This window comes from Peromyscus maniculatus, chromosome 5 (genome assembly GCF_049852395.1).
Source record: "Peromyscus maniculatus bairdii isolate BWxNUB_F1_BW_parent chromosome 5, HU_Pman_BW_mat_3.1, whole genome shotgun sequence".
NCBI lineage: Eukaryota > Metazoa > Chordata > Mammalia > Rodentia > Cricetidae > Peromyscus > Peromyscus maniculatus.
The window spans coordinates 65,071,237-65,215,415 of record NC_134856.1 but is presented as its reverse complement, the minus strand read 5'-3'; the positions used below and the strand labels follow the sequence as shown (position 1 = coordinate 65,215,415).

Here is a 144,179-nt window from a genome sequence, read left to right as displayed (position 1 = left end):
ACCTTCAGCCTGAAAGGGGCCAAGCTCCTGTCTCCACTCTGCCTTATCACTTCCTCTCTCCACCCAGCCATATCACTTTCTGATTTCTCCTCCCAAGTGCTGGAGATAAAGGTATGTGCCACCACTGCCTGACCTTTAGTGGCTAGCTCTGCACTCTGATCTCCAAGCAAGCTTTATTTGTCAGAGCACAAACTAAATATCACTGAATTCCACCCCCCCTTTTTTTGTCTAAAATAAAGAAGATTATAACTAACATAAGAAAAACTATATACAATAAGTACAATAACTACATACAATATATACAGGCAATAAATACACCAACAATGTCTAGTCCATAAACATTTGACAAATTCAGAGAAAATATTCCATTATTTATCCTATTTTTGTGAGTCCAAAATGTACCTAATTCACTTTCTATCCTAACTTGTATTACCAACCAAAAATATCTTTTGATGTCTTTCAAACTTATATACTTTACACTTCTTTAGTAAATTTCTTTTCTGAATCTGGTAACAAGCAAGACAACACCTATAAAGTCATCAACTCTAGCAGAGACCCTGGAAGGAAGTAATATTACCTGAGTAAGCAGCAAGTGCAAACAAGTGACTTCCAAAACATGTGAGAAATGACAGAAACAGCTGGCTGCCTGGACAGTCACCCAAGGTTCCTCTGTAATGTTGGGGCATCCATCTGTGGCCTACAGGTCTAGAATATCTGACAGACTTATCTGTGAAGCAGGATTTTCTGAAGGGCTGTCCTACCTTGTCTTGGCAAAGTTTAGCAGTCACTTTCTTTTGTGTTCTGCTTGTCCAATTTGGACAGCATACTGTCAGCAGTTGAGGCAAAAGCATTTTCTTGCCCAGTGATTAACTTTTGCCACAAAGAAAGTAAACTCCATAAGGAGTTTCTTCAATGCCAATCATCTTCTCTGAAGTAGATTGGTGCTACCAGGAGCAGACATGTTTCATTGTCATAAAAAAATAAAAGGAACCTATGTTATTAAAACATCATAAATACCGTATTATGTAGATCTCTAAAGTATTTGAAGACCACCTGTCTATCTAAAATATCTTTGTTTAATTTTGAAAACATACCCTAACATGACTACAAGTCATGACTAACTACTAATCTGCATTTCTTTTATTATCCTAGTTTGTAGTAATAACTTTCAAGGACTAGAAATTTGCATTACATTATTAAATGGGTTGCATAGGTACAATACCTTGAACAAGATTAGAAATGTATGTACAGTATGTTCTAACAAAAATAATCTTAAATTTGTATCAATATATAAAAATTCGTATCAATGTAAAAATATTTAAAACTAGTAGTTACTTTTTAAAAATTAAATCAATAATCTACCTTTTTATCCTATTTCTATATCCCCTTTTTCTTTTCATAGTAGATTCAATAATCTACCCTTATATACTATCATATCTATATCTTACTTTTTTCTTTTCAAAACAGATATCAGGATGAAGGCTGAAAGATCAGAGAAGCAGAGCAAGAACTCTGAATCTTATCTCCTTTGTTCAACTTTTCCCCTAACTATTACCAATAACAACTTGTGACCAACCCCCTAAACAATGACAAATATCCATAACCCATTGAAGAACTAAAAACCACCCACCCCACCTCTTGGGATTGTAGGCATTGTGTTCTTAAGTTTACTTCCTACTGTCTGGGGATGATGTCATCTTTAGGGGATCCTGAAAAGAAGAATTTGGGTCAATTGCAAGTCCTGGGAGAAGTAAAGTGTAGCATTTGTTGTCCAGTCTCTATGTAACAGGAAAGTGCAAGGCTTGTCTCAAGTCCTAGCTAGAGTAATCTGTGAGGCTGGATCATCTCAGCTAGCCACCTCAAGATTGTCCCAAGCAGATTGTAGTCTAAAGTCGATATTTAGGTGGTGTTTTTCAGCTTAGTGGTATTATCATAGTCCATGTGGAATCATTATTGTGGGGCTGCATCATCCTTTTGGAGACTTCAAATGTTGCTGTTAGGTATGATCTTGGTTCACTGTGGAAAACTTAAACATTTCAATATCATATACAGCAGATATCAAGAGGTTAAAACATCAATATTTATTATGTACCTCTAGAGTACAAAAACTTAATTCCTAGTTACTTGTTAGAGATTCAAACCTGAAATCATGTACAGGAAGCTAGACAAAGCCTTTTTCTAGAATTAGTATTCTATATGATCATTAATATTATGTCAAAAAGTTTAAAAGATATATATGTCTCTCTCTATATATATACATACATACATACATACATATATATATATATATATGTTTTGAGATAATATTTATACTTTAAGAAAAGCTCTAGGGGTTAGGGATTTAGCTCAGTGGTAGAGCACTTGCCTCGCAAGCACAAGGCCCTGGGTTCGGTCCTCAGCTTCAGAAAAACAAAACAAAACAAAAAAATAAGAAAAACTCTAAAGAGCTAAAATGAAACCAAAGGATTATGAAATTAGTGGCAATAGCATAGTCCCTTAATTTTTGTTTTTCTCTGTCTCGTATCAGGTGGCTTTTCTGACATGAGAGAGATTTTTGGATTTTACTTTAACAAAGTAAAGTAAAGAAGGAGAAAACCACACTGTAACTCCAAAGTCAGCTTTAATTTTTAATTGGACTGGGACTACAAAAAGACCATTTTCATTATATGTCTGTAGAGAACAGTGTTGTGCCCAGATCGTAACCCCCAGAGAGACCACCAAGGACGAGCATACCAGAATGCAAAAGCAAGGTTTATCTGTTACAAGTCATGACAGGGAACTCAACTCAAGCCATCTCAAGTGAGGCAGAGAAGAGTTACTCTTTCTTGGGGAAGTTAGTTTTTATAGGTAAAAAAACATTTCTTAGAGGAGAGGGGGTTAGTACGGGTCCATCCTTGATTGGTCCAGTTTTCCCCAGGCCTGGACTTTATCTTATTCTAGCTTATCTGTTTGCCCTGTCAGGAGTTTTACAACTCCTCTCCCGGGAGTCTGGTCATGTTATCTCCGGAGAGGGGCATCTCGTGGTTAATTGGTTACCATTAGACATCTTGACTCTGTTCTTTTGTTCCTGGGGCTGGCGCCATCATTTCTGGGGACTTGAAACTGGTTTGGGTCTATCTATATTGAGATGTCTTTGTCTAAGGCCCCCTTTTTGAGACAATAGAGTGAGGGTCTTGTTGTGCCAAAGCTGCCACTGGAGACTTTAGGTACAGAATGCAAAAGTAAGGTGTTTTCTAAGTTTACAAGCCTCCAGGGAGGCTCTTTCAAATCTCTCACTCACAGCAGGGAGGTTGGAAGGATGGCTCCCCTTTCTTTGTGAGGCTAGTTCTTTTTTTTTTTTTTTTTTTTTTTGGTTTTTTCGAGACAGGGTTTCTCTGTGTAGCTTTGCGCCTTTCCTGGGACTCACTTGGTAGCCCAGGCTGGCCTCGAACTCACAGAGATCCGCCTGCCTCTGCCTCCCGAGTGCTGGGATTAAAGGCGTGAGGCTAGTTCTTAAAGGCACAGACCATATAATTTATTTTAACCTGCCTCCCTTTTTAGTCTTTTGGTCAATATCCTGACTGTGTTTTCCAAAGTCCCTGTAGCAGATACAGCCACGTGGAGAAAAGGGGTCTAAGTTCTTATCTACACTTAGGAATCCTGGTTTAAGCTTCTCTTTGTCTGTAGGGGATAGAGTGGGGGGTTTTACTGAGGTATCACAAACAGCAGAAACGAACATTTAGGAAGATTTATGAAATTTCATTCTGTTGGAGAAGTGATATACTAATAGGGCAATTTACTCTTTTTCTTGGGACACTTTTTCTGGATGATTTGTCCTTTTTCTTCACATGTCTCATTCGTCCAGTGGTCTTCAGAATACTCAGCTGAATACCTTCATTCTCCTGAAAGGACAAAAATAAAACCCTTTCCCAGCCCTAACTTTGGGGAAGTTCCCTTTTGGTAAATTATATCTGATCAAATGAGAAGCATTTGTTATCTTATAAGTTAGTTTAGATTGAACAGCCATGCTGTTTGGTGAACTATCACCTCTTTGAATCAAAAGGTCTCTCTTGATCAATTTTGATTTATGGTTTCTCCTGCAATTTTTGTTTTATTTTCTTTTTTTTTCTTTTTTTTTTTTTTTTTTTGGTTTTTCGAGACAGGGTTTCTCTGTGTAGCTTTGCGCCTTTCCTGGGACTCACTTGGTAGTCCAGGCTGGCCTCGAACTCACAGAGATCCGCCTGGCTCTGCCTCCTGATTGCTGGGATTAAAGGCGTGCGCCACCAACGCCCGGCTTGTTTTATTTTCTAAAGCTGTTCTATCATCTAGAGCAGTTAAGTTCTTTAATTGTTCTGGGAAGGAGTTTCCTCCATGATGACAGGAAACAACTGAACTGAATTTGACATGGGGGCCTGTGAGAGGCCCCTGAAGGCATTTCCCAATGGTAAAGGGTTACCTTGACTGTCCCTTGTTGACATTCATTAGTCCAATGTCTGCCTTTGCTACACCTTCTTCATACTCCAGAAGGGAGGGGCATTCTGTTTGTATTATTCTTAGAAAAAACATTGTTTCTAGGAATGCCCTGTTTACAATCCCCCTTTTGGGATTTACTTGTTTACTACAATTGAAATGCCTAACATTTTGATTTTTCTTCAAACCTCTGGAAATCACCTCTCTTATCCAAGCATCATCATGGTTATGTGACTCAATATTGATTGGATCTCAGATCCATTCCTCTAAGGGTGCTGATCTTGCCTTTAATGGCCTAATTACCCTTTTACATTGTACATTAGCATTTTCAAAAGCCAAAGATTCAATTATTATTTGTCTAGTTTCTGAATTTGGTATCATCCTATTTATAGCTGAAGTGAATCTTTGTAAGAAATCAGTAAATGTTTCTTTTGGGTCCTGTATGACTTTAGTAAATGACTCAATTTTCTTTCCTACTTCTACAGTTCTGTCCCAAGCATTCAAGGATGCTGCATGGCATAAAGCCAGGGTGTGGTCATCATATAGAAATTGCTTTTCTACGTTAGCATAATCTCCTTTTCCAAAAAGTTGGTCTTAGGAGATTTCCCTACTTCTAGCCATACTTTGTTATTCAGTGGTCTCAGCCTCATCTTTCTACCAGGTCCTCCGCTGTAACTGAAGACCAGGCTCCAAGACTACTGTAACTAAGTCTCTCGAGTCTCGATGGATAATTCTATTACAAGTTGACCACAAGTTTAACATCTGCTTCACTAAAGGTGAATGCATGTCATATGAGATTAACGCTTCCTTGAATCTCCTCAAATCTAACATTTCCACAGGAGTCCATTTAGCTCTTATACAGCCTTGGGGATGTCTATCATTAGGCAATTCCTGTAAGGTTACTGGGTAAATTAAAGTTGGTTGTTTGAAAACCTTAGGCTGTTCCTATCTAACTTTATAATACAGTGCTGAGATTGGTTCTCCTTTGAATGCCTCTGTCTGGGTCTGAATATCTCTATGATCTGTTTTAATAAGTTTTTCTAAAACTTGTATCTCAGCTCTCATATTAACCAACTTTTTTAGTGATAAAAAATGATCAAACAGATAATATTTATAATTGACACTGCATAAAGCCCATCTAAATTAATTATCCTCTCATTTTAAATTGCTCCATTTTCAAACCATCTAGCGTATTATCAAACAAGAGACCCAACTCCCTCCATTGTAATAATGTTTTCCATTTTTTAATGTGAGAAAAAACCTCTCTGTGTCTTTAAAAAAAAAAAACCAAAAAAAAAAACTATTTCCTCCCTTTAAAAAATCCCAATTGTCTCATCAAGTCTGCCAAGGATGATGATTCAGAGGTGAGGCTGACTGCTTCTGCATAGAACAGTAGGAGCCAGAGCAACAACACAGCAATGCCTGAAGCCATGTTGATGTCCCTGGGCCATGCTGACATACTGGTGTGAATGGCCTGTGCTGATGCTATCTGAGGGCATGTTGACATCTGGCCTGTGCTACCACTGAAGGCCACACAAATGTCCATGGGCTGTGCTGCTGCCTGAAGCCATGTTCATGTCTGTGGGTTGTGCTGTTGCCGATGGCCATGTTGATGTGAGTGGCCTGTGCTGCCACCTGAGGCCATGTTGGTGTCCTTGGCCTGTGCTGTCACTGAGGGCTGTGATGGTGTCCATGGCCCATGCAGTGGCAGAGGGCTGTGTTGATGTCTGTAGTCTGTACCACCACCAGAGACCATTCTGAGGTCCATGGTACCTGCTGCCATGGAGACCCTGTGGATGTCTGTCCCGTCTGTGCTGTCCCCAGAAACCATATAAGTCCATGATCTGTGCTCCCGCTGACTGTAAATGGCAAAGAAGCTATTTTTTTGCCATTGTTTTGATGATTTCAGACTCACAAGTGAGGAGGAGGGGCATAGAAGGCTTGTTTGATAATCCCTACCCCTACTCCACCCCACCCCACCCCAAAAAAAGGGAACAGCCTAGACAGAAAGCCATTGAAGAAAACTCTTAAAAATTGTGATAAGAATGCTGAAGTGTAACTCTCCACAGTTGATGACTTCTAGGAGGGGGTGTGGGTGGGGAAGGAATTCGTTTTCTTTAAGGGACTGGCCACCGGGAGTTTGACCATGTTCCAGTGAGTATATGGGCAATACAAATTGGACTTGTTTCTTTCTCTTTTTTTTTTTGGAGGGGAGTGGCAGTCAGATGGGTTGGGGAAAGTTAGTGTGCTCGGGGTTCATGATATGAAATTCCCAAATAATCAGTAAAAATATTATGAAAAGATCAATAAAAATAAGTAAGTAAACAAATACTCTCTGCTTGTGTCCAAAAAAAGCAAAGCAAAACAAACAAATAAAAAAGAATAATAGGGCTGGAGAGATGGCTCAGAGGTTAAGAGCACTGACTGCTCTTCCAGAGGTCCTGAGTTCAATTCCCAGCAACCACACGGTGGCTCACAACCATCTGTAATAAGATCTGGCGCCCTCTTCTGGCCTGCAGTCACATATGCTGTATACATAATAAATAAATAAATCTTTAAAAAAAAAAAAAAAAAAAAAAAAAAAAAGAATAATAAACTGAGGGCCTAAGATATGGCTCAGTAGTAGATAATTTGCCTACTATGACTAAGATCCCCAGACAAAAGTAGAAAGTAATCGTGCATTCATTTTTACTCTCCTTAAAACGTTATTATAACAACATTTATTATAATAAATAAATAAATAAATAAATAAATAAATAAATAAATAAATAAATAAATAAATGTTATTATTCTGGGGCTGGGAGAGGTGTATGCTGCTCCAAGACTCCAGGACTCCTACCAATCATACAAGTCTCTTCCACAGATGTGGCAACTGGGACAGAAGACAGCTTATGGGACAGAAATAGTGAGTAAGCAATGAGCACATTCAGAGAGTAAAGAGTTGTTTCCACAATGCTGAGCTTCTCAGAAGTCCTAGGGAATGGGAGCAACCTAGATGTCCATCAACAGACAAATGGATAAGAAAATGTGTATGCACAGTGGTAATGAAGACTTTTATAGGAAAATGCATGGAACTGGAAATTACTATATTAAGTTAAAAAAAAAACCTGAATTACCAAATGTTTTCTCTCATATGTGGAGCTTAGACTTCTGTTTGTGAGATGACACTAGAGAAGTGACTGGGAAGGGAGACAGAGGCCTTACCTGGGGGTCAGGGGAGCAGGAAGGGTAATAATGAAAGCAAAAGAGAGAGATGGTGTGTGGGGAGGAGTGGGAGCAAAGGAGGAGGGTAGATGGAGCACCCTCCGCACCAGGAGGACAGTGGGGAAGGAGGTGAGTTAGAACTGAGCCTAATGGTGTGTGTGCATAAAAATGCTGGAATGAAATCCATTATTTTGTATGCTAACTTAAAAAAAGAGACCCTGCTTCTGTGTCTAAACTTGAGAGATGCTGCCTGTGTACAGAGTCTCTAATGCTGCAAAAACACCACTCAGAGGAAGAGATAATTGCCATGTCTCAGAAAACATAAATTGAGTATGAACGTTTTTCAAATGTAAGAATCAGCTTTGGGGTTGAGGATAAGTTGGTGCACTGCTTGCCTAACAAGCACAAAGCCCTGGGTTCGATCCCCAGCATGGAATAAACCAGGCAGGTGGGGGATTCCTTAATCTCAGCACTTGGGGGTGGAGGAAGAATGATAAAGAGTTAAAGGAGTGAGTTCTGGGAAACATGTGGCCCTGTTTCAGACACATACACACACACACAGACACACACACAGACACACACACACACACACACACACACACACACACACACACCAGCCAGCCTTCCTGCTAGGGTATAGTCTGGGCTAGAGTGTTTGCATATTGTATAACATGCACATTGCCTTTGACTTAATCGTTAGCCCCTAATAACAACAGCAAAGGAGGAGGAGGAGGAAGGAGGAAGAAAGGGGAGGAGGAAGGGCGGGGGAGAGGAAAAGGACAAAACCCAAAAAGAATAGTAAAGACCAACAAAATTCCCTCCTATTTAAAAAAAAAAAAAAGTGTTGCTTGTCAGGCATAGTAGTACAAACCCATAATCCCAGCACTTGGGAGATAGAAGCAAGGGGGGGGGGATGAGGAGTTCCAGGCAAGCCTGGGTTACATAGCAAATGTGAGGCTAGCCAACACTACAGGAGAGCAAAATGACAACAATAAACAAACAAACAAAAAAATCCAAAACAAAACCCTGAGATCCTGTCCATTGACTTAACGTTTTGTATTGCACCAAGTATTGCTATGCAAAAAGAAGTTTGCAGGAAAAAGTCTGAATTGCAAAATGAGGTGAAGGGATCAGAACTCTGTCTGGGAAGTACGCAGCCACTGCTAGGACATTGCTGTGACTTTGGCCATGTGCAATTGCGTGATTCATGAGGTGGACAACTGGTGCTACTGTTTGGCGGTAAGCCGCTGGCACAACAGGCCTCGGGCCTTCCCTTTCTGTTCCGACACGCTTTTGTACTAATTTCTAGAGTTGGGAAAGCCCAGCCTAATATGGGGACACAGAGGAGATGGAGTTCTTCCCCTGTGTGTTTGAGACAGGTTTGGATGTAGTCCTGGTTGATCTGGAACTCATAAGCTTTCCTGCCTCTGCCTCCCAAGTGCTAGGATTACTGGTATTCACTGCCATGTCCAGCCAGTCTTTCTTAATGTATAAGTAATAACAACCACAATATGCAAATTGCATAGAATACTGTGGTTGTATGAGCAGAAACCAGTTATCTTGAGAATCTGTGCTGTGTATCGGATTATCCATTTTTATTGTGATATGGCCAGACATCATTTTAAGTCATGTAGATAATTTTTCATCAAACATTTTAATTGTGATAAAATATATAAAACCTGAGGCAGGTGATGGCTCACACCTTTAATCACAGCACTGAGGAAGCAGAGGCAGGTGGATCTCTGTGAATTCAAGGCCAGCCTGGTCTACAGAGCAAATTCCAGCACAGCCAGGGCTACACAGAGAAACCTTGTCTTGAAAAACGAAATACACATTGTGTGTGTGTGTGTGTCCTAAAATGCACCATAAAACCCATTTAACTGTCCAGTATAGTAGCATCACTGTGCAGTCACATGGCTATACATCAACTTTACTATCCAGATCTATAACTTTTCTCATCATACCAAGCTGAAATTCTGTGTTTATTCAATAAATACCTTCAGTCCCCTTCTTCCAATCCTTGACAACCACTATTTTTCTTTGTCTATAAATCTGGTGACTCTAAGAACTTCGTATGAGTGGATGCACACAACTCTCTTTCTCCTACATTTTTAAAAAGATTTACTTATTTGTGTGTGTCCATGTGTCTGTCTGTATGCCTGTGCATGTGTACATATGTGTGTGGGTGCCTGTGGAGGCCAGAAGAGAGCATCAGGTTCCTTGGAGCTAAAGTTACAGGCATTTGTAAGGTGCCCACTGTACGCGCTTGCATCCAAACTCGGGTTTTCAGGGTTGAACAGCAAGCACCCTTAACCACTGAGCATCTCTCCAGCCCCAAAGCTGCCCTTTTGTTAGTAGATTATTTCACTTATAGTGTCATCAAGGTTCTTCCACACTGCACACTCCAGTACATGTCTGAATGCCCTTCCCTTAAGGCTGACTATTCCTACATATGCAAATACCACACTGATCATTCATTTATCCATCAGTAGACATTTCCATTGCTCTTGGGACCATCACTGCTATGGAGATTGGAGTACAGATATCTCTTTAAGTTCTCCTTCTCTTTGGGGGGCAGATATTGGGAAATATACTGCTGGATCAGATGGTAATTCTCTTTTGAATTAATTGTTTTTGCATTGCCAGAGATTGAATCCAGCATGCTAGGTAAGCATTCTACCCTGGAACTACCTCCCCAGTCCTTAACTGCCAAACAGCTGTTCACTGTCACCACATCTTTTCAGACATCTGTTCACAGTGTTCAAGGGTTCCAGGCTCTCCATAAACCTCCCATACTCGCTTGTTTTGTTTTGTTTGATACTAATTGTTTTTGTGTGTGGTTCTTTTTTTTTTTTTCATCACTATACTAAGGAGAAACCTTAGTTGAGGAAATATTCCCATATATTGGCCTGTAGGCAACCTGGTGGGATGTTTTCTTGATTGATGATTCATGTAAGAAACCTCAGCTCATTGTGGACAGTGTCATGCCTAGGAAGATGGTCCTGGATTGTCATAAAACAACCTTTTCCTATGATGGAGAATTTTGTTCTTGTTGGTGATAAATAAGAGATAAGGTCAAATAAAGATAAGGTGGGGGAAATAAATCCTTTCCTTCTCAAGTATCTTTTGATCATGATGTCTTTATCACAACAACAGAAATCCTAAATAGTACAACAACCAATTAACATGTGTGAAGTGGTATGTCCTGTGGCTTTGATTTAAACCTTTCTACTGATCAGGGATGTTGGGTGTCTTTTCATATGTTTACTGGTCATTTGTACATTTTTTGTAAAACGTGTGTTCAAGTCTTTTGCTTATGTTTTAATTAGCTTCTCTTTTGTTGATGTGTCGTAGAGGATTGTAGATGTAACCAACTGTCTTATTAAATAAGAAACACGGAACCAATGTAAAGTAGAAAGCCAAGAGATCAGAGCTAAGAGCCTTACCTGCCTGCTGAAGCTAGCCAAGAGACCTCTCTGAAAGGGACCTACTTCCTGTGTGTTTGTCTTTATATAGTCTTTCCGTTCTGCCTTCTCATTGGTTGCAAACCCAAACATGTGACTGCCTCGTCACTGCCTGTAAGTACAGCCCTCCAGGTCTTAAAGGCTTGTGTCTCCAATGCTGGCTGTATCCCTGAACACACAGAGACTTACCTAGCTCTGCCTACCAAGTGCTGGAATTATAAGCGTACGCCACCACCGCCCTGCTTTCCTATGGCTTGCTAATAGCTCTGACCCCCGGGCAACTTTATTTATTAACATACAATTAAAATCACATTTCAGTACAAATAAAATACCAACATAGAGGATTCTTTATGTATTCTGGGCACTAATTTCTTTTGGACTTACAATATCATCAACACTGATTGTGTTTTCCAGGGGAATTCAGTGTGCAATGATGGCTGAGAAGACAGTGAAGACCCACAGAATTAAACCAGTGTCCTTCCTAAGGGCCAAGGCCAAGGGATTTGACCTCACACTTTCAGGCAGAGCAGCCCTTATTCTTAGTGTGGGGTCTGGAACTACCCAAAGTCTTGACTTACTTTTCAGAGCCCCAACATTCCATCAAAGACCAAACTTAGACATGTTAGTGTTTCTCAGACCACCCTCACTGAATAATTTTTACCAAATTTATTCAAATATCTAAGATTTTTCTAACTCTCTTTGTTAAATCACTCCAAGTTGAATAATTACATTTATTTTAAAGCGAGACTTTAAAATGAGTATTGTAAACAGATAGCCAGAATCAGGCATCATTCCAGCCATAGGTGATTACAAATGGGAGTTATTCTTCACATCTAGACCTTCACTGATAAGCCTGTCTCTTGCCTAACTGCAAGTCTGGTTACTGTGAGGTGAATGGTGTTAATCTTGCTAGAGGAGGATAAGACCACTACCACAATTTTTAGTCAAATTTGAAGCAAGATTTAATTAAATACTGGCCAGGATGATGAACTCTGGCCAGGTCCATTCCCGGGTTCCCAGAAAATGACCACAAGTCACATTGTGCAGGGGCTTAAAAAGGCAACCCCATAAAGCCACTGTATGTCCCATCAGGTCCAATCAAAGGCAAGCATATACTTCCTGCCTGTGTATGTCCCACCTACATCCAATCAGGGGCCAGCATACATCTAGACATATTTCCTGCCTATGTATCTCCTACCTACAAGTGATCAAGCCTATACAGTGGAGTTGCGTCAAACAAATTTGCTTAAAGGGATTGGAAAATACATGGCTTGTTATCTCCCATAAACAATAGCCTCCAGCATTTCAGGAAGCTATCTGTCCTTGGACAAGTAGGCTCACAGGTTAACGTTGGTTCTTACAAAAGACACCATTTGCGGCTTGAGCTGGATTTAATGTATAGTGTGTACCAGTGTGTAAGTTTGTATTAAAAGTGAGTTAATGTCTATTGTCCTTCCAAACCATACATTCATATCATCACAGATGTTCTAAGTATATTTTAGGAAACACTGCTGCAGCCTAGAAAATGCTTGTCTCAGTCAGGTTTCTGTTGCTATGGTAAAACACCATGACCAAAAGCAACTTGGGGAGGAAGGGGTTTATTTCAGCTCACAGCTTGTAGTCCAGCATGAGAGAAGTACAGGAACCTAGAGGCAGGACCTGGAAATAGGAATTGAAGCAGAAGCCACGAAGGAATGCTGCTTACTGGCTTGCTCCTCCTGCTTTGATCAGCCTACTTTTTTTATTTAATTGAAAATAGACTTCTTTTCTTAAGGTATACTCTGATTATAGTTTTCCTTCCCTCAGCTCCTCCCAGCTCCTCCCCACTTCCCCATCCACCCAAATCCACAGCCTTTCTTTCTCTCTCTCATTGGAATATAGACAGGCAATAATATAATAATAATGATGATGATGATGATAAAATAAAAAAGCCAGAATATGACAAAATAAACAAAAAAGAGCCAAAGAAAAAGTACAAGAAACACATACAAATGTTGAGACACACACATTCGCACACACAAAAAACCTATAAAATGAGCAAAATAAAAAAACCATAATATATAAGCAAAAGATCAGTGAAGTTAAAAACAAAACAAAACCCCAGAATGCTCAAACAGAGCACTGTGAGAAACAAACAAACTCCCAAAACACCATTGAGTTTGTTTGTATTGTCCATCTACTACTGGGCATGAGGCCTGCCCTTAACAGGTGGTCAGCATAGTCTGTGAGACTCCATTGGATAAAACTAATTTTTCCCTTTAAAGTGGTTGTCCAGGGCCAGGCTGATTTGGGTGGCCAGGACTGTCAACTGGGGCCATGCTATTATTCGGACCAGGGCTGTGGCCAAGGGCCATATCTGAATCTGTGGCTCTGTTGCTGCCAGGATCTGAGTCGATGACCAGGGATCTGGTTGTCAGTGACGGCCATGCAGATAGCTGGGGTTTGATGGGCAATTTGGACCATGTTGGTGCCTGAGGGCTATCCTGCTGCCGTAGCCAGGCTGATCTGGATGGCCTGTGCTGCCACCAGGGCTTTGGTGGCATCTAGGCTCAAGCTGCTGCCAAGTGTTATGTCTGGGTCCATGGTCCTGCTGCAGCTGGGTCTGTGGTGATGTCCATGACCCACTTCAGCACAGGAGTTGCTGGAACCACACTGTGGTGTGCCAGCCCCGCCTTTCACTGGCCCTGGGATGGCTGGCCCTGTCTTTTGATGGACACTGCAACAGGCTAGCTGGTCCTATCCCTCAGGAGAGAGCCCGCTGGCACATGGGAAAGATGGTCCCAGCCCTCACCATAGGCATGCACCTCACCTGGGCTAGAGCTGACCCTGTGAGCAGAAGGGCTGACCCTGCTCCCCCTCATCTGCCATGTGGTAGCATGGGTGAGGGAAAGATGTCCTTCCACCTCTGCCCTTTGCTCCCTGTGGCAGGTGACAGAGCTGGTCCTCGGGCCCTGAGAGTGAGAGAACTAGACCTGCCCCGCACCAGCACACAGGAGAGCAGGCCCTGCACCCCTCCTGGGCAGCACTCTAGAGCTGACCCTGTTGTCTGGGTCATGCGAACAGGAGAGCTGATCCCCACTCCCATATGCCCCTTGTAGCAGTCAGGACAGAGGGCCCTGCACCTTGCCTGGGCAAAATAATAGAACTGGCCCTGGAGATGTGAGTGAGGGGGACCCAGATCTGAGGGCCCGAGAGCAGGACTGACCTCATTCTTTGCTGTAGGCCATTGGGTGAACTAGCTGAGGCAGTGCTGGAGAGCTAGCCTGGTTAGTATCAATAAAAGAAAGCTAGTGAGCTGACCAACTGAGCTACCTACCACCCAGGCCCCACAAGCAGGGCTGTGAGTTGCCCCACCCCAACATCCACTGAATCTATGAACTGTTGGAGCATATGAAGGGGATGAACCTACAGATCCAAAACTGCAGGATCTCCATGACACAGGACAGCAACAAGATCTCCAAGAGGAGCCCCAATGAGTGCACATTATTGATGGTGCAGCAGAAACCAGAGGCCTGGAGGCAGGCCAATGATTGATGGCAATGGACGTGACAAGTAATGATGAATGGACTAAAGAGGAAACCATGTGACTCAACGGGCCACACGACAGCTTCCACAACAAGATTACCTCCCCCCTCCCCCTCTCCCCCGCCCTGTTTGTTTCTTCCTCTTGTTTGGTTTTGACTGGGGAGGGGGGAGGTTGCAAGGACAGAGGGCAGATTCGAGGAGACAGAGATAAGTGGGATCCGAATGCATGATGTAAAATCCACAAAGAATCAATAAAAGTTTTTTGAAAAAAAAAAAAGTGGTTATCACTTGGAGATAGCTTCTGGGTTAGGAATAGAGGCTCCTGTCCACTTCGTGCCTCAGTACTGGGACCCCACCTAGAATAGACCTGTGTAGGCCCTGTGCATATGGCCACGGTCTCTGTGAGCTCATGTGAGTGCCAGAACCACTGTGTCCAGAGACCTTGTTTCTCTGGTGTCCTCCACCCCCACTGGCTCAATCTTTCCATCTCCCTTTCCATACAGTTCCCTGAGCCCTGAGGGGAGGCTTTGATGGAGACATCCCATGTAGGACTGGGTATTCCAAGGTCTCTCACACCATGCACTGTCTACTTGTGGGGCTCTGTATTTGTTCCCATCGACTGCAGCAGGAAGCTTCTGTGATGTGTCGACCTGCCTTCCTATAGAAGTCAGGACCGCTTGCCAAGCGTGGGCCAGACTCTCCCCCATCAATCATTAATCAAGAAAATGCTCTCCCAGACTTGTGCACAGGCTAATCTGGGGGGAATTTTCTCAGTTGTGTTTTTTTGGTTCCCTCTCAGATAACTCTGTGTCAAGTTGACAGAAAAACAAAAACAAAAACAACCAAAATACCTTTGGAGGCTTTATTTTAGCGGGGAAAGCCAAGATAGCAACACGTGTTCTGCTTAGATGACGGAAATTGAAAGCAGGGACAGAGGCCCATTGATTGACCCAGCTTTCTCTTCTCTGCCGATGAGTCTTTAATTTGGTAGCTTTCAAACTCTGTGGTCTTGGGTACTTTTTAAAAATTATTCTTAAGTTTTTAAAAAATTATTGAAGTCTCAGAGTCTAACTTAAATGTTTTATTCTATTAATATCTGTCATCTCAGAAATTAAATCTTAGAAAATAGAAAAACATTTAATTCCATTAAAGAATAACCCAATCATCTGTTAACATACTTCTGTAAAAATCAAACAAGGGCCATTTGTTTCCTTGTTCCGCAAGTCTTTGTAGTATCTAGCCTAATTTAGAACCCAGGCGGAGACTCTTGTCTGCTTCTGCAGCTTTGCATGTCATGTGACCTCCTGAGACCCGCATGAGAGCAACAGTTCAACAGTTCAAGCACCATTTTTGCAACATTATGAAAAGATTGTCACCGATCTGAAAGGCCATGCCGGACTGTGCTTGAAAACACTGCTTTAGTTCATCGGCAAGGAGAGAGGACCGGAGCTGGGCTGCTAAGTCTGTTTCCTAGCTCTGTCCTTTTCTGAGCTGTTTGACTTTGGCTAAGTCTTTTAACTTTGTTAGTTTTCTTATTGATGAAAGGGACATAATAAGGTGATGTACACTGGATGTGTAACTGTGAAATCAGGAAAAGGAAATAAGATACTTAAAGGCATATGTAGGTACTCAGTTTAATTATAAAATGGGATTTCATTCTTATTTTTCTTATTTTATATACAAAGGTGAACATTCATCATTGGTCATTTGTCTTTCTGCCTTTGTTTATTCAGACAGGTCTCTTATAAACCAGGCTGGCCTTGAACCCTTGATTCTTCTCACCACCTTCCAAAGGATAGGACTACAGGTGTTTGCTATCATGCCTGGCTCTATCTGTATTTCTTTTGTTTTTTTGGTTTTTTTTTTTAGTTTAAATTATCTATTGGTGTATTTTGTCAACTTTCTGTGAAGTTATTGGTCTTTTTATTAACTACTAGAGCTTTTTATATGGTGTATGTATTAACTTCATCACTGTTTTATGTATTGCTGTTATTTCTCTATATGTCTGTAAGTATAATGCAAAATTTTAAAACTCTGACTCCGTAATCTTTTAACTTTGTGTGTGCTATGCTTTTCATGATGAGGAAGTTTTATATTTGTGTGAGGTACAGCAAAATTGTTATGTAGAAGAGAAGTCCAAGGTTATGCCTACTTTACAGACTGTAAAGAGAATATGCTACCTGGGCTGGCTCAGCCTGAGTTCCATCCTCAGGATCTACAGGGTCAAAGAAGAAAACCGTCTCTCCCTGATTGTTCTGTTACCTCCACATGCATGCAGCACCACACATGCATGACCTCACATAAAACAAATAATATTTTAAAATGTTTAAGAGGATGTGTCATTCTACATCCAACAATACAGGGACTGGAGAGATTAAAATTATAAAAATACAATCGTAAAAGAAGAAGGAGGAGGATGGAGAGACATTTAGTGGTTAAGAGCACTTACTGCTCTTGCAGAGGCCCCAAGACTGGCTCCCAGCACCCATGTGGAGTGGCTGCAACACTGTCTATAGAAAATGAACAGAACAGAAGCAAAATAGTCAGTGTAGGAGGCAACTGAGCAATAATCTAGGTGACAGATGCTGACCCGGAGCAGAGTGCTAACCGTTAGAGACTAGGAAGTGGTCAAAGGTAGGGGCTAGGAATGTAGCTAAGGATACAGTGCTTGTAGAGTCTGCACACAATGAAGTGGAAATGAACAAACAGCCAAGGTAGAGGGGGCAGAATGTCCTGTTAGAACAGATGTGTGATTCAAAGGAAGTTTGAACACGAGTGAACTCAGTAAGGTTAAGGCTAACGGCCAGGAGTTTGTTTTGGATGTAAGTTGGACACAGACATCTCCTATAGAGATGTTGAATAAGGAGACACAAGAGTCTGAGTTGAAATAGGGAAATCAAAGCTACATATAAATTAAGGAGTTATCAGCAAATGAGTGTACAGACTGTCTGTTCTGCAGTAGAAAGCACAGTGAGATAGAGTGTGCTCTTTTGTCGAGAAATTTAACTGAAGGCCATATATCCAGAGGGAGAAAGTGGCTCATTTTGTTAAACGGTGCTATGGTGGTTTGAATAGGAATGACCCCCATATACTAATGTTTTTTGAATGCTTGGCCCATAGGGAGTGGCACTATTAGGAGGTGTGGCTTTGTTGGGGGAAATGTGTCACTGTGGAGGCAGGCTTTGAGGTCTCATATGCTCAAGTTATGCCTAGTTTGGGACAGCAGTCTCCTTCTGCTGCCTGTGGATCAAGATGTAGAATTCTAGCTCCTTCTCCGGCACCATGTCTGCCTGCATGCTGCCATGCTTCGTACCATGCTGATAATGAACTAAACCTCTGAAACTGTAAGCCAGCCTGTGGTAGCCTGAATGTAATTGACCCCCAGAATCCCAGAATCCCAGAATCTCATAGGGAGTGGCACTATTAGGAGCTGTGGCTTTGTTGGAGTAGGTACAGACTTGTTGGAGGAAGTGTCACTGTTGGGGTGGTCTTTGAGGTTTCATATACTCAGGATGGCGCCCAATGTGTGAGTGGACTTCCTATTGCCTGAAAGATGTAGGACACTTGGCTCTTTTTCCAGCACCATGCCTGCCTGCATGCTGCCAGGCTCCCTGCCATGAGGGACCGAACCTCTGAACTGCAAGCTGCCCCCTCAATTAAATGTTTTCTTTATAAGAGTTGCCATGGTCATGGTGTCTCTTCACAGCAAAAGTAAACCCTAAGACAGGTGCCAAGGGTCAAATAATAATAGACTTGCAGAGTGTCTGCTAGGATGAGCATGTGGAGATGATTTGTGATCATGATTAGGGCATATGCTTTAGTGACAGGGGAGAAGACCTGAGTGGAGCGAATTCAGGTACAAATTAGGACTGGACTTCAGAACAGTACAGACAGATTATTTCTAAGTATGGGTTGCAAAGAAATAGAAGAGTCAAGAGGAATGGCATAGAGACTTTTTATTACAATTACATTTATTTATTTAGATAGAGTGTGTTAGTTAGGGTTTCTATTGCTGCAACAAAACACCATAACCAAAAGCAAGTTGGGGAGGAAAGGATTTATTTGACTTACACTTCTGCCTCACAGTTCATCACCAAAGGAAGTCAGGAGAGGAATTCAAGCAGGACAGGAACATGGAGGCAGGAGCTGATTCGAAGCAATGGAGGAGTGAGTGCTGCTTACTGGCCTGCTCCCCATGGCTTTCTCAGCCTGCTTTATTATAGAACCCAGGGATGGCACCACCCACAATGGGCTGGGCCTACCCCCATCCATTAAGAAAAAGCCCTAGAGCCAGATCCTATGGAGGCATCTTCTCTATTAAGGTTCTCTCCTTTCAGGTAACTCCAGTTTGTGTGTCTTGTTGGCAAAAAGTCTAGCCAGCACACGAGGAGTGGTGTGTGTGTAGGTCACGGGACAACTTGGGGAGTCAGTTCTCTCTTTTCACCACATGGGTCCTAGGAATTGAACTCCAGTTGTCAAGCTTGGCAGCAAGTGTCTTTACCTGCTGAGATGGGACAGGCTGGCCCTTCGTTTGTTTTAAGGGTGTAAAAATATCAATGCTTGACTTGTGGTGGAGGCAATCCAAGTTGGAGGGAGAACTGCACACCGGTCCTGAGCTCTCAGGAGGGACAGGATCTGGGATGGAACTCAGAAGGGATTTTATTGTTGTTTGTTTTCTTTTGTTTTTCTGTGAAGGGCCAGAAAGTATTTTAAAATTTGGGGGCCACATCCCATCTCTGTTGCGTATTTTTCCACCCAACAATTTAAACTTATGAAAATCATTCTTAGCCATGAAAAAAAAAAAAAAAAAAAACAGTGAACAGGATTTGCCTCCCAGGCTACAGTTTGCAGACTTCTACCTCAGGACGCAAGAAAGCAGATAAGGTCACGGGAGCATGCCCAGTTCAGTTCGCGCTTGTTATCAGTAGGCTGGAAAGCTCTGTGTGAGAGTTCAGATGCTGATAAGGCTGTATAAGAACAGCAGGTCTCTTTTGATTGCCTCAATTTTCTCTAGGAAGCAGGAAAAAAGTTATCACTGTGAGTAAGGCTGGAAGTTAAAAGGGCTAGATAAGCAGGTATGGCGATAGGTGTCTTTAAAAAAATCGTCCGGGGCTGGGGAACGCTCCTGTGCCGCAGTGACAACAGCGTTCTCAGGGCCAGACTCAAGTCGCCAGGCTTGGCAGCAAAGATCTGTATCTGCTGGGCCATCTTACCAGCCCAGAATATGATTTTAACTCCAGTCCTCAGGAATCTGAGGAGAGAATATTGTGAATTCAAAGTCAGCCTGGGCTATAATGGTAGGTTCCAGCATGTCTGAACTATATATTGAGACCATGTCTCACAACAAATACACAAAAAAGTACTAAGCATGTACAGAAGCAAATTGAATAGTCCAAGTCAGGGTGGTGCTGTGATCTGAGTCTTTATATCCTCCAGATGTGTGTTGGAATCCAAACTCCTAAGGTGGGGCTTCAGGAGATGATTCAGCCCTGAGGATGGAGCCCTTCTGATTTTAATGAGGAATGGCCTGCTAAGAAAGGTCTTGTGTAGCTAGAGTTTTTCTGGTCCTGCCTGGCCCACGGTCAGGACAAATCTCTCTCACCCGCCAGTCCCGCAGCCGCTCAGACCCAACCAAGTAAACACACAGAGACTTATATTGCTTACAAACTGTATGGCCACAGCAGGCTTCTTGTTATCTAATTCTTATATCTTAAATTAACCCATTTCTATTAATCTATAAGTTGCCATGTGGCTCATGGATTACTGGCACCTTACATCTCGCTTGTCATGGCGGCAGCTGGCAGCGTCTCTCTGCCTCACCCTTCCACCTCCCAGAATTCTTCTCCTCCTTGTCCCGCCTACCCTATCCTTCCTGCCTGGCTACTGAACAATCCAAGTTTTATTTATTCACAACATACAGGCCATCCCAGAGCAGTCTTGAACTGACGGGGGAATGGAGAGAAAGGTAAGGCAGGAGCGTGGAGGGCAACATGGTCAAAGTACATTGGAATCTTATATGAAATGTACTTATGACACCTAGTGCTAGCTATGACAAATATGAACTAATAAATGTTTTTGCTTTGAGAGCTTTCATCACTAGAATCTGGAAAATGGATTCTTTCATTTGTTTGTTTGTTTGCTTTGTTTTGCAAGACAGGGTTTGTCTGTGTAATAGCCCTGGCTGTCTTAGAACTCACTTTGTAGACTAGGCTGGCCTTGAACTCACAGAGATCCACTTGCCTCTGCTTCTGAAGTGCTGGGATTAAAGGCGTGTGCCACCACACCCTGGTCTGAAAAATGTATTCTTATCACCAGATGGTGCCTTGATCAAGGATTTCTTACTATAAGAAATAAAGTTCTTGGTCAATGAGATAACTCAATGGACAAATCCATTTGCTACAAAAACTGATGAACTGAGTTTGATCCCCAGCACCCAAATGGCAGAATGAGAGAACTTACTCCTATAGACCAATCAACAGGCACAGACACACAGAGAAACACACACAGACACATACAAATAAATAAATGTAATTTTAAAAAGAAGTTCGTATTGTTATTAACTACACAGTTTTTGCTAAGTAGGACAGGAAGAATGAATAAACTGGAGAAAATTTGATCAGCTGGCAGTATTTTAAGAGTGCATGGGATTTGTGCCTCTGAATTTAAAGTACATTTTCCCTTCCACTCATGTTCAGCTACACAAGAGCAAAGTGGAGTAGATAAACCCTGACTGGAGTTACAGGTTTGTCTACATGCATGAGGAATCTGGAAAGGAAAATGAGGAAATATCAAATAGTGTGATCACTGACTGACTGTGGGACAGTCAAACAGTGATAAGATCAACACATCAAATTCCCAAAGAAATGGAATGATCTGAATCTAGGGGAAGTCAGTAGAAACACAGGAGGGAATGGTCTGAGAGAGCCACCTATGAGGGGAAAAGCAAGATGGCTCAGTGGGTAAGGGTGCCTGCTGCCAAGTCTGAGGACTGGAGTTTGATCCCTGAGCCCACATAGTGAAAGGGGAGAACTACTGATTGCTACAAGTCATCCTCTGTGTGCACACACATCTCAAATAAAGAAATGTTTAAAACAGAGCAGTGTATGAACTCGAGACAATTGAGGGTTTTCCAGTTACGAGGAATAAGATCTAACTGTGTCTGAGATGCTGGAGGTCAAGGCACGGCAAATGGCATCAATGTTTGCATATTAAAGTCAGCAAGACAGCACACATATTATCCCAACACTCGGAAGTCTACAGCAGGAGAATTATGAGATTGAGGCCAGCCCTGACTACATAACAAGACATAACAGCTATTTCATTCTCTTGTTCCACCATGTAGGTCCCAGGAATCAACTCAGCTTGTCAGGCTTCGTGCGTGGGAAGTGTCTTTCCTTGCTGAGCCGGCTCCCCTGCTGATTTCATTGAATTTTAATAAATGTGGAAAGCTCAGCGATTGGAGGCCGCACAGTGACCAAAGACGGTGATATGAATGAGGCTAGCAGTGTAGGAAAAGCAAGCAGATGAGACGAGTTATTTAGGAAGTCAAATCCATGGGGTCTGTATTGCGTACTTCCTTGCCACCAAGACCAAACGTCCTCCTACAGAAGCAACTCCAAGGAGGGCGTGTTTGGGACCATGGCTTCAGCAAGCTAGGCCTGCTGGGATGGCTGGGCTGTCATTCCAGCAATGAGGCTAAAGAAGAAGATCGTGGTGAGTTTGAGCCAAACAATCAGCAAACAAACTCCCAAAGGTTAATAGACAAAAGGTTTTTTTTCCTGTTAACATGCAGTAATAAATTCTCATCATTTCAGTGCACAGTCCTATGACTTGAATACATTCGCAATGTTTACAACCATCACCACTTGAGTCTGAATGTTTTTACCACTCAAAACATTCATCTCATGCCATGTAATGAGTCTATTCCTGACTTTTTTTAGGCCCCAGAAACTGCTAATCCATGTCCTGTCACTATAGATTTGTTTATTCTAGACAATACTGGAACAAGAATGGATCACACACTATTTTGCTTTTGGTGTCCAACTTATTTTCACATAGGATGTTTTCAAGATTGATCCATGCTGGAACACAAGTACTTTATTCTTGTTTAGAGTTGAGTAATATTCCATCATGTGCATATACCACAATTATCTTTTGATTGGGGTTTACAGTTTTCAACTATTACAAGTAATGATACTATAAACACACGCAAGCTTATTTCCTTCTTTTGTTATTCGCTGTTTGAACATAAGGCCTTGAATATGCTAGGCAAATGCAATCTTACTGAGGTATATGCCCAGCCTTTTTTTTTTTTTATTATCTTTTTTTCTCTTTTCTTGTATAGGTATTTAGAACTTCTAGGTCATTGAATAAACCCATTTAAATATTTTATTTTTATTCTTTTTAATGATGTGCATGTTGGGGGAGGTCTGTGTACTATACTCAGAGGCCAGAGGCATAGGAGCTGGAATTACAAACAGTTGTGAGATCCAGATATGAAGGCTGGGAACCAAACTCGGTTCCTCTCCAAGAGCAGTGTGTGCTCTTAACTGCTGGGCCATCTCCAAAGCCCCAAGCAATACTTTTATTTAAAAGTCTGAGAAGCCACAAACTCTTTTGCTGTGGGATGTCTTTCTGTATGCTGTGAATGTGTGATGCTCTGATCGGTTGATAAATGAAGCTGTATTGGCCTATGGCAAGGCAGCTTAGAGCCAGGCAGGAAATACAAGCAGACAGACAGGAAGAAGAACAGCAGAAGGGAAGAGATGTGAGTCAGCCACCAAGGAGCAACATGTAATGAGACACAGGTAAATCCATGGAACATGTGGTGATACATAGATTAATAGTTATGGGTTAATTTAAGATATAAGAGCTAGCTAGAAAGAGGACTGCCATAGACTAGACAGTTTGTAATTCCAGGAAAATCTTTTATTACTAACCCCCTGCCTCACTAGTATTGCTATTTCTTTTTGAGTCAGAGTCTTGTTTTGTGTGCACATGTTGGTGTGTGTGAGTGTCTATGTACGGATACACCTGCACGTGTGTACATGCATGTGTAGAGCACAGGACAACCCTGGGCATCATGCACTCTTTCTTGAGACAGGCTCTCTCACTGGTCTGGAACTAACCAACTAGGTTCTCTGACTACCACGCTCCACAGACTTGCCTGTCTCTGCTTCCCGGCTCTGAGAGTAAAGGCTTCAACTACCATACCCAACTTCTTAAATGTGGGTTCTGTCACCAAAGTCAGGTCCTCGTGTTTGTACACTTTACCAGCTGAGCCATTGCTCTAGACCCGAGTCAGCTTTGATATTTTGTCTGCTTCTAGGTATTTTCTCAGTACAGTCAAGCAGTCTACTTCATGAGCCTGAGCATTAGGCAGAAGTGATAGATTAAAAATTGGAACTTTTGCCAATCAGTGGCATGCCTTTAATATCAGCACTCAGGGGCAGCTGGAGAGATGGCTCAGAGGTTAAGAGCACTGCCTGCTCTTCCAGAGGTCCTGAGTTCAATTCCCAGCAACCACATGGTGGCTCACAACCATCTATAATGGGATCAGATTCCTTATTCTGGTGTATATATAAAATATACAAGTAAATAAATCTTTTTTAAAAATATCAGCACTCAGGAGGTAGAGGCAAGCAAATCTCTGAATTCAAGGCCAGCTTGGTCTACTGTGTGAAGATGAGTCACTGTGACTGGTTTAATAAAGAGCTGAATGGCCAATTGCTGGGTAGGAGAGAATGGGGGGGGGTACTTTCTGGCAGAGAGAGGAACTTGGGTTGAATCTAGGCACAAGACGGATGCCAGCGAGACACTGAAGAAATCGGACATATGGTACAGAGGAGAGTAACCGAGGCACATGGCAGAATGTAGATTAATAGAGACAAACTAATTGAAGTTGTAAGAGCTGCTGGGGAAAAGCCTAAACTAAGGGCTAAGCTTTCATAACCAATAATAAGTCTCTATGTCATTATTTGTGGGCTGGCAGTCCCAAGAAAGTCCAGAGAGAAAGCTTGCTACAAGAAAACAGTGACCCCAGGAAAGTCAGTAGCCTCTGAACTGGTTTTCTTCATTCCTTCACCATGTGTTCTCAACAGAGCTGCCATCTCCCTACTCAAGAATCATCTTCCCCAGAACAGAAGCCAACCATCTCATGACATGTCAGACGCCTATGATGTGTTTGTCTGCTCCTCCTTTAACCTTAAACTGGCTTCCCAGCAGTCTCCACCTCAGTTTCCATCCTTCAGACACTGCTTTAGTATTACTGAATGCAAGAGGCACATGCCTTTACTTTTGTTGTTCTTATTGCCCACAATATTCCTCTTCAGACCTTCAGACTTGATGATTACTCTATTAAAAAAAAATATTAGCCCTAAATCCCACACATTCTTCCACACCACTGTTCTCTATGCCATTTACTATGAGGGGAGAGGAGAGGAGAGGAGAGGAGAGGAAGGGAGGGGAGGGGAGGAGAGGGGAGGGGAGGGGAGGGAAGGGGAGGGGAGGGGAGGGGAGGGGAGGGGAGGGGAGGGGAGGGGAGGGGAGGGGAGAGTGTTTAAATCCACAAGGGCAAAGCTTTTTTCTTGCTCATTGATGTAGTCTCAGCATATGGGAGATACTTAGTAAGTGTGTTGAATGAACACAGAGAGGGGTGTAGACAGATGAGAACATTCATTGCTAACTTGACTGGATTTGGAATCACTTCGGAGAAATAATCCCAAGGTCTATCTGTGAGGGTTTCCATAGAGGTTCATCTGAAGAGGGAAGATGTGACAGGAATATGGGTGACCCCATCCCATGGAGAGTTGTCACAGACTGAGCAAAATTGGAAGAATGAAGAAGCTAGCTAAACATCAGCAATTTCCTCCTCCCCCTCCTCCTCCCCTCCCTTCCTTCCTTTCTCCCTCCCTCCCTCCCTTCCTCCCTCCCTCCCTCCCTCCCTCCCTCCCTCCCTCCCTCCCTCCCTCCCTCCCTCTCTTCCTCCTCCTTTTTAAGACAGTGCCTTTCTACATATCCCTGGCTGTCCAGAAACTCACTCTGTAGGCCAGGCTGACCTCGAACTCACAGAGACATGCCTGACTGTCTCTCAAGTGCTGAGATTAAAGACATAAGCCACCACACCCAGCTTCTCTCTGCTTTTTGAGGGCCAGATGCAGAATATTCAGTCACCCCTGAGTCCTGCCACCACATGGACCAATCCTCAACATGATGGGCTGGCTATATACCCTTCGGCTTGTGAACCAAAACCAACCTTTCCTTGAGTTACATTTGTCAGACATTTTGTTTCTGCAATAACAAGTCATTCGTGCAGTAAATTTGCAAAGTGAAAGCAGGAAAAATTCTCGGCGTCCTCATTCAGTTTGGAATGTAGGGAGTGACATTATCTTCTGAGAGTGAAGACAAGTTAGTAAAGCGAGGAGATGGTTGTAGGGAGGATAGGAATTTGAAAAATACCTTGGAATGGGTGAAAAAAGTTGAAAACTGAAATGGCTACCCTGGAGATCCATTTGCTATTGGCCAGCATGGCCTGGCTTTTTATGTTGTATTGAGATCTGAACTCAGGTCCTCACGCTGGCATGGCAGAAACTACCAAGGAAGCCATCTTCCCAGCCCAGATCTGTTATTGTAGTCTGCAGTAGCGTTGCTGTTTATGTGCTGAGAGGATGAAAAACTGCATTAATTTGAAGCTTGGCTGGCCATTAGTATTTATTATGTGGAATAACTTTAAAGAATGACCAGTTTGGCAAATCCAGCACTTATCCTGACTGCCAATACATGAGTCATGAAGTAATCCTCCCATGGCCTCTTAATTACATTGCTTACTTTATTCTTGTCCAGGATACATCATCATACTGATCCACTGCTGGCCTAGAGGTTTTTAATTTCCCTTTACTAAATAGTAATTTTGTTGGTGTTATACTGAATTTACTGTTAATTGAATCACCTGAGAAATTAAAACCTCTTCTCATAGTTATATAGTTGAAATATAAACTCCACAGAAGTTGAGACCAAGTAAGTATTGCCTAACAGTGTGCTCCTAAGATATACTATGCAAATGCCCAGCAATGCTTAAGGCTTTCCTTTGCTTCATTTTGTTTTGTTTTAACTGGGCATAGCACCTTGTACCAGTAAGCCTAGCACTAAGCAGGCTGAGACAAGAAGTTCAAGGCCAGTTGGGGCTATAGTGTGAATTGTTGTCTCAAAAAAACAAATAAGGAACCCAAAAGCTTATTTTTGAAAGTGAAGAGATGACAACCACAAGAAGTAGAGTGGACCTGTATGACAGCGGCCATTAAATTTATTTATCTAATCCCATGCACTTTTCACAAACAAAATGATACCCTCCTTGAATTGGGTTTAGAGATAAGAAAACTGTCAAAGCAAAAACACAGTTCAAAGAGAATCAGAGTTCTCTCGCTTGCATTTTCTCTCTCTCTCTTTCCATATGAGTGTTTGTCTGCATGTATGTATGTGCACCGCATGTATGCAGTGCCCTCAGATGCCAGAGAGGGCACTAGACCTCTTACAGGCAGTTATGAATTGTCATGTGGATGCTGGGAATCAAAACTGGGTCCTCTAGAAGAGCAGCCAGAGCTCTTAATTGCTGAGCCATCTACCCAGACAGAGATAGATTTAAACACAATCCATGTTTCCAGGCCATATGAATATGAATATGAATGATGATGGTCTAGAGACATGGATTGTGTTTGTTTCAAAAGGTTGTTCCAAAAGACATATTCCACAATGGAAGGGGTTATATGAAATTTTATTGTGTAACTTCAATAGTTACACAACAAAGAAAGTTCAAATTAAGGCACTTGCCAGATATATTGACATATTATAGTAAAACAGGGAAACTATTATAAGTTTCAAATGCTGTCTGGTGCTATTTGTAGATTTTGGATTCATGGCTTGTGGACTGTTAAGAAAACATAATGGTTTTGAGAACCACAAAGATTTTAGGTCAAACACAGGTGTGGGTATAAAATGGCTTTCAAAGGAGCTAAAAATGGCCAAGATAATTTGTCTCTGGTCTACAACATTTTAGCTCTCTTAGTTATTTGACTTGTAGAGTCTCTAACACAGGTGTGACTTCTCCTTTTTTCTGAGATTTTCCCCTGTTGACCAATCATCAAATTATATGTATTCTATGTATGTGGGAGCCAACATTCTTTTGTGTCTCATGGTGCTGAGAAGGCTCATTCTTAGGGTTTGATACAAATGGAGCTGAGTAGGCAGTAAAGCAATCTTCAAGAGAGAGGAACAGTGGGCCAAGCCATGTTGGAATAAATTCCTGGATCATATCAAATTTATAAGCCATTATGATATGGGTCTGACTTCTCTTTTTCCTCCCCTCTGCATCTGACTTAACATTCACCTGTGACATAATAGGAATATTAGGCCTAAAATACAGTAACCAAGAACACAGTATGACCTAAAGAAGTAAAAGTAGCAATTGAAGGAAACAGGCATTTTAACCAACCAACCAACCAACCAACCAATCATAATCTTTAATCAGATTGACTGTATGTTTCCCTTTGTGTCTACAGGTATTTGTACTCCGTGAAATATTTTATTTGATGTTAGAAAGATAAGTTTTTATCATTTTTTAGGGGGAAGGGGGTTTATTTCAGCTTACAATTCCAGCATATAGTCCACGATACCAGGGAAGTCAAGGTAGCAACTTCAAACAGCTGGTCACAGCCAGCACATCCATAGTCAAGAGCAGAGGGAAATGAATGCAGACATGTTCACTGGCTTGCTTACGCCCAGCTCCATCTCTCCACTCTTACATGGCTCAGGAGCTACTGCCTAGGGAATGGTGACGCCTGACCTCTCTCCTGGCCCTACACTTCTGCACTTTCCAGAAAATGGTACAAACAGTAGGGGAGTATATATTCCTTTGTGCTTCTTCCACGCTGTAGAGAGCTTGTAAGATTCCTACGTGCAACTGAGTGGAAGAAGGGGTTCGGGGGATGTCTGCTCTGCCTAATGCTCTGGTGTTCCTCTGTCACACTGAAACATGCCAGCTTGCTTCTGGGCAAGTTTCAGAGGTTCAGTTCACTATCATCATGGCAGGGAGCATTGTGGAGTTCAAGCAGACATGGTGCTGGCTACATCTTGAGCAGAAGGCAACAGCAAGTTGACTCAAGCTATTATCTTTCAATTCTCACTTTTTTCCTGGCCAGTTTGATTCCAGAACTATACTCTCCTGTGATGGCTAGTTCTAATTTTTAGGAGAGACTGTTTTTTTTTTTTAATAGAAAAATTATTGTAACTTTTGTGATACACAATTTTGTGACAAGTTATTATTTTGTTACCACATTAGGTTCCAGTATGGGAAAATAAATAATTACATTACAGAAGAAATCAGAAAACCTAGTACCACTTTAAATTTCTTTTAAACAAAATTATCCTTTCCCAGATATCAAATATTAATGACAGAGATGGAAAGCATAAACTTGTGAGAAGTCATATTTTCCATAGATTTTTGTGGACATAGCCAAATCATATTTCTCTTTTTATAATCAGAAAGGAACTAAAACTACAACAGGAGTCATTGGTAACATTGCCATTTACTTTCATTCACAAAAGATAAGAACTGTTTAATTTTTAAAAAATTCTGGAGCTGGAGAGATGGCTCAGCAGTTAAGAGCACTGACTATTCTTCCAGAGGACCCTGGTTCAATTCTCAGCACCCACATGGCAGCTCACAACTGTCTGTAACTCCAGTTCCAGGGGACCCAAAACCCTCACACAGACACACATGCAGGCAAAACACCAATGCACATAAAATTAAAATAAAGATAAATTATTTTTTAAAAAGCTGGGTGGTGATGGCACACTCCTTTAATCCCAGCACTTGGGAGGCAGAGGCAGGCAGATCTCTATGAGTTCAAGGTCAGGCTGGTCTACAGAGTGAGATCCAGGACAGGCACCAAAACTACACAGAGAAACCCTGTCTCACAAAAATAAAACAAAGCCGGGCGGTGGTGGCACACGCCTTTAATCCCAGCACTCGGGAGGCAGAGCCAGGCAGATCTCTGTGAGTTCAAGGCCAGCCGGGACTACCAAGTGAGTTCCAGGAAAAGGCGCAAAGCTACACAGAGAAACCCTGTCTCGAAAAACAAAAAACAAAACAAAACAAAAAAACAAACAAAAAAAACTCCAAAAAACAAAACAAAACAAAAATTCAGGGTAACTGTGAAACTCTAATGACTCAACCAAGAAATATGGACTCTTATGGATAAACAAAAACAAAAACAAAAACTAAACCCACCATTAGTGTTGTTATCATTGGAGATTTTCTGTTAAATTTGAATAAAAAGGTCAACCCAGGGCTGGAGAAGTCTCAGTGTGTTAGGTCTTTTTGAATTTGTTTAATCTAACATTTTAATACCCATGGTGATACAGTAACCCAATTAGTTGGACCCAGTTATTATATTTCTTTTTTCTTGGAAGTAGGATTTTCCCCACCTCTACACATTTGTGTTTAAAATAAAGGTATGCCCAAAATGGAGTTCCTTTTGGAAACTTTAAAGTAAGTTTTTGACAATTTAAAAACTGTTCATTGCAAGGTGTGGTATCGAATGCCTTTAATCTCAGCACTCAGGAGGTAGAGGCAGGCAGATCTCTGTTAGTCCAAGGCCAGCCTGGTCTACAGAGCAAGTTTCATGACAGTCAAGGCTACACAGAGAAACCCTGTTTCAAAAAAAACCAAACAAACACAAAACAAAACAAAAACTGCTTATTAAGGTCCAAATTACACTGAGTGATGAGAAAATTATTTTATGAAGGCAGTGAGAGATTTGAATTATTTAAACATGAAGACGTGAGTTAAGTAAAACACAAGATCTTGGTAAGATGCCACAGCAAAAACATGATTAACTATCATTTGTAGTTTTACTAAAAACAAAAGCACTGTTATTTCTCTAACAATAGGAAAATACACCAAGGAAAAATGTAATGATCTCATTCTAAAAATATCTAAATAGAAAAGGATTTAAGAGATATAAAAAGTGAGTGTTAGTGATGTAGTGGGAGATGACTCTCACCCAGACAAGTCCACGTGGGTATGTTTTCAGAAGCTGGCATAAGTTAGAAGTGAGAGATACAAATCTAGGAGTTTATGTATTTCAGTTTTCTAGCACAGGGGTGGTTAGAAGTACCCAACAGGATGCTTTCCTCCAGGCTGCAGGGATTAAAAAAAGATGAAAACATTTTAAATCATGTCTCGGGGTGCTGTGGATATCGCTCTATATAAATAAAACACTGATGGCCAGTGACCAGACAGGAAGTATAGGCGGGACAAGGAGAGAGGAGAATTGGGGAAACAGGAAGAAGGGGGGGGGGGGGGAGACACTACAGCCACCGCCAGGACAAGCAGCATGTAAAGATGCCGGTAAGCCACCAGCCACATGGCAAGGTATAGATTTATAAAAATGGGTTAATTTAAGATAAAAGAACAGTTAACAAGAAGCCTGCCACGGCCATACAGTTTATAAGTAATATAAGCGTCTGAGTGATTATTTTATATGTGGATTGTGGGACTGCGGGGCTTGGTGGAACCTGGAGAGAAGCCCTCCAGCAACATCGGGGTGTCTGCCTGTGGATGTGTACACAGAGTTCAGGTGCTTGTGGAGGCCAGAAAAGGGTATCAGGTCCCCTGATGCCAGATTTATCAGCAGTTGTTACAGGCTGACATGGGTGTTGGGAACTGAACTATGGGGTCAACTGCACTGATATTTAATATACATTATTTAATATATATTAGTATAATAAATGTATACAATATATTAATATATAGTTCATACATAATATACCATATATATTTGTTTTGTTTTGTTTCAAGACAGGGTTTCTCTTTGTATCCCTGTCTGTCCAGGGACTCACTCTGTAGACCAGGCTGGCCTTAAACTCACAGAGATCCACCTGCCTCTTACATCTAAATGCTGAGATTGAAGGCCTGTGCTACCACTGCCTGGCTGATTGTTAATATTTTTAACTATGGAAAACTAGTCTATGTGTCCCTTTATAAATAATCTTTAATCTAAGTCATTTGTAAACTTTCTAATGACATAATTAACCTTCTAGTTTTTTCCCTTTTCTGTTAAAAAAATCTTTTATTTTAGGAAAGAAAATCTACTTTACCACAAAAACCTCCATATTAATACCATGAGACTGAGCAACACAGTAAGAAAATTTACTAACTTAATCCACATTATGAAATAATCTAACAACCAACCTAGGATAACCTATTCACATATGGTTGAACTGTTTGTTGTAGGATTTAGTCAAACTTTATTGCTGCCTAGATTTTTTATTTTTACTTTTTATACTTTTAATTTTTTAATTCTATGTGTATGGATGTTTTGTCTGCATGTGTGTATATGCACCACATGCATGCAATGCCCACACAGGCCGGAAGAGGGCACTGGATCCTCTGGGACTGGAATTACAGATGGTTGTGAGCGGCCAACTGGGTGCTGGGAATGAACCTGGATCCTCTGGAAGAAAAATCAGTGCTCTTAACCACTAAGTCATCACTTTAGCTCCTGTTTAGATTTTTTAAAAAATGATAAAGATTCTTTAAACTTTTTTTTTTGATCTGCCAAGAACCTGAGAGTTATAGAACATTAAATTTTAGGAGGGTCTAGCTGAGATAACAGAGGACTTTAAACAATCATTTTATTTTAGAAAAGGCAGGAAAAATCATAGCTAAATACCTTCAAATGTTAACACTATAATTAGTTTTGGATACAAAAGCTTTCTGTTCCTTTGAAAAACTAAGGGAGTTAGCAAATGGTTAATTTTATTCTCCAAGTTAGACAGGAGTCTGTCTCTCTGTTGGAAACAGTGGTTGCAGACCAGACCTACAGCATTTGTATATTTATGTAGGTTTTAAAAAAATGGCATATTTGAAAATTAAAAAAAAATCATTTCCTATGACATTCTATCATGTTGTATATGTCAGAAGCCCATTCATATAGCGCTATATTTCATATAACACAAGAACATTTTCCACTAAAATAGATATATTTAATTTCTTTAAAGTTACTATTATTGTATATATAATATATGTATGTGAATAGTGTATGAGAATGCCATTGTTCCTGTGTGAAGGTCAGAAGACAACTTCTGGGAGACATTTCTCTCTCTCCTTCCACTGTGGTTCTGGGGATAGAATTCAGGTCTGTCAGATTTGCACAGTAAATGCTTTTACTTGCTCAGCTATCTGACCATTCCTAACATAAATATTGTGTTTAATGATTTAATGAATATAGAGAGTCTTAAATCCAATACTGTCTTTTTGTAAACAATACTGGTTTTATCTTGATAACTTTATTATATATACACACTAAATATTAAAATATATAATTTTATAACACTTACAATAGAATGCACTAACCCTTAAGAATGAATTAATGTTGAGTAATGTTTTAGTTGGCTTTCTATTGTTGTGATAAACATGACCAAAAGAACTTGGAAGGAGCCTAGTGGTGCTTGTGCAAGCCTTTAATCCCAGCACTTGGATCTCTGTGAGTTCGAGGCCAGCTTGGGCTATAGAGTAAGTTCCAGGAAAGGCTCCAAAGCCACACAATCTCAAAAAACAAAAAACAAACATGCAAATAAAAGAATTTGGAAGCAAAGGATTTATTTAAGTTTGTATTTTTTTTTTTGGTGTGTGTGTTTGTGTGTGTGTGTAGTGTTTTTGTTTTTTGTTTGTTTCCTTTTTTGAGACAAGGTCTCACTCTGTAGCTCTGACTGTACTGTAACTCATTATGTTACGCTACCACACGGGTTTCAGCTTGTACTTTATAATCCATCACTGAGAGAAGCAGAGCAGAAACTGGAGGCAAGAACGGAAGGGGAGGCTGAAAGGGTACTGCCTACCGGCTTGTCCCTCATGACTTGCTCAGTTTGCTTTATTATACAGCCTGCCCAGGGAAGGCACTGCCCCCAGTGAGATGGGCCCTTGCGGATCAATCATTAATCAAAAAATGCCCCACAGACTTGTCTACAGGCAATTTATAAAGGCAGTTTCTCAATAAAGGTCCCCTCTTCCCAGATGACCCTAGCTTGTGTCAAGTGACAAAAAAAACAAAACAAAACCAAAACAAAACAAAAAAGAGCCACAAGTGACAAATTTATCATCCAAATAACAAAAATAGCGATCTCAGCCCTGAAAAAAAATATATGCATGGGGCAAAGCCCAGAAACCATGTAAAAATGTCTCTACATACAGGCTGGTTCTTTCATTTCTCTTTAAATCTTGTAAATTTATATTTTAAGTTTGCCTAGAAAAGAGCATCTTGGAAATTTCTTGAGCATTTAATAAAGGCATGTTTTAATAATTTAATCAATCTTTAAGTACAAGATATTAGTTATCTCTCTTGTAAACCTGTAGTAATTTTTGTCATAGTTTTTCCAGAATTAACATTTGAAAATGCCAGATCCAAACCATTCTATCAAGAAACTCAAAACTAACATTTCAATGTCTATAATTTTTGTTAGTTCTGACTGAGGTAAATTCTTTACATAACCCAGATTTTACAGTTAACTTTTAGTTGTCTGTATTTTAGTTAGGTTTGTCTAAGGGCCTGAAATAACTTTTTTCCTCCAAGAGACAGGTGCGGAGGGGAAGGAGAGACAATACAGGTAGACAAGTAACAAACAGTCCATTTACATTAATGCCATGATTACAGTTCAGAAATCCTAAAAATGTTTATAGACACACACACACACACACACACACACACACTCCTATCTTAAAGAGGCATTCTGAGTATAGTAACATTAGTGCATAGTAAGATAAAAATACAAAACTAGGGGTGTAGCTGGGTGGTGGTGCCGCATGTCTTTAATCCCAGCATCCAGAGGCAGGTGGATCTCTGAGTTCAAGGCCAGCCTGGTCTACAGAGCAAGTTCCAAGATAGCCGGAGATACACAGAGAAACCCTGTCTGGAAAACAAAACAAAAACAAACAAAAAACCCGGGGCTGGAGAGATGGCTGAGTTCAGAGCATTTGCTGCTCTTGTAGAGGACCTAGGCTCAGTTGCTAGTTAGTACCCACACATGATGCTCACAAGTATCTATAACTCCAGCCCAGGGGATGTGATGCCATTTTTAGGCTCTGCACACACCAGGCATCCTGTGGAACACATACATACATACATACATACATACATACATACATACATACAGTATACACATAAAATGAATCATTTTTAAGAAAGTACAAAACTGAAGTGGAGAAAGCTTTGTTGCTCAGTTATTTTCAGAAATTTTAAGGGCTGCTTTAAATTTTAAAAAAACTGCCAGAATACAGGTATCATAAACTCAGAAAACACAACTACACTAAGCCAGCATTCACAGAAGAAATAATGTAGAAATTTATGCAACTTTTGCAAAAGCATACGGTGACCAGGTGAAGCTTGTTATGTAGACTTTGATCAAAATCTATTTTTAACAGTGGCTTGGCAGGAAGGGCTGCCCTTACAACTGCAGATTTAATGAAGTCAGGAAACTCTGGCTTGTGCAGTAATTGGGTGACTCAAAGTTCCTTGAAAATTCTACTGAGTCCAGGTGTGACTCAATTTTTCAGTCTAGGTGTGAAAAACTTAGGGTCCTTAGAATTTATCTTTAGTTTGACAGTCTATAAATTTTTCTTATTTCCAATCCTTTTTTTTTTTTGGATAGGCTGACCTAACTCTATGTAGACCAGGGTGGCCTCAAACTCTAAGAACTCTGACTGCCTCTGTCTCCTGAATGCTGGGATTAAAGGTGTGTGCTACCACTCCTGACCCCTCTCTAGGTTTTACTAAGAGGTACCATAAAAATCTGCTCCTTGTGAGAGAACTGTTCTGTTTGGGCATCATCTGAGAAGAGTGTGAAATGAGCTAGTGATACAGTGGAGAAGTTTAAGCTTTCTGGTGGAGGAGATGAAGGCAGAGAAGGGTGGATAGGAGAGGTCAGAAAAACTTAGGTTCCTTACCGTTTATTTTTAGTTTGACAGTCTAGATATTTCATCATTTCCTATCCTTTAACATCTTCCTTCAATTCTGGTAGTTTCCAAAACTCTTTTACTAATCTCTTGCAAGTTAGAAACTTTGATCATTTCTTCTTGGATGCATTTACATTCCACATGAGGCACACTGCTCAGTCATCATCTGTAGTTCAACTACAGAACTTCCTGTTCAGAGTGCAAACACCAAATCAAAATGAGAAAACACTAGGAATATTAAATAATCATGTTATTTTCTTCTGAAAATCATGAGCTGTTCTGTTAGCTGGAGATCTATGTTTTGGGTAAGAATCATGTGCTGACAGTCAATTCAGAACAAAGCAGTACACTGTCAGCCAAACCAAGGGAGGGCCAAGCACCACAAAAAACAACTCACTAATGACCACCTGAAAAGGTAGAAGGGCCCCATGCTGGCACCTGGACCTGACCTAGGTCAAAGTGAGTTATCACCGGGGCTCTATGTTTAGGTGCCCAAACTGTTCTGGCAAGCACATAGCTCTCGCCTCAAAGTGCATAAGTGCGTAAGAGATAGTTTATTCTTGGGCCAAATATTGACCATGATTCACGAACACACGTGTAGATGGCTCTGAAAGACATGTTTCACTGTGGAAAAGCATTACATGAGAGTTTATTAGTTACAGAACAAGGGAGATCATAAATCAAGGCACTAACCAAAATTATTGGTGGGGACCAAAAGTGGAAAGTTTGCAGTTGTGGAAGGGAAGCTCTACCACCCAGATGCTGTCTGGTGCAATTCTTAGGGTTTGGATTAGTGGAAGATAATTTTAAAGCTCTTATCACAAAAACTGTTAGGTCAGACCTAGGCAATGACTGGCTTTCAAAGGTCCTAAAATTAGCTCAGCTAATGTCTCTGCTCTGCAACATTTAACTTTCCATAATCAGTCTTTTGGTCTCACAGTCTACCACAGTTACAGCTTCTAGTCAATGTGTGTGTGTGTGTGTGTGTGTGTGTGTGTGTGTGTGTGTGTGTGTGTGTGTGTGGTCACTTTACAAAATATAACCTCTGCAGAGGTACCAAGGTCACATTACTAGTCAGTGATATAGACAGTAGTCTGCTTTATGCATTTGATGTGAAAATGTAAATTTTTAACCAATGTACTATATAGTAAGTCTGAGAGAGAAGCAAGAACACAGAATGAAGGTAAATGACAGGAGACAGTTAAAAATTGAGGGGTGGGGTGGGGGTGGGACTGGAGATATGGCTCAGTGGTTAGGAAGAGCACTTGTTCTTTCAGAGGACCTGTGTTCAATTCCCAAAACCTACATGATGGCTCACAACCATCTCTAACTCCAGTTCCAGAGGGTCTGACATCCTCTTCTCGATTCCATGGGAACCAGTCAAACAAGTGGTACACACACATATATATATATGCAGGCAAAACACGCATACTCAAAAACACTGAGAGGTAAAAATAAACATTTTAAGCTGTCAGGGGCACATCCTTATGTTGTGGACTGTCTAAAAGTAGCGAGTCTTTTGAAGGTTCTTTTCACTTTTGGATCACCCTCCACCAACAGCATCACATGAACCAGCCACACTTGTTCTTTCCCTCTGTGGGCTGTTATGTGTTAATCTGCCGTTGAAAATAGGGGGCCATATTAACTAATAATACTAATAATACTGTTCCCACTGCTGTTAAAAATACCTGGCAGAAACAACTTAACCAAGGGTTTATTTTGGTTCACATTTGAGGGTTCAGTCTATCATTGTGGGGAGGCCACAGCAGCTGGACCTAGGAGCATCGACCGCAGTGCACCTGCAGGAAGGAAGCAGAGAGAGAGACGCTGATTGCTAGCTGCTTCCTCAGTTATTCAATCTGGGACTCCAGCTCATAGGGTGGTATGCCCCATGGCCAGGATAGAACTTCCTTTTCTGAAAACACCATCACACATGCACCCAGAGCTGGGTTTCCACAGTGATTCTAACTCCCCTCGAGTGGACAAGATTAATCATCACAGGGTCTTTGTTCACTCTTGAACTTTATTTTGAGACAGAGTTTCATTATGTAGCCCAAGCTGGCCACAAACTCGGAGATCTGACTGCCTCTGCCTCTCAGTGTTGGGATTAAAGCGTGTGCAGCTCCAACCAGCTTCACTCTTGAACTTTTTATCTCAGGTTGAGTGATGCAAATAGTCAACTTAAAACGTGCCATGTATGAAAACTGATGTGTGATTTCTAACGTAACCTGCTGCAATACAATTTTTACCTAAGTTAGTAATAACCCATCTTCTCACTGTCTTACTTCTAAGGGCAATACTGGCTTAGTAATTGTTTTGGGGGGTGGGGGAGGGTCGTTATGCAGCATAGGCTGGCTCTAACTTGCTATCTAGCCTAAGAGTACCTTAACTTCCAATTCTCTAGTACTGGGATTACAAGTGTGTGCCACCATACCCAGGTCTCTTTTGTTCTTTTAAAAAATGCAAAAGAATTAGAAAACTTCCTCTTGAGAATTCCAACACTTTGCTACTTTCTTTTTCTAATAATATCACTTTTCACTCAGCTGGGCAGTGGTGGCTCACGCCTTTAATCCCAGTACTCGGGAGACTGAGGCAGGTGGATCTCTGTGAGTTCAAAGCCAGCCTGGTCTACAGAACAAGTTCCAGGACAGGCTCTAAAGCTACACAGAGAAATCCTGTCTTGAAAAACCAAAACAACAACAACAACAAATCACTTTTCACTCAACAAATATGTAACAGGTAGCTTTCATTTTAGTGTAAAACAATAATATACATTGTACAGCAAATGGTGTAAAAATAGAAAAGTTTCAGTTGTAGGAATTGAATCCTGGGGGCACTCCAGGCTTTAGGGGTGAAGAAGTGTAATGATGTAAGGATTTCCTCAGAAAAGATCATCAAAGACCACAGGGGGCTAATAAGAGCTAAAGGGTAGGGCACCAGTGTAAATGTCCTGAGGCAGAGATGTACTTGATACATTGAAGAAGTAGAGGGAACAGTGTGAAGGAAAATGAATCAGCAAGTAAAACAAAAACCAAATCATCCGATGACAAGCCAGAGGCAGCACAGATGGGGCAGTTTACATAGCATTTGTGCATTATGAAGTGTTAATTTCTGAGATAGACACCCACTGGTGTGTGTTAGGCTAGGAATGGTACAAAGTTGTCTTTTTTTTTTTTTTGAGACAAGGTCTCATTATGAAGCTCTGGTTGGTCCAAGAATTTGCCATGTTACCCAGGCTAGTCATACATATATTTGTGATCCTCCTGCCAAAGTCTAAGTGCTGGGATTACAGGATGATATTAATCTTTAAAAGGATCACTTTGATTACTGTGTGGAAGGAATTAGATCCTGTGGGCATGCAAAAGAAATAAGGAAATAAGAGAACATTCTCATGGTCCAGTGGTAAGGTGATGGTGGTTGCAAATAGAAATCCCATGTGGAACGTGTTTGGATGTTACTATTGGTAGAATTTGCTAATGGAACTGACGTATGAAAGAATCAAAGATGAATCCAAAGTTTTAGCCTTAACTAGAAGAATGGATTTACCATTCTATGGGAGATATGGATTCTCTGGGGGAGGGAGGGGGGAGAGGGAGAGGGAGAGAGGGAGAGAGGGAGAGGGGGATGGAGAGAGGGAGAGGGAGAGGGAGAGGGAGAGAGGGAGAGGGAGAGGGAGAGAGGGAGAGAGAGAGGGAGAGGGAGAGGGAGAGGGAGAGAGAGAGAGAGAACTGACCATCTGGAGCAGTGTCCAGAGGTGAGGGTCTAAGAGAGAAATGGAAAACAAATGTGAAGGAGTCCAATAAAGGAATTCAGACAAACAAACAGCCAACCAACCAACTAAAAAACCCCAACCAACCAAAAAACCAAAAGTTAATAAAATAGTCTTTAGAGCATCGTTTTTCAATCTGTGAGTCTCGGCTACTTTGGGAGTCAAATGACCCTTTCATAGGGGTGGCCTAAGACCATCGGAAAACACAGGTTTCACATTAGGATTCATAACAGTGGCAAAACTAGTTATGAAGTAGCAATGAAAATAGTTTTATGGTTGGGGTCATCACACTGTAAGGGTCACAGCATGAGGAAGGTTGAGAACCACTGCTTATAGAGGGAAATGCAAATCAATACCCCACCTCTTCCACAGATGGTAGTTAGTATAGTACATTTTAAGTTGACTTAAGTGATCCAACTCAAGGGGTAATATAAATCAGACAATTATGTGTAAGTGGCAAGTTTGTTTTTCCATAGGACAGATTACAGTTACCAGAGTGTTGTGTTGTATTCAGATGTGGAAAAGCTGGTAGTTTAGGAGTAGGCAGAAATTTTTACTGCTTTCTAATTTCTGTTGTTGGGGTAAGAAGCAAGATAATTGCCTTTGAAAAAGTATTGGTATGTTTAGAAGAAAGATGTTACCACAGCTGGTTAAGAGGCAGGATACATGCACTAATAACCCTAGGGATTTGCCCGTGTGCACCTTGGCAGTCAGGAAAATAACTTCATCCTTAGCATGGCTGGCTGATTTTTTTCCAGCCAAGTTCAGCTGTTCTGTCGAAGGTAGATACTGTAGTGAATGAGCCAGAACTGTACCGTGGGCAGCTAAGGAGGAAAGGACTGAGAGCATTTTAGGATCTAAGCACTCATTTAAGCTAGGCAACCAATTATTTACTTATCTATTTTTACAGGTGTTAGGAACAGAGCTCAGGCCCTCTGGAAGAACAGCTAGTGCTCTTAACCACTGAGCCTTATTTATCTCCAGCCACAAGCAATGGATTTTAAAAAATGAATATAATACTTGTTTATTAGTAAACACATGGGACCTTTGTTATTTGTAGCAGTTGTTAAAGTAACTAGGAACACTGACTGCCCTTGAATAACAAGGTTAAGTCCTGTAAGCTTCTGGTTCTGTTTTCATCAACTAACTGGTCAATACATAAGGTAATTTTATGTGTTTGTTTAAAGAGCTTTTTTTTTTTTTTTTTTTTTTTTGGTTTTTCCGAGACAGGGTCTCTCTGTGTAGCTTTGCACCTTTCCTGGAACTCACTTGGTAGCCCAGGCTGGCCTTGAACTCACAGAGAGCCACCTGCCTCTGCCTCCCGAGTGCTGGGATTAAAGGCGTGCGCCACCACCGCCCTGCTGAGATGTTCTTGAAAATAATTATTATAAACATTATTTACAGGACACTCATAGCCAAAAATCACTAGTAGTAAGCCTGAAGGAAACTAATCTAACTAAACGAATCTTTTTTCTCTAAGACTTAACAGACCTTATTGCGTTTAGAAATACCAGGCAGTGTCCAGCCCTGGGGGACATTTAAATAACAAAATCACCAAGACAAAAGCCCAAGAATTGTGAAAACCATGGCATTACATATATAGTGTGAATGCAGTTGTTTTCAGTACAAGAGATCAACTCATATTGAGAGGCAAGGTAGCATTGTTCAATCCCAGCAGAGAACAGCTGTCAGGCACATTAACATGCCCAGATCTATGTACCTTGGGTGGATACAGATGTGGGGGCGACAAATGAATTTTATTGCATAACTAAATCCTCAAATATAAAATAATGAGTATCAGTGGCACATCTGCAACATTTCCTCCCATAGTTCCATCCTATGTTACTTCATCAAAGGGGAACAAGGGCTAGGGATATCAGGCAGGCGGTGGAGGTGAACGCCCTTAATCCCAGCTCTCGGGAGGCAGAGGTAGTCGGATCTCTGAGTTTGCTGCCAGCCTGGTCTACAGAGCGAGTTCCAGGACAGCCAGGGCTACACAGAGAAACCCTGTCTATTGAAGAAAGTCTTCAGGATTTCTGTGCAGGACATGTAATATCTTTGTCCTCTTCTTAGTGTTTGGGACTGACTACGAACACTCGAGCATTTCAATTGTTTCTTGTGTTTCATTTTTGCGACAAAATGTTAGAAATGATCTCTCCCTCTAGCCCTCCCCTATTCCGTCTCCCTTTTCATTTCAGGCACCGACCTTTTTTCTTAGTTACTGATAGCTTCTGTGGGCATTAAGCAGGCTTTTACTGGTTCTCATAATAATAATCTTAACATTTGACCCGTGGATCTGACAAGCCCACAATATCATTATTTTAAAAAAAATTTTTCCAGTTGTGAGTTCACGGTCTCTTCCTACGTTACACTTATTACACTTGACACTGCTGTAACTTGTTGGATATCAAATTATCTTCTCGGCGCTTTTTTTCTTTTCTTGAAGGGTTATTATTATTATTATTATTTTCGTTCTGATGTGCATCTTGTTCTCTTCTGCTACCGCAATTCTTTCTTGTCAAATCCACGATCAGGCGAACAACCAACCAGTCGACTCTCTCCAAGAAAGGGTCGTCGCTGATCTTCCTCCCCGCGTACCCCAAGTCATTCACAGCCACCTCACTTAGCAGTCCGCACGCTCTCTTTCCGCCCGCACTCTCCGGGGAATGCCCTGCCAGGGAGAGGAAGAACGAGGAGGGGAAGGAGAAGCGGCGGCGGCGGCGGCGGTGGCGGCAAGGCTCGGTCCGTTCCGCCTCGCGGCCCGGGCACTTACGTCTCCAGCGCCCAGGCCTGCGCCCTCGCCGTGCGTGCGCCCCCCGCGCCGGGCGAGCGGCTGCACCCGGCCGCGGTTCCGGGTTGCAGCGGGCCGCCGAGGGCGACTTCCGCCGCGGCCCGCCAGGGCTCCGCGGCAACCGTCCGGGCCGCCCAATTAGGGGCTTTCCGACCCCCACGCGGAGCCCGGAGGGCGGGGGCCGCGGCCGACTCGCGGAGGGCACCCCGCCCCCGCCGCCGTTGCGCCTCTGGGCGCACGCGCAGCTGCCGCCGCTCCGCATTTAGTCCGCGATGGCGTCCCTCGCGCCCCACGGTGCTCCTCCCGCAGGCGGCTCCCACCCCGCGCAGCCCGGAGGCCCCGGGGCCCGCCTCTCGCAGGCCCCCGAGCACGACTACCCCTAAGGTGGAACGGGAGTGGCCAGATCCGAGAGCGAGGAAAGCAGCAACCGGAAAGGGCTTGCCGGGTCGCGGGGCGACGAGCCCAGGCCTCAGAGGAAGAGGAGGAGGGCGGGAGCAAGCCGAGGTTTGCCGAAGGCGGCGTTCTCAAGCCGCGCGGGGTGGGGAGGAGGGGTGTGTATGTGTGTGTGTGTGTGGCGGAAACTGCCGAGCTTTTCCGAAGGCGGCCGCGTCCGAGTTGCCCGGATGTAGTTGGTGGAACGGCGGCGGCGGCGGCGGCGGCGGAGGCGGTGGTAGCAGCGGCAGCGGCAGGAGGCGGCGATCAGGACCCGGCGGCGGCGGCGGCGGCGGCGGGGGGGAGGAGGGCAGGAGGCGGCGGCGGCGGCGGAGCAGCAGCAGCAGCAGCAGCAGCAGGAGGAGGAGGAGGAGGAGGAGGGGAAGGTGCTGGAGGCGCTCGCTCTCCGCGGGGACCCGAACACGGCCTCTCGCCCCCCTCCCCCCGGCTCGCGCTGCCGCCGTGTAGTTGGCGCCGCTGCCCAGGCCCGACCCTAAGCGGTGGTGACGGAGGGACATGGCCCGGGGGCGCCGGCGCCAGTAACGGGGAGGTGCCGCGAGCCGCCGAGGGCGCGCCGAGTCCTGGTGCCGGGGCTGCCCGCTGCCCGCCCGCCGCCCGCCGCGCGCGCGCGCGCGCGCCCGCCCGCCTCGCGGCCGCTCTCCCCCCCCCCCCCTCCCCGACACACACACACAGCCGGGCATTGATGGTAATGTATGCGAGGAAACAGCAGAGACTCAGTGATGGGTAAATCGTCTTTTCGTTTCGGGCCGGGCCGGGCCGCGGCGGAGGGCGGGCGGGCGGGCGGGCGGTCGAACGAGCGAGCGAGCGGGCGGGCGGGCGTCCTTATCGGGAGCTGGCCGCGCCGCCATTTTTGTTGTTAACCCCGATCGGGATCGGGCGGAGGAGGCGGCGGGCCGGGGCGGGCGCACGGGCCGGCAGCCGAGGGGGTCCGGCGGGCGCCTGCGAGAGCGGTCTGCGGCTGCGGACCGGGTACCGGCCTGGGCTCTCTGAGCCCGGGGATTGTCCGCGGCGCGAATCCGCTCCGGTACGTCTGGTCGGCGGCCGGCGGGGAGGGGCGGTCGGGGTGTGTGTGTGTGTGTGTGTGTGTGTCGGGGGGGGGGGGACACCCTCTTTCTTCCTTTCCCGCGATGTCTCACGCCACGGTCCTTCTTACTGTTTTTCAGCTGTCACGACCGGAGAGGGGACTCGCAGCCTTTCCAGGTACCAGCCGATCCCGGGGTCGAGGGATTGGAAGGGGTCGGAGGGGGAAGGGAGGGACTGCTACTCGAGCGCAGGCTTCAGAAGTCGCTACAGGCCCTTCGGTGCAACAGATCCGAAAGTAGCACGAGTGGGCCGCTTAAAATCCGGCGTTGGGTTCCCTTAGCACTCGCCAAACACGGCTAGGGACTTACCGTGAGAGGTGGCTGGAGGAAGTTCAGGGTTTTTGTTTCTTTCTTCTTTCTTTTCTTTTCGCAACCAGGAAGACCTGGTTTGTTTTGAGCGAGAAGAAATCGCTGGGGTGTAGTGCTAGGTGACTTCGGAGGCACATTGACTTGCTTGGATTGGGGAGCCAAAAGATACATGTGAAGGTTTTAAATGTAGATGAGAGGAAGAAGTACCGAAGTGAGTTACAGTTGTAAACTCGACCCTTGCTGTTTTGTTTATTTTTTAAATTATTCCCTTTCAAGGGAAAGGTCTTGTTTTTGCTTGGGTTAATTTAAACCTTCTGTGACTTGGGTACTTCATGCTAGTAGAAATGACTCGGGGTGTCTATTGTTACTGAAGCTTTTGCATGTAAAGTTTTAACCATTTGCTGGCGTGTCCTCAGGGCAGTAACTTATGACAACAGAAGCAAATAGGAACAGGTCTATCTCTCAAGGTTCTGTGGGCCAGGCTGGCTTCCAGTTTTACTTCTGTCTCAGTCTTCTGAGTGCTGGATTACACGTGGGAGCCACCAGCCTGGCAAGAGAGCGAGCAAGTTTCTAACCTGATACTTGGGTTACTGTATAGGCGCTTCCCTATTTGCATGTGTCAAACATAATTGACCCCTCCCCCATGTGACTACTCCTCGTGAAGGACTGATACATTGTGTTCATCTTAAGACACCTGCAGAGTAAAACCATTATTTTAAGGGCATTTAGAATTAAGCCTTCTTAGAAGCATTGCTCATGTATCAGGTTGTTTTGGCAGATATTACAGCTTAAGAGTTTTATCCCCGAAAGCTTGTAAATTAGGGTTGGTGCTTTATTTGAATCAAAGAAATGGAAAAACTGTTGTCTTTTTTTAAACTATGGTCTTAAAAATATGCTTATTTATAGATGTGCCTGGATGCATTAGTTGAAGAGTATAAATGGATTCTAGTTTAAGCTTTCAAAAAGTGACTTTAGTTTCAAAGTGTGCCAAGATACTTGTTTTTTAAAGTTTACATAATAGGATTTTTTCCCCTCCTTTTTGTTTTTTGTGGTTAGATTTGTTATCAGGAGTTGCACTGTAACTCTTGAGCATTTAGATTTTCTCTGTGAATAAGGGAAGTATTGAAAATGAAAATAAATGAGTTTTGATGTAAGTGAATTAACATATCAAAAATTGTAATTTAAATAGTAATTGAGTTTAAAGTTTCAACTTTTTCTCTTCTTTTGGGGGGGTGATGTTTTACAGGCACTTAAGTATTCGTCAAAGAGTCACCCCAGTAGTGGTGATCACAGACATGAAAAGATGCGAGACGCCGCAGATCCTTCACCACCAAATAAAATGTTGCGGAGATCTGATAGTCCTGAAAACAAATACAGTGACAGCACAGGTCACAATAAGGCCAAAAATGTGCACACTCAAAGAGTTAGAGAAAGAGAAGGTGGTGAGTAGCTTTCTGGCCTGAACTGTCATGTGTGTGCTTTGAGAGTTAACGAAACCGTGCATTCAGCATGTCCAGCTTAAGGAAGGCACTATGTGCTGATGTTATCAAGTTTGGATCCGTTTTTAAATTCAGCAGTCACTGTAGGGAAATGGTGTTGGCATAAGTGTAGACTGCAGTGTTTGATGATAAAGAGTTCATCTACAAATATAGTCCTCTAAATGTTTACTAATGATAGCAGTGTCCCTGGACAGTTTTCTAAGAAAGGAACTTTGAGTTCTTAAGGACTTTGGTGTAGTTTGAAGTCATTGGTACTTCAAATTATTTCCCTAAGGTGTTCAAGTTTTTATTGTAATTATGAATTATACGTTTAAAGAGGAAGTTTATCAAGATAGCTACCACTATTCAAAATGCTTTTTGTGATTTGGGAAATTAGTTTTTGTTGTAACCATTTAAAATTTTATATCCTGTTTTTTTCCCCCCTAGGGTCCTGTTAATGTTTAATTGAAACACTCAACTTTAAAGATAGTCCTTTTTTAAAATTTTTATTTTGCTTTTTGAGATAGGGCCTCATGTAGTGAGGCTGACTTCAAATGAACTATTCAGCTGAGGATGATTAAGTTAGCCTTATTTCTTTTTTACAGTGCTGATACCTTCTTGTTACCTGCTCAAACTGTAGTGGGTACTGGGAATAAGTACATTTGCTGAGTGACTTTGCTCACAGTTTATAAATGTAACCATTTGCTTCTAAAGTCTACATTGTGGGATAGAATAATTTCACTAAGGTAATTAAAAGCCATATATTTTTCTTTCACAAAAAGACCTCATATTACTTAAGTAGATATAATTTAGACCAGTATTAATTGAGAACTGGAGGAGCTCCACAGTAGAATACCATGGGCTTTCTGTTTTTGTTTATGATTAGTTCTTCATGCCTTTAATTACTTTCAGAAAATATTTTGCATCTTCTGTTTTACTGTTTACTTTTTGCCTCTTAGGGTAGAATCAGCTGCACTCAATTGTGATCATGTATTGAGAAACATTGGCCTCTACATAATTACTGGGTTGAGGAATTATTAATGGTCAGAAGATTACTTTGGGATAGAGTAATTGGATGGGAGGAAGGGAGTTGTGTGGAATATAGCTGTAGCTTTGTTCTGTTTATGCAGATAAACTATGTGTTTGTGAGAGTAGCAGGTTAGCAAGTGTTAGAAAATCTTGGGTACCAAAATGATTGTCAGTTTCATGGGTGACTTCTGTAGTATTTCATATATCCTAGGGTAATACTATTGATCAATCACTCTTCAATGTTCGTTTTACATGTTAACTATTGGAAGGCAAAATTAATTGTACCTTTAGTGTGCTTTATTTTGAACCATTTTGATAATTGACACAAAAGTATATGATACTAGATTTGATAGACTTTCAAGTTTTTGTAGCAACTGGACCCAATGAGGCATCCATTCCAAAATCCATTAAAAAATTAATTTTACACACTCAAGAAAACGTCTATAATAGCTGGGAGGTGGTGGCGCATGCCTTTAATCCCAGCACTTAGGAGGCAGAGCCAAGCGGATCTCTGTGAGTTCGAGGCCAGCCTGGGCTACCAAGTGAGTCCCAGGAAAGGCACAAAGCTACACAGAGAAACCCTGTCTCGAAAAACCAAAAAAAAAAAAGAGAAAAGGAAAACGTCTATAAATGATTTTATCTATACTGAGGCAGTAAGTTACTTTAGAGTTGAAATAATCCTCACCAAATTCTCTTCCTTATTCATTCAACAAATGTTGGACATACATCATGTGCCAAGAGTTGTGTGATAGTCTCAGAAGTCAAGCTCTGATAAGATCCTTTGCCTGGAAGTCTTCCTTAGAGTGTGGGTTTTTGACTTGACACTTAGGCCTAGTAGTGGTTGAGTTGCTTGCCTTTTCTGTATTTGTTTCTTCACTTTGATTTTCATTCACCTTCATAAATGAACTCATAAGTACTTGGCTTTTGTTTCTTTTTGATTTATATTCTTGTTGATTAATAGTTCCTTTGCAAGTATTTTGTTAGTCATTTTAATCTCTAGTCATTTGCTAAATTATGCCTCACTTTGTAATTCACTTCCGTCACTTCCATCTTCTGGAGCATAGCAGATAACCATAACTCCATTCTTTCTTAGTCCTCTATACCAGGAGTGAAACTTACCATAAAATAATCCCCCCCCTCCTTTAAGATTTTGGTTCTTTGAGAGGGTCAAAAGGTCTCACTGTAGAACTGGCTAGGTTGGAACTTGATATGTAGACCAGGCTGGCCCCAAACCCACAGAGACCCATCTGCCTCTCATAAAAAATCATTCTGATATTCAGAGTTTGTCTTTGCAGTCCATTATACATGTGTATGTAGTGTATACTCTTTTCTTTTGGTCATACTATTGATTACCCTACTGCCTCTGGCTCTTGAGTTTGGGGATTAGAGGAGTGAACCACAGTTTTAGATCAGAGAGAAAAAAGAACAATTTTATATTCATTGTGTTCAAAAACAAGAGAAAAGCAAGCCATGAGGATTCTTAGAGTATTAAATAATTTAAACAAGAAATGTGATAGTACAAATAATTTAGAGTGTTATGTCTTTGTAGAGATTCCATGAAACTTCACAGAACTTCAGTCTTGGGATATTCTTTCCTATCCTCCATGAATTAGTGTGAAAAAGTACACACATACACACACACACACACACACACACACATACACACATATGTATATATATATTTTTGTGAGTGAGGTCTCAATTGAGTATGTATTGGTTCCTGAATTTGTGTGAATTTAGTAAAATTACGTATTTTGTTACTTACAGTTGGAAATTTTTTAATAGAAAAGAAAATTGCATGTTTTGGAGCGTCAGTATTGCTTCTGAGGATTTGAAGTTTCTAGGTATATGATATGTTTTATCCCATCAGTTCTAGAAATGTTCTTGTAATATATTCACTCTGTATGTTGAGCATGCCTCATCAGAAAATCTGAAATCTTGTCAAAATGTTGAAAAACCTTTTGGCTGATGCATGTTTAACTGGTAAAGTCTAAAGAGATACCCCAAATCTCAAGAGATACTGAACATTTTTGTGTAACACTTAACATATTGAAGAATTACTCAATACTGATCATTAGAAATAATTTAAATTTTCTAGATAAAATTTAACGTCTCTTTTTAAAATAATAGATAATATTTAGTGTGGACATGTGCTCATAGAGGTACATCTTAAACAGGGTTTTGAATTAACAGTAGGAACCACTGAGATACACTTTACCCTCATTTTGACACTAGAAAGTAGCACAAATAGTATCTGTATTTTCACAATTTTACAAAGAGGGAAATAAAATGGAAAACTAGTAATGGGTGAGTGGAAATTCGTTCTATGCTGAGAAGTTCTAAACTCAGTGAGACAAACTGAAAACTTATTTGTTAGTGTTTAATAGGGGATAAATTATTTAAAAATTTGCCTTTGATCCTCTTAATAACTTCATCAGCTTGCCTCAGTGGTTAGTTTTTACCAAACTAGTAGCTAAGTTAGGACTGTGGGCATTATAATACAGTACACATGTATAGCTCTAGGCCAAGTTGTTCTATGCTAGTGCTTTCTATTTTAGAAGATGTTTCATCTTTAAGTCATTGTGGTGATATATTGTGTATCAAGTAAAACTTGCCTGAAGATGAGAGAGACAAAGGTACAACCACAGTCACCACCTCTTACCAACTCCTCAGCCTGAAAAAGCCTCTTAATTCCTGTCTCCTCACGCCTTATGTAACTTTCTCTGTCCAGCTATCACTTCCTTGGATTAAAGGTGTGTGTGCCTCCCAAGCAAAGGCACAGATCTTAAGTGCTGGGATTAAAGGTGTGTGCCACCACTGTCTGGTTCTTCTCTCCTAGACCCAGTCAGTCTCATGTAGTCCAGGGTGGCTTGGAACTCACAGAGATCCAGACAGATCTCTGCTTCCCGAGTGTTAGTATTAAAGGTGTGTGCCACTACCACCCGGCTTGTATTTGTTTTTACAAAGTGAGTTGTTTCTTTGGTACACAATTTAATGTACTACTATTTGAATTTTAATAATTTGATTAATGGGTAATTTTGGTTTAATGAAAACAAGTTTCCTTTAAAAATCATGTTTTATAATAAAATAGAATTATATTTATTGAATTGTCTTAGGCGGGTATAAACAGGAAATATTTTGTCATTAACAGTAAGGTTGAAAGATAAGCAGTCTAGTCTTGTCTTTATTGTTTTGTTTTTTTTTAACACAGGGTTTCATTGTAGTAGCGTTACCTAGTCTTGATCCTCCTGCCTCAGCATGCTTGATGCTTTTTTTTTAAACTACATATTTATGTATATGTGGTATATGTGGAGGTCAGAAGTTCTTTCTTTCTTATCATGTGGTGCCTGGGGATCAAACTAGGCCAGGCTTGGCAACAAGCTCCTCTGCCCTCTGAGCCTTCTCATCAGCCCCTGCCTAATGCCTTTTTTTTTTTTTTAAATCTTTTTGAGACAGTGGCCCATGCTTGCCTTGAATTCCTGGTCCTCCTGCCTCCACCTTTGAAGTACTGGAGCATATCAGCAACCCTCAATCTTAATGTCCCAATAATTCAACTTTGGGACTTTTCCTTTAATTTTAGAAAACACCCAGGCCTCCCACATGGTCTAATGGTGTGTGCTTGTGATTTTTAATAATTATAACAAGTTATTTGTCTTGGAGCTTTCTGTCATGCTGTTATTTTTACATTTCTGGTTTGCTTTTGAGTGAAATCGTTGTTGAGTCATTGTTACTGCATTTCTATTTTATAATACATTTGGGTGGTCCACTTTGACTGTTTAAGACGGTCTTAATTGATCTAATTTCTACTTAGCTGGATTTAAAAAAATAGCTGTGGATAAAAAAAATTCTGGTGTAACATTCCTAGGGCTTCTCTATAAGTTACAGGAAAGTCATGGTTGTTCTATTTGCTGAAAACATAACTCTGCTAGCGTGTGCATGCAGTGTGGTTTTGGGTTATCAGTTTGATGAAACAGTGAAGATGACACTGAACAGGTGACTTTGAGACACTGGAACAAGTGGTGTGACACTAATTCCCAATCATTCCAGAACCTGGTATTTCAGGTTTATATGCCCGGTCTCTTTTAAGGGCTTCTGGATTTCTGCCCTCAGATTGTACTTCATATTACCTAGAATAGGATGGTTTTTGTGCTCACTGCCACCTTCTATGGTGATTCTATAAGAGACCCTGAGTATTGGTTTTTCCTTTTTTTTTTTTTTTTTTTTTTTTTTTTTTGGTTTTTCGAGACAGGGTTTCTCTGTGTAGCTTTGCGCCTTTCCTGGAGCTCACTTGGTAGCCCAGGCTGGCCTCGAACTCACAGAGATCCGCCTGCCTCTGCCTCCCGAGTGCTGGGATTAAAGGCGTGCGCCACCAACGCCCGGCTTTTTTTTTTTTAAAACTGGTTGGTTTTTCGAGACAGGGTTTCTCTGTGTAGCTTTGCGCCTTTTCTGGAACTCACTTGGTAGCCCAGGCTGGCCTCGAACTCACAGATATCCACCTGGCTCTGCCTCCCAAGTGCTGGGATTAAAGGCGTGCGCCACCACCGCCCGTGGTTTTTCCTTTTTGCCACATAGTTATTTCCCATACAAGAGCTAGAGTAACCTAACTAAGTAAGGTATTGCACAGCTCATGCTACTCTGAGGTTTAAGAGCTCGTTAGTGACTTCAGATTCTTAGTCCTGCTCTTTGTATCTTGAATGGACTTTGTTTTTAAGATGGGGTCTTACACTTTAGCCTAGGCTGGCCTCTGATGCATGGCAGTTTTCCCGTCAGCTTCTGAGCTAGGGTTAACTGCCTTGCACTCCTGAATAGTGTCATATCTGAAGAGCTAGGTTTACTGCTTTTTCTAGAGGTAGAAAGGAAAGAGGTGGATAGCTCAGTAAAGGAGAGCTATATAACAGGAACTAAGCATTTGTTCACATCCATTTTGCCATTCCAAAATTTGGGGAGTTGATGTGGGTGTTTAAAAATAAAAACTCAACAGGTGTGGAGTATTGGTAACCAAATTTGGCTGCTGACAAGAAGAGCTTGCAACAGCTTACTTTATAACACCTGAATTACTCTGAATCAGAGCATAGAAAATGGAATTTTAAATAAAACTGGTTTAATGTGGGTATTTGTAATCTACAGCTCTAGAGAGTTTCCAATTCTCAACTTGGCATCAGGAGGAATCTTCACATGAGAGTGATTATTTGCTAGAATGTAAATTCTGTAATTTTTAAACTTTAAGGACATCCCTGTCACCTTCCTATGCTAATAGACATTATTATAATTTGTATGTATCTTAAATAGACAACTTAATGTCCTGTGGCAAAGGCATCTGGCTAATGTCTTGCACTAGAGAAGTCTCTGTTAGCAACTGCACAGACCACTGGATATACTGAATTTGGATAATTGTAGCCACTGTTGTGTAGATAAAACTATTTTAAGCTTTAAGGTGTCTCAGCTCATGAAGTTGTCTGGGGATGGTTCAGTAGTAAACTTGAGTTCTTGTATGTTTGAAAGTCAGTCACACAAGTCAGTATATTTATAGTAACCTCAGGTGCTACCTATTTATTTATAAAATGTATTTACATGTATTTGTGAGACATTGAGATGGCTTATCAGATCCAAGCACTTTGCTGTACAAGCCCGACAGTGAACTTGATCCTGGTAACCCATGGTAGAGAGAACCAAGTCCTGAAAGTTGTCCATTGACCAGGACACTTAAGGTGTAGCATGTACCTGGACACACACACACACACACACACACACACACACACTCTCTCTCTCTCTCTCTCTCTCTCTCTCTCTCTCTCTCTCTCTCTCTCTCACACACACACACACACACACACACACTTTTCAGAAACAATATTTAAAGGATACTTTAAAATGATAAAGTATCCTTATTGTTGATAAGTTAACATAGGCCTAGATTTTTTTTTTTTTTTTTGGTTTTTCGAGAGAGGGTTTCTCTGTGTAGCTTTGCACCTTTTCTGGAACTCACTCTGTAGCCCAGCCTGGCCTCGAACTCACAGAGATCTGCCTGCCTCTGCTCCAGAGTGCTGGGATTAAAAGCATGCGCCACCACCGCCTGGCTTAATTCTTTTTTTTTTTTTTTAAAGATTTATTTATTATGTATACAAGTATTCTACCTGCATGTGTGCAGGCATGCCAGAAGAGGGCACCAGATCTAACTACAGATGGTTGTGAGCGGTGCTGGGAATTGAACTCAGGTCCTCTGGAAAAGCAGCCACTGCTCTTAACCTCTGAGCCATCTCTCCAGCCCGGCTGCCTTAATTCTTAATTTGTATGACAACAGCATGTTCTGAAAAGTTCTGACCTGTTTTATCCTCAGAACTAGTTTATTCTGGTAACAATAAAAGCAATATTTGTAAAATATGAGAGTTAGAATATTTCTGCCTGCTATGAGGAGGGGATGCATAAAACATTTTGTATTTAATATTTGTGATTTATAAGGGTAATTTTGAATATTAATACATAACAGGCTGTTGTGCCTGTTGGAGATGCTTAAATTGTAAAGACCCTTGAGGGATGAGTAATAACATTAATATTTGGATATAATGATAAGAGACATCTTTTTGTTTTGTTTGATTTTGGAGAATTTCTCTATGTAGCCCTGGCTGTCCTCAAAATTGCATTGTAGACCAAGCTGGCCTTGAATTTACAGATCCTGGCTGGGAATGAAGGCTTATACCACTATGCCTACCCATGTTTAAATTTTTTGAGACAAAGTCTCAATATGTATCCTTGGCTGGCCTAGGTGCTTGCCTCTGATTCCAGTGCCCTGGAATTAAAGGTGTGTGCCACCACACCTGGCTGAGATCTTTTCTTTTCTTTTTCTTTTTCTTTTTTTTTTTTTTGGTTTTTCAAGACAGGCTTTCTCTGTGTAGCTTTGTGCCTTTCCTGGAACTCGCTTTGGAGACCAGGCTGGCCTCAAACTCACAGAGATCCGCCTGGCTCTGCCTCCCAAGTGCTGGGATTAAAGGCGTGCGCCACCCACCACAGCCCGGCCGAGATCTTTTCTTAAATGACCACTAAATACCAATGTTGATTGTGCTTTGAAAAAGTAGAATAACGCGGTGTAGACTAAGAAATTTGGGCCAGACTTACTTTTTGAGACCTGGTCTTTAGTAGGCTAGGGTGGCCTTGTCTTGATCTACTTACCCCACAAAAGGCCACTTTCCTGCTTATTAGTGAAACATAAAAAATTTAAAACATTGCCTCTTTGTTCCTATTGTATAGGTTTTGATTCAGAGTTCAAGAGTTACCTTGTTTTTCAATTCAGACCTTTGTGATTTCAGTTTGCTATTTGGCTCTTGTCCACATGAACTAGTTTTATTTGTCCTTTTTGGCCCGTGTCTATATGAACTAGTTCTAAATTGTCATTATTATTTAGTTTTCTTTTTAAGCTTTACTGGCTTTTGGGATTTTGATTCTTTGCATATCAGAGATTCCCTATTATTCTAGATAATTTTTGTGTTGGAACTGACACCCAGGCAGGGCCTCATGCTAGGCAGTTGTTCTACCACCGAGCTGTTCCTTTCCTTACAAATATTTGTTTGGTGTTTGAAAATAGTTTTTCTTTGGTATGATTTCAGCAAATAGATCAAGCCCTTTGCTTAGTAATCTTTTGTATTAATTTTTACTTGATCTGTGGTTTTCCTCAGTGTAATAATTATGCAGTTTTCATTTCTCAGTTTTTAAGGTATATTTTGATAAGTGTATTCTATTTTTGAGTAAAGACTTAAGCTTTTTTGTGGATAGCAGACAGCACGTAAGGAAGGCTTTTGCCATCAAGCTTAAAAAAAATGGTTTGGTTGAATTACATTTACCTTGTTTTTAAATTTTAAATTAATGAATTAGTTGATAGTTTTTGAGTCAGTTTTCCTGGGTAGTTTTCCTGGAATTCATGTATGTAGGCCAGGCTGGTCTCACACTTGGGGCAATCCTGCTGACTTCCCACAGCTGGGATTCCAGGTGTGTGCCTAGTAAAATATCACTTAGCTACCAGTTATTTTCTCCCCTAATGTATGTCTAAATTAATGATGGTGTGTTGCCACAATGTGACCTCTGCTGTCAAATGTAGTTCTTACTTATAAGTAGATAATCATTGGGATGGATGTTTCCTGCTTTTCAGTTAGAAGTTAGGATTCTTGAGTTCATATTACTTAAATGCAGGATATAGTTTTAGTTGTATGTAAGTCTCTAGACATTTGTATGTATGTTAAGTGAAGCTATGATTACTTTCTACAACAGTAACAATGTGCTAGGAAGGGCTAGACAAATACAAATTAAGGAATAGAGTTGTTTTTCCTGAAATCCCAGACTATATTCCTCTAGGCCACTTAGAACAGGTTGTGCTCCTTTCCTTGTGAGGACACTCAGTGCCTCCCTTTGTCACAGCACTAGACCTGCTTAGCCAGCTTAGCTTTTAGGATCAGCTTGGTGTTTGCTATGAATGTAGGGACCTGGGTTAAGAATGAGGTCATCAAGAGATTGATCATAGCCAGAATCCAAGAGGGTCCTCAGCAGTCCTGTCAGGCCGTGATGTCACTCCCACTGCTTTTGCCTTTTCCAAGTGTTCCTTCTCTCAGTCACCCTTATTTGTCTTTATACTGTTGTCTCTTTGTGTTTATAGCCCAAACTGCTGTGTTGCTACTCTAGCCTCACTTTTTTCTTGGCTGACCTCTTACTAAAAGATAGTAGGCTCCACCCCCCCTTCTCCTCTGCTTGTGTGTATGTCTGTGTACCACTTGCATAACTGGTGTTACAGAAGAGGAAGCCAGAAGAGGATGAGGATGTCGGATACTCTGCAACTGGATGTAAAGATGGCGGTTGTTTTGTGAACCCATGGCAGTCTGTTAAAGGATCTCAAGAATTTATTAAGATATAAAATGGGGATAATACAGTCAATGATACAGAACAAAGTAGATGCTGACCCTGCTTATCCAGCTATTGTTGTCCTCCATTCTGCCCAGGGTCAATGGGTACCAACTGTCCTGCCTTGTCCACCCAAGAGAAAGCATACCCCTATTCCTCTGCTCTTAAATGGTTACGTAGGCAGGCAAACCTCAAAGCCATTGGCTGAACGGTAGAAATATATAGTGCAATATGGCAAAAATATCCTTAATTTGCATCAGTGTACAAAACATTCTAAACAGAAGTAGAATATACAGTATAAACAAAAATGGAACTACAACCAACAAGAAAAATATCACACAAGAAACACATACTAAATGTCCAGACCATAGATAACTGGCAAATTAGAGAGATTACTCCAAAGTAAAGAATCTGAATCTTGTACCTGATATGCTCTTAGCTAAGATAGGAGAGGATTATACTGTAGCTATCTAATCTTCAACCCCATCAAAGACCTGAGAAGGAAAATAGTATCTGAGTGAGCAGGAAGTCCATGCAAGCAGCTTCTGACAATGTGAGAGATGACAGACATCTGGCTACCTGGACAGTCACACAAGGTTTTTCTGTAGCAGTGGGCATCCACTTTTGGCTACAGGCCTAGAATATCTGACGATTTTCAGAAGCAGGAAAATTTGAAAGATGTCCTACCTTGGCTTTTCCTTGTGTCCCGCTGTCCAGGTTGGACAGCATGCTTACTGTCAGCAGTTGAGGTAAAGGCAGTTCTTTGACCAACAAGCCAGTTTTGCCAAGAAGAATACAAACTCCATATGCCCATCGTCCTCTTGGGAGTAGATTGATGCTGCCAGGAGCAATTGTGTCTCATCTATATTCTCTAGGTCTTTGAAGTGTTTGGAGATTATACCTATCCATCTGAATACATCTGCATGTCTAGAAAGTCTGACTAACATGTCTATAAGTTTGACAAACATGGGTGACTATTAACCTGTAATACTTATAGACCTATGTAGCTTAAAGACTAAAGCTTCACATTATAAAACAATGTTTGTTTGTTTTTTTTTTTTGTTTTTTTTTTTTTTTTTTTTTTTTGGTTTTTCGAGACAGAGTTTCTCTGTGTAGCTTTGCGCCTTTCCTGGATTTTGCTGGCCTCGAATTCACAAAAATCCGCCTGCCTCTGCCTCCTGAGTGCTGGGATTAAAGGCGTGCGCCACCACTGCCCGGCATAAAACAATCTCTATAAACAGATGTACAGCTTAAGGACAATGACCTTGAAGTTGTGACAGTATACAAAAATATCTTAATCAGAGGTAGAAATGTACAGTACAGTATGGCAAAAATATCCTTAATTTACATCAGTATACAAAATATTCTAAACAGAAGTAGAATATACAGTATGACAAAAATAACTTTACATTTATATCAGTGTACAAAAATAAACAAGTAGGAACATATGTACAATATGACAAATATAGTTTTGAATTTGCTACCAATATACAAATTATCTTAAGAATAGAAAATAATTTTACATTTGTATCAGCATTCAAGGATCCATGCCAATGCAAATTACCTAAAACTGATAGTTGCTTTTTGATTTACAAATAGATATAATAATCTATCTTATTCTATCCTATCTATCCTCTTTTCCAAATGAGATTTCTGAGTCTATATTGTTCCAACCCCTAAAAGATGACAATTTATCCATAACCCTAAGGGAAAAGAAACCTGTTGGGAGAGGAGTCCGTTTCTTTAGAATTGCTTCTTGCTGTTTAGGGCACAATGGTATCTCTGTGGGATCCTGTAAAAACCGAAAACAATGGTTAAGTCTTATGAGGACTGTAACATTTTAAGCCAGGTTGAGAGTAATGGGTAAAGGTTATCTGAAGTTCTGACTGGAGTAGTGTAAGATGGTGGACCATCTCAACTAGTCACCTTGGATTTGTCCTGAGCAGTTTGTAGTCCAAAGCCGATCTTTGAATGTTGTTTATCGGCTCAATGGCATTATTATGAATCCGATAGAATCATTATTGTGGGGCCCCATCATCCTTCTGGAGACTTCAGAGATCGCTCTTAGGAAATTTATTATTCATTGTAGAAAACTTAAGCATTATTAATATCATAATGGAAAGTTTAAATTTTAAGATAGCAATATATCTAAAGAAAGGTTCTAAAGAGTCAAAAATTCAGTATGGGGAGGAAGAGAATTGTGACAACAGTGGTCCCTAGATTTTTGTTTTGTTTTTAATAAAGGAAGGGTCTGATGCAATCTTCATTGGCTTCTTTTTATTTTATGTGGACATTTGTTTGTGTGAGGGTGTTGGATGTCCTGGAATTGGAGGTACAGACAGTTGTCAGTTGCCATGTTGGAGCTGGGAATTGAATCTATGTCCTTTGAAAGAGCAGCCAGTGCTCTTAACCATTGAGCCATCTCTCCAGCTGAGCTAGCTCAGTCAATAGAGCATGAGACTCTTAATCTCAGTGTCCTGGGTTTGTGTCCCATATTGGGCTCCACTTGTTACGTGAACCAACTAGAGTTTGTTAAAGGATCTCAAGAACTTATTAAGGTATAAAATGGGGATAATATAGTCACCGATACAGAACAAAGTAGACACTGCCATCGTTGCTTATCCAGCTGTTGTTGTCCGCTGTTCTGCCGAGAGGTGATGGGAACCAACCATTCACCCAATAGGAGCACGGTTCCCTATTTCTCTGCTCTTAAGTGGTCATGTAAGCAGGCAAGGCCATGCCCTGGGGCTTGCTACCTCAAAGCCATTGGCTGAAAGGAATGAATTCCCACAACAGGTTGTAAACTGCTATGTGGGTGCTGGGAATCAAGCCTAGATCCCCTAGAAAGGAAGCCAGTGCTCTGAACTGCTGTGCCATTTTCCCAGATCATTAGTGTTTGTTCCATTGTAGAAAACCTGTTTTTGATCTTGTCTCTATTTTACATTATAGTTGTTTTTTGTTTGATTGTTTTAGTATTTTGAGATGGGCTCTCAGGTAGTGCAGGCTGACCTTGACCTCACTGTGAATCCTTGAAATTCTGATCCTATGTCTTGAGTGCTGGGCTTACAGGTATGCACATTACCACAGCTGTTACATATGTTGCTGGTAACGTGACTGTATGGCTTTATGTATGCTAGGCAGACATTTCACCAAGTAGGTGAGCTACATCCATGGCCCCTATTATATATAGTACTTTACATATGTGATTTGCATTCTGCACTATAGGCTTCTGGTAGTCAGAGATTGTTGCTGTATTTTGTCTATCCCTAAAGATGTTGACACATTTTGCTCTATAATCTTCATTCTTGAGAACCACTGTTCTAATTTAAACTAGTGATTTATTGTGTTGGGATTTTTTTCCTGAAATGACTAAATGTTAACTGAAAGTCCTCTTGAATAGGGAAAACAATGAGAATGTCAGTACTACATGGGCAAACTTTTGTATTTTTACAATAAATTGACTTTTGAAAGTAAACCCATTGAAAGCGTAAAAGCTAACCTCATTTAGTAGTGGCTCAGTGTTTAAAAGTCTTGGAGACTGATTTGAGTGATTATATTTCAAAGCCACTTGGCAGATAAGTCGATATCTCTAGTCACATTTGAGTTTACACCATGGTAAGCAAGTTGCCTTCTGTTTCACAGTATTTTCATTGAGTTCATTCTTTTCAATAGTTAGACCTGTTCTTAGTGATAAAGGAGTTAGGTTATATTTGAGTGAATGTTACAGTCTCTCAATTGATTTTTTTTTTTCTTACTGTTTTTTGAAGGAATAGTTATTTGAGAATTGGTGTCATCCTCTAAACCATCGTTGTGTTTGTGGTTCTTCACTCCTCTTTTGAATCTTAATGTAGTAATACTTGCTTCTGAAAAAATTAGCCACCTTTCCAGTATTTTCCTGTGTGGCCTTAAAAAAAGCTGTCTTCTGGGTTTGAGAAGCAGTCATTTATTTTTAGAGGTGCTGGGGTGGTATGTCATGTTGCAGTTGCTTTTCTCTTACTAAGTTCATAATTGACCAAAATCATGTTGAGAAATTCAGGGTAATTGACTCATCGATCCTTAGGTTTTGATTTGTTAGCCATATATTACTTCCCTCTTTAGTATTTGAGAGTTTCGTATATGAATATAATGTACCTTGATCAAATCTCCATCCCTGTTTTCTCCCCTTCTGTGTTCCTGCTTATTCTTCCTCTCAACTTCATGGACTGCTTTTGACTCAGTTCAAATAGTGCTGACTTGTATGTGCATGGGATAGGCCATCTCATGGAGGGAGCAAGTATACCTACCTTTTCAGAACCTATCTATCTCTAAAGAAAATTCTCTTTTCTCCTGATTCCATCATTTGCCAAAAGTTTCTGAGATAGGGATAGGACCTTGTGAGCTCTTCCTCATTCATGTTGGGATTTTGCCTGGCTTCACTTGTGCAGGTCTAGTGTATGCATTCCCAGCCACTGAGGGTTCATGTGTATAATGGTGCTGTTTCACTATAATCAACTACTCCCTCTAGCTTTAAAAGTATTTCTGCCCCCTCTTTCAAGTTGATCCCTAGAGCCTTGGTGGCAGAAGTTTGTAATTAAGATAAACCATTTAGAGGTGACTATTTCAGTCTCTTTATCATCTGCAGTTGTAGGTTTCTGATGAGGGTTGAGAAGTGTACTTATCTATGGATATAAAGATAACTTAAAGTAGCAGTTTAATACTGTCTGTATTTAGTAAAACAATAATAGGTTCTCCCAGGGTGCCTATGACTTAGCCAGCCATTGTTTTTGATCCACCTCCCAACCTCCTCCAGCACTTGTTATGGTTGCGGGTGCCAAGTTAACCCTGTCAAATATGAGTTCTGTCCTGTCTTTAATCCATTCAGAAAGTGGTTGGTTATTCCCATAATATTTGGGCCACTATTGCACCAGTGGACATATTATTATGCCCACTTAGTCAATATTGTAGTATACAGGGCCATGCTTGTTAAATAAGTATTGACTTTTCCCTTCTTCAGTGTACAGTGAAAGCTAGCCAATAGGTATGAAGATTCCATGTTGGTCCTAGCTTGGTTTCTCTATGTTCTGTGACTCAAGTATGTGATGTCTTCATCAATAGGGGGTCTTAGCATTGATGTTTGGGGGGCAAAGAGGGGTATTTTTTGTGGATCCCACTGACCCAACAACTCAGAAGGTAACCCATACCTGTCACTGGCTTTTTTTATTTGATAGGCTGTAATTTGGGGGAAGGCAATGTCTTCAATTAAAGCCCAAATGAGAGTGAATAACATGCAGTGTCTGTCTTTCTGGTTCTGGATTACCTCCCTCAGAATGATAATTTCTAGTACCACTTGGAAATATTTCTTTTTCTTTTCTAGGTGAATAATCCGTTGTGTATGTAAATATATGTATACATAAAATATCTCTGCTCATGTAAATATTTTAGGAAGCATCTATAGTTTTTCCATAAGGTTTTTTTCAAATGTCTTTAGTGTCTTTCCCATTTCATACTACCCTGTGTACTACTCTGTGCCCCTTTACTTCATTTCTCCCTACCCCCATGATTCCTCACTAGTTTCCTGCCTTCTCGTACTTCAGCTTAAACACACAAGGCTAGCTAACCTCTGCATGTGAGTGAGAACATGCATTGTTTGTCTTTCTCAAACTGGGTTACTGTAGCTAATGTATTCCTGTGTCCACCCAACTCTTGCAGCCGCTCAGACCCAAGTAAACACACAGAGACTTACATTACTTATAAACTGTATGGCCGTGGCAGGCTTCTTATTATCTAGTTTTTATGTCTTAAATTAACCCATTTTTATTAATCTATAAGTTGCCACATGGCTTGTGGCTTACTGGTATTTTTTATGGTGGCGGCTGGCAATGCCTTTTGATTTAGCCTTTTACTTTTCAGGATTTTTTTTTTATCCTCTCTATAGTATACTTTTTGGCTTTTGGCCAATCAGTGTTTTATTTATCTTTTTATTTTTTTATTTTTTATTTATTTATTTTGGTTTTTCGAGACAGGGTTTCTCTGTGTAGCTTTGCGCCTTTCCTGGAACTCACTCTGTAGACCAGGCTGGCCTCAAACTCACAGAGATCCACCTGGCTCTGCCTCCTGAGTGCTGGGATTAAAGGCGTGTGCCACCACCGCCCTGCTTAATCTTCTCAGTGTGTTTTATTTATCAATCAGAGCAACACATTTACAGCATACAGACATCCCCAGCACTTTTTTTTTTTTTTAAAAAGGAAGGTTTTAACTTGAACATAGTAAAATTGCATATAACAAAACAATTATCAAGCAAGAATTACAGTTACAATATCTAGTCTATAATATTTAGTCTATTTGTATTTGGCAAAATTAAAGAAGATATCCTATCTTATATTTGTCAGTTTAAGGTTTTATGTCTAACTTTTATCATAACTAAGGAAATGATAACTGTTTAGTCTTTAACTATATCAAAGACCTCAGAAGGATATATTACCTGAGAAACTGGAGAAGGACGCAAGCAACTTTCGACTTTCGAGAGTCTTGCGAGAGTAGACACAGACAGCTGGCAGCCTGGACAGTCATCCAAAGTTTTTCTGTAAAGTTGGGGCATCTGTCTTTAGCCCCCAGGCCTAGAGTCTTTCAGTCACTTTTCTCTGTGTCCTGTAGAATGTCTGGCAGTTTTCCTCTACGAAGCCAGAACCTGAAGTTCAGTAGTCACTTTTTTATGGGTCCTTTTATGTTCAGTCGTTACATTATTTTGTCAAACAGTCTCGGCAAGACCTGTTTCTTGCCCAAATGGCTATTTTTGTCAAGAAGGTGGTAAACTTCATATAGAGTGTCTTTGATGTCCGTCCTCCTCTCTGAAGTAAATCGGTGCTGCCAGGAGCAGGCATGTCTCACTATCCAGAAAGTCTAAATTTTTAAAACATTTTAAATGCCATATTTTGTAGGTCTTTGAAGTGTTTGAAGATTACCTACCTAATTGAATTATATCTATGTATACCTAGAGAACTTAATATGACTAAGTTTGACTATCATAGAAGACTAATTATTAATTTGTATTTTTTAACTATCCATTACAATCTAAATGAGTTACATAAACATAATACCTCAAACGAGAGTAGAATGTATATATATACAGTATAATGAAATTAAGTTTAAACATATCAGTAAACTAAAATCCATAGCAACGTAAAACATTTAGTCCTGGCTCTTCACTAGTTCTCTGATCTCTTTGGCTATTAACTCTGTATTTGGCTCTGTGTTTCTTATTTAATAAGACTGTTTAGAAATTTCTCTACAGGTTACCTCCTTCAAAATGGTAATTTCTAGTTCTATCCCTTTACTTGGAAATTTCCGTTTTCTTTTCTAGGTAAATAATATTCCATTGTATATGTAAACCGTATTTTCATTTTTCATCAGTTGATGGGCATCTAGGTTGTTTCCATTTCCTATCTATTGTGAATAGAGCAGCAGTGAATACAAATTAGCACCTCTCTGTAGTTCCTTTGGGAACAGGAGTGGTAGAGCTGGTAGAGTCGTTGGCCCCCTCCCAACTTTGGAAGCTGCCTTTTCATTCAAGTGATGTATGGAAGCTTTTTAGTTTCATGGGGTCCTGTTTGTCCATTGTTGGTTTTAACATCTGCACTACCAGTATCCTGTTAAGAAAGTCCTTTCTTGTGACACTAAATTGAAGCACATTTCACATTTTCTATGAGATTTAGGCTATCAGTAGCCCTGCATCTTTGATGTAGTAGCTATTTTAGCTCTTTGTTCAGTATCATTTCTGTTGGAGTCAGTAGAAGAAGATAAGGAAGCATATTAAATATTCTAATGGTCTTTGGGTCTGTAATGTATATGTCAGAATATTACATTTACGAATGACCAGTGAAGAAGAAAATGTCGAAGGGCTGAGGGTCTGCTTCAGTGAGAGAATACTTGCCTGGTACTTGGTGCACAGTATTGGGAGCAGGGGAAACTCTTGAGTACTGAGTGGGATTCTAAGGTCTCTGAGAAGTATCCTTTTTGAATTTGGCAGTGTGTGTGGAGGTGAAGAATATCAACTGGAAATCACACTAGGCATACCTTAGTTCAAATTTGGAGGTTAAAGCTTTGCTAGATTTTAGCATTTTGACTGAACACATGACCTCTTTTTCTTTTTATTAAGGCATTTTTTTTATTCATTTTACATACCAATCACAGATCCCCCTCCAGTCTTCTCCCCCTGCCCAACCCACCCCCCATTCCCTCCTCCAACAAGGCCTCCCATGGGGAGTCAGCAGAGGGTCTTGGCCCTGCCTCTACTGAATGTACCAGGCACATGACTTCTTGGTTACTATTTACAAAGAATCAGATTGAAATTTATTATTACTCCTTAAAAGTTGTGTAGGAGAAACTGGTGACTTTTTGCAGGAGTCTGCTATATATCCTACAAACACACGCTAACTGAAATTCCCAGCCAGAAGTATAGTGTAGGAACCTTGGTCTCTTCTGACAGCAAAAGAGCCACCTTTGATGTTTAAGTTTAAATTGAGGAAGGCTGAAGAATTTCAAGAATACTGTAGACCGAACTCAGTTGTACTGTATATACTAAAGGTGCCAAGTAAACTAAAAGGACTGAAAATAGTCAGATTTGGGACACATTCTGTTAATCCCTACATTGTAGAGGCACAGACAGTGGGTATTTGTGAGTGATACTACTTTAGTAATTCTATCAGTGTGACTTCTAGTTTGTCTTAAGTTGTCTATTAAATTTACTGTTCATTTTCAAGAACAGACTTCTCTGAGAAAAAAACAACTAGATCTAGCTACAGTTCCACTCCTGGGCATACATCCAAAGGACTTTAGTCTACCACAGGGAGTGTTTTTAAGTTTGCCATTTAAAAAACTCCACAGAATTGCATCATTTCCCCCTACCCGCTCTTTCCTCTAATCCTTCATAGATCTTCCACCCCTAAGCTCAATTCAGATTCATGTCCTCTTTCCTTAATTGTGTAATATTTATATGTTATGTGTGTATATATCTATCTACACACACACACACACACACACAGGTACGACTTGCTGCATCCATTTAGGGTTGTTTGTATGTATGTTTGCTGGACTTGATGTTGGATTAGGAGCTCATCCCTGGAGAAGACTAAATCTTCTCGCAGCAGAGATTGTCTACTCTGAGGGTGGGACCCATGAGAGTTTTAGCATTTCTATTGGTGTTGTCCTTCCTCAGGTCTTGCTAGGAAGCCATATTGCTGAGGCCTGTGTGTGGCCTCCCTGTCATTTCCAGGAAACACAGTCTCACAGCAGACTTCCTGGTCTGGGGTCTTACAATCTCTTCTGTCCCCTTTTCTGGATGTTTCTTGAATCTTAGTGTATGGATCATATTGTACATTCATACCAGTTGGGACTGGGTACCCTATGGTCAGTTGTTCTCTGTATTTTTACCAGTTGGGGCTTTCAGTAATATGCTCTACCCCCTGCAAAGAGTAGCTTTGATGAGAGCTACATTCTGTTACCACAGATTCTTGCACATCCATGTTTATTTCTGTTCCGTTTAGAATAGCACGGAAATGGAATCAGCTTAGATGTACATCAGCTGATGAAAAGGTGAAAAAATTGTGGTTTCTGTGTGTAATGCAGTTTTACTCAGTCATAAAGAAAAATGGATGAGTGTGGAAATACTAAATGAAATAACCCAAACTCGGGAAATGAAATAACTGCATGTTCCCTTTCATATACGTATCTTAGATTTTGTATTTTTCTCACTTCCTTGGAATTCTAGTAGATTTCCTTGGGTGGCCAGCATCTGCTTGTTTGTTCCTCCCAGCTGTGTGATCACAAACTCAGACCACAATGTCCTTTTTTTAAAAAAACATGGATTCTGGAATAGAACTTGAGTCCTAATGCTTATCCAGCAAGTACTTTACCGACTGATGGATCTCTTCAGTCCCAGATCTTAGCTTTTTATATGTGTATTCGTATCATTGATTGTGGTCATGTAACTATAAGGGAGAGAGGGAAAATAGGTCTCCAAAACGAGATGGGGAGGGTCATAAAAGATGCCTATGACATGAAAACCGAAAAAGTCTATTGAGGATGGAAAGGTGTAAAAAAGAGGGAATGCGGAGGAAGGATCTTCAAAAACAAGTTGTATTTTAAAAATACCATAAAGAAACCTCTAACATTTGGTATGTTAATTTAAAAAATACTCAATATCAGAAAGTAGTTTTGACCCTTATAAATTCTTGATATTAATTAAATACTAATTTTTGTTACTATTGGGTTAAATTTTAAACTGAAAGTACTCAGCTGGTGGTATGTTTCAGAGAGTGAAGGTACTTGCCTCCTAAGCTTGATGACCTGAGTTCAGTTTCTAGGATATTTATCATGAAAGGGGAGATCTGATTCACAAGTTGTCTTCTGGAGTCCACATGTACACACAAAAAAGTAATTCTAATTAAAATAAATTATAAAAAGGCATTACACAATTTTTATAAATTATTTGAGGATTTTACACATGAGAATGCTGTACTGCATTATTTCCTTGGCTACCCCCTTTGGCTCCTTCAATCTTTATATATTTTTTAGGTTTTTATTTTATATGTATAAGTGTTTTGCATGTATGTATGTGTATCACATGCATGCCACATTGGTGCTGGTAATCGAATTCATGTCCCACAAAAACAGCAAGTGGTCTTAATCTCTAAGCCATCTTTTTGGCCCCAATATTTATAAGTTTATTGAAGTTCAGGAAAAATTACTTGAGGTTGTTATACATGAGTAGACTGGATTGGCATATTTCTACGTCATCCCAGTTCCTTCTGTATTTCCCAACCACTCCTAGAACTCATGATTTATTCTGTTTGTCTTTTCTTTATACACATCAATACACACACACACACACACACACACACACACACACACACACACACACACACACACACACACCCTTTACCCTACTGAGTCCAGTTACGTTGCCTTTACTTGGATGTGTTTAGGGCTGATCACTTAGGATTAAGATCAGTATCTCCCAGAAAACACATGTTAACTTGTTCTTCACTTAGCAGCCTTTGACTTCTTGAATCTCTGTCTCAGTTATTTAACCTTAAAGTGCCATTTAAGATTGATGAAGAGGTGTGTTAACTTTCTAGGTTTAATAGAATGCAAATGGAGTGTGAATAATAAAACCTAAATTTTATTATTGATTTCTAGAAATGGAATTTGCAAATATCTAGAATTAGCATAATCTGTAGGTCTCTATAATTGAGTGAAAGTATTGAGGTTTAATGAATCTTATTATCTTGCTTTTTCTTTACTTATTTTTTCTTAGCTGGCTCAAACTGGCTTTATAGCTAAGGTTAGCCTTCATTTGCCCTCTACAGCCATGCACCACCACATCTAGTTTAAAAGATCATGACTTTGATATCTTTCTTTGTCCATAGCATCCACCGAGTCTCCCTGACCTGTTTGAAGCCGCTTATAAGCACCTTTTCCATGTTTGACAGTATTTTTTGGCTGGAATTAGATAGTTGACATACGCTTCTCTCTTCCCTCACAGGTTGTTCTCAAAACTTTATCCACTATCACTATGTAGACCAGGCTGGCCTCAGTCACTTTTTGTAGAAAGCTAATTTATCAATTGTACTATTTCAGTTACTTCCTGTTGGCCTTGAAATAAAGCACAAACATTTCAAGGAGTAGCTAGCTACAGCCTTTCTAACTTTCCTAGCTTGAATTCTTTGTTCGTGGTAGATGTCCAGTCTTTGGTGTATTAGATGTTATCACCTCTTCTGGCCTTGTTTACATATTTGTACTTCTTAGGTGTGAATTTGCAAGCTACTTTCTCTAATTGGCTACATCCAGCCTACGGATTATTCAGCATGTCCATTGTGGCATATATCTTGTCTGTGGTGTGTGTGTGTGTGTGTATTTGTTTTTGTTTTTGTTTTTTCAAGGCAGGGTTTCTTTGTGTAGTTTTAGAACCTGTACTGGATCTTGCTCTGTAGATCAGGCTGGCCTCAAACTCACAGAGATCCAAGTGGCTCTGCCTCCCGAGTACTGGCATTAAAGGCATGCACCACTGCCGCCAGGCTTGTGGTATATATTGTACTGGATATACTGTGAATATATTGTAATGTCTAAATGTGGCTGCTTGTTTTGCTGTTCCATTCATGATAATTGTTAAATGATGAAAGACATCTGTTTTTCAGGCCTGTAATACTAACTTGTGTTCTCTTCTGCATCTTCATTCAACTCGTTAGTCACATGTGGCTAGCAGATTGTTACCTTGTGTAAAACATGCTCTTGGTTGTCCTATGGCTGGCTACCCTCAAGACAGCTTATTTGGTCCTCTCCCTATTTTGTCTGGAGTTTTAGCCACACTGTCCTTGTAATCCTTTGAGTATATAAGTCAGATTCCTACTTTAAAGTCTTCTTTCTCTTTCTTTCTTTCTTTCTTTCTTTCTTTCTTTCTTTCTTTCTTTCTTTCTTTCTTTCTTTCTTTCTTTCTTTCTTTCTTTCTTTCTTTCTTTCTCTCTCTCTCTCTCTCTCTCTCTCTCTCTCTCTCTCTCTCCTTCCTTCCTTTCTCTCTCCCTCCCTCCTTCCTTCCCTCCTTCCCCCCCCCCTCTCTCTCTCTTTCTCTCTCTCTCTCTCTCTCTCTCTCTCTCTCTTTCCCTCTTTCCCTCTTTCCCTCCCCCCCCTCTCATTTATTTATTTATTATGTATACAGTGTTCTGCCTGCATATGTACCTGCAGGTCAGAAGAGGGCACCAGATCTCAATCCAGATGGTTGTGAGCCACCATGTGGTTGCTGGGAATTGAACTCAGGACCTCTGGAAAAGCAGCCCAGTGCTCTTAACCTCTGAGCCATCTCTCCAGCCCTAAGTTATCGTTCTTAAAGAATATTTCATATATATCCTGTCATTTCAGAGTTTTGAAAATGATGAATAATTTTAGAGAGTAGTAACAATTTATTGAAATACAGTAATCAAAAGAGTTACAGTGACTACTGTTTTAATCAAGTTTTGTATTCATGATAGGATCAAAATGGTCAGCGCTTGGTTTTCCTAGAATCTTTATAAAGTACTTAAACATAATTTTTCCCTCTTCAGAAGATTTAACATATACAGAGAGTGATTTTAAGTCTTGTCAGTTTTTCAAAAAGTGCATTTTTGTTCACTCGGTTTCAGAGGCAGCCCTGTACTTTTCATTTTTTTGGCATGACCGGTAACATTGTACTATGTTTTTCAAAATTTGGTTTATGATTGCTTGAAGTATATAGGAATGCCTCTAGACCAAGTATGTACAAACTTGTGGGTGGTGGGAACTTGATGATATGCAGGATTATCTATCATGCTCCAAAAGTCTGATGATTTACACAGAAGTTTGCAAGCCACTCTTACATGGCTTAGGAATTGTGGAGTTCAGGAAGTAAGAATTGTGATTAGCGGTGGGAGATCTGGGATAGACATTAATAAGTTAAAGCCTAAAAAAATATTTAAATATGCTTGAAACTATAATTTTGAGCCTTGATGATAAGGAAACCACAGGCCCTTAAAATCTAGAGAGATATAGTTATCTTGGTGTTCTGGGGATTTTGGTTCCGTGTCCCTCTCAAATCCATATCTACCATGTTTAAGTCCTATATAGAAAGTATATTTAGGATACCATATCCAGGTCATCTGCAGAATATTGGTATGTAGTACTGTGTAACATTGATGTGTAGTGTAGTACAGTATCCTATAAGTAGTTGCTATGCTGTCCTTTTGAAATGGTAGCAAGAAAAAGTCTGCATGGGTATTCAGTGTGACTCGCCCAAGTTTTAAAAAACATTTAGTTTGTGTGTGTGATTGGAGTATGCTATGATGTGTACGTGTGGGATTCAGGACAGGTTTTGGGGATTTCTCTCCTTCCATTTTTGATTTTGGGCATCTAGATTACATGGTAAGCACTTTTATCTGCTGAACCATCTTACCCTTACCCTCAATATTTTTGTACTATGATTGGTGGGATCCTCAGATAGGGAGCCCCTAGATACTGAGTTCTGACTGTATCCCTTTTTTCCTTTTTGTAAGCAATTCTAATGAGATCTAGTAGGACCCATATGGAGTTTGTAGTGCTCATTTGCCTTTGAAGTCTTAGTGACATTTTGTCTCTTGAATCATAAGAGAACCTTGGGGTTGTCAGAGTATTTGGTTTTTATATATTGTAGAGTATTATTACATTGTAGAGTATGTAGTATTTGGATGCTCATATATTGTAGATGTTTAGAATCCCCTGGGTATTTGGTTTCAAAACCATTCTATCTCATTATTTAGAGTTTTTCTTTTTTCTTTTTTTAAAAAAATGAGTTTCATACACGAGTACTATTCATTTCCACTCTTTCGTTTTCCAGCACTTCCCATATTCTTGACTCTCTCTCAGATTCTTGACCTCTTTGTTGGTACATGTATTAGACATACACGTACACACACGTATATGTGCTCTGTCCATTAGTATTGTTAATATGTTATGTGTTTATGGCTGCTCATTTAGGACTGGGTAGCCTATATAACCTATCAGGGGCTCATCCCTGGAGAAGACTGACTTTCAGCAGCCATTGCAGCTCTTCAAATAGGATTTTCCCATGTATATTGGCATTGTTACCAGGTACTGTGCAGGTCTTGTTTAGGTGTCTATGTTAACATAGAGATTTCAGGAGTGGAACTTCTCTGGCAAGTCTAGAAGACACATTGTTGTAGTGGTGCCCTGGAACTCTGGTTGTTCAAGTCTTTTCTGCTACCTCTTCTGCAGTGTTCTCTGAGCCTTAGGTCCTAGTATGTAGAGGCTATCTGATGTCCGTCTTGGGACCTGACAGTCAGCTCTCTGCATTTTGACCAGTTACTGACTCTCTAATGGTCTGTGTCTATTGCAGAAAGAAGCTGCTTTGTTGAGTGAAGAGTCTACAGTTATCTGTAGACATATGTGGAAATGTTTAGAGTGCAGTTAGAGGTTATACTGGTTTAGTAAAGTTGTGCTGTGCCCCAGCCTGGGCTACAGAGGGAGTTCCAGGAAAGGTGCAAAGCTAGACAGAGAAACCCTGTCTCGGAAAACAAACAACAACAACAACAAGAACAAAAAACAAAAACAAAAAAGATTTCTTGTAGTCTGTAAAGTCATCACAGGGTAGTGGTCTGGATTTATATTACCAGGCATAACTCCCTTTTATTGACAAAGCCTTCAATTCAATTAGACAGCTGTTGGTTACCCCAAGATACACTTGCTACTATTTCACCTTGGGGGATATCTTCCCTTTCTGATTATTGTTGTGGTTCATAGGCATCCCAACTGGTAGAACTATTGTTTACTTTTCTTCCTGGACAGCTTGGATAGCACCTTTGGATGCTGTGAGAGCTAGTCCTCAGACAGGAGGCTTTCAGGTCAGTTCCAGCTTGATTCCTCCAAGAGCTGTGTCTCAAGTGTGGGGTGTCTTCAGCAAAGGGGTCTGTCTTACCTCCAGGCTCTGATAGGCAACGAAGGGTGAAGGCAGCAGCCTGTAAACTGGTTTCCTAGTCTCCTCCAACCTCCTGATCAACAAGCTGAAGGGAGATTTTCCATGCCTAGCACTGTGTGCTGTTATTTATGGCTTTTTGAACACACCACTTACCACCTGATGTGGGGTAGCTTTTTCAAAGTATGTATACTAGCGTGTTTTTAAGTAAGATGTTTCCTTATGTCTTTTTCAAACTTCCTTAGTGTTATTTATCCCACCCTCATCCCTCTCCCTTTGAATTTTCCTGCTTTCCACTTGTGCAGTTAAAATAGTGTCACACCCAGTTTTTTCCTATTTTCCCATCGTAGAACCTGTGTCCTGCCATCCCCCTCTCTAGAGCTCCTTCTACTCCACCCCCACCCCAGCATCTTCACTTTCCTGGTTTCTTCAGTTAGCCCAGCTTCTGTACTCACAGAAAGATCACAGGCTGGGATCCTGTGTTTCATTCAGTGTTTATTCTTCTGGTATGGATGACTTGATTCTGTGTATGATACATTCCTCATGTATTTTACATATTTGGACCTTACGAGGTTCTTGGATTTAAAGCATTTTCTCCCATTTTTGTAGGGCAGCATCTGCTGCGTCTACATAGATGCTTTTTGTGCTGTGATCCATTTATTTTTTATTTTGTTGTTTGTGCTCTGATGTCATGCTCTAATTATCACAAAGACCCATGTCAATGAGATTCATCCATAAACTTTGTTTTAGAAGTTTCAAACAATTTTAGAGTTTTCATTTAAGTATTTCATCTTTTTTTGCATATGTTGTAAAATGCCTCAGTTTCCTTCCTTCTGCTTGTGGATGTTGAGTTTTCCTGTTTAGTGTCCATTCCTTATAATATATTCTTAGTAGCATTGTCCATGATTCTTTGTGTGCTTGTTTTGTATATGTCATAGTAGCAGAACCATACTGGTTAGATTAGTAGACCTTTGTGAAATAGTTTTAGAATTGAGAGTGTGGTAACTTGAACTTTCTTATTCTTTCTCAAAATGGTTGTTTAGTATGTTTTATGGATACATCCAAATTTTCAAAGTTTTTTTTTGGTATTTTTGTGTGTGAAAGGATGGTTGATGGAGTATAAAGATTATTCAAGATGAAATGGCCTTTGTCTAATAAACACAGGTAGTTTTTACATGAAAATGCCTGTGTAATCAATTATGACAAATAACTGAAAACCAGGTATATAGCTGATAGATAATCTTGACTGCTCTGATTAGGGCTTTTATGTCAACGCATATCTGTGTCATTCCCTTCTCCCAGTCCTTTAGACTACATCGCCTGATTTTCAGAACTCACAAATGGTTACAGTCTGTAATCAGACTTTCTTTGTAACATCAGCTCCTGAATTGACATGGAGGTTTAATAGGTATGAAAACTTGGCCTTAGCTTAGATTTGTTCCCAACTACCTCTTATAACTTTTAACCTGTTTATATTAATCTACGTTCTGCCACATGGCTTGTTACCTGTCCTCCATACTATATATCCGACTTTCTCCGGTCTCCTCGGCGAATCCCCAGCCTCTAAGATTCTTCCAGAGTTCCTATCTTTGCCTGGAAAGTCCTGCCTATCCTCTCCTGCCTAGCTATTGGCCATTCAGATATTTATTTATTCATTTTATAACTTTCTTTCTCTTTCTTCCTTCTTTCTTTCTTTCTTTCTTTCTTTCTTTCTTTCTTTCTTTCTTTCTTTCTTTCTTTCTTTCTTTCTTTCTTTCTTTCTTTCTTTCTTTCTTTCTTTCTTTCCTTCCTTCCTTCCTTCCTTCCTTCCTTCCTTCCTTCCTTCCTTCCTTCCTTCCTTCCTTCCTTCCTTTCCTTTCCTTTCCTTTTTCCTTTTTCCTTTCCTTTTTCCTTTCCTTTCCTTTCCTTTCCTTTCCTTTTTCCTTTCCTTTCCTTTTTCCTTTCCTTTCCTTTCCTTTCCTTTCCTTTCCTTTCCTTTCCTTTCCTTTCCTTTCCTTTCCTTTCCTTTCCTTTCCTTTCCTTTCCTTTCCTTTCCTTTCCTTTCTTTCTTTCTTTCTTTCTTTCTTTCTTTCTTTCTTTCTTTCTTTCTTTCTTTCTTTCTTTCTTTCTTTCTTTCTTTCTTTCTTTCTTTCTTTCTTCCTTTCTTCCTTTCTTCCTTTCTTCCTTTCTTCCTTTCTTCCTTTCTTCCTTTCTTCCTTTCTTTTCTTTTCTTTCTTTTCTTTCTTTCTTTTCTTTTCTTTCTTTCTTTTCTTTTCTTTCTTTCTTTTCTTTTCTTTCTTTTTTTTTGGTTTTTCGAGACAGGGTTTCTCTTTGTAGCTTTGTGCCTTTCCTGGATCTCACTCTGTAGACCAGGCTGGCCTTGAACTCACAAAGATCCGCCTGCCTCTGCCTCCCGAGTGCTGGGATTAAAGGCGTGCGGCGCTTCTGGCGCCGCCACCACCACCACCACCACCACCACCACCACCACCCGGCCTATGCTGTCTTTTCTAACAGGAGCTACATTTTATAATTGACTGATAAACTTTTAGGCCATAACTGAATGTGTTTCCAGTACCAACAGTATGACAGTGTAGTAGCCGTACTATGAAACTAGCAACACATAGTGTCAACGTTAGCTGTATGAACAATAAGCAGCCCAAATAAAAACTAAAGGAATAGCTTCAAAATGGTCCAGAGTTCAGTAAAATATTCTTTTGGCCTATTTTTCACCTTTTTTCTCTGTCTGTTCCCTTACCTTACCCAGAAGAGTGCAAGATGGAATGAGAGATGTAGGGTTACTCTAAGAGATTTTGAGTACTCCAAAATGAGAAACTGGCCTGTGGTGCATGGTTTGATAGAAGTTGAATGATGACCCTATTTTTGAAGGAATCATCTAAAACGTGTAAAGAATAAATAACTCTTGGAATTTGAACCTTAGCATGTGTGTTGCGTTCAGAGAAGTTGGAAGAAACAGAGACATTGAGGTGGGTTTTGTTTGTCTTACATTGGAGTGTTTGGTTTAGCAACCAAATGGAGATATTTAGGTAGATTGGTAAGGAAGAGTCTGGAATTGAAGGCAGAACTTTGAGATGGATTTGCTAGCGTAAAGATAGAACTTAAAAGAATCCACTTAACTCTAGAAAGTAAATGAGTACTAGGAGTTTGCAGACTTTGTAAAGGCCAGATAGTAAATTGCGGTTTTGTAGTCATTGAGTCTTTCAAATAACATGCTGTAAAATATGATTAAGTCAAATGAATTGAGTGTATCTGTCTGAGTTGTGCTATGTCTGACTTGGAGCTACAGATGGATCAGAATCCTACCATGTACTGATACCCTGGGAAAAGATAAATATTTGAAGTATAACGTCTGCTGAATGAATGTTGCTTTCACACCATTGTAAAATCATTAATGCAACCATTGCTAGTGTTGGGGAACTTGAATTTTGCTGTTATTGCTAAAGCAACCAAATGTAGGAAGGATGTAACCAGATTCAAATAGGAAGTTGCCCATACCCCAATACCTGTTGTACATAAAGAAGAAGTGAAGCCTGGGGAATTGCCATGAGACTTAAGGTGTGAGGAAGAGATTTAGCACAAGAGATTGAGGAGTTATTGGCAGAACAAGAAGAGTACCTAGCAAGAGTGTCTTCTGGAGGTTCAGTGAGGAAAGCATTCTAAAAACTGTGGGTGGGTCAGCCCATGTCATTGGCTGCAAAATGTGGAAACGTGGAGACCTAAAGGACGTGGGCCACAATTGAGAGTAGGAGTAGCCTTGGGCTTGTTAAACCATGTGTCCCCCCACCCACACACCTCTGTGTGTGTGTGTGCGTGCTAAAAAATAAGTACTTCAGTCCCTGTCAAGATTCTCTTAAGATATAAAGAAAAAAAAACATGTTTTTGTCATTGTCTAGCAATTCTTAACTGTGTGTAAACTGATAACTTTGTCATATTGGTCCTGTTTAATGATACTTTGTTTCAGTGAAAAGTCTGTTTGGATTTAGACATAGGAAGGTATGGATATTCAAAATGTTTCCATGTATTTATTTTGTGTGTGTGTGTGTGTGTATGTGTAGTCATCTGCATGCTGTGTAGTGATTAAAACACAACTTGTTGGGGGTGATTGTCTCTTTCCATCATGTTTGCTTAGGGGATCAAATCAGTCTATCAGTCCTTTGACCTGCTGGTCATCTCAGTGACCCCGGGTTTTTATTTAAAGGAGATGTTGTCTAAGCCTGTATTCTCAGCACCTAGGTGGTTGAGGCAGGAGAAGTGTCTGCTTCTGTAGGCTGTGTCAGAACATGACCAAAAACAGCTTGGGGAGGAAGGGGCTTACAGGTCAGGTCTCAGTCCATCATGCTGGCAAGTCAGTCAGGAACTGACTGAAATAGAGACCCTGGAGGAACGCTCTTTATTGGCTTGCTCTTCCTGGCATCCTCAGTTTGCTTTCCTCTTTCATTTGTTTCTTTTCTTTCTCTCTTTCTTTCTTTCTTTCTTTCTTTCTTTCTTTCTTTCTTTCTTTCTTTCTTTCTTTCTTTCTTTCTTTCTTTCTTTCTTTCTTTCTTTCTTTTTTAAATTGAAAATAGATTTTCATACAGTATATTTTGATTATGGTTTTATCTCCCCCAGATTCTCCAATTCCACCCAAATCTAAACCTTTTCTTTTTCTTATTAGTAAACAAACATCTAAAAGTTGTGTTTGCTCTCTTGTGCACACAGCATCACCTGCCCAGGGATGGTGGTGGTGCACTGTAAATTGAAGTTCCCAATAACTCCAGCTTGTGTCAGAAAACAAGGACAAGGACTGTGAGTTAGAGCTAAGCTGGGCTATGAGGTGAGACCCATCTCAAAATCAAATCAAATAACAAACCCTTTCACAATTAGTTTATCTTTTATTAGCATTATTCTTTTCAAATAATTTGATTGTCTTTACTAGGACTTTGAAGATTTAATTATAAATAACCTCTAATATTTTTGTGGGTTTTTTTTTGAAGTTTGTCTTATAACCAAGCTTGATGATTTTGTTCAGAGAGATAAAACAAGGTTTGGGTGTGGTAGGGTCTGCTACAGACATCGTATACATTGCTCCTTATTCCTAAAGCAAATTTCAAGATGACATCTGAAGAATGACATCCAAAGTTGTCCTCTGGCACCCTCATGAACATTGCACCCCTACACACGAGTGTACCTCCATATGAATACACATGCACATGCACAATACAAATTGAAGATTAGGAGCAGTGAAAGTGTGAAAATGTCTTCGTGTTCATTCACATGACTGATTTTTGTAGCTAGAGAGCAAGTTGAATTTGGGAACTGAAATGGGCTGATTCAAGTGTCAGGGAAAGAATAAGATTCAGAAGAGCTATTTAAGTTAAGAGTTAGTTAAGTAGGAATGCTTAAGTTTAAATGGTGGAGTAGAAGTAGTTAGGAGCAGCATCTGTAGGGTACCAGAAAGTGTCCTATCATTAGGGGAATTAAAGAACAAAAGCACACCACTTGTCTTGTTAATGTAAACACATATGCTGCTTTTAGCTAGTCAGCTTTGGTTCTGTACGTGTGTTTTTGTGGAGCCAGAGGACAGGTGTAGGGGTGTACTCTTTCCTTCTAACGTATGGTTCCTGTGGCCCGAACTAGGTATTTAGCCTTGGTTGCAGTTGCTTTTACTGACTGACAAAACCTCTTTTAAATTACATTTATTTATTGATAAGGTGTAAATGACAGGATAATGTGCATGTGAGTCTAAGGATCTGCCTCATGGTCTTGTCTTATCTGTCCTTGAGCATTAAGCAGTTTTAGATTTGCCTACCATTGTAGGACTTAATGCAGTCAGCCTAACTTTCATTCAGTTCCACAACCATATAGATTGCTAATATTTTTATCTATTAGCAGTTTAACCACTGTGATACTCATGTATAGGTGTCTTGGTGATCATGTGTAGATACATACAAAATACCCTCAATGTTATCAAAATCAAGCTATTTCATTATTATTACCAGTGACATAATTTTGTTGTTTTTGTCCTCTCTAATCACATTGTCATTATGTGGACAAACATTTTTCAAGGAAAGGAGTTCAGTTATTGGTGTTAATTAAAAGCAGCAATATTTGTTTCTAGTATGGAATGACATCAAGTAGACCACATTTGCTTCTCATTTTGCTCATAAAATCTGAGCTTCTCTCTGAATAATGTGCATTTTAATATTTGGTCATCACATACTGTAGAACAATTACAGTATATGTATATATAATATACTAATGGCAATTTTTAAATTTTGAACTTCTAAGGTTTTTGAGCTACTCTTTTCCGAGGTACATATTGTTGCTGCTCTGTATTTCTACGATAAACTGAAAGCAAAACACAAAAATAGTGATGATACAGTGTTTGACATTTATAGCCAAGTATATACCTAGATCATCATTGTGAAAACAGATTCCCAGAACTAAGAATAAAATGCAGTTCTGGATTTTAGTCTGCTTTTGAGTATATTTCGGGGACTTAAAGGTGGTAGTATATTTTGTAGTTAGAGCGGACATATGGTTCCCAGAATGAGCTAAGCAGTTCAACATAGACTCAAAAGGCCTCAGGTTATCAAGAGCCCTGAATTGGAACTATGCCCACCCCATTGTGTTTTGGAAATTAGATGAAGCTATATAAATGAGAGACATCTTTTACTCTGTTGGTTTCTTATAGGAGTTTCACCACGTAATAACTGTCCAAAGATTGATTGTTACATGAGAACAGTGTTCATGTTAAGTGTGTGCTTGCTCTTGCTTGTGGAGGTATGCAGGGTAAGACAGGTGTGACTAATAATATATAACAATAAAATGTATAATGAGTATATTATGGGGTAAATTATATGTGCTCAATAATGTCTGTCATTTGGCATAGAAGAATGCAGGAGTCATCAAAACAAGCAGTTGGTAACTGTAGAGTGGGTGTTGATCCCACTGACTAAGCTGATATGTTTAGCTGGTTTTGACATTGTCTACTACTCCACCCAGTAGAGCTGGCAGTTCTGCAGATTTCTTACTTTGAATTTTCTTTTAAGATTTATTTATTTATTATGTATACAGTGTTCTGTCTGCGTGTGTGCCTACAGGCCAGAAGAGGTTACAGATGGTTGTGAGCCACCATGTGGTTGCTGGAAATTGAACTCAGGACTTCTGGAAGAGCAGCCAGTGCTCTTAACCGCTGAGCCATCTCTCCAGCTGAATTGTTTTGTTTTTCGAGACAGGGTTTCTTTATGTAGCTTTGGAGTCTGTTCTGGAACTCGCTTTGTAGACCAGGCTGGCCTCGAACTCACAGAGATCTGCCTGCCTCTGCCTCCTGTGTGCTGGGATTAAAGGCGTGCGCCACTACGCCTGGCTAAGCCCGAATTTTTTTATTGTTTGTTTTGTAGTTTTCTTTGGCCTAAATTATAGTTGCTTCAATTTTGAATTCTTATCTCCTTAGTGCTATAGCTCATGTGATACACTAGCTTAAAAAATAATTGTATGGGGCTAGCCAGGTAGCTGAGCAGGTTTTTCAAGGTGCTTGCTCTCAACTCTGACCATTTGAATTTTGTCCTTTGGAACCATAGGGGGAAGAGATTTGATTCCTACAGAGTTGTCCTTTGACTTCCACACTTGAGCCATGGCATGTGTGCACTTGCACTCAGACACACACCTGTACATATGTACAAATAAATGCAATAATATTTTCAAAATTCTGTAATATTTCCCTCTTAGCACAAGACCTAGTGGATGATATGCTACCTTCTGGCATTAAGCTATGATCAAGGTCTCAGTTGCCAGTTATATATAGCTTTCCTCTGCATGGGTTCTCTTAAAATGTTTAAACTTAAATTTAGCAGGTTTATTGGACTATGAAGATGAGTGTCATTGTTGATTGGAGTTTTACTTTATTTTAATATTTGATGACCTCTTGCATTCACAGAGTCAGATACTTATTTCATAGAGGTTCATTTCTAAAAATTATATTCATTATATATATGTCCTGCTTGTGCACACATTATATTTATAACTTCCAGTTGCTATACAGATTGGTTTAATATTTCATTATCTGACATTCTAAAATTCTGTTTTCTGTTTGCGTTTTTGAGACAATGCTCTAGGTGACCTGGAACTCACTAGGTCAGTCAGACTGGCCTTGAACACACAGAGGTCTGTCTGCCTTTTCCCATTTGTCTGTATATGTGCTTTGTGATTTCTTGATCATATGTTTCTTAGGAGTGACATTGCTGTGAGTAGTGTTCATTTCTTCATTCATTCCGTCTCCCTTCCCCATCAATTCTTTGACAGTTTCATATATGTATTCAGTGTTTCTTGACTGTATCTACCCTCAACTGGCACTCCCCCATTATCTGTGGATCTGTCCTCCATGAGTCCCCTTCACACACACAGACACAAACACACATGCACACATTTGTGTGTGTGACTCTTGAAGTTCAGTTAGTGCTCCCTGCTGGAGTGTTGATTGATCTTGACGGCTTACTTGCTCTTTGCCATGCTCTGTTCACTGCGCTCCTCCCTATCCTCTTGCTCTTGTATTCTTGCCTTCTCATGTTCTGTGCCATTCCCTGAGCCTGAGGTGCTTGGTATAGATGGCCTTGGGACTGAGCACCCAACAATCACTTGTTCTCAGCACTCAGGCCAGGTTTGTGTTTCTGCATTACCCAGTGCTGACTGCAGAGAGAAGCTTCTTGGACAAGGTTGAGAAAACACTCACTCTGTAGGTAGAAACACGAATACAACATCTGTTTCACTGACTGGCTTTTCATAGGCAGAAGTAGATTTGTCTGCTTGGAGCTGTGACCTTCCAGGCTGTGGGCTTTTGAGCTGGTTTATAGTACTAAGTGTGAGTTGGTCCTGTGGAAGCAGGTGCCAATCGAATCTGGAAGTGGTTGCTTTCCCAGGACCTTCTGAGTGCCTGACAAGCAGTGACAATTTTTATTTTTATGCTGTCTTTTGAACTATCTCAGAATAGGAACATACCCTACCACCGACTTATGTTTTCCCAGCCCTCTTTGCTTATTTTTAGTGTATTGTTTCTTTGATAGTCATTAATTTGTGGAGGAAAAAAAAACCCTGTATTTTTCAAGATTTCTTTGAAAAGTATTTTCTTGACTAGTTTATGTTGTGTACTCCTTTGGTCTCTGCTTTGCTGGTAAGATTATGTGTACTTCCTAGTCTCTTGGATATTTAAATATATTTGCATATAGTGTAATTTGGTTGTCTTTGATTCTTATCTATGTATTTGTTTATCTATTTATTTATTTAGGGTTTTTTTTTTTTTTTTTCAAGACAGGGTTTCTCTGTGTAGCTTTGTGCCTTTCCTGGAACTCACTTGGTAGCCCAGGCTGGCCTCGAACTCACAGAGATCCGCCTGGCTCTGCCTCCACCTCCCAAGTGCTGGGATTAAAGGCATGCGCCATCACTACCCGGCTAAAGTTTGTTTTTTATAATTGTTTATAATCTTGTATACAAATGCAGAAAGAAATATGATAAAATTTTTTGGAGGGGAGTGCCAGGTGGAGAGATTGATTTTTTTCTGGCGTTTCTGGTATTGATGAATTATTTTCTCAGGCAAAGACTTAGGCTTTCTTCTGGTTCAGGAAGCTCTTCCCTTATTAGACTTTAAAAAAAAAAAATCTTTGGAGACAGTTCTTATCTTCACCTTTAGCTTGGGGTATGTATATCTCAGGCAAAGACTTAGGCTTTCTTCTGGTTCAGGAAGCTCTTCCCTTATTAGACTTTAAAAAAAAAAAAATCTTTGGAGACAGTTCTTATCTTCACCTTTAGCTTGGGGTATGTATATCTTGGGTCTGTCATTCAGCAGCCATGTGCTTTTTTGTGTATCTTCAAAGTTTTAAAATAAATATGTAATGTGTATGGATGTTTTGTCTTCATGTATGTTTATGTACCGCATGCATGCCTGGAACCAAAGGATGCAGAAAAGGGCATTGGAATCCTTGGGCCTGGGTTTGCAGATGGTTGTGAGCTGCCATATGTGTGCTAGAAATCAAATCCAGGACCTCTGAAGAGCAGCCAATGTTTTAAACTTCTGAGCCAGCTTTCCAGGCCTTGTTTCCCTTGATTTTCAAATTGGGCTCTTTAGTTTGTTTATTTTACACCAACATGTAAAATTTCTTACTACAGCAGATCAAAGTCGTTTTTTGATACTGTTTATGATTGTAAAAGATGTCATATCCATCCTTCTTACCTAAATCTAGATACTCAAGTCTTTCTGTAAATATGGCCTACATTCATCTTTCAGATGCTTCAGACCATCTTCTGTATCACCTATAATTTCTGCTATTCAAATGCTGTGCAACCAAAATAGTTTTTACCATATATTGTTTTGTTATACATTTAAATGATCGATATGAGAAATGACTAATATTTTGCATTCTTCTGATCATTTGATTCCAATGTAAATATTGTATATATGATAAAAGCTCAATTCATGACCGTTGTTTCAGAGGTTGTAACCATTAAAATGGTCATTGATCCAAAAGTGACCGGACTATCAAGTACAGTCCCTTGTTAATTTATCTTGTAATTCATTTGTTCTCCTCACTTAAGAGACATTGTCTGGTGCAGTGTCAGTTTTGCATCTCACTACTACTTAGCTGATAAGTAGTTTGTAAATTTCAGTATAACCCATAGTTAGCTTAGCTTGGTTCATGCATCGAAACTTCTTTTTCAAGCAGGGAGAATCAGAATAGCAGAAGTATAGGTATAACATTTAAGTAGCAAATGCACAGGTTATTGTTTACCCTGAAAGCAGTACAGATTCATGTTCTATCTCTATTTTATGCTTCTTAGATAAATGTTGAAGAGAGTAGAACCTTTAATTTACTCAAACAAATGTCACAAAACCCATCCCCAGCATTGCCCTGTAAAGAGACATTTAAGGTGGTTTACTTATTCTAACTTTGATTTTTTTTTTTAAATCGGTTTAAGCTTGAATCACTAAACACCCAGTCTTCTCTTACTAAAGCTGTATTGGGGAAATATTTCATTAAAGCAAGCTGAAGTTTTATTAGTAATGTACCAAAGAGCATAGAGAGGACACTAGACCGTATAAGTAGCTTGGTTTTATTTGCTGGATTGGGGGAAACACTGTGGAGATTATCTGAGTGCATATATATTACCCGTTACTGTTCACTTGAAAGGTCACTCACTGAGTTTCTGGGTATAACTGAGTTGAGTTGTGATGGTCCCTGCTCTTTGGTCCTGTTGTTCCCCAAACACTCATTCTTTCTGTTTGCCTTAGTTGTTTGTTACAGTAAGAAAAAAATATTTTTTTCCTTCTCACTCTGAAAATATGTAAGTTGATCATAGGGTTGATACAGAAGTAAATAGAGATAAAGACAAATTAGATTTCATAAAAGTTGTGCCTGGCACTATTTGGGGGTAAGACTCAAGCTTTACATTACTGCTGCCATTACCCTGATCTTGGGAAATTTGCTCCTCTGTCTGTTGTATCCTCTTAAGTTTAGAAAAGACAATACGCAGAAGGTAAAGCTCAAATAAAATGCTCCCTACAAATTCTTTACTAAATTAGGGCTTTATTGGTTACCTTTGTGAAACTTATCCTTAGGCTAGTGGGTGTTGATGCTTACGGTGTTGGATTTTTGACATGCCATTTGAAGGTCCGTATTCCTTGACCTAAAAGCTAACTGATAATCTTATCAATTAGTGGAATGTTTGCCAATATTTGAAGTTTCATTGATAATCACTACAAGTAGATTTTTGGGTCTTAACTTTATGAGAGATCAGTAGATTCCACCTATAAAATACTATGTCCATAGTGTAAACTGTGTGTCTTTAGCAAGCCTCTTATGAGCAAATAAATGTCAGAATAGAGCATCTCCTCCAACTTTCATTAGTAGGTTCTTTTGGTGGTGTTCATTTCATGCAGCATCAGTGGTTTTTCTTATTATAGACATTGTTGTGTGAAAATCCATGGGAGCAATAACTTGATGAATAGTGTAAAGACATTCCAGCGGCACACACTAATTGTTATATGATTTGTCTGCAAGATGGGAAATTAGCATATATCCAAGTCTTTTAATTTGGTGTAATAATTGTTGACGATAATTGTAGTAACCTTAGGGCAGTGGTTCTGAGCCTGTGCAAGGGTGGTCTAAGATCATTGGAAAACACATCTTAATATTTTCCTTAAGATCTCTAACAGTAGTAAATTTATAGTTATGAAGTAGCAACAAAAATAGTTTTATGGTTTGGGGTCATCATAACATGAAGAACTGTGTGAAAAGTCTCAACATTAGGAAAGTTGAGAAACACTGTCTTAGGGCCCTTAATATCATGTCATTGTCATTTATTTGTTTTGAATCCTTAGGATCTAATTTGTAGTCCTTATCATGATGTTGATTTCCTAGAGTAGAAAGAGCCACCTGGTGCAGTTTGGAGGAATCCAGGACCATGCTTCCCAGTGTTTTCGAACTAGTAGCCTGTGAAAAATACCCTTCATTCTTCTAGCATCAGGTTTTGGTAGTAGCTCTGGAATGCTATCTCTTGCAAGCTCAAATTGGATTTAAAATTAGCTTGGAGTAGTTTTGCCCATACCTTCTGCCTAGCACATAGAAAATTCAGACTCTTGGTGGGAAAGTGATGTTCAGCGCAAGCTGCATTTTGTGCACACAGATATGGTGAATAGCTCTTAGAGTTAGGAAATTCTTCTGGAACATAGGTTCCCTTATGAATATGAACTGTTGAGACAAGGTGGTGTGAAACTTGGAGATCTGCCTGCCTCTGTTCAGCTTTGGGCTTAGTTTTGATTGGTTTCTGATTTTATTGCGTTGTTGGATTTATTGCCTACTTTATTTAGAAAAAATGATTTAATACCATCCAAGATTAAGTGTAATAAGTAGATGCAAAAGCCATCAGGCTTCTCCACTGTCAGACTTTTGGGTGAATTTCTTTTTTATCTAATTGCCCACATTGATGTTAGGTTAACTTTGTTAGCCAATCTAATAGTTAATTGTCTTTTATCCTTTATGACATCAGTAGCTTTTTTGAACATTTGAATCTGTTCATAACTTCACTTACAAAAGGATCTGTAATGAAAATTTAGTCTTGGTTATAGCCGTTGCTGATTACTGTTTGTTAGTGGCCATTGTATGTGTATGAATTACCAGGCCAAGTTCATCTACTTTTGACCTGTAATGGAGGATTGGCAGTCTGCATTTATACATTTGCTCCCTTCTGTTCTAGCTTTGAATAGATCAGCTGATAGTTTCCATTTGGACCCATTGAATCTCAGGAGTCATCACCATCTCTTTCAGTTCATCTTTCTTTTTCCTGTTAATTCTTAACCCTTCTTGTTCTCTACTGCAATTATAATTGGTAATTCATGGCCCACAGGACCACTACCTAACCCATCTCAAACACCACTTTTAGTTTTTATTCATCGTAGTTAGCATCCATACTGTCTCCAATACTTTCCTTTAAATTGCCAGTTACGGCCAGGAAGTGGTGGTGACTCTCACCTTAAATCCCAGCACTGGGGAGGCAAAAGCAGGAGGATGTTTGAGTTTAGGGCCAGCTTGGCCTACAGAGTGAGTTCCAGGATGAACAGGCCACACAAAGAAATCTTCTCTTGAAAAACCAAACATATAATTAATGAAATGCCGGTTATAGTGGCTTTTGCCTGGAAAATGGTGAAAGTAAAGGGAAACAGACATTTGTTGGCTCTTTTTACACCATTTATTGGTGAGTTTTTGCACATCTAGATGGATGCAGCTTGGTTTTTATTTTATTTTCCTGGTGCTAGAAATTAAACCTGTCTTTTGTGTTGGTATGAGTGACAGATAATCTTGTACTGAGCTATGCTCCCAGCCCTCCATGTGAACTTTTCCTAAAACAGTAGTGGAGAAACTGTTATCCTTGGTGACCTTTGGGATGTGTATTGGTGAGACTTGGGTCATTGTTTCGAACTTTTAGGTAGAGTTGGCCCTGCCAGGAGCAAGCTTTTTATGTCACCTTTACCAACTTGAATGGGTTCCTCCCTTGGATTTTAAACTTGATGTTATTTTAGTTTAAAAAATTTTCAAGTCTATTAAAGAGCACAATTAGGGATTATTTTTAAAAATCAAGATAATTTCAGAAATAATCGAAACAGCAAGTTCTCTGTGGTCTCTTGTCCTAAATCATTTGAGTTTTCACATTTCTTCATTTTCTTTGAAAGAAATTTGACAATGTGGTTCCTTTCTTTGTTTTTGTTTCTTTGTTTTTTGTTTGGATTGGTTAGGTTTTAGGAGAAGTCTCCATAATAGCCCTGGCTATCTTGGGCCTTACTACATAGACAGGATGGCCTCAAACTCACAGCGATCCTACTGGTTTTGCCTGTAGTTTCGGGATTGGAGACGTGCACCATGATGCTCAGCTCTGCAATCTTAGTTGTAAGCCGGGTCTATCTGTAGTAGGATCAGATAGTTCCTGTAGTATAAAAAGCGTGAGTTGAGCTCAGGGTTACAGCATATACCTATAATTTTAACGTTGATGCTAGGCTTAATGAATTCAGTGCTGTTCTGGACTAAACAAGGATGACATGTTTTTTTTCTGATATTCATAGGGTATGATAGTCAAATGGTATTTACAGTGGTGTGGCTTAAAAAAAATAAATTACAACTGTGGTTATTCTTTATTCTTTCTCTTTAAGGGACCAGTTACTCTCCACAAGAAAATTCACACAACCACAGTGCTCTTCATAGTTCAAATTCACATTCTTCTAATCCAAGCAATAATCCAAGCAAAACTTCAGATGCAGTAAGTATTAAAACAATGTTCAACTGGCTAAAAAGCTGTCTGTCAAATGAAAAAGCACACTGCAAATATTCTTAGACGTTGTCTTTCAATTTTTAAAATGTTTGAACTGGAGTTGATAATGTATTTTTGGATGTATTGTTCATATAGAAAGAAAAATTTGTCTTTGCTATATATGAAAGTACAAGTAATATCAACTTTTCTAAAAGTATTTAAGGCGTGTATGTGTGTGTGTATATGAGAGAGAGAGAGAAATGAATGAATGAATGAATGAGTGAGTGAGTGAGTGAGGGAGTGAATGATACATAAATTGCTTATTTATTCTCTGCTCTGAACTTGGTACTTCACCAAACAGTGAGGACAATATCCTGATCCTAAAAGGCATAAAACAAACAACCAATAATAAAAAAAACCACCATAATTTTAAATACTCTGGAAAGCTTCCATTAATGAAATAACTGGATATTTCAGTGTGGGTCCAAATGAAATTTCTCTTGTGTTGATTTAGCAGCAGAGTACCTTAATCAGTTGTATGCTAAATTATTGTCATACAGCTAAGACTATGTATTTCATTTTCGTGGAATTTGATAGTGTGTGGTGGTGACAGAAATGCTAACAATTTAGAATGTTGTTAAAGCTGTTTGGGGATCCTTAAGATGACCTCTCACCTCACCCAACTATATAACTTAGCTCGGTGAAGCTAAGAGGTTTAGTCTTCAGAGGTGTACAACTGCACTTAAAAAGACAGACGTGTGGAAATTGATGGACATAGTGGCACAGGACAGTAATCCCAGAACTTGAGAGCCTTAGGAGCAGAACTGGGGGAATTAGCAAGAACTTGTCTTTAAAAAGAAAAAAAAGCATAACAAGGATTTTTGATAATTTGGGGAAAAGGAACTGTCCCCAGACTAAAAAGTCAGACCTGAATCATAAAATAGTGTCTGTGCTAGCAAAGAAAGTGAATTTCACAGAAAAGCAGTGGAGAACCAGTGAAAGATGTTAGTAAAGTGGCTGTAGACTTGCAGTTTTAAAGTTATCACAAGTAGGACTGTCAAAAATGCAGGAAAGAGTAAAGAGTAAAGCCTTTGGAGAGCTCAGAGGTTAAGATAAGCACATGCTGATCTCCCGATTACCCAAGTTCAGGCCCCAGCAGCACCACTTTGACAGCTCATAACCAACTGTAACTCCAGTTCAGGGAATATGATGATGCCTTTTGCCTTAGTGGGGCATCTGCTCTGCACCTATTGTACTTACATACATGCAGACAAAACATAAAATATGAATCTTAATATATTCTTTGAGAATTTCAAATAAGTCAATAAATTTTACCTTAGGTATTTTGGATGATTACCATGTTTTAGTTGGTATTGAAAGGTAGATGTTAGTATTGTATTTTCTTTTGTCAAGTAGGGTGGAGCAGTACATTTTTGTCGGAAATTGTGACAGCAAAGGTAATATTTAGTTCAGTCTCATAAATTTGTAAAATGTAGAGTAATTATTGTATTGGGTCTGTAAAGGAAAGAAATCATGGTAGTTTTTATCACCAAGATTCCAGTACATGAGTATGTAGACTTATTTAAAACCAGGGCTCCGATTTTGCTCATTTAGAAAAAAAAATTGGGCTGGAAAGATGATTCAGCCTTAAAAGGTCAGGCTCAGAACCAAAAAGATAGAAAAAATGTATTTGTACTTAGAAACAGCAGTATGATAGAGGGCTGGAGAGAAAGCTCAGTAAATAAAGCATGTGCTGTGCAAGCCTGATGAAGACCTGAGTCTTATCCCTGGCACGGGAAGAAGGAAAGGTGAAGAGACAACTGCTCCCCAGAACCCCCATCACTCACAAGCTTGTGTGTATGTATGTGTGCAGAAAAGTGTAATAAAAACAAAAGGAGAACACTATATTTAAATGCCGCCCCCTTAAGTATTCTACCCTAATTTGAGTAGCTGGAAAGTGCTTTAAACTCAAACTTAACTTTACATTCACCTAAGTGGCCTTTGATATTTGGGAGCTCATTTGAGTAGACTATATATTTGCAAACCTTTGGAGACAGGGTTTCACTGTTTAGCTCCACCTGGCCTCCAACTCATTATGTAGATCAGGTTGGTCTAGAACTCAGAGATCCATCTGACTTTGCTTCCTCCTGAGTGCTGGGATTGAAGATATGTGTTGCCATGCCTATCTCTGCAGCCAGTTTTGCCTGGAGACAGTCTCCTTAATTTACTAAAAGAAAGATGTATCAAAGGATTATTAGGATTTCATGAAATTCTTAGTTAATAGGGAAGGCTATCTTTGTTATTTAATGAGCTATTAATAACTCATGAGTTAATTTAAGTATTATCACATTCTGTAGTTTTAGGAACATTGATAGTATAAACAGTTGAGAAATTGGAGATTTTTTTTTTTTTTTTTGGGAAGAAACAGCAACATTCATGTAAGAGATCTAAAAGGTTTGAATTTAAGAAGAGAGTAGATAGGTCTCTTGGTAGAAGTCCCTTTTGTGGGTTTCATTGTGTAATCTTGGCTGGTCTGGAACTTGCTGTGTAGATCAGGCTGGCCGCAAAGCGTAGATATCTGCCTGCCTTTTAAAGGCCCCATTTTGAAGTCATGCATTCTCATACGCTTTTTTTTATTTATTTATTTTTTTTTTGGTTTTTCGAGACAGGGTTTCTCTGTGTAGCTTTGCGCCTTTCCTGGAGCTCACTTGGTAGCCCAGGCTGGCCTCGAACTCACAGAGATCCACCTGCCTCTGCCTCCCGGGTACTGGGATTAAAGGTGTGCGCCACCAACGCCCGGCTCTCATACGCTTTTCTTAGACAATTTATTTAACTTATATTTACTATATTGCAGATAAAAATAAAACTTGATTTAAAATGCCAGTCAAGCCCATTGTATGTTAATATGTGTAACATTTTAGGGAAAAAGTAACCTTTCTAAAGAATATCATAGATGTCTCCTATCAAGGTTTTTTGTTATGTTTTGTTTTGATGCGGGTGTGTGTGTGTGTGTGTGTGTGTGTGTGTGTGTGTGTGTGTGTGTCTGTCTGTGTGTCTGTGTGTCTGTCACAAGTCCTGCATGGCTTCTGGGTAGATGTCCCTTTGATTATGATAGATTACAGAGGACAAAAGGAAACTCATTTTAGTGATTTTAGGAAATAGTTTGAGTCATGTGGAAGAAGTTCATGTTTCCTCAAGTGTTTGTAATATAATATTCCTTGATAGCTGATTGAGTTTGGCTACATGTTAAGCTTAATTTAGAAAATGTGAAATGTATGCAGGACTTCAGTTTGTTAATTTTAGATTTTTTTTATTTTTATTTGTTTGTTTGTTTTTAAAGACAGGGTTTCTCTGTGTAGCTTTGGAGCCTGTCCTGGGACTGGAACTCACAGAGATTCGCCTGGCTCCACCTCCCGAGTGCTGGGATTAAAGGTGTGCGCCACCACCGCCCAGCTTAGATACTTTTTTTTTTTTTTTTTTTTTTTTGTCAAATCAGAAATGTTGGCTCTTGCCATTACACATTGGTCTTTTTAAATTACATCATTATTTGAAGGATCTTTATACTTGACTCCTTAATAGAAATGGGGTTGAGATGATGCTCATTGCTTAGTGATTGGGAAAGTAACTTGCAATTTTTTACAGTAAGATTCCTCTTGTACAAACTGAGATTTGATACTAGTGTTGTAGACCCTTATACTTCAAGGCTGTGATTGTTGTGTGGTGGGAAGACAGGATTTTATTGTATAGCCAGTGAGGAGATTACGTGTTCTGTGAACTTCCAGTTTTTTTTGGAGATTGCATAAATGTAAACTGATGCTCTAAAATGAACATTATTGTTTAGCATACCGGACCCCCTACCTACACCCCCCATGCACCTTCCCTGGCAGACTTATGGTAAAAGAAATGCTGAGCGTATATATTCTGATACAGAATTCTGTTTGCCTTGAGACAGTGGACAAGTTGGCAGACTGTTAGTTTGAAGAGCACTGGTGGTTTAGACACCGGTATCTGTTTATTCTGCTCAGTGTCTGTTCCTTTGACCAGTCTCAACCCTCTACTACTTCTTGACTAATGTTCTCCTCGGAACAGACACTTAGAGGAGAACAGCTAAAACCAAAGCACTGATGGTTCAGACGGCTTGGGGCTGATGAACCAAGTACTCACTTTTACCGCCCCCTTTAGTCTAGACACCAGTGCTATGTAACTACTTTGCAGTTTTTTCTAATTTCATCGTTATTTACATGGCCTGCCTAATACCTGCCTGGGATCAGCTGAGAATTTTAAGTGCAGTGTTAGTTGCAGAACTATACTGCTGCCTTGTGTTCTCCATGAGACAAGATTCTACTTAGTACTTAGTCTATGACATGAGCTTGAAAGGCAAACCAAATTTTCAGCTTTCTGTTCGTCTTGAAAAACTTGATTTCTTTTTCACTAAGGAACAGCAAATAATGGTCTGCCTTCCAACACTGTTGATTGTCTTTTGCCTTCTGAAAGTAGGAAATAGAAGTAATGATTTTATGCCTTTATGTCAGTTGAGAACAGCATGACCCCCTCCCATATGTCACTGGTTTTACTAGTTAAAATACTACTTAAGGGGGTCTCTTATAAAGCTTTCTAAATTCAGGATATTAATAATCTCATGTTCTTCCCAAGCCTAATAAACTAATACTATAATCTTTCTAGATATTCTTACTCATAAAGGTTTTATTAGACCCTGTTCATATATATATATATATATATTCACACACATACATGTTTGTTATAAAAAATCATTGAAATTTTTAATATTTGTATCAAATAATTCAATGACATTTTGTAATTATTAAAATCTATTTTTAAGCCTTATGATTCTGCAGATGACTGGTCTGAACATATTAGCTCTTCTGGAAAAAAATACTACTACAATTGTCGCACAGAAGTTTCACAGTGGGAAAAACCAAAAGAGTGGCTTGAAAGGTATTTGCTTTTAATCTAGTAATACTCCTTACTTAATTCTGTAAGTCAGCATCCTGTGGCATTAAACAGTATCTTTCGGTTCTGTATAGTGAAACCATTTATTTCTTTTTCAGTTTTAGTAATGGTCCCATTTCTGTGTTTCCCTTCATGTAAAATAATCCCTTGGACACATGTAGGCAACCATCTATGGAGGCCTGTGAACAGTCAGTGTATTTGATAAAATACTTAACAATCTGTAATTTGACTTTGTAATAGAAGTATTTGTTTGTTTAGAGATGAAGTTTCATACTCAGGCTTGCCTAGAATTCTCTCTCTAGCCAAGGCTGGCTTTGACCTCCTAATACTCCTGTCTTTATCTGCCATACCCTCCTTCTGCCTTTTTTTTGTTGTTGCTTTTTTTTTTTCCCCCCAAGACAGGGTTTCTCTGTGTATCCTTGATGTCCTGGAACTTGCTCTGTAGACAGGTTGGCCTTGAACTCACAGAGATCTGCCTGCCTCTGCCTCCCAAGTGTTGGGATTAAAGGTGTGTGCCAACACCGCTCCTTGACTTTGTTTTTTAAAGGAAGTCTTTATGTGAAAACGTTACCATTTATTGAACTATTATTGGGAGTTTAGTCTGGAGTTAGTATGAATAACTGGTAGTTCTGCTGTAAGTGAGAAACGTTCTTCGTCTTCTCTTTGCTGTATTCTGTCTCGAGACCAGTTTCAATTGCAAACCACCTTCCCTTCTTTTACTCCTTGTACTGTTCTGTTGAGTGAAGATTTGTTAAGAAAAGTTATTACAGACTCTAGTGCTTCGTGTAATTTTTACTCATAAAGTGATGTTTGATCTTTTACTTCTAGAGAACAGAGACAAAAAGAAGCAAATAAGTTGGCAGTTAATAGTTTCCCAAAAGATAGGGATTACAGAAGAGAGGTGATGCAAGCGACAGCCACTAGTGGGTTCACCAGTGGAAGTAAGTGCTCTTTTGTTGCCTTTCGAAGTTTGTTTTAATTTACCAATCTATAAATTCCACCTGCATGTGTAAATTGACATGAAAATATATGTGATTTCTATTATCAACTCCCTCTTTTTTTTTTTTCCTGGAAAGGGAAATGGGTTCAGGGTGGACTAGTGGTATATGTGGTTCTCATTACTCATGCTGTCAGTAATACAGAATTGGTAAAGAGCAAGTTTTCACTTTGTAAAGGACTAATAATTGAGTCCTAGAGCACTGCTGACATTTTATTACTAATGAGAAGCTATTAATATGTAGTTGGTCTCCAAAATTGGATTTTGTTTGACATTACAGTAATGTGAAAGCATATTTAAATAACTTTTGTTTGTCACTTTCACTGTAATGTTAGAAAAACCACACCAGATAGTAACACTTTATTAGAAAGTAAATTTCATGAGATGTTTTGCCTGACTATACTGAGCTCACTTATGTAGGCTAGGCTATACTCTTATTTTTGTAGCTTACATGTGATCATGTGTTTTCAGTGTATCTCTACAGTAGTGTTGCTGGGATCTAACCCCATTATCTGTACTTAGAAGTTAATTCTATGTTTAGAAATCTGTATAAGCTGTGGACTGAGGCTCACAGAAACATTAACATTCTTTGCAGAAACTGTTCTTCAACCCTTGTTTAAGGTACCTTGAGCTATAAGACAAACTGGTCATACCATAACGTTTTCTTGAGATTCATCTATTGATGTGTGCAACTGATTCTCATCTCAATAAGGGGTATTAATTCTTTGATGGGAAAAATTACTTAGGGTGAACTTGTGCATAGCTTCAAAACATGAGTAAAATTATACTTAGTATAATTTAGTATTAAGTTAGAGAATTACAGTACATTTCATTTTGAGGCGTAAAATGTGGATTTTAGGCTGGGTGGCGGTAGCGCACACCTTTAATCCCAGCACTTGGGAGGCAGAGCTAGGCCAGCCTGGTCTACAGAGTGAGATCCAGGACAGACACCAAAACTACACAGAGAAACCCTGTCTTGAAAAAAAACAAAAAATAAAAAAATAAATGTGGGTTTTAATCCTGTTTTGCCCTTTGTGTCAGGTAACTACCTGACTTTGACCAAACACAAAGGAGCCAAGGTTTTTATCTTGAATTAATTAAATAGCATATAGTTTGTTGTCTCATGCAGTTGATGGTCAGGGAGGGGGAGCATGAAGGACTGCCACATATGGGCTAGAAAAAAGTCATTCTTCTCCAGACTTAAGAGTTTATAAAGTAAACTGGTGTGGACCTCATGGTGACCATTACTGCTTGGCAAAGTTCCAGCATTTCAGCATTGCAGACCACACTTCTCCAGCACCTTTTTACTTTCAATATTAATGCCTTTCCCTTTGGGAAATTTCATGTGTGCTTTGGTAAAGGATAAAAATGTGTACAATGGTAGCCTCTCAAAATATTTTTTTTTTCTTGGAGAAAAAAATCACCACCACCATAGATTCAGGAATCCCATTGTACCCTCCTAATTACATCAAGAATAGGCAAGTTTGAGATTTACTAGACACACTTGATCCCAAGGATGAAATGCCTACAGTTCAGATCCAGAACCTGAAGCCATTAAGGGCAAGAGTTCATGTAGAGAAATCAGAATGGTACAGTGTAATGGGAAAAGAGTGAGACATCAGGACCTTCCCTTTGGGGAGCATTATGAGGGAAACAGGCCCATAAGAAAGACTAAGAAACTATAGTATAGTGTTTGCTCTCCAGAAGTCCTTTTCCCACGGTCAGGTATTTGGATAAGGGTCTTTATTCCCTTTGGTACTCGAGGAAAATTCCTGCTTAATCAAGTAATCATTCTTATCTCTAGCAGGAGGAACTTGTGGCCCTTTTATTAACATGATTTAGTGCCTATTGTCAAGGTCAAGGCTAGCTTCCTCAGCCCCTGATATCCAGCCATACCCCAGTTCACAGCCCCTAGACTACTGGTCCATCCTATGTGCAATTACAGAGTGTCTTTTCAGTTGAATGCACTGGTAGCCAACCTAATTCACCCTTAGATTGTGTCCATCTCTCCTTCCTCCCCCTTTACCCCCCAAAAATCCTCTTTGGGTCCTGAGGCCCCTGCCGAAACAGGTCTCCTGCATTAAATGCCAAGATCTAATTCTGAAGCAGTGATGGAAAGGTGTGTGTGTGTGTGTGTGTGTGTGTGTGTGTGTGTGTGTGTGTGTGTGTGTGTGTTATATTGGCATCTTGTTCATGATTTCAGAGTAACGCATGTTTCTTTTTTAAAAGTTAAAAAGGCCTTATATGGGTGGGGTGCACTCCATTAATCACTATACCAGGGAGGCAAACACAGGTGGATCTGTATAAAAAGTTAGAATGCTAAACTTTTAATCTCTTGACCCAGGAACTTTTTGAGGTATATGCTTTGTTTACTATACTTGTGTGTATAGAAGTCAGACATGTTTCTATTTAGAGCCCAGAAGGAGGTTATTTCTTGTTTTAGCCCATTTCTCTTCTTGTTCAGTAGCATTTCAGGGATCTGCTTCTGTGTCAGTTTGATTCTACGTCTGTTAAATGATTGCCTGTACCATTCTGCTTCAGTGTACTATTACTGTAAGCCTTCTGCTATGTCTCAGCCATTTCATGCTCTATGATTTATATCCGCCCTTTTACTTGAAGTAAATTCCTGTATGTGCAAATAATGAATCAATGAGTCTGGCAGTTTTAAGTAATAGTTGAGAAAGAAATTTAGCTATATTGGGTTTTATTTTTCTTGTTTAATTTTTCCACTAAGTCATAAAATATAAGGTACTATAGTAATAAAATCAGTATTCCACTTAATTATTTGACATTGTCAGATATTGTTCTGTGTTTATTGGCATTTGAGTAGAATAATGCTTAGAGTGTGTTCCTTTCAAGAAAAAGGAGTAGGAAGATTCTTACAGGTAGAGAGATGGTGGAGTTTTTAACCTCAATCTGATACTCAGAATTGTATGGATACAATTTTCTTTTGGTATTAACTACTTCTAGATTATTTCTTTCTGTACTTAATATTATATAATAATTTTACCAATAGATTCCTTTAAATATAGAGAAACCTCAATTGGGATCTCTTATTGTACTAGGGGTATTTTTGGATCTGTCCATTCTTTGTTGGAGATACTGCCCTGCTCTAAATCATTATTATACCTGCTAGATTATATGCTAGTCATACACCTCCCACCATGACATTCAGAAAAGTCTGGGGAGCTGTGGCGCAGGTAGAGATAATTTAGTAAATGCCTTCTGTTTGGTGATTGTAGGAGCGTTTTCTGCTCCGTTTTCCCCAGCTCCTACTCTGCTGTCTTTTTGACCTAACAAGTATCTGAAGTATTTTAAATTTTCATCTGAACATTTTGACCTTATTTTATGTTTTACTTTTAGCCATATAAAACTAAAGGGGATTTTTTTTTTCCTGTAAAGAGAAATAAAAGTTATAGGTTATTAAAGTGGTAGGGCTTGGCATGCTGTTATTCCTGCTGCACTTGTCTTTGAAGGTTTCTGTTATAGTTGTATCTTCTTATGAACAAACTAGATAAAGATTCAAATAGTTTTATGTTCATCCAAATTTACTGATGTGTCTGTGCACGATTTTGTATAGCACTATAATAAGCCAATCTGTTTCTGTTATTGGTACATTGTGTAACATACTGAATCTATATTTTAGATAACTGGAGACTTTCTTTTGATATAATTGAGGGCTTTGGTGGCAAACCAGTGTCTTGAGTGTACTGTGATAGTTGTAGAGTGACAACCTTAAAATTGACTTACAGCTTGAGAGTCTTTCCTTTGTACGTTTTTGATATTAAGAGTTAGAAGAGCCAGGAAAAAACATACTCAACAGTGGGCGTCCTTTACACAACTGTCAAGATCTTTCACAATCATTTAATCTTAGGGTATTTATTATTTAAATGTTTCTTTGGGATATTAGAGATTTTTTTTTTAATTAAATTAATGACTTTTGTCCAGTCCACATAATTTTTTGTTAAAGATTTCTCCCTTTGTATTACTTTGTGGAAGCATAGTATCAGAATTTAAATTGTTGGCAGAGTTTGAACTATTTCCTATATTTACTTTGTGAGTTTAAATGCTTCTGATGTAATTGCTGGTGATAAGGTCATTTTTCTGATTATGCTTACATATGTTGGAGTTCTTTTCAGAGTAGCATGTGAATGTGAAATATGATTATTTTACCCTGTCAGTGTTATTCAAAACATTTCACTGATTTATGTGTGTGATGCACAATACAGTATGTGTTAATCCATCTTATATCTTTGAAAGCCCTAGACTGAAACACTTAAGATCCCACCCTAGCTACCAGCTTTAATATTCAAAAAACTGAAATTGATGAAGCCAGTGTTCTTTTGTAATTGAACCACTGAATAATTCCATGAATTATTTGAATCCATGATTCATATTTTTTAAAAAAAGAAAACGTTTGCCTTTTTATTTTTGGAAACATAGTTTTTGAGTAAAATGTTACAACTATTTTTAGAAAGTTTTTTGGAATACAGTTTAATTTCAAAGAATCCATTAAACGAGTTTACCTATTGATTCTAAGTATAGATTCGTATTTATAGTTGTTAAAACTCTTGCCATATTGATATCTATATGCCAGTGTTAAAACTGCAGCTACTAACTGGGCTTGCAGTTGTATGAAAAGGAACATAATTACAGTGATGTTGCTCAATTAGCTGATGTTCAGGACACCGGATTCTAACAGCATCTGTTTTTCTCCCCTTCTGCCATTCCAACACCTCTCTTGCGAACTGTGAACTACAGTGGAAGACAAGCATTCCGGCGATGCCAGTAGTTTGCTCCCACAGAACATTTTGTCTCAGACAAGCAGACACAATGACAAAGACTACAGACTGCCAAGAGCAGAGACTCACAGTAGCTCTGCGCCAGTACAGCACCCCATCAAACCAGTGGTTCATCCAACCGCTACCCCCAGCACTGTTCCTTCTAGTCCATTTACGCTTCAATCTGATCACCAGCCAAAGAAATCATTTGATGCTAATGGAGCATCTGCTTTATCCAAACTGCCTACACCCACAGCTTCTGTCCCTGCACAGAAAACAGAGAGAAAAGGTATGCTGTTATTACTAGATGCTGCACGTTGAACTATATAGTTTGTAAAATATTCTTTCCTTTGGCTCAAATAAGACTTAATTATAAATTCTTTTTCAGTCTTTTAGAGTGTTATTAGGTAGACTTAGGTCAAAAATTAGTCATTCCGTTTTTCTTTTAATTTATAATTCTCAGGACTCAATGTTTTGTTTGTCTTTGACACTGAAACCAAGTATTTAGTTGGTAGCACTTAGCAGTCAGTGGTTTTAATAACATGTCAAATTCAGATGGCACAATGCATTACTGTTTGGATAAAATACTTTTCGGGTTTTGTGGCTATTATCTAGATAGCTTGGGAGATGATCTCCATTTTCTCTTAAAGACATGTTAAAGCATGGTTTTCCACTTCAGGCAGTTACTGGCCTGAGCTGGTATATTAGAAAACTAAGGCATGAGGCAGAAAATAAACAGAATCAGACCTCACTTCTATTAGACCTCAGATCTGAGAACTGTGGGGACACATTGCAACCCAAATTGTCATCATACAACTTACTATAATATCTAAAGCATGCTCAAAAAGTGAAAGTTGTGGCAAGAACTACTTGGTGGTAGACACCATAAGCAACATAATAGGTGCCCTTGCACAAGGCATTCATAATTCAAGCTTGCAGCTCAGGATATGGTTTTCAATCTCAGGGCAGCAGAAGGGAATCCAAACAATCCCACTTACATCTATACTACAAATTGCTGATTCACATGAGGATGAAGTGTTGGTCTGTGGTGGTGTGCTGTATTAAATGATGGATGAGCAGCATCTTTGGTTTTCTGTCCCTCAGTGATGCTCCATCCCTGGGCTTTGACAGACAGTAAGACATTTGTGGTTGTTGAACAAGGTGGGAGGGGACACTGGAAATAGTGATTAAAAAATGTGTCAGAGTGGGAGAAACACCTCATTGGCTGATGTTTTAAAATGTACTTGGAATAAGAGAAGACTAGGTGTCGTGCATCTAATTAAAGGATCTCACAATAGGTGTATTTAATGGAGAGAGTGCAGTTTGTGTCTGCTTGAGGGACCGAAGTGTGGGGAACCGTGAACCTCAGCAGTTTTGCAGGAAATACTGTTGGTGTTAGTGTGAAACAGTGTCCTAATGTTTTATCTGTACCCATTGAGGTGACTGCGAACATTTCTTGGTTAGCTTGTCTTGTCATGCAAACAAATAATAGACAAATGTTAGATATATCAGAAATACAAAAATGTTTTTTATCAATTAGCCCCCAGTGACCTTTTTTAACTGCTGTAATATCCTTTCCAGTTGTAAAGTCCTTTCTAGAGTTGTGAAATCACAAAACAAGCAAATAGATGTAAGCCTTGTACTTTACAAGGAAGCCCACATTGGAAGAGTTCAGTGAATTTAAATTATCAAACTTTTCATTTAGTAAGTTAAAGGTATGACTCACAAAGCAGCTGTGGAAGCAGAGCTGCTCAAAGATCTCCTGCCAGCTCTTAGCACATCTCCATCACATAGCTAACAGTCTGTTGGAGCATTCGAGCAAGCAGTCATTCATTAATACTCAGGTGGAGTCAGTTACCTAGCCTAAAGTTCCTTAGTCTGTTTCAGGTATCCCCAGACTAAGTAAAATATGACTAAGCTCCCTAGACTTTATGTCTAGGTAGGCAGTAATGGCCTTTTGTTGTTGACATAAAATGGACATTAACTGTCTAAAGTGGGCCAACCTCAGCATCCTCTTCCTTGTTTTAAGTTTAAGGATACTGACTATCTTCATTTTAAAAAAAAAAAGAGAGATTGGTTTAGAAAGAGAGACAAATAATTGCTGGATGTATATATATATGTGTGTGTGTGTGTGTGTGTGTGTGTATACTAGTCAATATTGTAAAGTATGTCTTTTTATAATCAGTTTAAATTTGCCCAACTTAAAAAAAATTATGCTTAATTCCTATATTTTTGTTGGCATTTTGAAAAGTGTAACAGAAACAACCTTGTAAAAAGAATAATAGAAAATAACTGCTCATAATGTGAGTGTGGAATATACCAAAATGATTGTTTACCTCTTTACAAATTAGTAAACTGCACTGTTACACATTTTATACAACTCTGTGACAAATGAAAAAACCAAGATTGGGAGATAAGTATCAAATTAGAATAACGTATTTGTGAGGATAGAAAGTTGTGAATGTGTAAGTTTGTTCTTTTAGTGTGGCAGTTTGAAGAAATTCTTTTTTAACTTCCCCCATTGCGGGGGAGGGGTGCTAGGGATTGAACCGAGGACCTCACAGTAGTAAGCACTCTCCCTGCCATTGAGCTGTATTGACAGCCATGCTTAACTTGCTTTACTTTGTGCAGTAATGCGCAGATTTTCTCAGTTGAACGGAAGTAACAATTGCAAACTATTTGTGTATGTTTATACATGTGTTAGAAAAAAGACATGTTTGTGCTCACACGTGTGCATGTTTGTGTTGATAATAGCTGCTGTCACTTATCATTTAGTTTTTCTGCTGTATGTTGGTCATGAAACAGACACTTCTTTATTGGATATAACAGTTCTATGATCGCCATGTGTCTGTGCACCCTGTTGTCAGAATACCACAGGGAATTAATAAGTATTATTCTTACCTGAGTCTTAAAATCTTATTATATGCCAGAAAGGAGTTACTTGTCAGACTAGAAAAGTGCAGATCAGAAATACATTCTGACCTGTTTTTTTCTCTGAAGGGTTGTTTGGAAGAGTTAGTGGTAGAACAGATAGATTTCTTTTCCAGTTTAGATGTGGGTAAGTTTCTTCCTCTTCTGGCAAAAGTTGGAAATACAAGTCAACAATTTGCAAGTAAAAGCATAAAGGATGGGGAGTTATTATCTCTCTTATGGAGTGTGCCCTGCTTTGTATTACAGTATGTATTACATAACCTAAGCAATTATGATAAGCAGTCTATTAAGTGTTAACACTCAGAAGCAAACTTTTGCTTTGCACCTTTTTTTGTTTGTTTTCATGACAGTGTTTCTCTGTGTAGCCTTGAGTGTCCTGGAGCTCACTTTATAAACCAGACTGACCTTGAACTCAGACTTGCTGTCCTCTTTCCTGAGTGGTGGGTTAAAGGTGTAAGCCACCACAGCCTGGCTTTGTTTTGCACTCTTCTGTCTTCTTTTCTTTTGTCAATCAGCCTGCCCTGAAACTCAGAGATCCACCTGCCTCTGCTTCCTGGGATGAAGGATGTTCTCTACTGGTGTATTACACTCCAGTCTCCACTTTCTTTCTTTATGGCGATAAGTACTAGTGTCATTTTTTTGCTGAGTTTTATTTATTTGGTGTAAGGGGCAACACTTGGGAATTTTTAAGTTCTAACATTTCAAAGCTCTTGATTAGACACAGCAGCATCTAAACAATACTGAAAACTTTTTGTACCTTTACCAACATTACCCTGCCTATCAAGGTGACAATCTCTAAAATGAAAGGAGAGGATAATGCCGTAATATATAGGTACCGATTTAATAATTCATGCAGTAAATAAAATAACACTGGTTTCTCTCTGAAGAAAGTAAAAGAAGAATGCTTTTAAGGGACAGTATCTTTTAAAAAAAGTTACTAATAATTTGTACAAATAAATTTTAATGAATACAAGTTAGTATAAGGTGTAACAGACTTTTAAAGTAAACTAGAGTAGGTGACAACAGATTTTCCTTTTAAAAAATTATCATTAATCATGTTTCTTTTATTTGTCCATGACCCCAAACCAGCAAAGCTGGAAGGAAGTGATAGGCAGTCTGCTGAACTCAGGATTTGAAAAAATATTTAAGGACTTCTGAGCTGATAAATTCGTTAGCATGTCCATGAGACATACTTAAAGTAGTTTGAAATCCATGCATTAGAAAGGTATTATTTCTGATTCTTTGACCATGGAAGTGAGATTGTGAAAAGACTGATGCCCAGCATGCTTAGAGTAATTTTCCATTTCTCTAGGGCCATGAAAGTTGCTTGTTTAGTTCCTAGAATTAAATACAGATGTTTAAGATTATGTTAACAGTGCAGTGGTTCTTGACTCTTAACACATGGACTCATGACTTCCTGTATGCAACCTTAGCAATCATAATATGTATATTATTTTAAGTGGGTATATAGAGAAAGTGTTGCTTTAGCAAATGTTCATAGTCTGTTGAGTGATTGATTGCTTGGTATTTGAGACAGGGTTTCTTCTCTGTGTAGTCCTGGCTGTCCTGGAACTCACTCTGTAGACCAGGTGGCCTTGAATCCACCTGCCTTTGCCTCTCAAGTGCTGGGATTAAAGGTGTTTACTACCACTGCCCTGCTTGCTTACCATTTTGACCTAAAAGAATTGTGCTTAGTTCAATGATTGAATGTGTATGTGTACACACATACATGCACATTCACACATAAATATAGGTGTGTGTGTGTGTGTGTGTGTGTGTGTGTGTGTGTGTGTGTGTGTGTGTGTGTGTGTCACAGTTTCTGTGAAGGCATATATCTAAGAACAGTTGCGGTCATCATGGGGGAGCCTAACCATATCTGTGGGATGCCAGCTCCCATTTTTTCCCCAGGGTACTTTTGAGAGAGGACTGAAAACTATTTAGATAGAAAGATAGAGAAGGAGAGAAACAGATAGAAACACAGGATAGCCTCAGGAGGGCCTAGATATCTATCCACCAGCCCCTCCTGTCTCTTCTGAAGGACCCTTTTATAGGAATGCCAACGGGTGGAGCAAAAGACCTCCCCCTAGCTAAGTGCAGACCCTTCCAGTCACCTGGTAACCACACATGTGGTCAAGCAATCCTTTAATGCTGCCCTGCTGGATAAAGCAAGCTCAGATCTCACTAGGAAACCTCTGTGGGCCTCCACAGGTCATGAAGGAAGTTTATCTTTACCTTTTCTAGATATCATGAATTATAACTATATATATTTAGTGTGGCTGAGTTTTAGTCTCCTTCAGAATTGATAAGTAAATACTTCTGTTAATCTATAAGCATCTAGTATATTGTTAAGCTTAATTTTTGCAAGTGTGATGAGTCTGTTTTTCTGAGTTGACCTTTTTCTATTTAATGAAATCTAGTGATTTTTAGAAATTCTTTAAAACATAAGAGTCTCATTTATGTTGTCCATGCTGGTATGAAACTTGGAATGTTTCTGCTTCATGTTTCCACCCAACTTTTAGAATTTTAAAGACACACAAAGTCACACAAGTTAAACTGGGTTATTATTATTATTAGTCTGGCTGGGAATGTCTTGCCAGCTGTATTCTCATTCTTCAGGAATTGATAAATTCTTAATATTTCCAATTTGTTAAATACTATAAAGATTATCCTATTGGTGCTTTGTGTTTAGGTGCATTGAGTATACACATATAGAAGTGGCAGCTTTCCATACACGTTCATACATCTTTTATTTTCAAATACTAGGAAATGGGGCTCTCCTTTATGTTTACTATTTAAAGGGCCTGTTGAGAAATATTTTACAACTTAATTACAACAAAACTTGTCCCTAGTCTTGTCATTTTTGTTTTTAGCTCATTTTGGTCATGATTGGCCTGGGCCTACCTGATACGTATCAATTAAGGCCATTATGTGTGGGTTATTGCTGTGCACATAGGTGTTTTTGACCTCATTTGATATGGCACCTAATTCCTGTAGTCTTAATATATTCCATTAAACCCTTTGTATATGTTTTTGGTATATAGCCATATAGCAGTGTGACCCCCCCCCCCCGCCCCCAAAGACAGGGTTTCTCTGTGTAGCTTTGCACCTTTCCTGGAACTCGCTTTGGAAACCAGGCTGGCCTCGAACTCAGAGATCCGCCTGCCTCTGCCTCCTGAGTGCTGGGGTTAAAGGCGTGTGCCACCACCGCCTGGCAGCAGTGTGATTTTTAAATCACACATAGAGATAATTGATCAGCTTTTTAAATTTAAGCAACTAGAATTTGCAATGTTTCAATTTCTTACTAATAAATAGGGATGCAAAATTATCTGCCTCATTATATTATAGACAAACATCTATTTCCTGAGGATCAAATGCAGTTTGTGTTAAGTGCTTAGCACATGGAAGATGTTACTGTGATGCTGTTCATTTAGTTTCTGATGTTGAGACAATTTTTTGAGCCTTATCTCCCTTTTATTTAGAATCTGCTCCAGGAGACAAATCAGTATCACATTCTTGCACAACTCCTTCCACATCTTCAGCCTCTGGCCTGAACCCCACATCTGCACCTCCAACATCTGCTTCAACAGTACCTGTTTCTCCTGTTCCACAATCACCAATACCTCCTTTACTTCAGGACCCAAATCTTCTTAGACAGTTGCTTCCTGCTTTGCAAGCCACGCTACAGCTTAATAATTCTAATGTGGACATATCCAAAATAAATGAAGGTTAGTAGTCATAATAACAATTTTGAACATTATTATCCGCATTATGCAAAGTTATTTACAAAATTTTCAACTCAGCAATGATTAATGATGTTTCTCTCTTCAAATTCATGTGGGGTTTGCTGCTTTGGGGTTGATACCTCTAATGCCCTTGGTTGTATAATTGAGTTAGCAGTGTTTGTGTATAGCTTTTAAGTCTGTTAATAGGAAGATCTTAGAAATTCTAAGAGAGAGGTAGATGTAGGTGCTAGTGTTTATTTTTATTAGTGTTTCTATTTTGTTTGTTTAATCACGTTCATTTTAATCTGGTTTTTTGTTTTCTAAAGTATTTGGACCATCTCCTCATAGAAATCTGAGCAAAAATGGAACTAGTTTAAATTTGAAGCTATTAAAATTCAGATGTTTAATCATAAAAACACAAATAAATTTAGTCTCTATTTGTGCATTTTCTCTTAACAGTAGTGTTAAATGATTTATATTCACCCAAATGGTAGAGCAGTCTCAAACCGGTTCATTTTCTTGTTACTCTCAACTTCTTGGTGTTTTTATTTTATTCTGCAAGATACCTGTAACTCTTCAGTTTTGCACATAAATATTTTATATAAACAGTCTGAAATTATGTAAAACAGTCTGTAAAAGGCATTCTTGGGCATCACAAGTACACGGTATTTCTAAGTACTAGTTGTTTTGGTATTTAAAGCATGGTGAGTATTGTTATACAGGGTTTCGTTGGTCAGCTTGTTGAAAAAAAGCAGTCATGTGAAATAGCAACCATCTCTTCAATTGATTGCCAATAATGTACTAAGCACTAACTTGCGTTGGCTCTTACTGTTCTTGACAGTATTACTAGAATTGAGGATATTATTGGCTTACCTTTATTGTGAACCTTTTCTCTTCCGATCATTTCAAGTCTTTACGCCCATTATGTTACTGTGAGTGCCAAGCTTTCATGTTGAAAATTTTATGAAACCAATTTGTTTTTTTTACTGTTGCTATTTGTTATCTATAAGTTTCACGTTGTTACTAATAATGCCAAACCAACTTCTTTATTTTGAATGTTTTAAGTTCTTACAGCAGCTGTAACACAAGCTTCCCTGCAGTCTATCATCCACAAGTTTCTTACTGCTGGACCATCTGCTTTCAACATCACCTCTCTGATTTCTCAAGCTGCCCAGCTCTCTACACAAGGTATTCTTTCTTTCTCTTAAGTTATTTATAAGATTGTCTTGTATTGTTCTGTCATTAAGGGAAAGGTTTTAGTTTGAGAAAATATTACCTATAATAGTGATTTTGTTTGACTTTTAGTATTGGTATGCTCTTGGATATGTTTATTTCCTTCATTTTATACTTGGGTACTCATCTGACTGGATCAGTGTATTTGTAATACATCATATATTTTAATCAAAATATAAATTATTGATAAGGCCTTTTATTTAATGCCAAAAGCAAACTATACTATACTCTCAGTCATTTCTAAAATATCTCACACACTTGAGGACTTGGAAGTTTGCCTTGGGTTGTTGATAACAGTTTTTGACTATAGGATGCAGAAATAACTTTGGGCTTTGAGTTGGTTTGTGTCTCTTTTCCTCAAACGTATGCAGAAGAGGAGATGCAGCAGCACTAAGTCTGTCAGAAAGTCCACAAAGAGAACAGACACAGCATGTTGAGCAACAGAAGTTTAATGGTAGAAGTCCATTTGGCTAACTGCATGAGGCAAGGGACTACAGACAAATCCTGAGCCTAAGTGGAGAATAAATAAGAACTAAGGATGATGAACTAAGGCTACTGTGTGGGAATTAAGTTCCCACTTAGCTTTGCAGTATCAGGAAGGAAATTTGATCTCACTGTAGGCCTTGTTCCTTTAGTGAAGATACCAAATTCTGATAAGATTCACCTGTGTATCTTTGCAATGTGTAGAAAAACACAGCGAGCCAGGCGGTGGTGGCGCATGCCTTTAATCCCAGCACACGGGAGGCAGAGGCAGGCGGATCTTTGTGAGTTCAAGGCCAGCCTGGTCTACAGAGCGAAATCCAGGAAAGGCGCAAAGCTACACAGAGAAACCCTGTCTCGAACCCCCCCCCCCAAAAAAAAAAAAAGAAAAACACAGCGAACCTCATTATATATACAAAAAAAGTTGTTTGGGGGTGATTTAAAATTAATTGCTTCATTCTTTCACAGCCCAGCCATCTAATCAATCTCCGATGTCTCTAACGTCTGATGCTTCATCCCCAAGATCCTATGTGTCTCCAAGAATAAGCACACCTCAAACTAACACAGTCCCTATCAAACCTTTGATTAGTACTCCACCTGTTTCGTCACAGCCAAAGGTAGGTCACCTTTGTAGGATTACGGGAATGGCTGACTCGTAGAAATGGTAGTATTTTAGAAAATAGGTTTTGGGAAGTGTCCTTTGAGAACAAGGTAGCAGTGGAATGAGTGGCTAGTGGGTGACATTAGATGAGTCAGTGTGGATGAGCAGACTTGAGTCTCAACTTCTTCTGTATACTGTGTGATTTTGCCTGATTATTTTGGTGATTGCGACATGGAATTCTAAATAAGCAGGATCTATGGGAGAATCTTAATATTTATCAAATTTCTCTACTCTGTTGTTGGGTGTTTGTTGTTTTCTCTTAAAATTTCCTTTTAATTGTGAACCACCTTCTCATAAGAATTTGATGTTTTTTAGTTTTTGCCTAAGAATAACATGCTGTTTGCTTCACTTAGGAAATTAAATTTTTGTGTAAATCTAGTTTTTGTAGTAGAGTTATAATTAAAAATGAAGGTCCTTCTGAATGCAGAGAGCATTTTTCTGAGCATCACTCCCTGTGTTTAGGTACAGAACCACAGCTGTAAATATACCTGGAGTGCAGACTCATTTTGGCACCTGTCCCATGTCTGCATCTTGACACACTCCATAAGTCAGTGCCAGCTGTTCTGACTCTCTCTTTACATGTAGGTTTGTGTACACACACACAGTTTTCCTCCACCTGATTTCTGTCTTTCAGTTGAACTTAGATTATGAGTAAGGCTAGCCTCTTTTTTTTTTTTTTTAAGAACAATTCAACAAAATAAAATGAAATTCCAGTTTATTGTTCCAACATTGTTTCACACATACATCAACCAGATGAAAGAAATAAACAGTAACTTCATAGTCAAAGGAAGAAGAAAAAAGAAACTTTCTATCTTTGGCCTCTTGGACCATCTCATACAAACCAATTACTTAGGTAGTGCAGCTAGATGCATACACAGACAAGTTGCTGAAGGCTAGTCGTTGTGATCTGGGATCCTGCCCTGCCTGGGGAGTGCTGGTTTTCTAGCCTGGCTGGAATTTACGTAAGGGCTCTCAGTCCTGTCTTTGGTTTGTATAGCGAGGGCTTTCTCCACTGAGTCATCTCTGCTTTGTTGGTATCCTGTGAGTTAGTGAGGGTTAGAGCTTGCTGAGTGGAAAAGTTGTGTGGGCTTGTGGTTTTGTTGTTCTTTGTTGTTAATAACAAAGGGAAGAAATTTTCAGAGAATTATTAAAACTTCATTTTCTTTGACGATGACATGAATATATATTTGCAAACACACGTTGATCGGTTGTTGAAATCAGAGTATCTGTGTTCCAGTAATGTAATGTGCATTTTTATAGAAATCTAAAAAGAGAAATGCTATCGTATATTAGAAAACTGTTGAATAATAGTTTTTCCTGTTGGTGTTAGTAATGTGGTTTGGTAATTTTTACTATAGGGCGTTTTATAAAACAGTTCAAATTTTAATTTTTGGGACTGACTGATGACTAAGTTGTTAAAGACTTATTACTGAAGAGATGGGAGTTTGGATCCCACTACTCAACTAAAAGCCAAACAAACATCACCATCAATATTAGTGTAATGAAACAAAATTGTGACGACTTTGTTAACTATTGTAGAATTTCATTGGTATTAGAATTTTTTTGCTTATCTAATTTTCTTGCTATTTGCCTGTGTGAATAAAAGCTTGTCTTATCAAATTTTGACATTTTAGGTTAGTACTCCAGTAGTTAAGCAAGGGCCAGTGTCACAGTCGGCCACACAGCAGCCTGTAACTGCTGATAAGCAGCAGAGTCACGAGCCTGTCTCTCCTCGAAGTCTTCAGCGCTTAAGGTTAGTTGGTGTGTTGAGATTTTTTTTTTCTTTTAATATGGCATCTTGTGTTGTTTGAGTAGGATGTGCATGATAGAACGTCATCACAGAAGAAGTCATTAACAGATCCATGGGTGGCTTTACAGAACCAGTCACAGTTTACAAAAACTGTACAACAGTTATGAGTGGATTATTTGTAGAAAGTGGCTCCTTTAAAATTGAGCTAGTCGGACCAACAATATGTGGTGCTCATACTAGGAAAGCACATGGCTTCATGTGTGGAGCTATGTTTGCTTTTTAACTACTCAGGTTTTGAGGTAAAAACAAAAGCCCTCACCTCTGAAGCTGTGTGTTGCACTTTCCCATTATCTTCAGATCTGACCTTTCTTATACATATCACCTTTAATAATATTATATAAGGTTGTATTGTATTTGCTCTTTTCTGTGTTGATTATAATACAATTTCAAAGGCTTTTTTTGTTTGTTTGTTTGTTTTGTTTTTGTTTTGGTTTTTTTGAGACAGTTTCTCTGTGGAACAGTCCTGGCTGTCCTGGAATTCTCTTTGTAGACCAGGCTGTTCTTGAACTCACAGAGATCTGCCCACCTCTGCCTCCTAAGTGCTGGGAGGAAAGGTGTGCACCACTATTGCCCAGCTTCAACTGTTTTTGTATTCTTTTCAAAACAAGCATTTAAGAATTTACACATCCAAATGAGACCTGTTCCCTTCAGCGTAATCACCTTTGGAAGATGGCTGCTTCATCAATCTTCCCATTGTTCAGAGAGTTTTGGGTAACTCTTCTTCTAAATATCCTTAGAAGATGCAGTATTATTAAATATATCCTTAGTGATGAAAACTCTTCATCCTTTGGGAAATTTACTTTTTGGAAATAACTGAAATTCATTCAGCAAGCACCAAGTCTGTTGCAGCTAGTAGGAAATCAACTTGGGCAACTGAAATTTTGGTTTTTACCACCATGTGTCGCCACCCCTGGCCCCAACCATTCAGTTTTAAAGGAAGACAACTAATTTTAGTGTGTCACTTTTTGGCCTCATTTTATCAGTGTGCTCACTCAGAGTTCTCTATTGAAATACCCGTGTTTTGCCTGATGTTATTTTACCCTCTGATTCAAGAATATTTTGATATTGAACATACACATACCTTTCTTTAATTAGATGTTTCTGAAATCAAGTATTCACATGTGCCTTACATTTGTGACTATTAAAAGTTTGACCCTTGCTTTATGTTAGTCATATCTGAAGTCAACTGTTTTGTTGACGTTCTGCAGTTTCAATTTTAATTTGATATAAACAGTAATTAATGTTCCAAAGACTATTCTCTTAATATATTTTGAATCAGCAATTCTATTTGATAATTTTAAAAAATTGTAAGAATTTGGATATTTTGAAAAATGAATACACATTGTTTCCTGGTATTATCTAGAAATTACTTTGAGACCTGCTAGGCATTCATTTGTTTTCTCTTGCAGCAGCCAGAGAAGTCCATCACCTGGTCCAAATCATACTTCCAGTAGTAATGCATCAAATGCAACAATTGTACCACAGAATACGTCTGCTCGGCCTGCGTGTTCATTAACACCTACGCTAGCAGCACACTTCAATGATAATCTCATAAAACACGTTCAGGGGTGGCCTGCAGACCATGCAGAGAAACAGGTATGTCTGTCCCCTTTCCTGTCTCCTTTCTTTTCTATTTTTTCACTTCTCCTTTCTTCTTCTGTGTGATGCTAGTCTGAAATTTACTGTGTAAATGCAAAGCTAGCTTGGAACATAATATCTTATCACTTCCTCAGGTAGAGTGCTAGGAGGATAGGTCTGGACTAAAACCATACCTAATCTGACTAAAACTATGTATTTTTAAGAACTCGGTAGGAAAATCGAAAACACTTTGGACCATTAAAGAAACTTTTGTGCTTCTGTATGCAAAGTTTGATTCTGTACTTTTAGTGTAAGTTCTTACATTCTTTTGTGTAAGTTCAGATTTTATGTGAGCTTCATTTCTTTAACTATAGGCATCAAGATTGCGTGAAGAAGCCCATAATATGGGAAGTGTTCATATGTCAGAAATATGTACTGAATTAAAAAATTTGAGATCTCTAGTTCGAGTATGTGAAATTCAAGCAACCTTGCGAGAGCAGAGGTAAGTTATTCACTGGTGTTTGTGCTTTTCCTTATGAGGAACTCCCTGCAACAGTTATACTTTGGTTTGGAATGAGGGAGCTTAATATATGCATATTGCAAACAAAAGTAAAAGAAGAAAGCAGCAGATAACATCGATAGGGAAAGAGCAAATCAGGTGATGAGTTCCTGGTTGAGATATTTTTTTCAGGCAAAGCACTGTTCAGACCCTGGATAAGCTTCTGCCTTCCATTCCTCCACAGACATTTCGCCCCTCTGGGAAAAACAATAAGTCACCTGCATTCAGAATGACTACCTACTAGTTCTTTAACTGGTTTCCTTATTCTTAGTCACGGGATTGGGAATTGGCCTGCCTCATGAAAGGGAAGACTCAGACACTTGAAATAAACTTGTTGATAGTTAAAACAGCACACGACAACCAATATAACGTTTGTTCCCCCAGCCCCGTGTGTGTGTATGTGTATACGTACCAGAGGCCGACTTCTGGTGTCTTCTCAGTTGTTTGGCACCTTGTATTTTTGAGGCAGGGTCTAGCTGGCCAGCAAACCCAGAGATCCTCCATCTATGCATCTGCAATACTGGGATCACAGAGACATGCTGTCTGTCACACCTGGCTTTTTTACATGCACTCAGGGAATACAGACTCAGAGTCTCAATTTGTGCAACAAGTGCTTTCTTGACTGAACCATTTTTCCAGCCCCTAAAATAATTGTCCTTACAAGAATTATGTATGGTGTTTTTCTCCCCGTATCTGCTGGAAGTATATTTTAAGACCACCATTAGATGCCTATAGCTGGTTAGTAGCAAACCCCTAAAAGTTACAGTTTGAGTTACAACAGTAGAGTTAGCTCAGTTTTCTAGAAGGAAAATTCATTCTTTCTAAACTTTAGCAACTTGAGTTTCTGATTTTTTTTTTTTTAATTTGTTAAGCTTCACCTTTTTACTTATTTAAGGAAGCACTTTGTGACTTGTCAATGTCATGCTGAAGGTTTCAGGATCTCTATTTGTAATGGGATGACCAACATCACAGCCTGTGTTAGGGTATTACTTAGTAAATAATGATTTGTTGAATACAACCATTGGCAATACCATAAAGGTCGGTCTGATAAGAAAAGGACTAAGTGATTAATAGTTGGGACAACCACATGCAGATTCTTTATACTGTACAAGATGATGCTTCACACCCTAGGGCAGGGCAGGTCAAGAAAGACACGAGACTCATTGAGCTAAGAACAGTACAGTTTAAACTGGGGAATTTTTCATTTCTTGAGCTTTTCAAATTTCAGGTGAACATAGAAGGCCTGAGCGACTGATTGAGAGTTGCTTGACTAAGGCAAAGGTGTCCTCGTTGGTGTCAGTTTCTAACCCTAAAGAAAGAACAGCGCATAAGTGTAGAAGGAACTCAGATGAGATAAGATGCAAGCAGGACATTAGTGGAAGGATTGTACCCTTGTCTATTTCAGGAAGGGGAAGTTCATCTGGTTTTAGTCAGACGTGGGAATTCCATGAGTCAAATTGTTGAGATCTTCATGATCTGTAATTGTATCATATTCTAGAAGTATTTTTTATAATTTAGTCTGCCTGCTAAGTGCTGTAATGCCTTGGCTTCCCATTAACTCATAGTCTCTTTATTTGGGGTTTTCCTCTTAGGTTTGTAACTCTGTACTCCTTGGTTTATAGCTGTGCTTCACAAGAATCCATTACTTTAAAAATGAAATGTTGATGGCAGCTAATTAGAGCTGCCCCTCTTGATTTATGGTTATGTTGGCTCAGTTAAAATCTTAGATTGATGTTTATATTTTTAGATCCTTTGAGCTAAAGACAATGTTATATTGTCTAGCCAAGTTGTGGTGTGTCTGAAATCTTAGTATTTTCCCCTGTGCTTATTATTCTGTTTATCTGACATTTAACATAGATAAGATTAGGTAGCATAGGTATATTTGATACACATGCAACTTTGAAATGACAGATTTTATTTGGCATAAGTTTTGTCTACATCTGTAGTAATTAATTGTAGTTTATTGGCTTCTTGTCTGTTTAATTCTAATCTGAGCAAGAAATGCAATATAGCTTTATCTCATAGTTATTACCTACCTTTTTAATGCTTATACTACTTATAAATTTTAAATCATTCTGTATATTTGAAAGAAATGTTGAAAATTGCTAGGAAATTAAGAAATTTTCCAGCTTTTCCAATATTTTAATGTATGATGTGTTAAGTGCTCTTAACTGTAAGCTCAGACTTTTTAACCATTCAGTATTAGTATTCATTTTATATTTTCATAGTTTTTTGTAACATACAGATCTTAATATCTGCTCTTATTTTTCAGGATACTGTTTTTGAGACAACAAATTAAGGAACTCGAAAAGCTAAAAAATCAGAATTCCTTTATGGTTTGAAGATGTGAATAATGGCACATGGAATCCTACAGGAACTGTAAATCTATTGCCCAGTCATAACATTTTGAGCTGCATTTAAGTAGACTGTGGACCGTTAAGCTGGGCAAATGAAATGACAAGGGGACGGGGGTCTGTGAGAGTCAATTCAGGGGAAAGATACAAGATTGATCTGTAAAACCCTTGAAATGTAGATTTCTTGTAGATGTATCTTCACGTTGTAAATATGTTTTGTAGAGTGAAGCCATGGGAAGCCATGTGTAACAGAGCTTAGACATCCGAAACTAATCAATGCTGAGGTGGCTAAATACCTAGCCTTTTACATGGAAACCTGTCTGCAAAATTAGCTTTTTTAAAAAAAGAAAAAAATTTGGGGGGTTAATTTATCATTCAGAAATCTTGCATTTTCCAAAATCCAGTGCAAGCGCCAGACGATTTGTGTCTAAGGATACAACTTTGAGCAGTGTACAGATATCATGAGACAACTGTTCCGCACTTGCACCTGATCAAGAGCAGTGCTGCTCCATTTGTTTTACAAAGAAATGTTTTCATTTCCTGTATGTTCCATTCCCTCAGAAGTCCTTGGCCTGATTTTATCCATTTTTTAAGGTGCCCCTTCTCCTTTCTAGGGCACTGTTGCTGTGGCACTTTTCTATCACCTTCTCATTCCTGTGTACAGTAGCTGGAAGTTGCAGTGATCGAGCATAACCCACATGTTTGTATAAATTATTGAAATCCATTTGCACCCTGTAAGAATGGACTTAAAAGTACTGCTGGGCAAGTGTGCTGAAAGTACATTGACTGCTCAAGTATAAGGAAGTGGCCCAATGAACATGGTTGTGGGAGGGGAAGAGGAAACAGAGCTAGTCAGATGTGAATTGTATCTGTTGTAATAAACATGTTTAAACAAATACATTTTGTTACTTTCTTTTCCTTCGGTCAGTGCATATTAGAAATTGAACTACATGGGGATTCTTTATCAAAACTTCTTGTTGAATATTTATATCTTATTACAGTAATTCCTTAAAGGGAGGTTTTGTTTAAGGCATATTAACAATAAATTGTGCAAAAGATATTTAATGAATGTGAAATTCAACAAGAATGATGAAGTCACTTCCCAAGTGGTATCATTTGTTCAACCTGGTTTTCCTGTCTTGCTATTATGACACTTCATTTTGAAGGATGTTTGTGTTGTAGCTAACTGTTCAAGTCTGGTGCTGACTGCTTTTTCTTAGCCATCACAAAATGCTCAGTTTGTGTAATCAGAGTTTCCTGCTGTTACACAGAAATGGTGGGGAAGCTCAGCTTTGTATATTGTTTCCTAAAGTATATTAAAATAAAAAAGAAACTATTGCTACTATAAAACTACCTTGCCTTTTTTTCCCCTCTGCTTGAAAATATTAGTCACATGGCCTTAGCATGACACTGCCAGTGTTGTACCAAATCACAGGAGTTTTTGTATACAGAAAAGTCTTTTAACCTTAAATTGTAAATTCTGGCTTAAGAGGGTTTTTTTTGTTTTGATTTGGGTTTTTTGGTTTGGTTTGTTTTTGCAATTGTTGGGGCAGATGTGTGCTTCCAGTTTACCATCACCAAGGGCTGAGTTTTGCTCCAGAGTCAATGTTAACTTTCTGAAATACTGAATTCTAAAAATTACTTTTGTAATTTTTGCTTTAACTATATTTATTTAATTATATTTAAGCTACAGAGGGTAACATTGAAACTTTCTCTAACTTTAATCAACCAGTCTTAAATGATAGTATTGGTGTTTTTTCTGAAACAGATGTTATTGTGTGATAGAGGAGGGGTAGCCCTTACCCTGGAAGCTGACCCTGCAGTTATTTACAAGTACTTTTTAAACACCAAGAAAAGAGACATGTCAGGAGTTAGGATGAAATGTTCATACCTGTGGAGTTTTTACCAGCTGCTGCACTGTGCTCATATGTGTAAATGGAGTCCTGAAGACTGTGTCAAGCTAAAACCCAGGCTGTGCCTTTTTCAGCAAATGGCTACAGATTTGTAGTGGAAGAGATGACCATTTTGTGGTCAGGTGCAGCTTGACTTGTGTGTTGCGTAATTGATTTTTGTGGTCAGTACTCCATTTATCTGTTATGTCACTCTATTCCTAAGGGTTTTAATATTTATAGCCTTAAGTAGATTAGTTAAATATTAGAAAAATGCTTAATTTGAACTTTTCTTGTGGAAATACTTTGTAATTGATCCAATTGCATTTTTTATGGTTTTTGCACTTTAATACACATGCTGCGTCTGGCTCCTAACCTCCTGAGGTGACTACGGCATATCTCTTAGAGCAGGTGCAGTATCCTGGGTTATCCTTAGTTGCCATGAATTTGAACGTGTAACTTAATTTAAAGAATTTGAAAAACAGAAATTCTAGATAACTCTAGAAAACCTTAATCCCCCTCCCATTTAAAAAGTAAATATTTGAACTTTGTAACTACTGTTACCACGTGTGTGGTGATACATCTATTAGAAAATCATCCCCTAAAGAGAACTGGCCATCTCTGTTAAGTCTTGTCTTGGTTTCAAATCTTGGGGCTGTAAATTAAAAAAAAAAAAAAAAGCACACAAAATACTCCATACTCAAGTTTTTTAAAGTAAGATTTTTTTGGGGGGAGGAGGAGGGGCCCCTAAATGGGCAGCTTTATGTTTGTTTTATTCTTGTTTGTAAAATTATCTTAGGGAGGAGGGGCTTAAAAACTTCCAAGTGAGATTGCTTTTCCTATTTCATGTTTTGTCTATAAACACCTTAGCTCTAAGGGAATCCTTTAAAGGGGAGCATGCAGGAAAGACCATTTATTCTGCCTACCAGAGTCTTGAGAAGTTCCTTCTTCAAGCTACTGTAATTAGGTGCTGGGTTTAAATATCCAGAGTTCTTTTCAACACCTGTAAATATGCCTATATTCTTGTATTTGTACAGAAGTGTACAAAATGATAAAAGTAATAAAAAATGTTTTGACTCTATTGTGCAATTATTTCAGAAATGTGTGAAAACAGTCTTAAGGGCAGAATTGTGTGTTTTGAAGGAAATTTAAAATACTTGTAGTAGATAGCCACTTAAAATGTTAGTGGTTGGGTTTCAGTGATCTAAGTGAAAATTCAAAGAGCTCTAGACATGCATGCCTGGCACACTTCACTCTCCCAAATGTGTAAATCCAGGTTGATTTTGGGATTTAGGCCCTATTGTACTTACTGTTTGCTCCTGGTCCCTGAGCGTTGAGGGGGTCCTGCATGCAGCTTGCCTAGATGGTCTTTGAGATTCAGTTACATTGAGATTTCCTCTGAACTGGTCTGTGAGTTCCTGACAACACTCTATACATTTGCCTTGATGAGTTGAGTACCTGCAAAAGACTTGCTCTTTAGAATTGGTTCTCTGTGGTTGTTCAGGACTCGAGTCCAGTTGTTTTGTTCCTTGCCATGCATAGCCCACCCTCCAGCTTTGCCTTTCAAAATGCATTCAATTCCACCCATTACTGACCACAGCAGTCCACTCTGGTGCCATCAGTCAAGATGCTGACATATCCTAACCTTTCTGCTTCTGCTTTAGGTTCTCATAGGCTCCTACCTCTTATCCTATGCCCCTATACATCACACTGCCCATTAATCTGTGCCCTGTTTCCATAGAGAATATGCCAGACCTACTGCTCAGTTAAGTCTGAAACACTGTGTCTGGATTTCACCTTAAGCCTTGGAAGAACTCAGTTCCTCTCCTGCACATTACAGGCCATACCTACTAAATAGAAGTAGGAAATCTTGCTGTCTACATAGTATTCCAGTTCTCTGCACTGATTATCTTCTATCTTCAAAACAGCACCTCATAGTACCCCATACTTGAGTACATAGTACCCCATGTCTTGAGTACATAATATTTCCTTACTGCTGAATGAATTATAGCTGTCACAAGGCTTTGAACAGAACCAGAATTTAGAGTTCACAAAGGTTAAGGAAATTGCTTTCTTTATGCTTTCATTTTGTGCACTCCTAGTGAGGCAGGAAAGGAACAAAACAAAGAAGGGAGGTTTGATAATAGTCTAATGAAAATAACCACATTGTTAACTCCCAAAGGGCATTAGTGATTAGCATGATAAAATGTTAACTCATAAGGCCGGAAAAGTCAGCAGAAAAGAGCAGAATCCTTTAACATGAGTAAGTTAGCTGATGAGAATTAAGACACTGCTGGGACCATTCTGGGGGCATGACCTAGGACAACCTGTCCCTGTCCCTGAGGTAGACTTCTGTGAGGCATGGGAGGAGGCTTAGTGGTCTCTAATGGACATAAACCTTTGCTTAGGTGATTTCGCCTAACCAGATACTAATGACATTTTAGCACAAGAACAGGATACCCAGCCATACATTAACTAGCAAATGATTGTGAGAATTGCCTGCCCTTGAAGTAGGTCTGACTGGTAGCATTCTCTATAGGTGCTTATAAGCAGCTGGTTCTTCCTGGTCAGAAACTTCTGGACAATCATGGCAGGATGTAAGCACAGTGGTTTTTATCTGTGTGTTGTTTCCATTCTCGGGAGGAATGTGAATGCTAATCAAGTGTCTTGAGAGTGAAGTCTGTCTTTGAAATGTTTGCCCTGTATTTGCTCAATGTTTTGGAAAATATTTAAAATTCATTCTTAAACAGCATCATATACATATTCAAACCTCAATTCCACCTTTGGTCTTGGACCTTTTAGATTTAAGTCAGGAACAGAAAATACAGCTTCAGAGCACTCACTGCCAGTGCTGTTTCCAGCTGAGTTTCTGTGAATTAGATTCAGAAGTGGGTTTCCAAAGGTCCTACCTAAAATTGATAATTAATGAAATTGCAAAAGATGGCCTCAGATTTTAAAAAGGGAGAACATCCCTCCACACACAATGAGAAGCACCCAGCCCCCCTCTAATCCAAGAAGTGATAGCCACAGTGAAAGGAATGTAGAGCATGTGAGTGCATGGAGCATATTTCCTAATCACTCTGAGTCAGTCCTGTGGTTTTAAGTGGGGAAATATGAAGGAAATGGGGCCTGTGGGTAGGTAACACATGAGGATGAAAGTCACTAACCAGGGTGCCAGCTGAAGCTGACAAAATTCTGTCTTGCTCCTTTCCTCGTTAGTACCTTTGCAGAACTTGGGTGGAAGCTCTGAGGCATTTTCTGCAACACCAGAATGGAAGAGATTTGTTTTTAAAGTGTATTTTGCTTTTCTTTATGTTAGTGTCAAGGAGGATTTCATGACATAATCATACATGCCATTATACCTGCTTGGTTATTCATCTTTCTATTTCCCTGCTTGTTAACAGGATATTTAATCACACTGTGACCCCCAAGATTGTGTTATTTAAATAAAATCAAACATAGGTCAAGAGGTGGAACAAGTAACCAGTTGGCTGAAAATAGAGTGAGGAGAAATTGAGAGGTAAGGGAGTTGGGGGGAGAAGCACAGGAAATAGAAGGGAGGGACGTGTGGTTGGAGGAGTTTTGTTTCAGAGAGCATAGGAGAAAACCCTCTTTTTAAGACAATGATAGAAAGCCAGTCAGCTGCTTTCTCTGCCTCTCTGAGCTAGCAAGTTTTCACCCCAGCATCTGGCTCCTGAGTCTTGATTGGCAAAACAAGAAGATACTTAGTTACAATATTTGCCTCCCTACATGGAGGCAGTTGAGGCAGCAGCAGCAAGGCTCCCTAAGGCCTCAGCATCAGCAGCAAGACTGCAGAGGTGTCAACAGCTAAGGCAGTGATGAGATCAGGTGCAGCTGCTGTGTCACAGGTAAAGATCGATGATTGTCACCCCAATGTGAGACACGACCTACCAACATCAGAGAAACTCATCTGCTCCACAGAGAAAAGATTTAAAGCCTATTGTTAAATACCATACAGCTCTGGATGTGATCAATGACAGAACAGCTTCAGTAGGTAAAACATTCAGGAGAGGCCAAAACAAGTATTTTGGCAAACTGCTATAAATGATCAAAGACCAAAGTTAAAAATACTAATAATAAAAGGCATTGAAATTGTAGGGTTATTAGACACAGGTGCTAATGTAACAATAATTTCACCAAAATCTTGGCATCCAAATTTGTTTCTTCAGAAAGTAAATGTTCAGCTTCTAGGGATTAGAGCATTATCTCAGGTCAAACAAAGTACAAGATGGGTTGTGTGGATAGGGCCAGGAGAACAGATAGGAAAGTTAAAGCCATATGTTGATAGTATAGCAATGAATTTATAGGGATGTGATTTGTTGCAGCAATGGAAAACACTGAAATTCCTCCAACCTGGGAACCAAACCATAAAGAATGCTTTGGCTGGGCGATGGTGGCGCACGCCTTTAATCCCAGCACTCAGGAGGCAGAGGCAGGTGGATCTCTATGAGTTCGAGCCCTGCCTGGACTACAGAGTGAGTTCCAGGAAAGGCACAAAGCTACACAGAGAAACCCTGTCTCCAAAAACGAATAAATAAATAAATAAATAAATAAATAAATAAATAAATAAATAAATAAATAAATAAAAAAAAAATAAAAATCGAAGTTGTATATAAGCAGGCCACAACAGCTGTTGGATTTTCAAAAATCCTACTTTTAAAATGGTTAAGTGACAAACCTGTGTGGGTGGAACAATAGCCTTTGACATCAGAAAAGTTACAGGCACTTCAATATGCTCAACATATTGAAGAATTGACCAGATCTTGAAATTCTATATTTGTTATTAAAAGTAAAATTGGGAAATGGAGAATGATAACAGATCTGAGAGGTATAAACAAGGTGATTTAGCCAATAGGCTCTTGGCAGCCTGGAATTCCTTTGCTTTTTTTTTTTTTTATTACCTAAAGTATAAAAAGTATTGTCTGTTAAAGTGATTAATTAAAAAGACTGCTTTTTTACTATGCCGTTAGAAGAACAAGATAGAAAAACTTGCTTTGACAGTGCCTACTTATAATTCCCAGTTAAAAGGTATCAGTGGAAAGTTCTTCCACAAGGAATGTTAAACAGCTCCATCTTTGACAATATTTTGTTCAAGAGCCATGGGAAAGAATTTGTAAACAGTTTTCTTAATCTATAATTTACAATTATATGGATGATATCTTACTGGCTGATTCAGATGCAGATACCTTAGAAAAAATATTTGATGAAATAAAGTGAATTTTGCCTTCTTGGGGCTTAAAAATTGCTCCTGAAGAAATACAAAGAGGAGATTCTATTACTTACATAAGATATAAGATATATTTACATAAAGTTCAACCACAGAAAGTACAAATCAGGAGAAATCAATTGCAAACTCAATAATTTTCAAAAATTGCTTGGAGATATTAACTGGCTATGGCCCCAAATTGGATTAACTACTCAAGATCTATGTAATTCATTTCAAACCATACAAGGTGTTAAGGACTTAAATATCTCAAGACATTATTAACTGAGGCTGAGAGAGAATTGAGTCCGGTAGAAAAGAAATTGCATTATGCACATGTATATCGATTAGATCCAGACCTTGATTGTATCCTGCTTATGCTACCTTCTACTCATTCTCCTACAGGAATTATGCAAAGAGAAGATAGTATCTTAGAATGGATATTTTTTTTAACCACACAAACAGAGGAAGAAACTAAAGACCTACTTAGAAAAGGTTTGTGAATTGATTCTGAAAGGAAAATTGAGACTTCATCAATCAGCAGAAATTGTAGCACCATTTACTAATGCTAACATTGCCTCATGATGAGCAGAAAATGAACATTAGCAAAGAGCTTGCAGTAATTTTTTTGGGAGAGATTAGCAACAAATATCCTAAAAGCAAGAGAATTCAGTTTATAAAAAGAACTAATTGGATTCTCTCTCATTTTGTGAAAGGAGCATCAATTTCTGGAGCCCCTACATTTTATGCTGATGCAAATAAATCATGAAAGGTAGGTTAAAAGTCAGGAAAACTAAGTAAAATTGCACAAAGCCCTTATGATTCAGTTAAAAAAATCAAAACTATATGCTATTCTCATGGTATTAGATTTTTCCAGAACCTCTTAATATAGTTACTGATGCTCAATATGCAGAAAGTTGTTTTACATATTGAAGACACTGAATTTATTCTAGATGATTCAGAATTAACTTTGTTGTTTATTCAGTTACAACAAATAATCAAAAACAACACATTCCTTATATACAACACATATCAGATCCTATATAGGTCTTCCAGGCCCACTAGTACAAGATAATAATCAGCTATTGGTAGAAAATGTGCTAGAAGCCTCACAATTTCATAGAAACATGATGTTAATAACAAAGGTTTGAAGAAAGATTTTTCTATCACTTGGCAACAAACCAAGGAAATTATAAGAAAATGTCCTATTTGTGTTTTGTATAACTCCCTTACTTGTAGGAAGTAACTCAAAAGGTACTCAAAGAAATGAAAATTGGCAAATGGATATGTTTCACTTTGCAGTTTGGAAAATAAAGTCTTTGCACTATGCCATAGCTATCTATTCAGGATTCCAATGGGCAACTGCTTTAAGTTCTGAAAAGGATAATTCTGTAATTATACAATTATTAGAAGTTATGGCCATTATGGGGATATCAGTACAAATTAAGATTAACAATGCTCCACCATATGTTTCTAGTAAAATGAAACAGTTTTTTTTTTTGCATATTACAGGTATACCACACAATCCTACTAGATATACAGTTATAGAAAGATCTAATCTCACTTTAAAAGATATGCTTAATAGACTGAAAGAGGTAATAAAGACATACTCCCCAAGACAGATTACACAGTGCTTTACTAACTTTAAATTTTTTAAATGATGATGAAAGGACAGCTGCAGAAAGACATTGGAAAGTGGGGGAGGGGGGAGTGGGGAACTGCTGAATTAAATCAGCCTGTATATTTTTAAAATATGTTGACCTCAGAATGGAAACCAGGATATGTGCTATGTTGGTTAAGAGGTTTTGCTTTTGTTTCCACAGGAGAAGATAAGCTACAGATATCAAGATTGATAAAGATTAGATTCAAACAGGAGAGACCTCTTGATTAAGGATAGGTACTAGTTCATCAAACAGCCTGGCCATTCAAGCCAAAGTAACTTATAAGACTAATAAATGCTTTTCATTTGATCAGAAATGAAAAAAAAATTAATTTTAAAGACAATAGTTTTTTTGTTGCCAAAACCCATTTTGCCTTAACAAAAATATTACCTGAAAAAAAAAAAAAAAGAACTTCCCATAGTTAGGGTTGGGTCAGGGTTTTGTTTTTGTCTTTCCAGGAGAATAAAAGCATTCAACTAAGATATCTAGAGACTACTTGACAAATGAGACATCTTAAGAAGCCATGAGTCATGAAGAGAAAATGTCCCAAGAAAATGAACAAATTGGCCTAATGGTATATCTCACCTCCAACAGTAGACTTTCATAAATCTTCCCAAATGCTTGTTTTTTGCTGCTTGATATAAACATAAAAGGCAAATGGTCTTATTGTGGTCCCAATTCAATTAAAAATTAAAGCTAGCTTTGGAGGTGGGGTGTGGTTTTCTCCTCTAAACCCATGCATTCTTGTTAAAGGAAAATCTATAGTCTCTGCTCATGTTAGAAGAGCCACCTGATATGGGACAGAAGAAAAATGAAAATGAAGGAACTATTCCATTGCTACTAATCTCATCATCCTTTGGTTTTCATTTGATTTTTAAAACTTTTTCTTAAGGTAGAAATATTATCTCAAAAATCTATAAGATTATTATGTACATATAAACTTTCTGACATGTTTATTAGTGGTAATATAGAGTACTAACTAATTCTAGAAATCACTGGGCCAAGGAGGACCCTGAAGACCCGAGATCCAGATGCACTGGCTCTCTTGGTTCCTGGACCCTTGACGCTGGAGGTAGACTCCAGAGAATACCGCCAGATTGTGCTACACCAGATCTGTCTGCCTCTGCCTCCCGGGTGCTGGGATTAAAGGCATGCACCACCACTGCCCGGTGATAATTGTTCTTATTGTATATAATTTTACTGTGATAGAGTAAAACCTTCCCTTTTTATTTAGGCAAAGGGGGGGAATGTTGTGGGGTATTTGATCACATTGTGAACCCCAAGACTGTGTTAAATAAATAAAATCAACCTTAGGTTAGGAGGTGGAGCCAACAACTAGTTGACAGAAAGTAGTCATAGAGAGTCAGAGGAGTCCAGAAAATGGATAGAGAGATGCACAGAAAGTAGCAGGGGGTGGGGGAGGACTTTGAGTGTGGCAGTCTTTTTTTATTTAAGGTGGTGGAAGGACGTGATGCTCTTTTTTCTGAGACACCAGCAAAGGAGGAAAGTCAGGTAGTTGCTCCCCATCCTCTCTGAACTAGCAGGTTTTCACCCCAGCCTCTGACTCCCAAGCCTTTACTGGTAAAATTATAAGATATAAATTCAGATAAAAACAACAGAGGGGAGGTTGGAGAGAGAGAGAGAGAGAGAGAGAGAGAGAGAGAGAGAGAGAGAGAGAGAGAGAGAGAGAGAGAGAGAGAGAGAAGCATGGGAAGTAGAATGGTGGGACATCTGTTTGGAGGAGTTTTGTTTCAGACAGCATAGGAGAAAACCCTCTATCTGAGACAACAGCAGAGCATGAAGGTCAGCTGGCTCTCTGAACTAGCAGGTTTTCACCCCAGCATCTGCCTCCTGGTTCTTTATTGGTTAAAAAAAAAAAAAAAGATGGAGACTTAGTTAAAACAACATTTGCTTCCCCACATGGAGGCAGCTGAGGCAGTTGCGGCAGGACATGAAGGCTCCCCCAGGCTGCAGCATCAGCAGTGAGCTGGCAGAGGCTGCAGAGGCGTCAGCAGCTGAGGCAGCTATAGGATCAGGTGCAGCCATTGTGCTGCTGACAAAAACCAGCAATTGCTCACTCATTTTTTTTTTTTTCATTTTACCCCAGGCAGTGCCCCTTTCTGCTTATGTATTTCACAACTCTCTCCCTCTCCCATATACACAGAGACCACTCCCTTTTCTCATAATTACCCTTATTATTAGGTTTGCTTATGAGCCTAGCCTTTAAGGGCTAAGCCATCTTTCCATCCCTAATTACTGTCCCCCTTTTCAATTTGTATTTACTAAGTTGTATCTGGGTACGCAGTGCCATGGCACACATATGGAAGACACCATTTTGGTGCCTCTTCTCCCCTACCTTTATGTGGGTTCCACGATTGGAATTCATGTCATCAGGCTTGTGCCACAAGCACCTTTATACCCTTTGGGGCATATTCTCCCACCCTCCATTTTTTTAAGTCAAACAGGCAAATAATCTGCAGTTCAAACCCTGACCTCTACCAGAAGAGAGGAAAAAACATGCCTAATTTGAAACATATTTATTTTTATTCTTTTAAAAATTTAGTGCTGGTTAAATTCAGTAGCATTATTTTTTTTTATCTAATTCTAATTTTTTTATTGCTCTGATTTATGTGTGCTTGTATGTGGAGATTAGAGGGCAAATTAGGGGAGTGTGTTCTCTCCTACTCCGTGAGTCGTAGCAGTCCAGCTCAGGTGGTCAGGTTTGGCAGCAAGCACCTTTACCTGCTGAGCCGTCTGGAGGCCTCTTCTCTTGCCTTTTTCTTGTGGACCGTTTCTTATTTGTGTACAATATGTTGTGATCACACTCCTCCCCCTATTGCCTTCTCGTATTGCCCCTACCACACCTATGGACCCCTTTCTTTCTCCCAGTTAGTCCAGCTCTTTCCTGACCGGTGTGTGTCCCAGTCTTGGGCAACATCTTATAGTGCTCCTCTGTCCTGTGGTGTTTGCTCTTTCTACTTCCCAGTTCCATTCTGTTTCCTGAGCCTCCAGATGATTGAAGGTGGCCTATTTAAGGCTGAGCACGCAGCAGTTCCTTTTTCTAAAAACTTATTTAGCTTAGGATTCTCTGCTTTGACCTTGCCCTTCTGTTATAAGAGGGTTCTCTGCCTCCATCTGAGAGGCACGCCAGTCTGTGGGTATAAACGTAACTATTTAAAAACCAGTTTCGTGTCCTGTTAGCTAAACATTGGTAATAGCATCCCTACAGCTTCCATGACCTCCCTCCCTCTAGGCTTTTGACAAGTTGACAGTATGAGGACCGTATTCCCTCCCATGGAGCAGGCCTCCAATCCAACCAGAAAGTTGTTGGTTCTCCACTAAGTGGTGTTCCCACTACCGCACCAGTGCAGTGGGAGATCAGTGCTCTAACAGGGTCTGCTGCTAGGGAAGTGCTTTGATGACTTCTCCATCAGCAGCCTGCAGAGCACCTTCCAGGGATGAGGTATGCCAGCCATCAGGAAGGAAGCTTCCCGCTCGGTTCCACCTGGATTTCCCCACAGCCTACAACCGAAGTGTGTGCTGTTGCCAGCAGTAGGGTCTTACTTTCTTTGCAGGAGATGCCAAGAGCAATAACAATACCCTGTATTATGTTAGAATCTTCTCTGAGCTCACTAGCAACACATAGGCAGTTAGGCATTACCTTGTACTGGAGTTTTCATTTAAAGACATGGTTTTTGGGATCAGCATTATGAACCCATTGTGAACCTCTGCTCAATCTAATTTTTTAATTATATTTTTTGTTTATACTGTCCATGTCTTTCTAAACATCCTTAGTTTTGCGTACCTTTTCTACAACCTCTGTCTCATGTTTGTCATTGGTGTGCAGGATCTCTACTGGTTTTTAAATGTTAATTTTTATTTTCCCACTTTGCTGAATATGCTTGTTTATTCTAGGGAGTTTTTTGCTAGGGTGTTCATAGTCTCTTGTAGAGAATCGTCATTTGCAAATAGAGATATTTTGACTCTGTCCTATTTGTACCCCTTGTATTCCCTTCTTCATTTAGAGTGCAGAAGGTGGACATATTTGTTTCATTTTAGTGGAATTGCATTTAATTTTAATCCATTTAACGTGGCATTGGCTGTGTGTTTCACACAGACACACACCTACGTGCATGTGCACATGTGCACGTGCACACACACACAGCTTTTATTTATGTTGTAGTATGTTTTCTCCATCTCCACTGTCTTCGGGTTTTTATTATTGTGCTCTAACCTGATGGCACTGTGTTACTGCCTGCTTTACCCCGGTCATTAGAGACACTTCCCCCAGAGTGCTCAGACCTGTGTAATAATAATAACCTGAGTTATTTACATATAACTCCCCTGCGATGGCTAAAGAAACTTAATCTGGGACCAGGCATCCCTTAAGGGCTGTTGACTTTTGCCCTGGAATGCCAGTGAGATCCTCATGGCCTCAAGAGAGATAAGAATAGGATAATGGTGATCCAGCTGTGAGGTATTTAACCACTGGCCTTTTGCTTTTGCAAACTCACTTTTTGTTGAGGGACTTGGATGGAGTGATCTTGTTATTATTATGTCATGGAAAAGAGAAAGAACTGAGGGGAGTCGAACAAGTTTCTTGTCCAGCTGTGGACTCCGCAGATAACTGCATTGTCCACCTTTGCTATCACCTTCACAAGCTCTTCCTTGAGCCCCTCTGGCACGGCATGCTATTTGGCTCTAAGGCCGCTGTCCCTCTGCTAGCAGTAAGAATAAATGCATTTAATTTAAAATTGGACGGAGTCTAAATCTTTGGTCTTTTTCAGTGGATTCAAACAACACAACATTATGAAGGGAGGAATGTTGTTGGATTTTCCCAAAGGCTTTTTAGGGATCTTTTGAGATAATCATGTGATTTCTGACTTTAAGTCCATTTCTATGATTTATTTTATTTATTGAATTGTGTCTGATGATCCGTCTCAGCATCCTTAGGATAAAACCAGCATGATCGTGGTGAGTGATCTTTTTCATGTGGTCGTGATTTAGTTTCCAAGTACTTTATTGACAATTTTTGCATCTGTGTTTATCAGTGGGATTGGTCATAAGCGTCCTCATTTTATTTATTTTTATCTGGTTTTGATGTCAGTTTAATGCTGTCCTTTCAGAGAAAGACTAGAGGCATTCCTTCCTTTTCTGAAATACAGGATAATTAAAGAAGCATTTTTTTTTTTTAAGATTTATTTATTTGTTATGTATATAGTGTTCTCCCTGCATGTATGCCTATACACCAGAAGAGGGCACCAGTTCTCATTCTAGATCATTGTGCGCCATCATGTGGCTGCTGGAAATTGAACTCAGGATCTCTGGAAGAGCAGCCAGTGCTCTTAACTTCTGAGCCACCTCTCCAGCCCAAGAAGCCTTTGTTTTAGTTCTTTAAATGTTTGGTAGAATTCTGCAATGAACCCGTCTGTATCTGGGCTGTTTTAGTTGGGAGAATACTCCTGTGTCAGCTTTATTGCCTGCTGTAGGTCTGTTTAAATCATTTTTCTCATTTTGATTTAAGCTTGGTATATCATATGCATGTAGAAATATATCCATTTCTTCCCTGGCGGTGGTGGCACACGCCTTTAATTCCAGCACTCGGGAGGCAGAGGCAGGCAGATCTCTGTGAGTTTGAGGCCAGCCTGGGCTACAGAGTGAGTTCCAGGACAGGCTCCAAAGCTACACAGAAACCCTGTCTCAAAAAACCAAAATTAATTAATTAATTAATATCCATTTAGGTATAATTATTATTTTTAAGGGGTGTTATGATTTTCTGGGTTTCATTGTTATCTGTTGTCTTCCTTTTATCTGTAATTAATTTGGGCTTTCTGTCTCTTGGTTAAGTTGACTAAGGGTTTGCATCTTGGTTATCTTTTTTTTTTCTCCTTAAAGACCCCACTCTTCATTCATTCTTTGGGTTTTCTTTATTTCTATTTTATTGATTTATGTCCTAAACTCAATTATTACTGTCTACTGTTTGGGGTTTTTTTTGTTGTTGTTTTTTTTGGGGGGGGTTGTTGTTGTTGTTCTCATTTTTTTTTTTTTAATAAAACCATGAGATGCGTCCTTAAGTTATTTGAGATCTCTCTCTTTTATGGTACACATTTAGACCTTTAAGAGTCCCACTTGGAATTGCCTTCATTGTATCCCGTAGTTTGGTGTGTTGTGTCTTTATTTTCACTCAATTCTAAACTCATTTTATTTCCTTCTTGATTTCTTTCACTAACCTATTCATCATTTAGTAATATATTGTTTAACCTTCATGAGTCAGTATATTTTGTGTAGTTTCTCTTGTTGTTAACTTCTAGCTTTTATTCAGTTGGGATCACATATGTTTAGAACTGTAAGGTTCTCTTGATGGAGTTCCCTTAGTTAGCATGAAGTGGCCACTTTCATCTGTTTTGGCAAGTTTTAGTTTGAAGTCCATTTTGTCAGATATTAGAGTAGTGGCCCCCCTCTGGTTTTCTGGCTCCATTTTCTTGGAACACGTTTGTCTGTACTTTGATCCTAAGATACTGTCAGTTTTTGATGGAGAGATGTGTTTCTTGGGAGCACAGCAAGATGGGTTCTGTTTTCTGATCCACCCCTAGATGTGTTATTCATTGCAAAACTGGCCCAAAGGGATCTTTGTTTGTTTGGTTTGTCCAATCTGGTAGTTTGTGTTTTCAGATGGTTGATCTGAGATCATTAATACTTAGAGTTACTGTTTAAATATATCCAGCAGTTCCTGTCATTTGCTGATTTGGCAGTGTTTGGCCTTAGTAAGTTTTAGCTTAACAGTTGTCCTACCCGTGTTTTTTCTCTTGTAGAGTTTTGGGTGTGTTTTTCCTCTTCAATCTCATGTATTCCTTTCAGTAACCTTTGTAGACCTAGCTTATTAGTCAGAAATCCCTTTAGGGGTTTTTGTCACTAAAGGTTTTGCTATTTCCTTGGGTTATGGTAGACAGTTTTGCAGTGTATCACAGTCTGGGTTGGCAGCTATAGACTTTCAGAACTTGTAATGCATCTTTCTAAATCCTTCTGGGTTTTTGAGTTTCCATTAAATGGCTGCTAATTTGGCAGGCCTAGCTCTGTGTGGGGCTCAGCCCTTCTCCCTCACAGCTTTCACCATGCTGTCTTTGTTCTATATAGTCATATGACGTGGGGAATTTGCTGCCATGTCTATCTGGTGTTCTCTGTGTCTCTTGTATCTGGATGGGCATCATCTTCCCTAGACTTGGACCTTTTTCTTCTGATTTTATTGAAAATATTTTCTGTCCTTTGTCATGAAGTTCTTCTTCTGTGCCCATACCAATTCCTGCGTTCTAGTCATGCATTTTGAAATATTTTCTTTTCCTTTGATGAATCCAATATTTTTCTACCTGATCTTTAAGACCTGATACATGGTCCTCATGTTACACAGAGCTCTTTATATGATGTATTGACATTTTCATTTCTAGTTCGGTTTCAGTTTGGTTTTTCTTCAGTTTTTTTATCTCTTTATTTAATTCTATTTTTGTATCTTGATTTCCTTAAGCTGTTTTGTGTATGTTCTCTAAGAATTCATTCAGAAGTTTATTCCTATCCTTTTTAAGTTCATTCAAGAGTTTATCCATGTCCTCTTTAAATTCCTTTTGCTGTTGTTGTTATTTTAAATATGGTATATTTGTATGTTTGTGTATGGTTTGTCTCCCTGTGTTTGCATATGTGCATGTGTGGTCCTGTGGATATCAGAGGACACTGGGGAGTCAGTTCTCTTCTTCCAGCATGGTTCTGAGGATAGAACTCAGGTCATGAGTGCTGTTGTTTGTTTTTTGTTCTTTTGGAGGGCCTGCCACCCAGCTCCCAAATAAAACACACATGGAGGCTTATTCTTAATTATAAATTCCTGGCCTTTGCTTGGCTTGTTGCTAGCCAGCTTTCCTTAACTTAAATTATCCCATTTATCTTTCGCCTCTGGGCTTTTATCTTTCTCTATTTTTGTATGCCTTTCATTATTTCTTACTCTGTGGCTTGCTGTGTAGCTGGGTGGCTGACCCCTGGAGTCCTCCTCCTTCATTGGCCACTTCTTTTCTTTCCCATATTTCTCCTATATATTCTCTCTGCCTGCCAGCCCCACCTATCCTTTCTCCTGCCTTTCTATTGGCTGTTCAGTTCTTTATTAGACCATCAGGTGTTTTACACAGTCACAGTAACACAGTTTCGCAGAGCTAAACAAATGCAACATAAACAAAAGCAACACACCTTAAAATAATATTCTACAACACATGAGCATGCATGCAAATGTTTTTACCCATTGAGTCATACCACTGACCCCTCTTTGAATGCTTTGAACATATTTATAAATGCACTTTTGGATTATTTGTCTAAGTGGGTCCTATTGGGGCCATTACTAGAATTGGTAAGTTTGGAGGAGACAAATTAGCTTGCTTCTTTTTATTCCTTGTGGTCTGCACTGGGACTTGCACACTAGAATTTTTTTTTTTTCTGACTCTACATTTTTTTTAAGTCTTTTTTTTTAAAGATTTATTTATTTATTATGTATACAGCATTCTGTCTGCATGTTCACCTGCAGACCAGAAGAGGGCGCCAGATCTCATTGCAGATGGTTATGAGCCACCATGTGGTTGCTGAGAATTGAACTCAGGACCTTTTTTTTTTTTTTTTTTTTTTCTATACTTTTTTTTTTGTGATATATATTTTTTATTTTACAATATCATTCAGTTCTACATATCAGCCATGGGTTCCCCTATTTTCCCCCCTCCCACGCCCTCCCCTTACCCCCAGCCCACCCTCCATTCCCACCTCCTCCAGGACAAGTCCTCCCCCGAGGACTGTGATCAATTTGGTAGACTCAGTCCAGGGAGGTCCAGTCCCTTCCTCCCAGACTAAGCCAAGTGTCCCTGCATAAGTTCCAGGTTTCAGACAGCCAACTCATGCAATGAGCACAGGACTTGGTCCCACTGCCTAGATGCCTCCCAAACTGATCAAGCCAATCAACTGTCTCACCTATTCAGAGGGCCTGATCCAGCTGGGAGCCCCTCAGCCTTTGGTTCATAGGTCATGTGTTTCCATTCATTTGGCTATTTTTTTTTAAATAATTGAGTAAAACTGAAATTTATTATATGCCACAGTCGTCCTAGGGACCTCCATGCTATATATATAGCCTCTATGGTTCTATGGGTTGTGGTCTGATTGTTCTTTATTTTATATCTAGAATCCACCAATGAGTGAGTACATACCATAACTGTCTTTCTGGGTTTGGGTTACCTCACTCAGGATGATTTTTTCTAGTTCCATCCATTTGCCTGCAAATTTCATGCTTTCATTGTTTTTCTCTGCTGAGTAGTACTCCATTGTGTATATGTACCACATTTTTTTCATCCATTCTTCCATTGATGGGCATCTAGGTTGTTTCCAGGTTCTGGCTATTACAAATAGTGCTGCTATGAACATAGCTGAGCATGTATCTTTATGGTATAAATCAGCATTCCTTGGGTATATGCCCAAGAGTGGGATGGCTGGGTCTTGAGGTAGTTCGATTCCTAATTTTCTGAGAAACCGCCATACTGATTTCCACAGTGGTTGTACAAGTTTACATTCCCACCAACAGTGGAGGAGTGTTCCCTTTGCTCCACATCCTCTCCAACATTGGTTGTCATTGGTGTTTTTGATCGTAGCCATTCTGACAGGTGTAAGGTGGTATCTCAGAGTCGTTTTGATTTGTATTTCTCTGATGATTAAGGATGTTGAGCATTTCTTTAAATGTCTTTCAGCCATTTGTATTTCTTGTTTTGTGAATTCTCTGTTTAGCTCTTTAGCCCATTTTTTAATTGGACTGTTCAGTGCTTTGATGTCTAGTTTCTTGAGTTCTTTATATATTGTGGAGATCAATCCTCTGTCAGATGTGGGGTTGGTGAAGATCTTTTTCCAATCTGTTGGCTGTCTTTTTGTCTTACTGACTGTGTCTTTTGCCCTGCAAAAGCTTCTCAGTTTTGAGAGGTCCCATTTATTAATGGTTGTGCTCAGGGTCTGTGCTGTCGGTGTTTTATTTAGGAAATGGTCTCCGGTGCCAATGCGTTCAAGAGTGCTTCCTATTTTCTTTTCTATTAAGTTTAGTGTAACTGGATTTATGTTTAGGTCTTTGATCCACTTGGACTTGAGTTTTGTGCATGGTGACAGATATGGATCTATTTGTAATCTTTTACATATTGACATCCAGTTATGCCAGCACCATTTGTTGAAGATACTTTCTTTGTTCCATTGTATAGTTTTGGCTCCTTTGTCAAAAACCAGGTGTTCATATGTGCATGGATTAATGTCAGGGTCTTCAATTCGATTCCATTGGTCCGTATGTCGGTTTTTATACCAGTACCAAGCTGTTTTTATTACTATAGCTCTATAGTAGAGTTTGAGGTCCGGGATGGTGATGCCTCCAAGGGTTGCTTTATCGTATAGGATTCTTTTAGCTATCCTGGGTCTTTTGTTTTTCCATATAAAGTTGAGTATTTTTCTTTCCAAGTCTATGAAGAATTGTGTTGGGATTTTGATGGGGATTGCATTGAATCTGTAGATTACTTTTGGTAAGATTGCCATTTTTACTATGTTAATCCTACCTATCCATGAGCATGGGAGATCCTTCCATTTTCTGATATCTTCTTCAATTTCTTTCTTTAGAGATTTCAAGTTCTTATCAAAAAGGTCTTTCACTTGTTTAGTTAGTGTTATCCCAAGGTATTTTATATTATTTGTGGCTATTGTAAAGGGTGATGTTTCTCTGACTTCTTTCTCAGCCCTTTTATCATTTGTGTATAGGAGGGCTACTGATTTTTTTGAGTTGATCTTGTATCCTGCCACTTTACTGAAGGAGTTTATCAGCTGTAGAAGTTCCCTGGTAGAGTTTTTGGGGTCACTTATGTATACTATCATATCATCTGCAAATAGTGAAAGTTTGACTTCTTCCTTGCCAATTTGTATCCCTTTGATCTCCTTTTGTTGTCTTATTGCTCTAGCTAAAACTTCTAGTACTATATTGAATAAATATGGGGAGAGTGGACAGCCTTGTCTTGTTCCTGAATTTAGTGGTATCGCTTTGAGTTTCTCTCCATTTAATTTGATGTTTGCTGTTGGCTTGCTATAAATTGCTTTTATTATGCTTAGAAATGTTCCTTGTATTCCTAATCTTTCTAAGACCTTTATCATGAAGGGGTGTTGGATTTTGTCAAAGGCTTTTTCAGCATCTAAGGAGATGATCATGTGGTTTTTTTCTTTCAGTTTGTTTATATGGTGTATTACATTGACTGATTTCCGTATGTTGAACCATCCTTGCATCCCTGGGATGAATCCTACTTGGTCGTGATGGATGATTGTTTTGATGTATTCTTGGATTCGGTTTGCCAATATTTTGTTGAGTATTTTTGCATCAATGTTCATGAGGGAGATTGGTCTGTAGTTCTCTTTCTTTGTTGCATCTTTGTGTGGTTTGGGTATCAGGGTAATTGTAGCCTCATAAAAAGAGTTTGGTAGTGTTCCTTCTGTTTCTATTGTGTGGAACACTTTGAAGAGGATTGGTATTAGTTCTTCTTTGAAAGTCTGGTAGAATTCTGCACTGAAACCATCTGGTCCTGGGCTTTTTTTGGTTGGGAGACTTTTGATGACTGTTTCTACTTCTTTAGGGGTTATTGGTCTATTTAAATGGTTTATCTGGTCTTGATTTAATTTTGGTATGTGGTATTTATCCAGAAAATTGTCCATTTCTTCCTGGTTTTCCATTTTTGTGGAGTACAGGTTTTTGAAGTATGATCTGATGATTCTCTGGATTTCCTCATCATCTGTTGTTATGTCTCCCTTTTCATTTCTGATTTTGTGAATTTGGGTGCTCTCTCTTTGCCTTTTGGTTAATTTGGCTAGTGGTTTGTCTATCTTGTTGATTTTTTCAAAGAACCAACTCTTTGTTTCATTGATTTTTTGTATTGTTCTCTTGTTTTCTATTTCGTTGATTTCAGCCCTCAATTTGATTATTTCCTGGCGTCTATTTCTCCTGGGTGAGTTTGTTTCTTTTTGTTCTAGAGCTTTCAGTTGTGCTGTTAGTTCATTGGTATGGGATTGCTCCATCTTCTTTATGTGTGCATTTAGAGTTATGAATTTTCCTCTTAGCACTGCTTTCATAGTGTCCCATAAGTTTGGGTATGTTGTACTTTCATTTTCATTGAATTCTAGGAACTCTTTAATTTCTGTTTTTATTTCTTCCTTGACCCATTGATGTTTCAGGTGGGCATTATTCAGTTTCCATGAGTTTTTGGGTTTTCTATAATTTTTGTTGTTATTGAGTTCTAACTTTAAGGCATGGTGGTCTGATAAGATACAGGAGGTTATTCCATTTTTTTTGTATCTGTTGAGATTTGTTTTGTGTCCAAGCATGTGGTCAATTTTTGAGAAGGTTCCATGGGGTGCTGAGAAGAAGGTATATTCTTTTGTGTTAGGATGGAATATTCTGTAGATATCTATTAGGTCCATTTGAGTCATAACATCTGTTAGGTCCTTTATTTCTTTGTTAAGTTTCCGTCTGGTAGATCTATCTTTTGGTGAGAGTGGTGTGTTAAAATCTCCCACTACTAATGTGTGGGGTTTGATGTGCGTTTTAAACTTTAGTAGTGTTTCTTTTATGAATGTGGGTGCTTTTGTATTTGGAGCATAAATGTTTAGAATTGAGACTTCATCTTGGTGGATTTTTCCCGTGATGAATATGTAATGTCCATCCTGGTCTCTTTTGATTGATTTTAGTTTGAAGTCTATTTTATTAGATATTAGGATAGCTACACCAGCTTGTTTCTTAGGTCCATTTGCTTGGAAAACCTTTTCCCAGCCCTTTACTCGGAGGTAGTGTCTGTCTTTGGAGTTAAGGTGTGTTTCTTGTATGCAGCATATGGATGGGTCCTGTTTTCTTATCCATTCTGTTAGCCTGTGTCTTTTTATGGGTGAGTTGAGACCATTGATATTGATGGATATTAATGACCAGTGATTGTTAATTCCTGTTATTTTTTTGGTTGTGTTGTGTTGTCCTTCTGTGGTGTATGTTGGTGTAGGATTATCTATTGCTTGATTTTTCATGGATGTGTTTAACTTCTTTGGGTTGAATTTTCCCTTCCAGTGCTTTCTGTAGGGCTGGGTTTGTGGACAGGTATTGATTAAATCTGGTTTTATCCTGGAATATTTTGTTTACTCCGCCTATGGTGATTGAGAGTTTTGCTGGGTATAATAGTCTGGGTTGGCATCCGTGGTCTCTTAGTGTCTGCATGAGGTTTGTCCATGATCTTCTAGCTTTCATAGTCTCTATTGAGTAGTCTGGTGTTATTCTGATGGGTTTGCCTTTATATGTTACTTGGTCCTTTTCCTTTGCAGCTCTTAATATTTTTTCTTTATTCTGTGTGTTTAGTGTTTTGATTATTATGTGGCGAGGGGACTTTTTTTTTGGATCCAGCCTATTCGGTGTTCTGTAAGCTTCTTGTATCTTCATAGGTATTTCTTTCTTTAGGTTAGGAAAGTTTTCTTCTATGATTTTGTTGAATATATTTTCTGTGCCTTTGAGTTGGTATTCTTCTCCTTCTTCTATCCCTATTATTCTTAGGTTTGGTCTTTTCATGGTGTCCCAAATTTCCTGGACGTTTTGTGTTAGGACTTTTTTGTCTTTATTGTTTTCTTTGACTGACGAATCTATTTTCTCTATCGTGTCTTCAGCGTCAGAGATTCTCTGTTCCATCTCTTGCAATCGGTTGGTTATGCTTGTTTCTGTAGTTCCTGTTCGTTTAGTCAGGATTTCTATTTCCAGCATTCCCTCAGCATGTGTTTTCTTTATTGTCTCAAATTCATTTTTCAGATCTTGGAATGTTTCTTTCATCTGTTTAATTGCTTTTTCTTGGCTTGATTTGATTTCTTCCCATTTTTTGTTCGTTTTTTCTTCCATTTCTTTAAGGGAGTTTTTTTATTTCCTCTTTAATGGAGTTTTTCATTTCCTCTTTAAGGGAAGTTTTTATTTCCTCTTTAAGGGAGTTTTTTATTTCCTCTTTAAGGAAAGTTTTTATTTCCTCTTTAAGGTAGTTTTTCATTTCCTCTTTAAGGAAAGTTTTTATTTCCTCATTGAGGGAATGTTTTATTTCTTCTTTAAGGGCCTCTATCATCTTCTTAAAGTCATTTTTAGGGTTGATTTCTTCTGTTTCTTCTGTCATGGTATGTTTAGGTCTTGCAGGTGTAGAATCACTAGGTTCTGATGTTGCCATGTAGGTCTTTATGTTGTTGCCTGTATTTTTGCACTGGCGTCTACTCATCTCTTCCTCTGTGCGGTGCAGGTGGTGTCTGTGTCTGAGAGTGCTTCTCTTGTTCTAATTTTTAGTCTTGGTTTAGTAGTGGTTCTTGGTTAAATTGGTGCTATTGGGCTATTTCTTCAGGGGCAGCTGATTTCGATCGGTGAATTATATACTTATGATTCTGGTGATCTGGTTTGGTGTCTGGGTAGCGCCTTCTTCTGTGTTCCCAGGTCACGTTTTGTTCATTTGTCAACTCCTCAGCTGATCTTGTTTCTTCAGACTTTAAACTGTAGGCATCTGAATCCTCTCCCAGATGGGTTTCAGCTGAGCAGGGTAGTCTCACCAACACCTCCAAGTTGTTGGGTTTCACAGGATCAGCAGCTGGGCCCTGGGTTGTCCTCAGAAGGAGTGTTCAGATTCGTTCTGGTTCTGACCCATCGAGATAGCTTCTTCCCCAGATGTTGGGGTTAGGGGCGTCCCTGTTCCAAGCTGTGTCTGCTTGTCTCCGTCCCTGGGCCTGTCTACCTCTGCGGTCCACCGCTGCCGGGGCCTATATGTCCCTGTCAGCTGCCGCTGGGTCTGTCTGCCTCTGGGGGCCGCCACTGGGCCTGAATGTCTCTGCCGGCTGTCGCTGGGACTGAATGTCCCTGTCGGCCGCTGCCGCCGGGCCCGTTTACCTCAGCCGGCCACTGGCCACCGCTGGGCCTGAATGTCTCTGCTGGCTGCCGCCGGGCCTGAATAGCCCTGTCGGCTGCTGCCGCTGGGCACGTCTACCTCAGCTGGCTGCTGCTGGGCCCATCTACCTCTGTGGGCTGCCGCCGCAGGCCTACCTGGGTCTGCTTGTCTCTGCCGCCGGGCCTGTCTACCTAGAATTATTTTAAAGTTAATAAAATACTACATAGGGTCCAAACACCCTGTGTTATGATATTTCCCATCCTTACGTGGCTTGTTCTTTTTATATTATTTTACTGTTTAATTAAAAACTTAACTTTATTATTTTCAAATTATTTTTCCCTTTGCCTGTCTATAGCCATTTTCTTTTCTTTCTTCAGCACCTGTGCACATTTCCAAGCAAACTGTACCTGTTCAGAGGTTTTCTCCGTCTGGATCTGACTTCTTGGATACCTGTAGCCCATTTCTGACTATGTGAGCCAAGCCTTAAAGGGCCCGGCCACCCCTGTGTGTCTGTAGGCTCCTTCTGTGGCTCTGCTTAGCACTTGGCACTGGTGATAGGCTCCATGCCCCCTCCCCCACTGTCTGTTAGAGTTAAGCCTCACACCTGTGGGCACCAGCCTGGAGCCTAAGAGACTGCAGTTTCTAGGAAACCACATTCAGCTTCTTTTTTGGAACTTTTCTTAGCTTTCTGGGGCCCTATGATGTTTGGATGTGCATGCCCCATGTTGGGTGCCAAATATAAGAGGTCTTTCTTTGGACTTCCAGCTCCCCAGTAATGACATGGAGACTTTTTATAAATTATGAAAGTTTGGCATTATTCTCAAATAGCTCTCAAAACTTAAATTAACCTGTTTATAGTATTCTACATTCTGCCATGTGGCTCAGTACCTCTCCTCAGTACTATACGTCTGACATCCTCTGAGTCTGGCTGGTGAGTTCTCCCATACCTCAGATTCTTTTCCAGAGTTCCTGTCTCTGCCCAGAAGTCCCATCTACCCTCTTCTGCCTAACTATTGGCTGTTCATCTTTTTATTAAAACAATTAAGAGGTGACTTAGGCAGATGAAGTAAAACAGAGACACATCTTCACCGTGTACAAAAAGATTATCTCACCATGTTTCCACTGAGAGTTAAGTGTTATTCTAACAGGTCTGCCTTTCCATGTTTTTTGGTCTTTTTTCTTTGCAGAATTTTGTAGATGTAACCAACCGTCTTATTAAATGAGAAACACAGAGCCAATACAGAGATGAAAGCCAAGAGGCCAGAGCAATAGCTAAGAGCTAAAAACCTTACCCTTCACTGTTGCTGTTGCACTACCTCTCCGAAAGAAAGCTATATCCTGTGTGTCTGTCTTTTTATAGTGTTTCTGTTTTGCCTTCTCATTGGTTGTAAACCCAACCACATGACTTCCTGGTCACTGCCTGTCTGTACAGACCTCCAGGTCTTCTATGGTTGGTATTGAGATTAAAGGTGTGTGTCTCCATGCTGGCTGTATCCTTGAACACACAGAGATTCGCTTAGCTCTGCCTCCCAAGAGCTGGGATTAAAGGCGTGCATCACCACTTCCCAGCTTTTGCTATGGCTTGCTAATAGCTCTGACCCCCGGGCAAATTTATTTATTAACATACAAATCACATTTTAGTACAAATAAAAATCACCATAGATTTTAATGTACTTTCTGTGCTTGATAGATTTAGTGCTTTGATTATTATATGTTGTGGGAAATTTCTTTTCTAGTCCAGTTTATTTGGTGTTCTGTATACTTATTGCATCTTGATTGGCACCTTCTTATTTAGGTTATGGAATTTTTCTTCTATGGTTTTGTTGAAAGTATTTTTTGTGAGTTTGTCCTTGGTTTCTTCTCTTTCCTCTAGTCCCACTCTTCTTACATTTGATCTTTTCACGGTATCCCAGATTTCCTTGATGTTTTGTGTGTGGGTGCTTTTTTAGACTCAATATTTTCTTTGATTAGGGTATCCATTTGTTCAATCTTGTCTTCAATGCCTGAGACTCTCTTTCATCATTTGTACTCTGTTGGTGAGGCTTACTGCTGAGGATTTTATTGAACTTTCTGAATTTTTCATTTCCAGTTTTACTTCATTTTGTTTTTTGTTAATGTTGTTGTTGTTTTTTGTTTTTATTTTTCGAGACAGTGTTTCTCTGTGTAGCTTTGTGCCTTTTCTGGAACTTACTTTGGAGCCTCTGCCTCCCGAGTGCTGGAATTAAAGGCGTGCGCCACTACCGCCCGGCTCATTTTGTTTTTTTTTTAGTGATTCTATTTCTACTTTCATGTCTTGAACATTTTTCTTCATTTCATTCCACTGTTTGTATGTTTGTTTTCTTATGTCCTTTTTAAGGTCCTTGGACTTATTTATACTAGCTATTTTGAAGTCTTTGTCTTGTGCTTCAGCTACATTGCATTTCTCAGGGGCTACTGTAGTAGAGTTGATGCATTCTGGTGGAGAAATATTGTTCTGTCTATATTTGGTTGTGTTTTTAAACTGGTATCCAAGCATCTGTTTTGGGGATTGTTGTAATTCTAGGTGATTATATTATCTGGTCTTTACTTTGTTAGGTGGGTGTCCCATTCCTTGGTTTCTATTGCTCTCTTTGGACCTTGGAAAAATATGTGGGTGTGGGTTGTGTAATGGAGATTGTGTCTGGGTTCCTGCCAGGTGTGATCACTGGGGTTCCTGTGTAGAATGCCTTTCTAGGTATTGGGGGATGATAAAGAAGAATAAGGATAAGCTGGGGGAGGTAAGAGGGTCCACAGGAGGGAGGAACACTAGGTCTACCATGAGGTTCTATGGAGTCCCCAGGGAGCGGAAGTATCAAGAGAAGACAGGCTTCTGCAGATGGTCTGCTACAGGGCTGGGGATGAGATTGGGGAACTGGAAATGGAGGACAAGGAGAATGAAACGCACCTATCTGATTTTCAGGTTGGTGTGGCCAGTGTGTTCCCAGGTAGAGAGGGTTTCTGGGTATTGTTGGCTGATGTCAGGGGATGGGGTGAGGGAGGAGGCCTAGGTCTCCTAAGAATATCTGCAGAGTCCCCAGGGAATGAAGGCAGATGGTGAAGACAGGCCGTACAAGTGGTCTGCTACAGGGCTGGGGATGAGAGCATGAGAGCCAGTACTTCTCTCCAGAACCTTCTCTCTAAGGTGCTTCTGGTTCTGGGTTCTTGTCACTTTAGTGACAGGCATTAAAGTTATATTTACTGTGTGGCCGGGTGTGGGGGCATACACCTCTAATGCCTCCACTGGGCAGGAGGCACAAATACATGGATTTCTGTGAGTTCAAGGCTAGTTTGGTCTACATAGTGAGGATCAGTTCAGCCACAGCTCCATGTGAAAACCCTGCTTCAAGAAAAAAAAAGAGGTGGGGGGACTTTTTTAATTATAACATGATGTAGTGAGGTTCTTTTCCAGACATAACTGTTGTAATTCTAAATGTCTTTTCTACCAGCCTGCCCATATATTTCCTTGAATCTTGGGATATTTCTACTATTATTTCACAGAACATGTTTTCTCTACCACAAATATCTCTACTCCTATCTTCAAATTTACTTATTATCTTCAGTATAACCTAAAGATTTGGGGGCGGCTGGGAATATGATCTTATATGGAGCTTGGGCTGGCTTGAATCCATGTTCCTTTCTCAGTTTACCCAGTGCTGGGATTAGAGATAGATAGGTACCAACAAACCTGGCTTAGATAATTTAGTGCTTTTCATATTAGTCATAATGAATGATTATTTACTTTTGTAAAATGTAGTAAGAATATTGCCAGATTAATAATGTCAGATTGCCAAAACTGTTTCCAAAACTATACTTTTAGTTCAGGTTTAACTAATTTTTCAGATTATTCCCAGTCAATATAAGTTGAGAGAACATGACAGAAAAAGAAGAAAACTGTCATCTACACAGTAAGAACTTTGTGGACATGATCAAGTTGACATATGTTGTCAAGTAGAAAATACATTGTGTGTCAAAAGCACAAAAGATAGTCTAAGTATAGATGTATAAATACATGCTTAAAAAAGTGGTGTGAGGGAACTTTTGAATCTGGCATTGAAGCAGGGGCACAATCGTCAAAGAAGGGAGGCACTGTTCTGTGTGGAGGACTGAAGAAAGAATTCTGGTAGAGGTGTCATGGTAGTTGTGTTACAGGAAGGAAACATTTCCTCAAGATATTTTAGAATTCAAGAACCTACAAATGCTAGCACCACATAAATGTCTTCTGGGTTCCAAATCTGGAACTTTTTGGGTAAACCCTGCTTAATTCAACATACTGAACCCTGACAGTTCCAACAGTGGAAATCAGGGTATTGGCAAAGCCCTTCTGAAATACTGTTCACAATCAGAGTCTTACACGTGAAAAGCTGGCTGGCCTTAAACAGTCTCTCTAATACTAGAGGTATACAATACTTGTAAGAGTACCTAGTTCTACAAAGATGCAATGAATGAACGGTGTTTGGTGTGAAGCCTCTTTAGTCACAAAATATAAAAACTCATCAGAAACAACTCTTCAATAAATATGAGCTTCACTGGTGGCATGTTACTTCTGGACACTTGGTGGCAGTAGAAGCCAGGTGATGATGTAAGCCAACTGCGACCCACTATTCAACTGTAGTCCACTTCAAGACTTAAATTTAAGAACCTAAGAATATAGAGTAAGGAGGGGAAGAGGTAGAGAAGGCCAGGAAGAGAAAGAGAGATGGGAGGGAGGAAGGGAGAGAGAGAGAGAGAGAGAGAGAGAGAGAGAGAGAGAGAGAGAGAATGAGAATGAGAATGAGAATGAGAATATTGGCTTTGGCACATTTTAAATGACATGAAACAGCAATTTCAATATCATTAAATCTTGAAAAGCACTATAATATTGTCATTGCAAACATGCCAATCATTGATCTACCCTGTAAAGTTTCCAACCTTTCCAATACTTCTCTAAGCTGAACTGGTACAGTATGTCACCTACCAGTTTGGAGGTCTTTGTAACTGGGACACTGTCAGCCTCTCACCTTCCTGCCTTCCATCACCCTGATTTGAGACATGGACCTTGAGCTCTCCCTCCACCTTTCTTCCATTTCCAACACTGGGTTTCTCTTTTGGGATCCACCCTATGATAAATCATAACTCAATTCTCAGTGGTGAAATCAAGGAAAGAAGAACGGGCAATAAAGCAAAGCTGTTACTCTAGGCATTCCCATTTTATTTTTCTGAATGTTTCTCTCATGTCTTTCTCTTAGATGAAGGGGAGGAGCAATGATATCATAGCAAATCCATCCATTCAATAGTCATCTGACAACAAGGCCCCAACTCCCACCACATCACAATAACCTTGAAGTGAGGAAACCATCAATAGAGTAATCCATTGATTAGGTCTGAGACCTCTTAATCCAGTCACCTCTCAGTATTTGATCCACCTGATTGGGGGGCCAAGCTTTCAACACATGAACCTTTTGGGGACCTCTCATACAGAAACATAGCAGACAGCTGTCATTAGTCTCCCCACTTGTCAGGTGAGACAAGACAAAGAGACAGTATTTATGCTAACCAGGAGCACACAACTAGTTTGATACAATGGTTGACTTGCACTCTTAACTAGCATGACAAAAAGGGAGAGTGTATTAGCTACTTTTTTTGCTGGGATAAATACCATAACACAAAGGCAACTTAAGGAACAGTGACTTTCTTTGGGCTCCTGTTGTATGATAGTTTGTGCTCTGAGAAATAAGCTTGCCTAGAGATCAGAGGGTAGAGCTAGACACTAATTAATCACAGAGGCCAGGCAGTGGTGGTGCATGCCTTTAATCCCAGCACTAGGGAGGTAGAAACAGGAATATAAGGCGGGTGGAGACAGGATCTTGCCCACCTCCCCACATTCAGTCTGAGGATTCGTAGAGGTAAGAAGTTTCTAGGGGCTGCTCTGCTTCTCTGATCTTTCAGCTTTTACCCTAATATCTGACTCTGGGTTTTATTGTTAAGACTAATTAGAATGGCACTTCAGGCTCCAGAGGGAAATTCCACCATGGCTGGGGAAGAAGCCTGGCCACAGGCAGCCTAAGCAGAAAGCTGAGAGATCACTTCTCAATCACACAGAGGGGGCAGGGAGTGACTGGAAGTGGGGCAGCCTATAAACTCTCAAACTCACTCCTGGGAATGGGCTTCCTCCACCTTCTAAGGGTTCCCTAGTGGGTATTTTCTAGCTCAGTTGTTAAGATGGCCTCTCACTTAACTTGGAGCTCAATGATTGGATAGGCTGAGTGGCCGGTGGTCTCTAGAGACCTACTTGCCATCATCCCTTTCCTACCCTGTCCTGGGTTTAAAGGTGTGCTGCCATTGTTAGCTGTTGCATGGGTGTTGAAAATCCTAACTCAGTACCTCATGCTTGCATGGTAGATGCCAACTGAGCCCCCCCCCTTTTTTTAAAAAATTCTGTTTTAGAATTTAATATGTAGGGGTACAACTAATACAGGCAGCCCAAAGCAAGAAAAGAGTGTGTTTTAAGAAATGAAGCATGCCTCCCATGTACCCCCATGACATTCTTAAGCTGATAGCCTTTTTTTTTCTTTGATTAGGTAGCTGAGAGGGCATGGGGGGAGGGGAGGAAAGGGAAATGATATAATTCTACTTCAATTAAAAACATATTTTAAATCTAAGTAAAATATTAAAAAAATCTTAAAAAACAAAAAGAAAAAGTGATGCATGGCTGCCCTGGATCTGTCACTGTGGTAGAGGAAGGGAAGACAATAAAGAAGAAGCTGGAAGCTGTGAGTTCAGACTGTGAGCAGAGTTTATTAGTTCTGGGACCCACACAGGACTCATGTTTGCCAGCCTACTGTTCTCCTGTATCATAGGAGATGTATTTGTTCATATCAATATTAAAGTTATGAACTCTGAGATAAAGGACACAGCAGACTTCTTTTCCAAAGAGGAAAGAACTCTCTGTGGCAGTTATGATCAGAAAGAATGCAAAGGAAGAGAGTTCCTTTTTTAGTTAGGGTTCTCCATTGCTGTGCAAAGACACCATGACCATGGCAACTCTTTTAATAGTTAATTGAGGGTGGCTTGCTTACAGTTTCAGAGGTTCAGTCCATTAAGATCGTGAAGGGGAGCATGGCAGTGTGCAGACAGATGTGGTGCTGGAGTTGAGAGTGCTGCATCTTCTAGGCAACAGGAAGTCAACTGACTGTCATAACACTGAGTGACACTTGAGAAAAAGATCTCAAAGCCCGCCTCCACAGTGACATATTTCCTCCAACAAGACCATACTTTCTTCAACAAGGCCACAGCTGCTAATAGTGCCATTCCCTTTGGGGGACATTTTCTTTCAAACCACCACAGTTCTCTACAGGGTTTTACACATGTAAAATTAGAAAGTTCTATCAGTCAGAAGATGTTGACACACCCAGTTATGACTGAACTGACATAACATGGATGCTCATTTTGTCCCTCTAGACTATTGATACATTTTACCACCTGGCTTCAGCAAATGGAAATGCACTTATGCTCACAGCTTCTTATAGGTTGTTAGGATATTGTTCATGTCTCTAAGAAGCTAAAGGTGGCTGTTGGCCAAGGAGGGGTGTAAGGGTTTACTTTGATCGCCTAGCTCATTCCAGATGGTGAAGAGCCACCTACATGGCAGGAGACTTAGGAAGGTGAAGTGGTAACTCTCAAATTTTCTTAGAATAGGTTTAAGTTGATTTGTCAAAACTAATTTTGAAAGTTCCTTTTTAAAACATTCCCTTTGTAAGTATGTTTAGCCTTTCCTGGCTTTGCTACTAATGTCCTGGCCTGAGCTAAGACACCATAATACATCAAAGGCACTTGTAAGGGTTCCATATTCTCCAAACAACAGCAACCTCTGTGGCAGAGGCAGCCATGGCAAGAAGACAGCAGGCCAGGGCTCCCCCTGTGCAGGCCACCTCAATGGAAGCTCAATGGAAGCAGGCCTCAGTTCATCTCCAGTGTTCCGCTAGGCACTGGGCTTGGGAATGGCCATGGATCAGTCTGGAATCTTGGCAGCAAAAGTCTTGAATCTTTCCATTTGACTTCATCTAATCCATCCCAGCCACCATCAGAGTCAGTCTAGGCTAGTCTTTCGGGGGGGGGGGGCGGGGAGGATGAGGGGTGCAACTCTTTAAGGAATAGGACCTGAACTACAAAATTATAGATATTTCATTTTGAAAAGTGTTGGGGATAGAATCAGGAGAATGACCCAACTAACTGCATCTATAAGTGATACAGGATGGAAAGAAGCAGAAGACTATGAATAAGAAGCAGGACCAATGGACCAGAAGCATCAATGACACTGAAAACAGGAGTCCCTAATAAAGAGGTGACGAGAGCAAGAAGATTGAGATTAGGAATGTCTGCCTCTCCTGCTTCCTAGGTCAGTGCTCAAGGTGTTGGACGGAGTCCAGGGAACGGTGAAGCAGCAAGTACCAATAGGGTCCCCAAAAGAAGGGCTCTGGTGACAACTGAAAAGCCCTGAAGTTGAGGTGTTTGAAGGACTCCTAAGCCCAAAGAAGGATCGGGGTTAATGATGGTCTCAGAAATGATGTGACTCAAAACTACAAGGAAAATCCTTCAGACTCTTAGGGAAAGGAAACTGAAGACGGGACAGTATAAAGTGGCCAGCCACGACCCTCCCTTCTCCCTAGAGTCAAATGCTGGCAATTGTAACTCTGCAGATCTTCCCATCAAAAGAG

The 144,179-nt window shown here is 39.6% G+C and overlaps 1 protein-coding gene across 16 annotated transcripts; it reads left to right on the top strand.

Moving 5' to 3' along the window:
• The first annotated feature begins 42,578 nt into the window (after positions 1-42,578).
• On the top strand, positions 42,579-113,084 carry Wac (WW domain containing adaptor with coiled-coil). Of its 16 annotated transcripts, none has more exons than XM_076572401.1 (14): positions 42,579-42,713; positions 43,826-43,862; positions 45,300-45,495; positions 85,560-85,666; positions 90,498-90,613; positions 91,457-91,569; positions 96,387-96,695; positions 102,817-103,062; positions 104,125-104,247; positions 105,241-105,389; positions 107,068-107,186; positions 108,656-108,839; positions 109,196-109,323; positions 111,653-113,084. In XM_076572401.1, the coding sequence occupies exons 3-14, from the start codon at positions 45,357-45,359 to the stop codon at positions 111,720-111,722; spliced, it is 1,803 nt and encodes a 600-aa protein (XP_076428516.1). In that variant the 5' UTR covers positions 42,579-42,713; positions 43,826-43,862; positions 45,300-45,356; the 3' UTR covers positions 111,723-113,084. The 16 variants fall into 16 exon arrangements, with proteins under 16 accessions (XP_076428516.1, XP_076428514.1, XP_076428519.1 ...); XM_076572399.1 differs by having other exon boundaries at positions 108,653-108,839; XM_076572404.1 differs by having other exon boundaries at positions 43,826-43,863; positions 45,283-45,495; positions 108,653-108,839.
• The last annotated feature ends 31,095 nt before the right edge of the window (positions 113,085-144,179 follow it).

Excerpts from the sequence above, each read along its gene's own strand:
- Wac (XM_076572395.1), top strand. The coding sequence starts at position 43,345 with ATGGTAATGTATGCGAGGAAACAGCAGAGACTCAGTGATGG. Across the intron at positions 104,248-105,240 it reads TGCCCAGCTCTCTACACAAG|CCCAGCCATCTAATCAATCT; the intron begins GTATTCTTTCTT and ends ATTCTTTCACAG. Across the intron at positions 109,324-111,652 it reads GCAACCTTGCGAGAGCAGAG|GATACTGTTTTTGAGACAAC; the intron begins GTAAGTTATTCA and ends CTTATTTTTCAG.